We start from the raw sequence: 143,035 nt of genomic DNA, 5'->3' as shown, positions 1-143,035 counted from the left end.
TTACTTATAAAGCCCTAAACGGCTTAGCTCCAGTTTATTTAACGGATCTTCTATCGCACTATAATCCATCGCGCACTTTAAGATCACTAAATTCAAGGCTTTTGGTCATACCTAGGATATCCAGATCCACCAAAGGAGGGAGAGCATTTTCACATTTAGCTCCAAAACTCTGGAATAGCCTTCCTGATAGTGTTCGTTGCTCAGACTCGCTCTCCCAGTTTAAAACTAGCATCTCTTCAGCCAGGCATTCATATAATATTTTTAATCTTACAGTTCAAATTACAATCCGGCCTCTAGTTAATAAACGCCAGAGGAGAACTGGCCCCCGACTGAGCCTGGGTTCTCCTAAGGTTTTTTTTTTCTCCATTGGGTCACCTGATGGAGTTTTAGGACACCATTAGGTCACTTGATGGAGTTTTTCGGTTCCTTGCCACTGTTGCCTTTGGCTTGCTCAGTTGGGGATATTCTGGGGATATTTAATTTGATTTTATCAATCAATAAATTCCACTAGAAACAAACCTTGTTGTATTATTTTAATTTAATACTGTGAAGCTGCTTTGATACAATCTGTATTGTGAAAAGCGCTATACAAATATACTTGACTTGACTTGACACTAGAACAAATAGAAATGCAGGCCATTTGTTAATGGTGTTTATTTATTTTCAGAGACTGTGTGCAGACGCTCCATTCTAGAGATACCTGGTTGAAGGAAGCACGAACAGTTCGACTAGGAGAAGAGCCATACAAGGTCTGTTTTGATCATGATTTAACATGCTTTTTCATACGTATTTAACCTTTGTACAATAAATATGCCATGACTTGTTTTTAATATTAAGTGCTGTCTGTCAGATGGTGGTTGGTTTTTCCAATCGTTCTCGTAAGGCCAGGATGATGTCAGAGCAGAAAGGTGTCAAAGATCTGGCTCTTTTTGGAGTCTGGCAAACTGAAGAGTACCAACCTCCGATCGCCGTTGATGGCAAAGTGGGTTTGAGTTATTTTATTTTTTTTATTAAATTTAAGAACATAATTGCATGAGATATACTGATCTGTTCTTTACTGGAGTTCTAATCTGAATTTGTGTGTTTCAGGTACCACGTAATGAGTTCGGGAATGTGTACATGTTTAAGTCGTGCATGTTACCAGTAGGATGTGTTCACCTGCATTTGCCAAATCTGCACAGAGTGGCTCGAAAACTGAACATAGACTGTGCTACAGCAGTGACGGGTTTTGATTACCATTGTGGATTTGCACATGCAGTGTAAGTTTGTGTGTTTTTGTGTGTTTAACATGTCCTAACCAGGTGCAATACGATAAAAGCGATAAATGTTTTGTCCTATCCAGCCAGCCACAACTGAGTGACAGGACATGTGGACATTTTGTCACTCGCTTGGTTTCTGTTTATGCAGATTCATACTGCGTAGCCCCACCCACTGTGAAATGCGATTGGTCCAAACTCATGCATCACATTACAATTCGTCTACTTAAGCTATAGCCTAAAAATATGTACTCTTTTTGTGAAGAAACAGTACACACTTTTTGAATGTGTAGCAGAAGAGTAGGCAAGTTTTGGGATATACTACCACATCTTTATTGCATCTTTCACAGACCTTGCTGTTGCATAGTTACGTGCATCCTGTCATCGTAAAATGGCCCATCAATCGTTTTGTCACAGTTAAGGTCTTCATATATACATGTCACATTTCAGTTTATTTGATTTACACTACAGGTAGTGCAGGTATAATGTGACTATAGGCCAACCGGCAGTTAGCATCACACTGGTTCCCTCAACAAAAACCCAATAGGATTTTTCAGTAGACTTTTGGATTATCGCAAAAAACAAGATCTGTGATCAACATAAGTTTATGATACTGTCCATTTTGAAGCCTAAATGCAGTCGCCAGAAGTAAAAAGCTAAAGGCTATAAACGAACTGCACGACGGTCCCACAACTTCAATGTCGCCATCAATAAAAATGGCAATAAAAAAAAATTCCACGAAATTTTGAGTTAGAATAGTTTGTAAGAGCACAATTGCATGCGTTACGAGAGTTTACCTGTTCAGCATGATGGCATTTAATCTCCTCGACAGCCTCTGTAGTCCCATTTAGCCACTTGTTAGCAACCGCATTTTCAAGACGAATAACAGCTTAAGTGGGGTAATATTGATGTATTTTATGTCGTAGAATAAAACGTGAAAGTGTCTTGAGCTTGTGTTCACCACAGACCTTATTTCAGCCATTTAACCAAAAACCCATTCAAAAAACCTTCGGGATGATGGAACAGGAAGTGTTAAAATGCTAACTCATACCTGCACCACTTTATTCTTCCTACCATATTGGAGAGAAAAGAAGTAGCATGTTGATCTGCCAAACACATCTTTATAAAAGTTCACAATGTTGTTGCAGATGAAATAATTATTTTTCATCAGGTGAGATTGATTATTAATCACTCAAACCATATTATCTAAACCTTCAGACTCGCACATGTACTGTTTGCAGTGATTATGGGCAATATTAGAGTGTGCATGGATACCTTTGCGATACTCATTTTAACATACTACGATTTGGGACACAAAGTAGGCGAATTGGAACGCAGCACTGATTAGCTGTGACTGTGTATGTTTCACAGCAGTTTCACATTCAGTGTGGAAATGTTTCACACCTGGTTAGGACACACCTGTAAGAAATGGGCAGTTCTTGTTGCATTCATTTCATACATGGTAAAAGAATAAGAATATAATGTGTATACATTTCTGTCTGTATGGAACATGTAGTAAACATGTTTTCTGTACAATCTGTAATTTGACTGGATCAATGTGTTTCAGTAACGATGGCTATATTGTCTGTGAAGAACACGAAGAAATCCTGAAAGCAGCCTGGGAAAATGAGCAAGATATCCAGCAGAAGAAAGATCAAGAGGTGTGTTGATTTCTTGGTCTTTTTCTAGTGTTACAAAAAATGTACCCAACATCTAAAAAAAAAACATTTTAGCTAGGATTCGGAAATAGTTCTTTTGATTTTAATGTGAATGATTTTGTAAATATTATGTTGACATGACTGTTTGAATCTTTTAACAGAAACGTGAGAAGCGTGTAGTGGCTAACTGGACCCTGCTGGTCAAAGGCCTGTTGATAAAAGAGAGGCTGAAGCGTCGCTATGGGCAACAGGGGCTCGTATCGAGGACGGAGCTTATGCAAGGGAAAGAAGGCTTGGCTGAAGGACTGTCCTCCGATGAGGAGGAAGAGGGCAGGGATCAGAAAGCTCCACCCTCTCTGGCTAGTTCATGGCCGCAGAACAGGCTAGAGGAACAAGAGGAAAAGATTGTAAGGCGTGTAACTAAACGAGAGAAACGCGGAGAGCAGAAAAATCTCTTCCCTTTTGAAAAAGTGTGATTAAATCGGCCCTTTATTACTTTTCTTGTCTCCCTTTTAAATGTTTTTTGCATTTATAAGCATATTATATTATCTCTAACTTTGAGCCACTCTCCTCCATTACTCTCCACAATCTTTTATAATCACAGTAAGGTGCATATGCAGGGGATTTTGAAGATCAGTTCAGACTCTACATTTCTTTTTCTATCAGAATACATATTTTTATAGAACATGCTGTTCAAAAACTAAACCATGCAAATAAACAAATAGTGTGTTGCAGCTTTTTGTGTCTGTGAGTGAGTTCCGAACTGGTCTGGGCATTGACTAGACGAGTCTTTCACTCTTTGTAGGTGCCCACCTACTGATCTGGTTGTGCACAGAATAGGACTTTTGGCTGATAATTGGGAAAACAAATTTAATTTGGAAGTCTCTTTCCAAATGGTTACAGTTAATTATATAATTCATATTTTAGCAGCACATTATTTACCATTTTTAAATGAATCTTGCAGACTAATTTAGTGGATACTATTGAATATACATAACACATTAAACACGTCCTGAAATCACAGGACTTTTCTTTCCTGTGTTGCTGTATTTTCAGTTGAAACAGGAAGTTTGACTGAATTCAGATTGCAGAATTGATTTCTGCAATATCTTTATATGGCAGACATAGTATGAGTATAATGGTAGTATGTTATTTGAAATCAGTCAAAGTTCCTGTTTTAAAAGGAAACACAGCAACACAGGAAAGAAAATTCCTGCGATTTCATAACGCCTTTAATAATGAACCATGCCCAACTATCTCTAATGCCACACAAGAGTACCAAGTATATCCCATCATTTTCAAGAACTCCAATGTACGTTAAATTCATAAGATATTACATGTTATATGGTAGTAAATGTAAAGTGTTGCCTTTTTGTTCTCTGTGCTGAGATGAGTATGTGTATTTTGTGAATGTTTGCAACTGCTTTTAATCACTTAATTAGATTAAATTACGATTCTCGGTACTGGCAGGAAATGACTGAGGTGCCCTTGAGCAAGCCACCTAACCTCAAATCTCTCCCCGGGAGCCGCAGTGAATGGCTGCCCACTGCTCCGGTTGTGTGTGTCCACACTTGGCAGTGTGTGTGTGTGTCTTCACTACTCACTGCTCCTAATGTGTGTGCACTAACGTGGATGGGTTAAATGCAGAGGACAAATTCCGAGTATGGATTACCATACTTGGCCTTCACTTCATGTCACTTCACTTCAAAATTAAATGGTGCTGTCTGCTACATATAGGGACTACTAAACAGACATTTTAAACTTCATTTTAAAGTGGAAAATACTGAAAAGTTGTACAAAGATTGCAAGTGTGGGAACTAGGACAAGAGTACCAAGAATATCCCATCATTTTCAAGAACTCCAATGTACGTTAAATTCATAAATTATTTGGTAGTAAATGTAAAGTGTTGCCTTTTTGTTTTCTGTGCTGAGATGATCATGTGTATTTTGTGAATGTTTGCAACTGCTTTTAATCACTTAATTAGATTAAATTGCGATTCTCAGTACTGGCAGGAAATGATGTTGACTTTAAATGCATAAGTTAATGTTGTGAACTACATACGTACAATAGATAACACACGTTCTCTACATATTTCTATAGATTTTATTTATTGTATCTTTACTGTTAACAAAGCAGCTAGGGCTTAAAGCATGTGCTGTTTGCCTTTGCACTTTCAAGCACGTTGCAGATTATAAATCAGGTTTCTTGTTTTGATGACCTACATTTGCATTAGCGCACGCGTATGTGTGTGTTTGACTGCAAGTATGTATGTCAGTTTTGAGTATGTGAGCTCGTGGCCCCTCCCCAGTAACAGGAGCCTGCTCACTGTGGAAAACAGCCTCACTCGAACACGGAAGTGACGCCGCACTAGAATCCCCCCGTACTTCCGATCTTCAGCTCTGCTGAGACTCATCTAAGCGAACGGATCGGCTCTCTGTCCCAATATCTCTCTTCAGCCAGCGTCGAGTGGCGACCCGACACGGTCCGGCAGGTGAGTAAAGTCAGTATGTTGGGTACGACGGGGGGCTTTAAACGATCAGAGCAGCGGCTTTATCGAGCGAACAAAAATGGCCTTGTTTACATACGAATCCCCGAGCTGGAGTGCGCGCTAGCGGATGATTGTGAATAATGCCTTTAAAACGATATTACACGATCTATGCATTCGCTTAAACAAGTTTAATCTGACTATATGCACTTCAAACTGCGGGATGTGTGTATTGAAACTGTAAATATTAAGAAGGACAAAGCGGGAGAAAGGACTCTGCGCATCGATGGGTCTGCTGTATTTATGTGCAGTGCTGATCTAGAGTAGCAACAGCTGGTGCGGCCCGATTCATATGGGGTAAACAAAGCAGAAACCGTACTGTCCGTACCGTGAGTTTGCAGTATTTGCTCACCCCCACCCGACACCTACGCACTTAAACCATGATCCCTAACCCAGCTGAGTGTGATATTATGCGTGCCACCCAGCGCCGCACGCTATTTATAGTCCCGGGTGGAATGTGAGGGATAGACGGTGCCCGAGCGTGTGGGACCGGGCCAGGTCGTCCCATGACTGTGGGGTTCCAACCAATCCGGTACCGGACCGGACAGCTGCAGCCGCTCACCGACCCCGTGCTCACGTTGAGTCGAATGTGCAGTGATTGTTTATTCAGTTGGAATCGGTGACTGTCATCACATCAGCAGGCGCGCGCGCACACGCAGAGCTCTGATCTCTGTGATCATCTGACGCGCGGGCACGCGGCCTGCCCTGCTCCTGCTGTCCGGTTGGACTGTGTCAGTACACCGTGTAATCCGTTAAAACGAAGCACTAAGCCGCTCTGCATGTGAGTTTATGATTGTCTTACCCTCAAAGACATTCTTGGTGACCGTTAATTCGGAGACCAACATCTACAAGTACAACCTTCAGATAGTTTCCAGCTTTCCACGCCATGGTGTGTTGATTGTAAATAATGGAACAGCTCCTTGACCAGTGGTTCAAGCTTAGCGAGTGTCATTGAAATTGAGTACACTTGCAAGGCCACTTTTACCATTTAAATTCTCTCTTGGAAGTAACTACCAATCCAAGTTTGGACACAACTACCCACTAAAAAAAAACACCCATCCCATTCATTTAGAATGATAACTTAAACCTTTAAAGACAGACTTACTACAAGCTTTTTAATCGAAAGTAGGCTACATACATGCTTTTGATGAAGCTGTTAGTGTGCATTATTTCAACTTATTTAAAAAAAATAATTGTTAAACCTTGGTATTCCTGCTGAAAAACTACATTACCCATGATTCTGCCGAGAATTATCCAGCAATCAGAGATTCACAGCAAGCACCAAAAGAACAAAATATGTATGTCATTAAATCAGGATTTTTAAATGTATGAATATTAAGTTTTATTTGATTGACATTTGCAATGCTTCATGGGATTGCAGTTCTTTTCCTCATTAAAGCGTTACACAGTCTCACATTTGTCTTTTTGTCCAATTTATTGCCTCAGAAAAGTAAAAAAAAAAAATGTTATTCACCTTGTAACTGGTTGGTTTGGTTCATGGCTTATAACTCTAATGAAGACTTTAAATATCCCTATTGGAAAAATACTTCTTGTTCCAAGGCTGCTGAGTGGGCGGCTCAGTGGAATACTTGATTCTGATTAGTCGATTGCTGGATTGAATATCAATTATTCTTATAAATATTTAACAAGTAATTAAACAAGCTTTTAAAATAACTCTAATCAGTATTTCATGTCCATGTATTTACGCAGTTGTATAATAATTATATTATTATCTGTTATTATCGCACCGATAATGTACAGTCAGATGGTCATTATCGCAAAACAAATACCAAAAATACCAGGATTCGGAAATCATTTAAACTCAAATCAATATTTCATGTCACGTCCATTCATATTTTTATGTAGCTGTGTATTAAATGGGGAAAGGTACAGTCAACCAGTCATTTTCACAAAATAAATACCTTTAGGACAATGGCAGACTGTCTGAATAAATAAAAAAAGATAGGTTTGTATAGAGAATCATTGACCATTTAAGCATAAGTTTTTAGACACTATAAGATTGTGAAATTTTTTATATAAATGATAGTTACCAAATAATGTGTTTTTGTTCTCTCTTTCAGTATTTTTTCTCTGTCTGAGCTCATCCCTCTCTCCAGTTCCTCATGAGTGACGGGGAGTGTGATTTCTTTTGCTTTTTTCGGTGCTGCTAAAAGCCACAGGCCCCCCCCCCCCCCGGGATCGGTGGTGCAGTCTGGGGCAGAGAGGAGCAGCTCAGTAGCTGCTGATTAGTGGAGAGCAGCTGTCAGTCAGGGAAAGGTCAGGCCCAGAGGGCTATGTCTGTGGATATGAGTAGCCAAGCCTCAGACAGTAACGAGGAATTCGAAGATGATGAAGACATCGTAGAGGGCGACATCCCTGATTATTATGAAGACCTTGATGACGACGTGGCGGTAGAAGAACCATTTGACCCGGAAAAGTACCAGTTCAATTGCTTGACATACAGAGATAGTCAGAAGGTACTAACTGAGGAAGTCAACAATGTAGCCACTGCCCTGAAGGTGAGTGACAATGTTTAGTAGGATTAGTGTTGTGACTGACAATATTTAGCTGTTTATTTATATCTTCCCAAACTATAAATAAAGACTAATCCTTTCTCTCCCTTTAGGTGTCACCAGCTGTAGCCAAACTGGTCCTTGTACATTTTCACTGGCAAGTGACTCAAATACTCGAAAGGTAATTAAGTACAACAAAGCATGCACTCACAAATATGCACACTTGGGTAGTTGACATGAAAAGTTGATGATAGTGGTGTGATATTCTATACTTCATTTTAATGATTTTTTTATCTAAAAATGATTTTTTTTTTCTCAAAATGATTTAAACAAATGTTTTTCTAATCCTTGTATAATTACTAATGCTATTTTGTGACATCTGAGAGACTACACTACCGTTCAAAAGTTTGGGGGCAGTAAGAGGTTTTTTATTTTATTTTATTTTTTTAGAGGAGGAAGAAGAAATGTAACACTTGACTTTATTTTACAGTGTCCTTGTTACATATGTTACATGTACAGTACTTACTATAGTAATAACAGTAAATTATGGAAAATTAAATGCAACTAACCATAAACCTAATTGTACCCTAACCCTATAGCAAATACATGTTGTTAATTAATATTACTCCGTACTTAAATATATAATTACACTGTAACAATCACACCTTAAACTCTGCATGAAATCAAATTTGACAAATCTTCTTTTTATATGTAATATTGTAGTGTTTATTATAAATGATTTATCTGTGCACTTCATTATTTATTTTTAATTCATGTACCCTTATAATCTTTAATCAAATACATTACCCTTCCCTCCCCCCTCGAAATGACCTCTCTTCTCTTTCGGTCACGTGCCATGGCGAAAGGGTGCGGCCAGAGCCGATGAGGGTGCGGCTATCGGTGTTTGTCTCGTTTCGCGGGAGGCTCATATAAATATGCTCTGATTCCTGCCTGAAAATTTAGCTGCTCGTCCTCGTTCTCGTCGCTGGGCTCCTCAATTAAAAATCCTTCATGGGAGGGTAACGGTGGGGAAGTCCGGTGGAGAGAAATCCTCCACAACTGAATGTAAACCGGCATTCAAATCTGCCTCCATTTTGTTTGCAACGCCCAACCTCCAACGATCCAATCAATTCCCGAAGGACGAAATCAAGCCCCGCCCTACATTTTTTTTTTCACAACAACAAGGAAAAAATGACAATCTCAACTTCCGTTTCATGCCGACTTTAAAATAAAGTGTAGCCGAAGAAATTAATACTTTTAATCAGCAATGACGTATTGAAATTTAAAATTGACAGTAAAGGCAAATGATTTCTATCTTAAATAAATGCTGTTTTTTTTTGTACTTTCTATTTATCAAAGGATCCTGTAAAAATGTATCAGCATATTAAAATGATTTCTTAATAGTCATGTGACACTGAAGACTGGAGTAATGTTGCTGAAAATTCAGCTTTACCATCACCGGAATACATTGCCTTTTAAAATATTAAAAGAGAAAACAATTATTTCAAACTGTAATATTTTACTATATTACTGTTTTTACAGTATTTTTGATTAAATGCTGCCTTTGTGAGCATATGGGACTTAAAAGCATTAAAAAAAATCTTACCATCCGCAAACTTTTGAATGGTATTGTATATGTAATGTCACTGCATGACTAGGTGAACAGGAAAAATACTTTCAGGTCATTTAAAATAGTGAAAATGCAGCTTAATACTGCTAAAATACTCGCTACATTAAAAAAAAATGTATCCTAAAATCTTGACGTTGAAAATAAAGTCTGTCTCAATATTTTTCTTGTGTTTGAAGGTATAAGTCCAACTCTTCGCAGTTGCTCTGTGAAGCCCACACCCAGCCCACAAGCACCTGCAGATCTCTCACTGTGAGTTCCCATAATGTGTCTTTACTCATGACAACTGCCATTTAAAGCTCTGTTTTACATTGTTAACATTTGGTTTCTTACAAAACCCCTTTAAACTTGAGTTCTGAGACAAAAAATGTGCAACTTGAAACCTGTTCTTTGTCAAATTGCAGATTGAATTGAGTATGGTGTGTGTGTGCAGTGTACAGTCATAAAGTTTTTTTTTAAGTGATAATGACCAGCTGTCTGTACTTCATCCCGCTTCTTGCACGGCTTGCCAAATCAGAAATGGGCATGAAATATCGATTCAAGTTGAATTTATTTTATTATATGAGACTGAGATTTGAAATGCAAGAAACCAACACAACTATGGAAAAATGGTTGTCTGGGACAAAAGTTGATTATACTGTTTTCAATCATTACTGCATCTTAGAAGTACTTCCTTCTCTTGACATGTCTGTGTTTTCAGGCTGGGACGTCACTGCAGTGTGGGGTGTGTCTGCAGCTGGTCCGGAGAGACTCTCTCCTCTCTCTACCCTGTCAGCACTCCTTCTGCAAGGCATGCTGGGAGCAGCATTGCACTGTACTTGTCAAAGATGGTGTGGGCGTAGGTGAGTATGCACGTGCACATACACACTTTGAGCACAGTGTGCAGTATGTATTGCTGATTAGAGCGATCTGGTTATCTGATCTCCTCTATGGATTGTGTTTGTCTATAGAGATCTCCTGCATGGCGCAGGAATGCTCTCTTCGCATACCAGAGGATTTTGTTCTTCCTCTGCTGCCCAGCGAGGAACTGAAAGATAAATACAGACGCTACCTCTTCAGGGACTACGTGGAGGTGTGTGTCAGTCTAGGGATGCACTCAATGTGTCCGTACCATATCTGTTATCTGCCAAATTTAGAGATTATTTTCGCCTATTTTTATATCTAGATTACTTTGCTTACATCTCAGTCATCTTTAAGAACATTATATTATTATATTATAGAATTATTATACACTACCAGTCAATAGGGTTTAAAAAAAGAAAAGAAAAGGAAATTAATACTTTTATTCAGCAAGGATAAATTAAATTGATCAAAGACTGAAAATAAAACCTTTTTGTTCTATTTCATTTGAACTTTTCATCAAAGAATCACGGTTTCCATAAAAATATTAAGCAGCACAACTGTTTTCAACATTTATAATAATAATAAAATATTTCTTGAGCCCCAAATCCACATATTAGAATGATTTCTGAAGGATCATGTGACTGAAGACTGGTGTAATGATGCTGAAAATTCAGCTTTACCATAACAGGAGTAATGGTTTTTTTTTTTACATGTTTTTACTTCATTTTTGATCAAATAAATTCAGCCTTGGTGAGCATAAAAGACTTTGTTCAAAAAATCCCTAAGTACAGATCCCAAACGTTTGAACGGTAGTGTGTATTAAATTTGAATGTAAAACATTTAATTTAAACCGACTGATTTTAGTTTTGGGAGTTTATTTTTTTTATTTTATTTTTATATTGGCCATTCAGTGGTTATTAGTACTTAAAAATTCTGTCAGATAGTACTTATTTTGATGACATTTTGAGTTTTATCACATTCTAGAAAGTCACTGATTACTCTTAACCTGCTCATGTTTGTGTCTGCAGAGTCATTTCCAGCTGCAGTTGTGTCCTGGTGCCGACTGTCCGATAGTTATACAGGTGCAGGAACCTCGAGCTCGTAGAGTCCAATGCAGCCGCTGCCAAGAAGTCTTCTGGTATTACACACCATTACACTTGCACACACTCCTCAGTTGCTAGCATAATACATGTGATGTCAGAGTGCACGTGATTGCATGTGCGTTTGGATTGACTGTCTGTCTGGCTTCAGTTTTAAGTGCAGACAGATGTATCACGCCCCCACAGACTGTGCTATCATCCGCAAATGGCTGACGAAATGTGCAGATGACTCTGAGACGGCCAACTACATCAGTGCACACACTAAAGACGTAAGAAAGCACACACAGATACATTTAGGATGGTCAAATGAAGTATATACTGTAGATAGTTAGTTAAGTTTGATAGTTACGATATAATTAATATCATTTTATCCTAATGTTTGGATTTTGTCCACAGTGCCCTAAGTGCAATATCTGCATTGAGAAGAATGGAGGCTGCAACCACATGGTGAATAGTATATTAATTATTTTCCATTACCTGCACACTTTGTAGTGCACTTAATGAAACACCCAGCATGTCAGAGTACTACTTTATTAGTTTGTCAACTTTTTAAAAGAGGTCTCTTATGCTTACCAAGGCTGCATTTATTTGATAAAGTACAGTAAAAACAGTAATATTGTGAAATATTATTACAATTTAAATAGTGATGAAACTGTCACTAACCACAATAGAATTCCTGATTGTTAGTATTACTGTTAAATATTTGTTATTATCATTTAAAACCGTATTTGATTACCGTGATAAAAAAAAACAGTAAATACTGTCCAACGTTAAAGTCAGCATGAAATAGAATCGTGATAGTCTTTTCTTCCCTACTGTGATTTATATCCCAGTGAAACAGCTTCTCGAACAAGAAAAAAAAAGTGTAGGGCGGTACTTTATTTTTTGCCATCAGGAATTGGTTGGATCGTTGTGGTTTGCTATTGCTGTGATGTCATGTCATGTGAGTGACAGGTTGTCCCGTCCTCACACCAGTAAACTTTTTCAGAGAAGAGATGTTGTTACAAGAGGGAGGGGAAGTTATTTTGATTAAAGATTACGAGGGCAGATTCATTTAAAAAAAAAAATAAATAAATAATAATGTGCATGGATGAATTATTTTAAATAAATACTGCAATATTCCATGAAAAGTAAGAATTGTCCATTTGGATTTCCTGGTGCAGCGTAGGTTTTGTTTTGTGTGAAAACATAAACGGCGGAAGGCAGTGAGAGGTTTTACAGCCTTAATATGACGAGTACTGAAATTTATGACTGAATGTATCTCTGAAGGGAACCGACTTCCTTCAGAAAAGTTTTGATGGCATTTACTCTCTCATCTTACCTCCATTTACAGCGGTTACCAGGGAAACATCTCAATTTATGCTGTTCCAGTAGTGCCACCTACTGGCAGAGAGTGGATTTACATTATGATTCAGCCTGTCTGCCCTTTTTGTTTAGAGTAGACCAATGCGAAAATCTGACCTAATTTATATGCAGTTTTGTAAATTTAAACTTCTTGATGGAAAGCGTCTTGATCCAAAAATCTTACCAGTTCGGATGAGGTATTTGAATTATTCATGGAGCAGATAAAATGCCTATAATCATGTAATCAGTATAACCTATATAAAATAATTTCTCATTTGATCCCTTTTCGTAAAAATGGTTTAAATGCTGGAATGTGTAGTTTATCATTTTATAAAACTTTATTTACCATGTAGAGATAGTAGATAACATGGTTTTTGCAAGTCACCCAAGTTCCCAACCAATTTTTTATTATTATTTTTTTTTTCATTTTTAATCCGCCCATTGTTTTTATGAACATTTCTAGCACTTTTTAACAATATCATGAGATTGATAACCGTGATTTTGGTCACTATAATCATATGATGAAGTTTTCTCACCATTTAATCTCTTAATTTGAAATTACAGTTTTCTTTTTCAATATTTATTAAAATTAAAATGAATATTCCTGTGATGGCAAATCTAAATTTTCACCTCTCATTATTCCAGTCTTTAGTGTCACATGATCCTTTAGAAATCATTCTGATTTGATGCCCAAGAAACATTTCTAAGTATTATCAATGTTGAAAACAGTTGTGCTGCTCAATATTTTTGTAGAAACCGCAATCCATTTTTTGGGCTTCTTTGATGAATAGAAGGTTCAAGAAATATATTTTATATCATTTTTTTAGGAACAATGTAAAAGTTTTTGTCATCGCTTATTTAATTGAATGCATCCTTGCTGAACAAAAGTATTATTTCTTTAAAAAAATCGTACTGACACTTTTTGAACAGCAGTGTGTGTTTAGACTGAGAATGTTGATAAAATGGGCATGTTTTTACTTAACATCTTTTTCTCTCTCTTTCTCTTTCCAGCAATGCTCAAAGTGTAAACATGGTATGTTTTACCCAGTGATTTTTAGTTACTTGAAATCCCTTTTGAGTAGTAAAGTGGTCTTGATTTTAATTGCATTGTTTTGGCTGTGTAGATTTCTGCTGGATGTGTCTGGGTGATTGGAAGACTCATGGGAGTGAGTACTACGAGTGCAGTCGCTACAAAGAGAACCCAGACATAGTGAATCAGAGCCAGCAGGCCCAGGCCAGAGAGGCCCTCAAGAAATACCTGTTCTACTTTGAGAGGGTAAGACAAAAAATGATAAATCAAAAATAAATCTCTTTGGGGGAAGAAAAAAAAAAGTCCATTTCTGTGGTGCACATATAGTTGCTGCCTATATAGTGTTCTGTTTCAAAAAGAAAGCTGCCTGTTAGGGAAACAAGAGAGCTCACTAGATTTTGGAACTGAGCTGTTATATCATTGTATTTATATTAGTGCTGTCAAATCGATTAATCTCATCTAACAAAAGTTAGTTTTTGTTTATATAATATATATATGTGTGTGTGTGTGTGTGTGTGTGTGGGTCAATGACGTATAAGGATTTTCAACAGGCCAATTTTAAAATACGAAAATTAACAATATATATTGCAATTGTTCAATCATTACGAATGTTGTGTACATAAAAATTCAAATAAAAAAATTTAATTAAGTGATTTTAGTGTTTTTTCATCTAGATTAATTGTCCATAGGCTTAAAAAATGTCATGTGGGGCGACCGTGATTTATCTTAAAATTAATTAATTTCCTTAACATAAATGTATTTTTTTTTACATGTTCTCAGTAATTAAAGTGTTTAAAAACAGAGTATTTGAATTTCTTTTGAGTTTTTGTATATAATGATCTCATATTTTTGTTCTGCAATTTCAGTCGCCTTCTAAAATGCAGTTAACAGACTTATTTTTCCTGTAAATCGCATAAAACTGATAGAAATGTTTTAAAAATATAATTTACTAAAGCATACTGTATCAGTGATTCATATTTCAGCCACAGAAATAAGATATTTTATTTTAAATTTAATACAGTGATAGCTTTTATTGGTCGCACCACATGATAATTGGTCGCTCCAAATGACACGAAAACCTTATATAGTTAAAAATCTATTTAAAGAGATCAATGAACAATACATTTTATACAAAATGTTTTATTTAAACCAGATTTTATACAAATTTCACAGAATTTTCCTGAACATAAACATTTTATAAACTCACTTTTATAAAAAAAAAATCACTTCACAAGCACCATTTAATTTAACTTGACTTAGAATTTCTTTCTAACAAATAATAATGTTATAGATATAAATTATTTCATAAAAGTATTGTATACAGATAACATTTGGGGTCAATAGTTTTTTAAAAGTAATTAATACTTTATTAATCAAGGACACATTCAGTGTCACATTCAGGCGCAGGCTATAATGTTCCGAAAGATTCTATTTCAAATAATTGCTGTTCTTTTGAACTTTATATTCATCAAATAATCCTGACATATAAAATGTATCACAGTAATCCAAAATGTATCACAGTTTCCCAAAAAAATATGAACATTGATAATAATCAGAAATGTTTCTTGAGCAGCAAATCATTAGTGACCCTGGATCACAAAACCAGTCACAAGTCGCACGGGGTATTTGTGGCAATAGCCAACAATACATTGTATGGGTCAAAATTATTATTATTAATTCCAAAAAATCATTAGGATATTAAATAAAGATCATGTTTTATATTTTGTAAATGTCCTACCATAAATTTATAAACATTTATTTTTGTGAGTGAATATAGCAATATTGCAAACATAAATGGACAACTTTAAAGGCGATTTTCTCAATGTTTCGATTTTGTAGCACCCTCAGAATCTAGATTTTCAGTTGTATCGGCCAAATATTGTTCTATCTTAACAAATCATATATCAATGGAAAGCTTTTTAATTCAGCTTTCATATGATGTATAAATCTCAATTTCAAAAAATTTACCCATGTGACATTGACCCATTGAGTGGTTTTGTGGTCTAGGGTTACATATTAGAATTATTTCTGAAGGATCATGTGACACTGAAAACTGGAGTAATGATGCTGAAAATTCAGCTTTGATCATAGGAATAAATTACAGTTTACTATATATTCACATAGAAAACAGATATTTTAAACTGTAATAATATTTCACTCTTCTCCTATCAAGGTACTCTGCTCTTGCTGCAGGGTTAGAATTTTTTGGCTTGGCAGTGGCATCTGGTAAAATAGATTAAAATAGTTTAAAATAAATAAATAGGCAATAATAAATACACTACTAATAAATGCATTATTACTAAACTGAAATTACATGCTCTAATTTTTTTTTGTTGCATTTTTCTCATATTGTACAAAGAGTAAACACAAACTGTCTGAAATCTATAAAAAAGATCCCAAATTGCATAAAAATCTATTCCAAATGATACTAAAGTAAAGTACTTTTTTTATATAAACCGTCAATTGAATATAAAAGCATAAAACTGCCAATCTAGGACATATATCTATCATGGAAAACAGTCTGCAGTGGTCGCACCACATGATATTTGGTCGCACCACATGATATTTTCAAATTCAATCATAATTTACAGGCACAGAATTGGCCACCTTAACAAAACAAGCTAGTTTGCCAAAAAAGGTCACTATGAAATTTATAATAAAAATATATATTTGTAGAAATAACTTTAATATTATATTTTTTTTGAGGTCACACCACATGACATCCAAATGTGGCAACTACATACCAACCATTACAAAGGTTTATTTTTTTTCCAATTTGAGAGAATTACAAACCTGCTTGCTGCTTCCATGGGTCCTTGGTAAATTGGTTTATGATGTAACTTACTGTGTTTGAATAGTTTTCAACATATAAGTCCCAAAATGGTAGTTCCTTGATGGTCGCACCACATGATATTTCATAAAATGGACATCATCGGACAAAGTTTGTTTGTATATTATGATGGAAATATAAATACAAATGCTTTGAATTTTTTTAAAGGATTACAAAACATTTTGGAAATCATGCCAAATAGTGCAGAAAATAAATTTGAATAAATTCAGAGTAATTTCAAAGACGTTTTCAAAACAGAAGTTATGGCCGGACGGTCGCACCACATGATGTTTTGACACTTTAAATAACAAAAAAAATAACAAATAAATAAAGGTTTTTTAAAAGTTAAAGTGAGTACATACATGGCAGAGGTACTATAAATATACAGTATCCTTTTATGCATTTAAACCCATTTTTGCCTGAAAAAATGCAACCGGACAGAAAATTTAGGCGTCACGTCATTGACCCGTATATACACACATATACAGACACGCACACACATATATTATATAAACAAAACGTTTGTCACATGCAAGTAATCGCGATTAATTGATTTGACCGCACTAATTTGTTCCAGAAACTAATTTTTATCTTAACTGTATTGACAGTTAATTACTTGAAATGTTTATATGCAAGCATTAATCCTTGCATTGTCTGTGTGTGTTCAGTGGGAGAACCACAATAAGAGCATGCAGCTGGAGGCACAGACATACCAGCGGATCCAGGAGAAGATTCAGGAGCGAGTCATGAATAATCTGGGTACCTGGATCGACTGGCAGTACCTGCAGAATGCTGCCAAGCTACTGGCCAAGGTACAGGCTGAATCCGGCTGTATTCCACACCAGGGTTGCATGCTATTTTTCTGAGTAAAATTGTGATTTAAAGTGCCATTTAAAAAAAACAAACATAAAATAAAGTTTCAGGTTTGCTGTGCTTGTTTTTAAGGCTGCACAATTTGGCCTAGCATTTTGTGATTTTTATATATCTACAGTATATAACTATAAAACATATTTGGTTATTATTATTATTATTATTACTAAATAAGAATATTAAACAAAATAATAGACCTTATTATTGTTATATTTCACTATTTAATATAAATTGAGTTGTAAATTGGATTTATAACAAGTTTGGTTGGCACATGTTGCTTTCCCAAATGCATGTTATAAGTGAGCTAAACTTACTGTGAAGTGAAAACACAGATCATGAGCTGCTCACGTTAAAGAACACAGTGCCGCTCTTCACTCTAAAACACTCTGCGCATATATTAATTTAATTAAATCTTAACCTTTGCGATTTTGATAATCGCACTAAGCCATATTGTGATTTTTGGTTTTATTTTGATAAATCTTGCAGTCCTATTCTGCAGACACAAGTGTTCATGCACAAGCGTCCGTGTTTCCACACACTCACGCTGTCTTTGTTTTCTCTTAGTGTCGTTATACACTGCAGTACACCTATCCTTATGCCTACTACATGGAGTCTGGACCCCTCAAAAAACTGGTAAGCAACTGCGTTAAATGTGTGAATCTCTCACTGAAGATCAAAGATCTCTTTAAGATCTGTCCTTGGTAATGGGAAATCTCATTTTTATTTCCTGTAGTTTGAGTATCAGCAGGCTCAGCTGGAGGCGGAGATCGAGAACCTGTCATGGAAAGTGGAGAGAGCAGACAGTTATGAGAGAGGAGAGCCGAGTGCTAATGATAGAGGGGTGAGAGATGGAACAAAGACTGAAGGAAGTTGTGAACAGGAACTGAAAAATAAAAGCACAAATTCATCTCTTCTTTTTCTCTCTCTCTCTCTCTCTCTCTCTCTCTCTCTGCAGGATCTGGAGAATCAGATGCACATTGCTGAGCAGAAGAGACGGACGCTGCTGAAGGATTTCCACGACACCTGAACATCCGTCCATCGAGTCCATGTCAAGTTCGCTCTTCTCTCAACTGTCTTGCCCCCTTCTCTCCAAAGATACCCCTCCACTTTTTTTGTCAAATCTACACTGCATCTCAAAATATTTTGTCCATCTCTGTTTTTCTCATTTATAGCGTCTCTTTTCAAAGCTGTATTTTTACCCTTTTTGTTAATTTTTTCCTTCATCAGTTCCCCTGTTTTGTTTTGTTTTGTTTTTGCTTTGTAATCTTTACTTGGCTGCAGGGTTTGAGAATAGCACGATTGTATCCTAGCATTCACATTCACAAACATTGCATTCTCACATCCCCACGTCAGCTGACATTACACACACGACACATGCGCACCCACACACACTCAAAACACTCCACCGAAACGTTCTAACTCTTCTCTTCCTCCTCCATTGCTCCTGCCATAACTTCTGCCCTCTATTCTTCTCTCTCTTGCTTTCTTCTCGTGTTTTTTTTTTTTTCTTTTCTTTGAAAATGGCTGTTGATAGTTAGATCATTTAAAAAAAATCTGAAAATTTAAAAAAAGATGAAAAACAAATGATGCTGTAATTTTCAACGGTTGTACATTAATACAGAAATAGTTACTGAGAGAAAGTTTTTAAACCAGACAGTGACTCTTGTGTTTTCTTGTGTACACACACTTTTAAAAATGTATTTGCGCAACACTGCAGTTTTGGAAAGAACAAAAAAAGTCTACCAAGGGTACATTTATTTGATGGAAAAAAAAAAACAGTAAAAAGTGTAAGATTGTGATAGTATTACAATTTAAAATAACTTTTCTATTTTAATATATTTTAAAATAATTTATTTTAATATATTTTAAAATGTAATTAATTCCTGTCATGGCAAAGCTGAATTTTCAGTGTCATTACTCCAGTCTTCAGTGTCGCATGATCTTTCAGAAATCATTCCAATATGCTGATTTGGTAGAATCAGCTCACTGAAGATTTTTTTTATTATTAAATGATTTAATTTATTATTTTGTTATCAATAATATTAATTTAATAAATTATACCAAAATTGAAATGGTTGTGCTGCTAAATGTGTTGTGGAAACTGATTATATAATAAATCTTTTTCAGGATTTTTTTTATATAAAGTTAAACATTTATTTGAAATAGAAATCTTTTATAACATCAAATGTCTTTACTGGCATTTCTGATTAATTTAACGAATCCTTGCTAAATTAAAGTTTTTTTTTTAATTTATTTTTTATCATTGATCCCAGACTTTTCAACGGTAATAATAATTTGTTACATTTATACAGTGCTTTTCTGGGTACTCAAAGTGCTTTACATATGGGAAGTGGGGAATCTCCTCAACCACCACCAATGAGCATCATCCTCCTGGACCATGCGACCGTGCACCAGAACGCCCTCTACATGCCAGCTTACTGGTGGAGAGGAGACAGAGTGATGAAGCCTATCAGTATAGTAATAGTAGTATATTAAGTAAATGTAGTATGTGCATTTGAAATGGCATATGCATGTAACCACAGACTTTTTCAACCAGAGTTGCCTCTGACACCAGAATGTCAGAGCTGCCATATTTGAGTACATCTTTTTTTTTTTTTTATGCTATATTTTTTAGACAGGTTTGGTGGTGGCACATTGGCACAAACTGAATAATTGCACTGTTCTTACAAGATAATTATTACTATAGGCAAACCATGACCATGAAATAGTATACAACATTTGTTTTTATGGAAGTGTATAGAACAATAGTGTTTTATGAACCACTTCATGATTTAGCTAATCTCTGAGCACATTACTTCATTTTTTTTTTCATCAAAAGCCAAACATACACAACAAGGAAACGATGCAAAGTCAAAATTTCTGTTAGAGAAAAAAAAAATCATTACAATACAAAAATATTCATATTAAAATACAAGAAGAATAAAAGGACATGCTCAGAAATGTATACAAAATATGTTTAATTTTACTAACAACCAGTGAAGATTGAATGTTAAATGTTCTAATGAGTTAAATATAAGTAAATGTTGAAAAAATTATTTCACAGTAAAAATAACCTTTAAATGGTGTTTGCGTGCTAGGCTCGAGGGGGCATTAGGTGTCCTCGCGCGCTCCCGAGCTTGCATATTCAGGTCAGTTCACTAATGCCAAATAAAGTCAGCAGAAGAGCAGAGTGTGCGAGATAAAATTAAATCTTCTGTGCACACATGCGCGCGACATAACGAGAGCCCACCCTCCGGCCCTCGTATAAACAGGAAAATTAAACGCGTTTTAGTGAATAAACGCCGCCCTGCTACAGCCCGGAAGTGACGTTCAAAGACACCTTATTTATGTCTGCGGAAGACGAGGACGTCCTCCACACAGACACGTGTGATGCTCGTGGGCACTACGGGGCAGCTTCAGTCCCCAAAATAAGAGGACACTTGGGTCTTTTTTATTCAGACTGGTCACTTCATTAAAAAACTGTGCTTTTTGCGATATTTAATGTCATTAAGGGCTTTGAAGACCGTGTCGGATTGAAGCAAAGAGAAGAACAGAACTTACTGTCTTGAAAAACTCTTGTGAGAATTTGGACTTTGGCGCTTTTCATGCACTATGGCGGACTATTTAATCAGCGGACAGACGGGCTACGTGCCTGACGATGGTCTAACTGGACAGCAGCTCTTCAACTGCGGAGACGGACTTACCTACAAGTAAATACCCCTCGAGTTGTGCCTCATACCCACTTGTGCATTCTCCATATGCTTGCTATTAAACATTAAACAGGCTTGCCAGTCAGCTCTGCAGATGTGCTCTCTCAGAATACAGCTTCGCTTAAAACAGCTAAAATGAGCTGCTGTAGGTGTCGTTGTCGGTCCGTCTTTATCTGGTTTAGTATCCAGCATGTTATATTGTGACAGCACGCTGTCATTCATCTATTATGCAATTCCATTTCACGTAGGTCAGTACTGCATAAACATATAACCGTTGAAAGCACATGTCAGTGCGGTGCCACCTGACCTCTGCCATGTGGATTCACATGTCGGAACTCGGAAGTACTGATGAACTGTGGGTGATTCAGCACTGAGATCCTCTGCTGACATTCCATAATGCCAAGTTCAAACAAGCAGAGTCATGATTCTATTCTTAAACCACTGACAACCCAAGCAGCTTGTCCTTTACCAAAACCAATTGCTGTCTATGTTAGGTCTTCCCAAATGTGCTATAAATAGGTTGAACTTTGTGAAGTATGTTGTGGTTGTTTTCTCTACAAATTCTCTGGTGCCATGTAAAGCATTTAACGTCTCCGAGTTAAAGCTGTTTTTTGTCTTCAGAAACGCATTTCTGTTTACCATCTAACATAGGAATTTTACGCCAAGGAACTGTTTACGTTTACGACGGAAGATTGCAGCATTGACGTAACTCCGTTTTATCATTAAACGGGGCGTTACTTGACACATTAGTAAACAGCATGGTGTGTGTGACGGATAAAAAGACTCTTTGGAACATAATCAACGTGTGAATGTATCAGCGTATACGAGATAAGAGCGCTGAAAGAGTTGAATTATCATTATTAAACTCCAAACAGCGATTTCTGCCGAATTGCAAGAATAAACTAGCAAATATATAATGTTAATGTTTCTTGAATAATAAATGCACTGTTTCCAAATAGTTTTTCCAAACAACCCTGCAATTAGTTTGTCAAAAAGTTTTCTGATTGTCTATATATGCGGTGTTAATTCTCATGATACTTTTTTTCTATTAAATCTGTCAATTAATAGTGATACATTATGTGTTAAAAATCAAAAAGCTTCAAATGAATGAATCACGATCATTCACATTTTCACACCCTTACGCCCCTTTTCTCTGTTCTCTTTTTAGTGATTTCCTGATTCTGCCAGGGTACATTGACTTCACAGCTGACCAGGTGGTAAGTTAAACAATCTCCTCTCTATATAATATTTTTTTCTCTTCTGGATGGATGATGTGGTTTAAGTTTATTTGTCTCTCCTTGTAGGATCTGACATCAGCGCTGACCAAACAGATCACAATGAAAACCCCACTGGTCTCGTCGCCAATGGACACTGTCACAGAGTCTGACATGGCCATTGCTATGGCGGTAAGAGGATGATTGACAGAATTCATCACATAAAGTAGTCTTACTGCATAGACATTTTTGAATAAGCACTAATGTCTGTATGTGTGTACATACCGTTACAAAAGAACCTGAACAGTTAATTTGCAAGAATGCGGCCTCATGTTTTGATATCCATAAAATCAATTAAAGGCCCATGAGTTTTGTGCCTTGTAAATCTATGTCTGTTAGCTTTTAGACCAAATTTAGTCCTAAAAGATGATTAAAAATCACTTTACCAGCCATAAAGGGTAAAAAGTAAAAATAAGACCCTTTGGTACATCTCATCCCTCAATAGGGAATTCATCAAAAAAGTCTTCAAACTTAAATTTACAAAGATTGATCTTTTATGCATGTAGGATTATGTTCTAAGGCCTAATGTAATGTTGTGTTGTCACAGCTGACTGGTGGGATTGGCTTCATTCATCATAACTGCACTCCAGAGTTCCAGGCTAATGAAGTCCGCAAGGTCAAGGTGAGTCTTTACATCTCTATGTCTTTGTCTTTTTTTGTTTGTGTACCATTTTTCTCTTCTCTACTCATTCGTAATATATGTGTTTCTTCTGACCCCTACCCCACCAGTTGCCTTGTCCTTCTGAATAAGAAATCCACACCTCATTCTGTTTTATGTGATATGTATTGATGTGACACCCAAGTAGAAATGCCTAATAGAACATCCTTTTTTACTCCTCCACTCGACTTTTCTCCCTCCCTTTCCCTCCACTTGGAAATTTGCCCCCGCTTAGAGGTACGAACAGGGTTTCATCACAGATCCAGTGGTGATGAGTCCTAATGAGCGGGTAAGAGACGTCTTTCAGGCTAAGGCTCGGCACGGATTCTGCGGGATTCCAATCACCGACAATGGACAGATGGGCGGATGTCTGGTCGGCATCATTTCATCACGAGATATTGACTTCCTCAAAGAGGCGGAGCATGACCTGCCCCTCAGTGAGGTGGGTGGGACTTAACACAGAGGGCGAGGGCTAAGCAGTTTTACTGAACTCAACTCACCTTATCTTTCTGTCACTTAGGTGATGACTAAGAGGGAGGATCTGGTTGTAGCTCCAGCAGGAGTGACACTGAAAGAGGCCAATGAAATCCTCCAGAGGAGCAAGAAAGGTGGGGTAGACTTAAATCTTTTATGAGAGCGCCTTACCCTTTTTTTTCTTTCTTCACCCTCTTATTGCTGAGGACCGTTTTGGAGTAATCCTTGAACCAAATAAAACATTCGCATGAATGTTAACTATTCATTAACCTATATAGCAGTGTTTCATGCACCAGTTCTTGGCAGTGGACTCTTAAAACTAGATCTGATCAAGTGGTATTCTTAAGATGTCGTATAGGTCATACAAATTTGACTCATGCTTTTTTTGCTTAAAGGTAAAGACCCAACTCTATGCATGTTTTGTAAGATTCCCCTCTCTGTTAAACATATTTTATTGGACTGTCCTGGGTTTAATACAAGTAAAATGCTGCTCTTTTATGAAGTTATTTCACCTAAGTTATTTCACCCTTATTTAGTAAGATTATGCCTGAAAAGGTTTTGGATTTTTTATCATAATTATGTTAATTAAAAAAAATATATATATATATATATATATAATATGACTTCTTGTGTTTGTTTGCTTGGTTTTATTGTATTTAAATGATATTTGTATTTTTGTAATTACCTTTTTGCCATGAAAATAGCCTTAGATGCTGACATGTCATTAAATAAAACAATCTATCTATCTTAGCAGTGGCGTGCCACAAAATAACTGCAAGACAATCACTTTGCATTTTTTTTTTTCTGGCTGCATGCAACATATACTACCGTTCAAAAGGTTAGGATTGGTAAGATTTTCTTTTTAAAAAAATGTACAGTAAATTAACCTGCATTTAAATGTCTGCGTTTATTTAATAAAAAAAAATTTTTAAATGGGTAATATTTCAAGAGATAATATTGTGAAAAATTATTACAATTTACAACTGTTTAATAGTTTTATTTACTTTTTAAAATGTAATTTATTCCTGTGATGGCAAAGCTGAATTTTCAGCATCATTACATCAGTCTTCAGTGTCACATGATCCTTCAGGATTTATTTTAATATGGCGATTTGGTGCTCAAGAAAAAAAAATTATTACTATTTTTTTATTACTTATTGAAAATAGTTGTGCTGATTAAAATGTTTGTGTAAACTATGATTTTTTTCAGGATTCTTTGGTGGAAGAAAGTCCAAAAACAACATTTATTTAAAAGAAACATCTTTTGTAACATTATAAATGTCTTTACTGTCAATTTAATGAATTTTTTTAAATCAGAAAAAGAACGCATTTAGTAAAGTGTCAATAGGAAAACTGCATTTATAATATCTTTTAAAAATAATACAATTTTACCCGTGTAATTTTTGTTTATCTATCTATTATCTACTTTTAAAGGTTAATTAATTTGTTTATTTACCCATTTTTAAAATGATTTTAGCCATAAAAATACTCACCTGCAATTTTTCAAATGAAGTCGGAATGCTGCAAGATAATTTTCCGATGTGAAATTCTTACACTCAGTGTTTGTTTTCTATAGGCAAGCTTCCTATAGTAAATGAGGAGGGCTGTTTGGTGGCCATCATCGCTCGGACAGATCTGAAGAAGAACAGAGATTTCCCGCTGGCCTCAAAGGATTCCCGTAAACAGCTGCTTTGCGGCGCTGCTATCGGAACACACAATGATGACAAATACAGACTCGATCTGCTAGTGCAGGCTGGCGTAGATGTGGTCGTCCTGGTGAGGCCTGTTTTGGGCATAATCCTTCTCCGTGTATCAGTGGATAAAGAGAGTTTATTTTTGTCCTATTTGGTTAAAAACATTTTCCTTTCTCCTTGATTTAGGACTCTTCCCAAGGAAATTCCATCTTTCAGATTAATATGATTAAGTATATAAAAGAGAAATATCCCAGCCTACAAGTCATTGGTGGCAATGGTTAGTTTTAAACACACACTTTTTGAACATAACATCTACAAACACGCAGTTAACATACATACTGAGTTGTCTCTCTGTTGTAGTGGTGACTGCGGCTCAGGCGAAGAATTTGATTGACGCTGGAGCGGATGCTCTGAGAGTGGGAATGGGCAGCGGCTCCATCTGCATCACACAAGAAGGTCAGTCCACCAATCGCACACCTGGCTGCCTGCCCCTCAGCCGATCACAGGCTGTGCTTCCATATCCAGTTTCTCCAGAGGGAGCACCTAATGTCCAGTGCCTCCTCTGGTCCTCTTTTAACATAGTTAGAGTAGTCCAGTTCCCAAATATCCCTGCAGTTGGCTTGGTCTGTGAGGTAACTGTGCAGATTTATTGGCAGAAAATCTGCACTGCCCCATTTCCTCTCTTTTCCCAACTTTTTTTCCGGGGTTTTAGAATCTGTGGAGAAAAGTAAAACATTTTTTTACTGCATATCCTGTGTCTTTTTTTCTAAGAGAGAATATGTATGTCTATATAAGTGTCCATCTGTCTATTTACTGTTTGAATATTCTCTGTCGCTTTGAATGATGGAGGTAGTGAAGGCTCTTCTTTGCTTTTCTCAGTTTTTCCACTGTCTATGGCATAATTTAGCTTTTTTTGTTCTGACCGTTTGTCTATGTTACTTGCATCAGTCCCCATTTTTATCAGCTCTGTTGCAAAACTTAGCAAAGACTGTTCCAGAAGGTAGGGTGTATAATTATGGGTATACTACTGTTTAAAAGTCTGGGGTCAGAAAGTTTATTTTATTTTTTATTTTATTATTTTTTATAAATAAATAAATACTTTTATTCAGCAATGATGCATTATCAAAAGTGACTGTAAAGATAATAGTACAAAAGTTTTATAATAAAGGCTATATATATATATATATATATATATATATATATATATATACATGCATGCATACATGCATACATACACACACATTTTTTTTTATAATAAAGTTTTTAAATAAAGGCTGTTCTTTTGAACTTACTGTTTATCAAAGAATCCTTGAAAAAAGTACCATGGTTTCCACAAATAATATTAAGAAGCACAACTGTCCATACTCAATAGGAATAAAAAATTAAGAAATGTTTCTTGAGCAGCAAATCAGCATATTAGAATGATTTCTGATGGATCATGTGACACTGAAGACTGGAGTAAAGATGCTTTGCCATCACAGGAATAAATTACATTTTAAAATAGAAAATTATAATATAGAATTTCACAATATTTTATTTAAATCAAATAAATGTACTCTTGGTGAGCATAGGTGACTTAATTCAAAAATAAATAAAAAATCTTACCAACCCCAAACTTTTGAACAGTAGTGTATTTTGTGGATATTGCAGCTCCATAATGCATTGCGAACAAATCTAAGATGGCTGACAAAGCAAGTTATTAATTATAAATAAACTTATTTTATTCATTATTGCTTAATACTGTCAAACTGATTCAGGGAAATTCAAATGTATTATCTTACCTAACATTTGTGAGTGTAACATTTTTATAAAAAAAAAAATTTAATAGTTTTAATGTATTGTGCTCTTATCTTAGCAACATGGTAATATAAAACTCTTTTGAAATCAATTGCTAGTCGAGTCTCCTGTGAAGCGCTAGCTGTGTGGCATGCAGAGTTGCAGCCTTTGTAATGTATTCCAAATCAATCCCTTACGAAGTTCCATAACAATTAGTAAGAATGCTTCCTTAGAAGGAAGCTGCCTATAGGCAGTGAGGCAGCTCACTAGGTTTTAAAACAGAGCTACAGTGTGCTCTCTTTCTCTTTCTCAGTCTCTATCTCCCTTTCTATAATTATGTCTCTCTAGCTCCTCTCAGTATTCCTCCTGGTTTAAAGCTCCACAGCCCCAAAACCCCAACTACTGTTACGGGATACTCCAGTAAGTCCCTCCCCCTGATCCCCATACAGAGATCCCATTGGCTCACTATCTCACTCTGCCTGCCCTCTCCCACAGCCTGCTGCATTGATTGGTTAAATCCTCTGCATCATTAGAAGTAGTTGCTGGTTTTTGGGGTTTTGGATGCTTGTCATTGTCTGACTAAAGCCCAATTTATACTTCTGCGTCGAACTAACGCCGTAGCTACGTCGTAGGCTGTGTGTAGCACGCGTACCCTGAAGTGCATCTCAATTCTACGTGGACAGCGCTTTGTGTGTCTGCTAGAACCCCTCCCTTGGGTTTCACATGCTCCCTTGATGTGTAATTGCGCGTCAACGCACACAACGACGCAGAAGTATAAATGAACACCAACGCATAGCTTACAGCGTAGAGGTTCCGGCGTAGGTCCGATGCAGAAGTATAAATCAGCCTTAACCTGTCAGTAATGGTGTTTTGGCACTTCCTCTGATCTAAGTCTGTTACCCAGAATCCCTCACTAACATACTTGAACTAGCTTGTGCAATGGCCTGGAAAAGTAATTGGACATGCAAGTCAAACTTAAACATGTATGAGTGTCATCGTATAATAAAATATTGAACTATTGTAGTGGTTTATTAAAAAACTGTACCAAATGGGCTGTTAAAAATGACAATAATGACCATTTGGTCATTTTCTTCAAACATCAGTGTATCATCTTCATAGTTAATGTGATGGGAACTGACTTTATACATCTGCTAAAAAATCCCTTTTGGACCCGCTGATTAAAAGCAATTATCAATTTGGCACCAAAAGTAAAATTAGTTCTGAGAAAGGCCATAGCAGTGTTTGTTTCTATGTCACTTGCTTCAATGTTTTATCTGTATAATAAAATGCTGGAAGTATGGCTAAAGTGTCCAAATACCCTTTTTTAGAGCTTCTGAAAGAGCACTGGAACGTATAAAGTGCACTTGTTAACAAAGCTGAGTGTTTTGCAGTCATAAGTAAGTGATACTTATGACTGCAAAACACTCAGCTTTAGGTAAAGGTCTTTGTTTTATAGTAAACTATTTATAGTATAGTTTTCGCTAATTTCAGTCACACTTTTTTTCATTTTTTTTTTTTTTTTTCATTTTACAGTATGCAGTGTAGATGGTGTGACTATAGAAAGGGTGTTATGGGTAAATGGATGACTCATTTCTCAGTGCTCCTCTCTTCATGTCTTGTCTCCTCTCATACTGTGTTTAAAATGAAACCGCAAAATTGCCCAAAACTCCCTTGGCAACCGGGCATCAGTTATGTTGAATAGGATGGGAGGAGGAGAGCATGGGTCTCCATGCATCTCGCATGCAACTTTTCACTAATTGTTATGCTAATTAATTAATATAATGTTTAATGAGTAAAGTTGCATTAATCAAAATAATATTGTTTGCACTAGTGGTCTCAGACTTTTGGACTTCACTCTGTCAACAGTGATAATTATGTGGGTTTGACAGGTTTGTGTGCATATAACATGCTCACCGCTGCTGTTTTATTGGTTTTGTTGGATTCCTGCGTAAGATCACACATACAGATATGGTAGTGGAGCAAAAAATGTAGTTGATTGTAAGAGAAAAACTCAAATCATTTCCCTTTGGTTTGTCCTTTCCATTCAGGCTCTCGGACGTTCTTGTTTGTCAAGACTTGCTGAGGGTTTGCTAATGTGCACCCCTTTTTCTCCTCTCCTATCATCGCACAGTTGATAGAAAATCTCACATCTAAAATTCCACTTTTATAAATCCACATATTTCATATAACGATAACCTTGTCTTTGAACTCTGTGAATTTTTCTTTTTTTCATTCATTTTTGCTTTGGCCTAATTGTAAATTCACATGTAATACTGTCTTTGTAACGTTGATTGTCACTGACTGAAGTCACATGACTGCACGAGTAAATAATACACTGATTGTGACAGTCTGTCTGTTTGTCTGTGCGTGTGTGAGAGAGAGTCTGTGACAGAACAGCAGTTTTAATGCATATTATTGTCCTAATCTCCACACTTAGTATTTGTAGAATATGCAAGTGTAAAGTAAGTTGATTAGTAATGGTAATTTGTAAGTAAGGGTGAAGTATAACCAGGTCTCTATTTCTCGTTGTCCTCACAGTGCTGGCATGCGGGAGGCCACAGGCAACAGCCGTGTATAAGGTATCGGAATATGCTCGGCGGTTTGGCGTGCCCGTCATTGCTGATGGGGGGATTCAGACAGTCGGTCACATTGCTAAAGCACTTGCATTAGGAGCATCTACAGGTGAGATGTGGGTTACATATAGATTCACTTGCAATCGCTGCAGTAGATTATAAGACTGTTTATTCTTTAAAATGTGGCTTGTTGTTTAGTATAATTATTATAATAAAAAATAATGATGGTGGTATTTTTGTTTTATTTATATACTATTATAGTATTTATTAATATTTTGATTCTAGCTTTTATTATTTATTTTCAGTTCATTTTAATTTCACTTTTAGTTGTTTTAAGCGCTTGTCATTTTTGCGTTTTCTATTTAGATTTATTTTTTGTTTTAGTAATTTCAGTACTTTAACTAATTTCAGTTAGTTAAAGGGATGGTTCGGAGTAATTTCAACCTAGGGTCCTTTGAACCATGACCTCGAGCCAAACACCCCCCCCCCCCCCCCCCCCCCAGAAGCTTTTTTTCCCTTTGTCGAACATTATTAAAGTTAGAGCTTATTTAGAGATATCAGCCCAATGGCTTAGTGCAGGCGCTAATGGATCCAAGGTTGTATCTCGTAAATTACCCCACTAATAATGCCCAGAATGGTACCAAACTTCTACAGTAGTACAAATAGGTTCTGTACTCATAAAACGAGGCATTGGAATGTTTGTAAGTACATCAGGAGTTTATTTAAATAACACTTGCCTGATGGTTTCTGCTACCACTAACCTGGACGTCGAGGTCACTTCCGTGATTTGGGAAAAGCCCGTAAAAGCCCTGGCAGAAAGCGATGCATTTTTTATAATTTTTTCCGAAGTGTTGACAACTTAGTGTTAACTAATAATTGTTGCAAACTGGTACTACATACTAAATATTAGTGCATTCCTGGAAATGGGCGTCATTACACTACATCCTTATGCATCACTTTCTGCCAGGACTTTTACGGGCTTTTCTTAAGTATTAGCCTAATATCATAATTGAAACTAAATTCTCTTCTGCTTTTGATTTCTCTCTCAGTGATGATGGGGTCATTGCTCGCTGCCACCTCTGAAGCTCCTGGTGAATATTTCTTCTCGGATGGGATCCGTCTGAAGAAGTACAGAGGGATGGGCTCACTGGATGCCATGGACAAGAACCTGGGCTCACAGACCAGATACTTCAGGTAGCACATATAAATATATTGTCTCCCAAACACAATACTGTGTGTACCCACTAATTAGAGTTTACCCCATGTTTTTTTAAACTGCTTCGCCTCACGCTGACTACAGTTTCACAACTGCTTATACAGACTAATGCATGATGATCTTGAGGTTTTGATAAAACATAATATTTAACGCTTATAAAAGCCAAGTAAAACAACAATTATGTAGAAGACAGAAAACCCTATAGTATGTAAATATACCAAATTCACTCTCTCTTCTCTTTCTCTCTCTCTCTTTCAGTGAGAGTGATAAGATTAAAGTAGCTCAGGGAGTTTCAGGGGCAGTTCAGGATAAAGGCTCCATCCATAAGTTTGTTCCATATCTCCTCGTTGGCATACAGCATTCCTGCCAAGACATCGGTGCTAAGAGCCTCACACAGCTGAGGTACATGCAAACGCACTAATTACTCACATACCTGCAATTATATGCACTTATAGGCGCAGTGTATAATTTCTGTGCCGCTAGTGATGCCAAACAAAATTGTAAAAAGTGTGATTGTTTCCAACCAATCATTTCTTATTTTTGCAATTCTTTTTGATGGCACTAGTGGCACAGATATTATACACGCCACTTTTAACACAATAATGCAGTGCTAAAACAGACACTCGCATGTTTGAGTTCAATTACAGATTATTTTTCATTGTCTCTTTTTGCTCCTTTTCTCTCTTTCTTTCTACATCTATCTCAGGGCAATGATGTATTCTGGTGAACTGAGGTTTGAAAAGAGGACAATGTCAGCTCAAATGGAGGGTGGAGTGCACAGCCTACACAGGTAGTTGAACATTCATTCTCTTAGTCTGAAGATATTGTACACTACCGTTCAAAGGTTTTATTCAAAAGTGATAGAAAATACATCTATAAATGTTACGAATGATTTCTGATATAAATGCTGCTCTTTTGAATTTTCTATTCATCAAAGAATTCTGAAAGAAGGTGTATCAATGTATACACAAATATTAAGCAGAAAAACTGTGTTCAACACGAATAAAAATAATAACTGTTTCTTCTGAACCAAATCAGCATATTAGAATGATTTCTGAAGGATCATGTGGACACTGAAGACTGGAGAAATTATGCTGAAAATGTAGCTTTGCTGTCACAGGAATAAATGACAATATATTTAAATAGAAAGTTATTTTAAATTGCAGTAACATTTCACAATATTGTCTTTACATGCATTTTTGGTGAGAATAAGAGACTTCTTTCAAAAAAACATTAAAAAAAAATCTTTCCGAACCCAAACTTTTGAATGATATACCGGTAGTGTACGTTTTTATTTTTTTAATAAAAAAAAATGAATTGACATTTTTGTTTTGTTCTTTCAGCTATGAGAAGCGCCTGTTTTAAAGACACTACAGATGGCAGTACATGCACAGCCAAATGCACGTAAACCCCCATTAATGGACTTCCACACGTGCTTTTGCACATTCAGGCACCCGGACACACCGAGAACCTCAGCTTCCTCTTTCTCGTCTTCCCAGCCGCCTTTTCTCTTAGTGAGGAGAGAACCCGTGTGTAAATGTCTGAGCATAAGCCAGTGTGCGTGAACGTGTGGTTGTGGGAAGAACATGCCGTCTGCTGTATCTATCAGATGCCTTACATGTCAAAAATTGTTTTTGATTGTAATCATTTGACAAGTTTTGTTCAAAAATATACAATTTTGCCACATTTTTACCATATTTGTCTTGACTCTTGTTTTGTTTCATAAAATACAAACATACCTGCATATGCATCATTATAAGCAAAAAACTGTCAACGTTTTCAGTCCTTAGAAGAAAAGTGTGCAGTTAAATCTGTGAAACAGGAAGTGTTTTATTTTAATGGGATTTATGTTAAGTTTGTTATTAAAAAGAGAACTGACACTTCAAGTTAGGTGTGTGCATGTGAATAACTTCATAAAAATCTGCCTGTGACATGTGAATTATAACATAGTTTTGACTTGCATGTTTTTTTCATTTTTTTTTTTCATAATAAATTGATTTTCAAATCCTGAATCTGTGGGTGTGTGGGTAAGTGGCTGCTAGACATTGACATTGGTACACTATTCCTCATTTTGCAAGCGCGTCTCAAGGGAACCAGCCTTCACCTCCAAAACTACCGGACTTTCCAAACAGGCGTTCACACATGCTCACTAATGGACCCGCACCTGGACAGGTTGGGTTGAGAGCCCCAGGTGGCTCCTCATAAATGAAATATGATATTGGCCCGTTAGTAAGCTCATCCCAGCTGGGCCCAGATCTCTTAACGCTTTTATACACAGCAAAAAATGACTGACAGTTGTATATTAATGTGTGCAGCAGTATTGTCTTTCTTGTTTTCTGAGAAAACTAAAACATTTTTAAAATATTAGAAAAAATCACGTCTAATTCTCATATAGATTTATATTTAGAAGTCTATATATATGTGTGTCTATATATATATATATATATATATATATATATAAAATACATAAATACATTACACCTACAATGAAGTTAGTTAATCAGCCATAATATATTCGTATAAAGTTTAAAGATTAACAGAGAAATATATATAAATCAAAAGAGAGAGATGACAGGAATTATAAGAAGAGAAAAGAGAAGGGAAAGACATAGATGTTTGGAGGGGGGAGGTTGTGGGTAGCCTAGTGAAGAAGTGAAAGTGAAAATGTTCCTCAGATTTCTGAGGAGGAAGTCAGGAGGCATAAATACGCAAACGCTCTTTGACAAACTCGCACAAGCCAGGGAGCAGAGAGAGAGAGAGGGAGTGCGCACAAGAAAGAGCTGGAATGACAGAAACAGGTAACATAGAATTAGGCCTATTCATCTCATCTCTTTCATACCTGTCTATTTTTATCTTATGTTCAATGTTTCTTCCTCGCTTGTTATTCATCATAGTGACAAGTTGTTTTCTTTCATTTCCCTTCACCTTTCCTCCACTTGTTTCTTTCATTTGCTAACTTATCTTCTCTTTTGCTAAGTTGATCCCACTGAAATGGAAAAATAAGAATGTAAATGTGCATTGATACAAACTGTCTCTTATTCATTTGTCTCTTTTTTTCCCTCACTCATTTCACTGTGTTTGGGAAATATAAGGAAATCTTCACGTAAAAGAAGGAAAGACAGTAAGAGAAGAGATCACTTCAACTAGAATTCACTCAAATATTTATTAGGTGCCGTCAAGGTTGTTATTTCTAAAATGAAGCTTCATATTTCAAGCTAGTTCCTCTTTATGTTTGACTTCATGTGACTTAATTTAGTTCATTTTATATCCTCTCTTTTCATCTTGTCTTCATTTAACTTGCATAACTCCCCTTCTCCTTCTCTCTCCCTCCCTCTCTCTGCCCACTCTTTCTCTGATATGGAACAGGTTTTTCAAGATACAAGTCTACAGATGAAACGAGATAAATAAACAAGTTTAATTCTCTTGCGGAAACATCAGACTTGTTTGTGGTAAAAGCTGTTTCAGTGTTATTTCATTTTCACTTACATTAAGGAACACATGAATGTAATTAGGTTGAAATTTCCATATGGAATAATGTTGAATGACGAAGTATTGCTGGATGTGCTTATTCCTGGTTTGTCATTGAAAATGGCCACAGCAGTCTGGATGGTAACGGAACCCATAATGCAGCTGTTTGGTTGATTGACAGCTGGCTATGGATTCTGTGGCCCTCCTTTCTTGCAGGAGCTTAAAGTTGAAAAGTGAGTTTTGGCTTCATTCAGATATGATATTGTAGTTCTGTATTACTCTTGAAATGTCTTTGAATATAACTATGCCTATATTCAATATTAAGTTAATATTTGCTTAAATGTAGTTTATTTAGAAATGTGTGTCTGTGCAAACCGTGTGTATATGACAAAGTACTGATGTTGCTCTGGAATGACACGTTTTCTCCCGGATCGCCATCAATGTTTCGCCACCGGGAACTTCGTGTCAGCCAAGATTGACATCAATTCCTTCAGAATTTTCTATCAAAAATCTTCAGAATTTACCACTCTTCAGTGTTCAGTAGCCTAAATCACAGAATATTTTTCAGACATTTCAATTTTGTCTTTGTAATTCTTCAATAAATTAAGAACCTTTGTTAAAACATCACTTGATGACTTTTTCACTTTTAGGCCTGAATAATTCTTTAGGTTTGTATTTTCAAAAGCTGACTGATCTGGTTTGTAGATTGTATCCTCTGGCCAGAGGATACAAAGTAAAATATTTGAGTCAGTGTTGCTGTTTTAGTTGATCTGGGACCAAATCCAGATCTTACTGTAAAACAACAAGTGATATGTAATTTGGCCCAAGTTCAGCTCTTATACAGGTAATTGTTACCTGCCTCAAACAAAGCGGAAGTACTCGAATAAAATCCAAACAACCAGCATTAAAATATGCCTTGGTATGAAGTGTGACCAGATCTCATTATTTTTCTAAAGATAAACCCTTTACAAATATTGTTTTATCACTGTTACATTAAGGAAATATTTGAGTATTCCATCAGAAGTCAATTGTTAAAAATGTGTTGATGCTAAAACTGTTTATACTGGAAACAATATTCCGGATGCAGTCTATTGAAACATTAAATAGAGTAAAAGCTTTGCTTATATTGTTAGAGAAAAAGTCTTAAAGGAATATTTCACCGCCCTAAAACTAGAATATTCTCTTATCATTTACTCACTGTCATTTACTCAGTTCAGGAAAAGAGAATGTCCAATGTCCAAGCTGCTGTTTTCCATAAAAGGAGTAAATGATGACCATGTATCAGCATAAAGCAAGATTTGTAGTGAATACATTAACGACATAAATGCTTTTTTCTTCACCGAAAACTATCAACTATAAATTAAGTCATATGGTTTTGAAAAAAAGGGGAAAAAAGAATGATAATTTGTATTTTTGGTTGAAGTAGGCCATAGCCTACATTAATATGTTTTAAAAAAAAATCAGTGATAAGAAGGAAAGTAACCCCTGGAATATCTAAAGGTGTAGTTTATATTATTGAAAATAAAACTACAGCTTATGAACAAAACGCATTTGATCAGAAGAGCAGTTTTACTTTCTTTTCTGTCACTGACAGACCTGATTTTGCCACACCCAAAATGGCGCCTTTCAAAAGGTCGCAACCAGGAACTAGTGTTGCATGAAAATGTGTCCCCCTCTTACCAGTGACATTTCTTAATGTTCCGGTCCCCATACATACATCTGTTTTTATTGGTGATCAATGTGAGCAGAGCACCGCAGTGCTGCTACAGTCAGTCTCAGTAACAATCCTCGAGTTCAGGCACTGATAACAATGTCAACATATTGAGCTTAATCATGGAGGAAGCAGTGCCTTTTAGCATCGTGTCCACCGTCAAAGCGCTGAGCGGTGCGTTGCGGGGAGATGCTGAAAATGAAGCCGAAATCATCATCCGCGAGCGAGAGAAGCTCTGGTTCAAGGAGAGCAGCGCCAAAAACCTGAGAAATCGCGACTTCTTGTCACCCAACACGGTTCTGACGACGTTGTACGCGGGTGGAGAGGTCAGTCTGAAATATGTGCTTATATGTGCGTTATTTATTTTCTACGTTATGAGCTCTTCTGGCCTGCATCGGTGACAGATGCGCTTCTCCGCATGGGGATTTTACGCATGGCTTGAGGCACCGTGGTGGATGTAACGTTATCAAGCTTTTGCTTGGACGTGCAGTTATGCATCAGAGAGGGTCACTGACACAGAATTGTCCGAATGTAAGGCCGAGCTCTGCACAGACACGCAGGGCGCCAGCTAGACTGTTGACATTGGTCGCATCGACAAAACATTTGAACCCTGCGGCAGAAATGATTAACTCTCCTCTGCCCGTGACATCTGGGTCAGGGTATGCCAATAATAAAAAATAACACGCATTTGGAGAACCGCAAAGTTATAATGACGTCCTGATTATTTAGGTCATTAGGTCTCAAGAAACCTTGTTTGGTTTATGTAGTGTGAATAATTCAATGAGTTTAAGCCGGTCAAAATGTAAGAAATTTCTGGACGTAAATGTTTTTGACTGAAGATTACAAGATTATTTAAAAAAAAAAAAAAAGATGTGTGCAGATAAATAATTTATAATAAACCATACTGTAAAAAAATTTCATGGTCATGTTATAATCTTTGCATTCATGTTGTGCATTTTACGAATCACCTAACCATTTTCAACAAAAGTTTTGATTTATTGTCCAGGTTCCCTGTGATGTTCTCAGCGGTATTCGCTCTCTTCGTGGCAGCGGTGTATTGCCGATAGGAGCCACTGAGGTGACGGCAGAAGGGCTGCGTGTGTGTGTGGATCGCTGCACAGCATTCAGACGTGTTTTATGTGGAATAATGCCATATCTGAGACCTGCTGCTCAGAGACAGGGCTGTGTCCTCATCAACTGCCCTGCCCTCCACACCAAACAAGCCGTGCCATCTCCCGATACGCTTGCTCTGGGGCAGCTACGAACCGTTCTCATCGCCGACCACCTCGGGGCACAGCTCAGAAGACAAGGGTATGTGCTTTGACTTTCATTATCTTGGGGTACATTTTGTGACCAAAAGGGGGAGAGTAATCAACTCTTTCTTTATTCCATTTAGGTACACTGTGTCCTTTTGTCCAGCCTTGCCACAGGAGAGTGACATTGTCAACTTCCTGAAAACACTAGGCGTTGATTGGCCGACAGTCCCTGTCAGCTGGACCAATGAGGACAGGGAGGAGAAGATGAAAAAAGCTTTAGAGAACTCGACCTACAGAGACAGAGAAATGGAGCGGGGAAAGAGGAGAAGCAGGGGAGAGGAAATAGAGGGAGAGAAGAGAGGGATAAAAGAGGAAGTTAGGATAAACCTTAAACAAGTGGTACAGGACGAGAATCTTCAGGGTTATGATCCCAGTCTTGGGACTTGCACAGGTGAGCTGTAGTACCTGAGCATGTTAATAAGGATATAACGGGTTGCATTTCTCACGATTTGGCTTAGATACAAGATCTGTGTCTGTTTTGTCAGTAAATGTCATTATTAGGGTTGCATAAGGATATTTGATGTTGAGATTTTAATTGTATTGTTCTTCACTGTTATTTTAGCATGGAAATTGCATAAGAATAGTTAAATTTGATTTGTCACATACTAGCGTTGTGAAAATGAAAAAATGTGAAATATTTCTTTTTAACATTTTACAATTTTAAAGTTATATTTTCAAACTAGTTGCACCAGAGGCATCAAGATGAGATGAACTGAGTCATTCCTAATGTTTAAGTGAATGATCTGTTGGATAGCCTCAGTTTTCCTCAGTCAGTGATTTCTCTCTTTTCAGTGCAGAGAGAAGCTTTGTGTCATCTGGCCCAGCTGGACAGCGCTACTGCAGATTTCCCTGTGAGTTAAAAGAACCCTCTGTCTGGCTCATCTCCGTCTGCTTTAAATTATAGTGAGTTACCATGTTTTAGATGGACACTTGTAATGGATTTCTGTACTTCAGGTCTCTACGGCAACAGCCCTGCATGTCACTTCCTGCCAGGATGAGTTTCGTCAGCAGCAAACAGCCATGCTGTGGAGAGCAACGGGTGTAACGGCAGTGCAGGTTTCACACCCTCTGCCCACACAGACACATTTGCCCATCAGCTGTATCAGCATGCTTTACATGCTAAACAATTGTTTTCTGTATATTCTGTCCTGTTGACTCGTTTAATTCCCCCCCGCCCAGTAGGTTTTAGTACAGAGCCCCGCACATGACATCCGGGAAAAAAATATATATAGTGGCCACTAGGGCTGCAGCTAACGGTTATTTTGATAATCGATTAATCTGTCCATTATTTTTTCGTTAAATCGAATAAAATATCTAGAAATTATTATACATTAAAAGTTCATTTTAATCCCTTATTTTAACCAATGCTATTGCACATCGTGCCTATGTAGGCTATGCTGTACATTATACGAAAAAATGGTTAAAATACAAACATTGCAGTGTAAACCAAAAAACAGCTGATTGCTTACTATTTTTAAAGCAGAAATTAAAATGACTAAATAAAAAATTATAATAAACCAAAACACTAAATTATTGTACTTGTGTTACTTGTAGAATTTATATTACATGCACTTAATTTCTAACAAAAAATATGTTGCCAAAATGTGTATTTTAGTCAGAAGTTTTAGTTATTGCGCTCGTATTCTACACGCTCCGTCTGTTTGACGATTTACTAAAACGAAGGAATGAATTAGTTACTAAATGAATTAATACTTAATTCATGGGAATGAATTCTTAGTTTGTGGCCATGGTGTATATATTTCACATATGTCATGTGTAGGGCTCTGTATTTGTTACACCACAGCTAAAATCCATGATTTGCAACTACCTAATTGGTAGCAGTTGGAATTCTGGTGAGGATCATGCTAATAAAAGAGCATTTGATTGGATAAAAGTCATGCTCCCCTTCCTGGAAGAGTAAGACTATTCATTTTAAGTGAATTCTTTGTCCGTTTTTAGGTGTACACTAGCATATTGATGATATCAAAGCTAAAAGAATAATAAAACCCATAAAAGTCAATGTAATGCATCCAAATTGATGACTGCACAATTTCTTGCTTAAACGATTCACAGTTGGATGTGACTACATTTTAGACCATCTCTGTTGGAAAATTATTTAATGAATGATTGCTCTCTCCCTCTCTATTAGAGATTAGTGATTTGTGGTCCAGTTAAAACTCCCGGTGTTCAGATGAATGCAGCTCAGTATCTTCAGTAAGGAAAAACTTTAGAACAACAACTCTCTATTAACTGTTACAACAGCTCTTTGTAATTCTATATTAAAAAGACTACTGTCTAAGTCTGATAATTACAGTGTTTGTTTGTGTACTGCTGTAGGTTAAGAAAAGCTCAGATGAAAGAGGCCTCAGAAATGAAGTATGGAGACCAAGTTGAAGGTGTGTTTATCTGTGCTTATCTTTTTATCTTAAAAAGCTACTAAACTGCATGTATTAGCTAAATAGCCCAGAAACGTTTGTGATGCATGTTGACCCATTTTAGGTCAGACATGGGATGACATCATTAGAGTCATGACCTCGGCCACCGTGAGGTTTGAACTGCTATCCACAGTACACACAAGTCCGGTGAGTATGTTTGCATGTGCATGCGTGGAATGCATTGTCCTGCATCAGAGATGATTGACATCTCTTTTTCAGGTGACCTTAGATGTGCAGCGGGACAGTGGTGTGTCCACAAAGGGCCCTAGGGGTGGAGTCTTTGTCATGTATAACTGCGCTCGTCTTCATACACTCTTCAGCAGCTACGAGAAAGGGGTGGAGCAAGGTAACACACACACACTGTAGTGTTTTGACTTGTGATTTATGATCAAAGTAATAATGTCAAGATAGTAAACTTGGAGAGGTTGTTTTTTAAAGCGTATGCAGTATGACTACACCCAAATCTTAACAATCTGCTGTTGTATACATGTTTAAAGTCCAAACTTTATTAGGCAAATGCTGTTTTTTTTACTGCTAGTTACTGTTCTAAAACTAAGGTAAGAGAAAAGCAGCGAAAGATGATACATGTGGTCTATAACTATAGACAAAATGTAGATGAAATGTTCAGAATATAACAACAATAGGCAATAATATAGTCTGGCAACAGAGGTGCAGGATTCTAGGTAACATTTTAGTTTAGGGTCCAATTCTCCCTATTAACTAGTTTCTAATTAGCATGCTTATTACTAGGATATTGGCTGTTTATTAGTACTTATAAAGCACATATTAATGCCTTATTTTACATGACCATATTCTACATCCCTTAATCTTACCCAATACCTAAATTTAACAACTACCTTACTAACTATTAATGTGTTTCTTGTAGCAAAAGTTGTAGTTAATAGTTTGTTAATAGTGAGAATTGGACCCTAATCTAAAGTGTGACCGAATTCTGATTGGTTGTGATGTTTGGGGCAGTGCACAATTTTGTGATTTGGCTGAAGTAGAGAAATCCATTCCCCTCTTTCTCCATTGGGCCTTTTGATTAATTGCACGTTAAGTAGTAATGTAACGAAAAATGTTGTGTCTATTTGTGAATAATATTCATGTCTATTTTGAAATATGTAGGTCTTTATCCAGAAATCCCTGGAGGCACTGAGCTGGACTTTTCTGCCCTGAAAGAGGAGGTAAAGCAATATGTAACTAACATTCTGTACAAGCACACTCAAACATGGTCATATTTTTTGCATCCTTTTTAAGTATTCAAGTTGCTATGTATAAAGACATATACCAAATGTATTCAAACAAGCTCAGTTTTTGTGTTTCTATGATCTGGTGGCATAGAAAATTGTTGATATGATGGTAATGTTGCCATTTCGTTATTAGGGGGAGTGGCTTCTTCTCTTCAATTACCTCATTCCATTCTCTGAGCTGCTGGACCAATCAGGACAGGTCCTGGAGCATGAAGGGGGCGGGGCTAGAGTTAATTTAAGAACAGAACAGGTACTTATAAATGTTTCATTGCTCGGATCATTTTGTAATGTTAATTTATTTAATTTATTAGTATAATTTAGTCTAATCTCAACCAGTCATATGTCGTATTCTATCTGCTGTCCTGGCTTCATTAATACAGCCTTCCATAATTGTTTTGTTTGTCCATCAGGTGTGCAGATTCTTGGTGTCTCTCAGTAAAGATTTTAGTTCTTACTACAACAGAGTTCACGTCCTTGGGGTAAGACATTATTGGGTCTGTTTGGTTGTTTGTGAATTAGTTTAATTTCAATCAGTATCTATTTATATAAGGATCATTTAGATGCCGTTACACTCTTTTTATGGCCCATTTAAGTCCTGTTCACACCAAGGACAATATTTAACGATAAAGATACATTTGTAAAAAAACGTTCTAAATGTAAAAGAATAGCAGAGTCCTATTGTTCCCATAATGATAACGACAGAACATAGTTTCTATATAGTTGAAATCACTTTCAGAATGATTTTTTTTTCCAGGTAATGAACAATAAAGAGAACAGCCAATCAGAATCCATTCTGCTTTAAAGCGCTCAAGCATTTAAAGCGGCAGATGACAAAACTGCACCGCGTGCTTATAATAAACAGAATGATATCGTGCATTGATGTAGACGCTAATATAGTTATCTTTATAGCTTTCGTTCTTGGTGTGAATGGGCCTTTACGTCTGTATTTTGTATATTTGTGTGTGTTCAGAGCCATTAACTTTCTGCTCGTCCTCTTTCTCTTTCTCCCTCTCTCTTTAGGAGCCCCTGCCTCATCTTTTTAATCAGATGTTTTGTCGTTTATTGTTGCTGAGAGCATTAAGAGAACTTTACCACAGCGCCCTGGACTCCCTTAACTTGCCCCCAATCCCCCAACTATAGCATCTCCACTGCACACATCATACTCGAATAGTCACAAACTGTCCCTTAACAGCCAGAACCCTTCCATTTTACTTGGTTATTACACTTTCTCCTTCCTCATACCCATATTTGCCTGACCACCTTGTCTAAATAGTCCAATATTCCTCCTGCCCTCCAAAAAGACAGGATAGACCCCAAAATCTGTTACTCTTCATCCTTTCATCCAAAAAATTATTTTACCCATTTTTGGGCAAAAATTGCCCCTACAAATGTCAACAAGCAAGATGCTTTCATTCACAGTGAATTTGAATTCTCCTGTACCATATTCATAGATTCTGCCCTCCTGCATGACAATGTATTCTATGTAATAGTATTTAATGAGTGTAAGAGCCCAGCTCTATTTGTTCAACTCTGAACACATATTGACAGTGTAGCACAGTTGTTCTCACAGTCTGAAAGACGCACACACAGTAAGGTATCTGTCACCTCTGTTTCTGATTAGGAATCATGTCGACAGGGTTGGCTCTTTCACGCAATCATTTGGTATTCTTGAAATGTCATGATCTGGGATGCTACTTCCTTGATTATAAATATAGTCTTATCTGTACCAAATATAAAGTCTTAATTCTAGAGTTTCCCCCCCAGTGTCCATCACTGTTTGTGCCACTGTAAGTGTACAGGTGTACTACTGAGAATCCTTGTGTGCCATACAGAGTGTTTCACAGATCTGTGCCATGTGTCACAGTATTCAAAACCCTGAGAGTACTAAACACGTTTTTCTCACACTTCAGAGTTTTTGCTAGTGGTGATCTCACTCGATGTATTTTAAAAAGACAAACCCACAGAGACTTAATAATTAAAAGAGTGTCTGCCTTAACCTTTGAACTGATTGTTTTTCAAGTGTGCAAATGTGTGACTATACCTGTACATAAGTCCTTTACCTGTGCAAAACTATTTTAATGGTGTGACTTTACAATAAGGTTTAAATTAGGCAACTAACAATGAACAATATTTTTTTACATAATTTATTAATCTATATTGTTTATTTATTCATGTTTGTTCATAATGCATCAACTAATGTTAATATATATAATTCAAATTTGTTTGTTTTTTAGGTGTATGTAGAAATTAAAATAGATTAGTAAATGCTGTTAAAGGTATTGTTCAATGTTATTTCACACAATTGCATGAAATATTATTAATGTATAGAACCTTATTGTAACGTGTTTCCATTTCAGTCATGTTCATACCAATGGCAGAAATATTTTAATATTTTCCCCATTACATTTATTTTAAATAATTTATAATTTATAAAGTCTTTAATTAAACACTGCACAGCACAGCAAAAACACTGCACAGTTATTTACTTCAAATACTTTAATTAAACCAATAACTGTTTAAAATAAATTAATACTTTTATTCAGTAGGGATGCATTCAATTGATCAAAAGTGACAGTGAAGACTTTTATAATCTCACAAAAGATTCCTATTACCTGTTTTCAACTTTTCACAGAATTCTGAAAAGAAAAAAATTGTTTTCACTGTTTTCATCATTGATGATAATAATAGAAAAATATTACTTGATCACCAAATTAGCCTTTTAGTGTGATTTTTGTTTCAGCTTTGCCATCACAGTAATAAAATAATGTTTTGATTTTAATATATTTTAATGTAATTTAAGTTGTAATAATCTTTCACAACATTTTTGTTTCTGCTGTATTTTTGATCAAATAAGACATTTAAAAAACATTAAAAAAATAATCTTTCTGACCCAAACCTTTGAATGGTAGTGTATGAAAAACAATGGGCAATTGTGCCTCCATATTAAATATCTGGGGCTTTGTTTTGCACCACAAGTTAATATCTGGTTGATTTCTGATACTGACTAATACTGAATCCAAACTCATCAGTGTGTTGTATGATTTGAATATTAATGAAATATGAAGTGGAGTCAGAATTATGACCATGACCGGCATGACTAAACACCCCATAATATCTTTGAGTGGGGTGACAGCATCTCATCTTTGTAATGGAGTATGTGTTAAATATGCAGCTCGAGTTTGTAATAGAGTGCTCAACTGCAGGACTGAACATTAATAACAGCCACACTGCTAGAAAATGTCTCTAGTCTTCAGTGCAGTGAGTAAATGACATACTGTCAGCCATGCTGGCCATCTGAAGTAACCACCTAACCACAGATACATATATCGTCAGTGACAAGAAGGTGTAATGCCACAGTTCAACCACTAGAGAGCGATCTCGATTCTAGCTAAATCTTGTTCGCTGTCTCGCTCTTATGTGGTTTAGGGCTTGTTAAGCTGTCAGTCATCACTGCTGGGCATCTCTTCCTTGAAGACAAAAGAGGGAGGGGAGATGAAAAAGGCCTGAGAGAGAAGAAAAGGAGACTAGTGCGTGAAAGGAGTTCAAAGAATGAAGGAGAGTACGCTGTGTAATCGCTACAAGCAAAACCGCTGTCTTTTTAAAGAGGTGTGTGTGTGTGTGAGCGAGATGAATGAATGAGGTCAGAAGTGCCCATGGGAATTGAATGATTTTTGTAGTTGTCAAGGATAGGAAGAGAGAGAGAGGGGGAGAAAAGGTGGGTGGAGGAGGGGTGGAGATGATTGAGGAGAGTGATATTGATGTATGTTGTTCTTGTTGACTGGTGCGGAGCCCTAGACAGGAAATAACAGTGTGAAGTGGGTGTGGTTTGGGGAGTGCTGGGAAATGACACATGGAGATAAATTGTTACTATATCTGTAAGTGTCGCTCTAATAGCAGAGATAATGTCCTTTGTAAAAATGGCCTCCTATTTGCAGTTTTAGGTAGACCGGGTTTTGTTTTTGATTTGGAGCACATGCGGGGTCCAAAATGAACACTCAACAAGCACCATATAGAAGTAAAAATTGGCTTTTGTGAGCATCTAAAAATGGAGGATCTCGCCAGTTGGCCAGTAATTTTATTAGGAGCTGCTAATCCATTTTAATCCGCGTTCACTTTCAGTCTGAGCACAACTAACAGGCTTCCAGGAAATCTGAATTCACTTCAAACATTCTGTTCACACTCGAACAGGATTAGGTCTGATTCATATCAGGGTCGAGTCGACTCATGCCCTTCAGCTGTTGACTGAAGCTTGTTCAAAACATGGCTTACATTGAATTCTACTAATTATACTTGAACCTTGCTGATGTAAATTCAAATCGAAGACTCACACGTCTTCAAATGACTTTTACCTCAAATGTAAAATGTAACTGAGAGATAATGACCAATGCATGAAGTGACACAATGACCTGCACTAAATAATTCCACTGTAACAGTCCAATATATACTACCAGTCAACTGATTGGAGTCAATAATAAAATTAATTTCCACACAAAAAAGCAAAACTGTTTTCAACATTGATTAATATTAAGAAAGTTTTTTGAGCATCAAATCAGCATATTAGAGTGATTTCTGAAAGATCATGTGACATTGTAATGATGCTGAATATATGGCTGAATGAGGTGTTATGGCAGATTACATTTTCACAAAATATTGGCAGGTATTGTATTATTTTTTTGTATTTTATTCTCAGTCCTTGGCACACAATTCAATCTAAAGGTGATGAATTACACCATTCATCACAAAGTTTTCACAAATTCACAAATTTTTTTTTTTCTCGTTTAATCCCCTCAAATATCAGCCGAGACTGCAATGCCAGAACGGTGTGCCTTACCGCAGCATCTAATTAAAACAAAACTGGAGTGTGTCAAGCTTCTAGTGGTTCCAAGTGAAGTCGTGTGTGTGTGTGTGTCTCGACAACATGCTGGAAAAAAAATCTTTCTCAAAGCCTTTGGGTTCCCTCTATCAAACGCTGAAGCTTAGAGATTGCGGCAGCGTATTTGATGTAGATCTCTCAGCTGAAACTTTTGATAGTTTGACAAATTTAGACTAGCTGAAATCATTCTTGATGTGTAGAGCATCTTTGAGAATGCACAAATCTGTCATTTAAAACTGTGTCAGAACAACCTCATGTGATCTTTCCTTAACCACCCCCCCAAAAAAAATCATTTTTTTGTTTTTGAAAGAGTAGAAGGTTGTTTATTGAAAAATGGTCTGCTTTATGAATCTGTGTCATACTTTGAATGTATTACTTTGGCATAGTATTTCAAACAAAGTTGCTTAAAATTAGTTTTAGATTGAGAGCAAGTTCTGCAGAGGAAATGCTAGCAGAGTCGGTCGTGTATTTCGCACTCATCCAGGCATGTGTGTGTTAACAGATAAGGACCTTGTGCAGCTTCTTCTCTCTCCTTCTGTTTCTCCTCTCTAACATTTTCTGCTCCTCTGCTGATAAAAAGTTCCCTACTAACCATTTCCTTAGTTAAACATGTCAAGTTCACAGAGGATAATCTCCCTGGTCTTCTGGAGATAAGACTTAAAATGTGAGTGGTGTCCCCACAAGACTCAAAAAATGTAAAAGAGATTGCTTGCTATGTGAAAAGATATTGAGCAACAGGTGTTCTTCTGACTATGGTGATATGCTTGTTGATGGTCATTTGTTTGTTTTTGGGCTTGGGAATTCATGGTTCACTGTCACAGAGGATTTATTTTTATTTTTAAATGCATTCAATTTTATAAAACTTTTTTTTGAAAGAAGTCTTTAATTCTCAACAAGGCATTTATTTGATCAAAAATACAGTAATTCCATAATATTGTGAAACTATTTTATTTTAACTTAGCTCCATTGTAATATCATATCAATAATGCTATATACATTTATTCTCTCTCTCTCTCTCTCTCTCTCTCTCTCTCTCTCTCTCTCTCTCTCTCTCTCTCTCTCTCTCTCTCTCTCTCTCTCTCTCTCTCTCTCTCTCTCTCTCTCTCTCTCTCTCTCTCTCTCTCTCTCTCTCTCTCTCTCTCTCTTTCGCTCTCTCTCTCTCTCTGTGTGTGTGTGTGTGTCTTATCTAGTTCTGAGTCTGTCAGGCTTCAGATCCAGCAGCTGGGTGAGAAACTAGCTGGATTGAATTTAAGCAGGTCTAAATCCTGAGTAAGACAGCTAGATACCCCTCTCATCTGTTGCTAATCCACTTTAATCCCAGTTCACTTTCACTCTGAGCACAACTAGAGCGGTTTCCAGTCGATCTGAATTCAGTCCAAACATTCTATTCACACTCAAACAGGATTAGTTCAGATTCATATCAGGGAAGACTCAGTCGCTGAAAGATACCCATGGCTGAAGTGTGTTTAAAACATAGCTGCTCTATAATGGTAATTATATCCCATGCTGGAGCAAATTAATGTGCTCCTCCTCTTTAGATGTAATAGGATCCAGTAAGATTTGTTCTCATTAATATAATATGGTATAATCTTTAGGGTCCTATTAAAGGCGCATAGCCAATTCTTTTTCATTAAATTTACTCCCCTTTTTGGCACGAATGAGGCTCTTTTTCAGTGTTCGGATTTTTATATATATGTATACTCTTATTGATGTTTTTATATGTTACTGGTGTTATTGATATGAATATTTAAAAATTGAATTATATATTTATGTATGAATATTATGTTTTGCCATTTTTCCTATAGATTTAGGCTTCTCTTTTATGTTTTATCGCTTTAAATCATCTGGATTGTCCCATTTTTGTTTTATGTGTTAGTTTAGCATGGGTAGTGTAGTTTCATATATATTGGTATGTATCTACACCGAATCTGCTGTGTTGGCGCTGTGACAGTTGTGTCTTTGAATGTTGGGGGAAGGTGGTAAGCAAGAAAATATTTATAGCTGCATTATAATAACTCTTTCTTTTCTGGCTTTTTTTAAATGTCACCCCTCTCTCTCTCTCTCTCTCTCTCTCTCTCTCTTTCGATTTTCCTCTTACTTTCACACTGTAACTTGCTTGCTCATTCCCCTGCCTTTTCTCTCTCCCTCTCTCATTCCATCTCTTTTTTTTTTCTCATTCCCTCTGTTTTTTTATTTGCTGATTTGGGTCACTGGCTGACTAAGAGACAACTCACAGCTGGCCTATAAACAACCTTCCCCTTTCAGCAGCATTAGCTCACACACACACACACACACACACACACACACACACACACACACACACACACACACACATACAAAATCTCCTCTCACTCCAGCACTCAGCGGCACAAATCTCTCACACATTCTCACTTGGCATTATTTGTTTACTGGGTCTTTTAAAATGAGACCACTCTCTTATCTTTTGTATTTTCATATCAAGACATTTTCTGTGATGATTTGAGAAGTGCAGTGCAGTATAAAGATTTATGTAGAAAAATGAAGATGGTATTAGAAAGAACCTGAAAGAATCACAACCTCTCTGCCACAGACACTTTAATCAATTTAAATTTGATTGATTTGCTGTATTTGAAAGCTCAGTCGGCTATAATTCAGTAAATATCAATAATCAGTTTAAAATAAAATAATTCAGATAATAATAAGTCAGAAGTGCTTTAGATTATTTGATAAATATAAATACTTATTTTTCAGTTGATTTTACATTCCATTATGACCATTCCTTTTTCCATTTTCAAAAATAGGAATATAGGCCTGTTTTATTTTGTCATTATGCGGTAATTCAATCATGATGTTATCATTAGGCCTATTAACTTTATCATCCAGCTGTGTTTGTGTGTTCATTTTCCAGCCCTCTGCACTTATATTTCTTTGCCATGAATCACCATTTTGTCGGAATAGACCACGAACAGCAGATTGCTGTGTTTGTTTATGAAATGGGAGCGATGCGTCAGTAATGCGATGATAACACTTTTTGAAGGGTGCGCGCGCGGGCACGGATGGACTAATTCCAACTTTTCGAGTGAGAGAGCGAACGGTCTGCTCTAAGAGTCATTCGAAGTTAAATTACCAGAGCTCCATGTCGAAATCCAATAACCAGGCGGCAGATAACGAACATACAGTGTTCGTATTAATCCCATAATCCTCTAAAATTGCTAATGACATCACTATATGCTCCCGTGCAACAGTGGCACGAGCCGTGGACGGGTCCCGTGGTGAGGTGGTTTACTTTGCTGTTATGGATTCTGCCTGGGTGTGGTGGAGCCATATTGAATATTCAGGTTCAGCTCACGTGCGCATCATTTTAATTAATTCGCGCTCACCAGGCACAGACTTGGTGTGGTAACAGTCTCGCCATGCTCAGCACAGCACACTCCGCCCAATTGACACCATATGCCTTCACCCGTATCTCAAGTGCTCTGTGTGTCTTGAAGAGGCGGTTGCATTTTGAGAGACAGATTAGTGTGTGTAGGTGTCAGAAAAAACAATGCTTGAGATTTGTATACAAAGAGACTGCATTATTTAAACCTCACTTTCTACATACACCCACGCTTATATAGATGTATATAGGCTAGTGAATAAAAAATGGCCATCACAGTATGTGTGCGATTATCTGCCAGTCACATTCTCTCTTGTGAATATGTATTATAGCCGCCTGCCCGTTCAGGCCCAGCCGTGACAGATGCTCACTGGGCCGAGGAAACCTGCTGCTCTGGCCACAGGGGAGGGGTTAGTGGGGTGAGCAGAGAGGACAGGGTTGTGTGTTGGAGGGGGTCTGCCGGATGCAAACAATTACAGATCAACAGTGCTGGTGAGACACGAACACAAACCCCCTCTTCTTGATGGAACGTACCCCCTACTCTTGCCGTTCCCATGGTAACTCATAGAATAGCTGCGGCCTTGCAGCTGACAGCTTACCTGAATGTGTGTGAGTGTACGTGAGTTAAAGGACCCCAGGTGTGCTCTGTGAAGTGTGCGCCCGTGTAATCCGCAGGCTGGATTTTTGGGGATTACAAATCAGCCCATTAGAGCTAGAACTCTTCTCATCTCAAAACCCGCACACACAAAGGCTGTATAGAAGAGACTGTCTTTTTTTAGTCTCATGCAGATAGGCGTCTTATTAATCATTTTGTGCAACGCTGTTTAGTGCAAAGTTGATGCAGGCATGAATATAACAAGATTGTGCTTGATATTAAAGCGCTGTAATATTGGTTCTTGTGGTTTTGGACCCACAGAAATACGTGAGACTGTCTTTCTTTTTTTTACTCACAACTTCAAAATCTACAGATATCAACGCCTGTGAGACTTGAGCTATGGATCTCAGCAGTCAGCAGGACACCAACTGAGCAGGACATGAGCGCTGTCTGTGAAAAGATCAGGTGCTGTACACTCATTTTTAAATGGTTCAGGGATTATTATTTTTTCAGTCTTTACTTTGTTGCATTCACATTTGATCCAACATATTCATGAGATCACCAATTTGTAACTGGCTTAGATAAAAAAAATATATATATATATGTTTACCTTGGGGTCATTTTATGAATATTGATCACATTTGATCCAACATATTACTGGTTTAGGAATTATTGTTTTTAAATGTTTTTCCTGGAGTAATTTCAATTATCTTTGTTGCACTCACATTTGATCCATTTGCATTTATGCATTTGGCAGATGCTTAAAAGTGACTTGCTTTCCATTCTTTACTAGTGACTTTCATGCATTCTATGCGAATCAAACCCATGGCCTTGTTACTGTTTGAGCCACAGGAATGCTCATATAAATCCTTATAAAATTATCATTCACCAGTGTGGGCACTGAGAAATGCTGAAATTCAGATCATATGCATTTTCATGACATGCAAGGATTTGAATTATGGGCTCTGCTTTATTTTGGGAATGATGAGTAACTCTAAATATGATTGCACTTCCCAGAGGGTGTTTTGGCGAGCGCTGAATTGCAGGCGTGTTACCCACCAGTCTATCACTCAGGTTTCACAGAGGAAGCTCTCAGTTATGGGAATCCCTCTCCTCATCACTTAATGTGATTTAGGTCTGCCGTGACTGTGTGATATAATACCATCAAGCGTCTAGACATAGGCCTACACACAGGCATGCCCGCAGAAAGAGACATGAATCTCATCCTCCACAGTCAACGAGGAAAATTCGCAAATCATTTTTTTTCCTGCTTAGACATAAATGCACAAAGAAAGCACAAGTCCTTTGCCACAGTCATCTCTGCTCAGCTCAGACTACAGCAGCACGAGAAAACAGTGGGGCGCAAGGGCAGCTTATGGAGAGAGAGAGAGAGAGAGGGCGTGCGCGCGCACAGTATAATTGAGCCGTATGAATTTTTCAACATTCGTGGATTTGTTCCAACCGTGTCAGTGGCAGGCAGACTGCGAGACACAGATTGGTTTTTGTAACGCGCAAGTCTATTTCTGACTAAGCGTGGATTTCACATCCGCCATACAGGGCTGTGTGACACGCGCCTCTGAAATTCACCCACATGCAGTGTGATTTAAAACAGGAAAACAAAAATCATAGTTAAAAAAATGTCTCCATGTCAAACAATACATTTAAAACGAGCCCGTGTCTGAATAGGAGGTAGAGCTGGCAGAAAAGGAAAAGAAAATGTGATATAAATGCAATACATTGAATGGAAAAAATACGCCTTGGGAAATCGAAAACTGAATAAGGCATGACGTCACAGGTGGACAACAATTGATTGTTACAGCTACTACCTTTTTTATGCAGTTTATGGCTATAACACAACCCCCCATACGTTGATATTGACTACAGTTTTTTTCGCATGCTAAAAATAAAGAATAGGCTATGTTTGACATTTTGCTGATTAAACTTTTTTTTTATGTATAGGCTAGTTCATCATATAGGCTAGCCTATATTTAGAAATATGTATGATGATTAAATTGGTATATGGTAAAACTGTATTGTGCTAAAGTTTTTTAGTTCTTTTTTTTTGCATTACATTGTGTTTTATATATTTTTGTCTTAGTCATTGATCAGAGGAAAAGTCACTCGTTATCCACTGAGACATCATCGTGTGGCTTTCTGTTACAGGTGTTAATATGGAAGATGTCGCCTATTTTTTGGATATAAAAGGTTGGTATTAACAGTAGCCTATATCGTTTAAATAATCTATAGATTTATTGAGTTTTTATGGATATACATTCTTCCGTTTTCACGCGTCTAATTAATTATATCGTTTTTCATTTTGATATTGTAACGCCTGTTGTAGGCTATACCTCTCCAGCGGTGGACATGGCGTCATCTGAGAGGAAACAGCCTTGCCCACACTGGAACGAACCATTCCCGTATGAGAGAGAGAGAGAGAGAGAGAGAGAGAGAGAGAGAGAGAGAGAGAGAGAGAGGGGACAAGAGAAAGAAAGAAGCGAGAGGGGGAGGAGTGAGGGTAGCACCGGGTTCGCTGTGAGCCATGTTGGATGTGAATGAGAGATGCTGCGCTCGTGTCGCTGCTAGCCGGAGCTCTACCAAACACCGAGTGTAGATGCGAGCTTCCCGGGATCACCGAGCGACCGGGGAGCACGGCGGAAGGAGTCGGGCGGTGGTGAATGAGGTGGCCACTTAGCCGGCGTTTGGAGAGAGAAAGAAAGATACTTCGGTTCAGAGAGAGGGGAGAAAGGGGGGAGAGAGAGAAAGGATTTCACCAGACTAATGGCTGCACTGCTACTGGACTTGGGCTCGCTTTCGCCGCTGTTGTTTCTCCTTTTCCTCAGCTCTTTGTTCACTGTTATCCCGGGGAGTGCAGCAGGGCCGTGCTGCCGCTCTCTGTGCACCCACCCAGCCCCCGGAGACGCTCAAATCGCCAGCCTGCCCGACGGAACGGTAGCGGGGGCTTTGGCTGGGGGCGATTGGAAGATCCACCCTGCACGGACGGTACAGTCGCATAGACGGGAATTGCATTGCTTACGGTCAAGTGCAGTGGGAACCTCCTCATGTCCGTTGAGTACGGATTACCGGAATTCTAGTACATGGGTATCAGAACCGGCGGCGCACACCGGACGCTGTCATCCCCAGCCTTTTTGGAGTAACGGTGGCAGCGGAGAGAAGGGCGTTGTTTCTCGTGTTCTCGCCTCTCCGGTTCAGTATGGCAAAAAAAGGACTATACAAAGGACTAGAACGCGCTCGCGGCCACAGACGCGCCTCGACACGGGGAGGGTTGTTGTACAAAGCTTGTTGGATAACTCTAGACCAGCAGATAGCAAATCCAGGCCTAAGCACTGCCCATGCCACCCAAAACGGGAGTTTGCCGCTGCCAAGACATCAACTCGGTCGTTATTAAAAGCCCATTCTCATTCTAATGTGGCTTCGGACGCCAATAAATTGCACAAAGCGACAGCGGACCGTCCCCTTTCAGGCACCCTGAATGTTATCGATCTCACCAGAGAAGGCTGGAACGGGTCAGGCTTTGAAAATATCCGCGGGTGCTCGGAACCGTGCGCGCGGCAGCTCTCTCTAGGGCTTGGAAGCGAAGCAAGCAGCTGTCTCGAGTCACACCGGATCACAGGTTGTTCTGAAAGGCATCCAGCCTGGCACAGCAGTAACTGGCACCTGTTCAACATTTCTCTGGGGCGCTACGCTGTTTGTGAAAGGCAAGCAAGAGAAAATACAAACACCACATATTCAAATAACAGCTCAAAAGTACAATTTGTGCATGCAAAGTCTGATCGGAATAGTCCATTGAAGTATTCTTGTACACTCAAACGGACTGATGCTCGGGATTTAATAACACAGGCTGACTGGGTCAGAACTGGGACTTGCTTTGATGACAGAAAGACTCATTATAATAGATCAACTGGGATCAGCGCTGCTCCGTCTTATATCGGTGATGTACACAACTCTGACTCATCTGCTACTGGCACTCCCAGGGGTCATAATGCATCACATATCTACCTCTTAATCGAGCTAAACTTTCCTAAACGTTCTCGTGACTCACACATTCACATGCGAGGCAATCACACAGAGCGCGCGAGAGAATATTCAGCACCCGCTCAGTGGACAGCACCAGTCTCCGTGCATGATCTCGCTTACTCGAGTGACTTTACTGAAAGTTTGTTGCTGAGGAATTGGAACAGTAACAATAACAACAACTGCGCCAAAAATCGTAATAATAACCACAACAACAGCAGCAGTCCTGGCGATCAAAATGCAACTGAAACTCAAAATGTTCCTGGCAATGAAGAGCGCGACTTTGTAAAAGGGGAAAGCGCACGCTCTCCTTCTCCTTGCTCCGGTGCGCGTGCAGAGTGTGGTGACTACAGCGCCGACGACAGCTTAAGCGCCGATGGGGGAGCCACGCGGCCGCAATTAAAGTCCGGTAAACGGGTGTCATTACAAGCTGAGGGTGTCAGCCAGCAAGAAGAGCAGCTGGAAGCCGCGGCTGAGTGCGGTAGGAGGGAGGCACAGATAGAGGGCGGGGTGAAAGGGGAGGGAAGGGGGGAGGGTGACAGACAGCATGTAGAGGGAGAAAGGGAGGAAAGCATAGAGTGGGTGATTGCAGAAGACACAAAGGAAGAGACAGTGTTAGAAGAGACAAATTTCCTGAGAAAAAAAGAAAAAGGTCAAGGCAATGGCACCTCTCAGTCCGAAAGAGAGAGTGATGAAAACAAAGAGGAAATGTATACTGAACAAAATGAGCTTGCATATAGTGTAGATGGGGTGAGAAACACACGAAAAAAGCAGTACAGTGAGAAACTAAAAGCTGTAGAGAGCGATGAAGTGCAGAGAGGAGAGGAGCAGGAGTACAAGGAAGAGCAGACAGGTATCCCTCCTGTTGGGCGCTCCCGTAGAGCTGCTAATCGACATCCCCATTTCCCCCAATATAACTACCAGGTTCAGGTTGCTGAGAACCAGCCTCCTGGTACCTCAGTCATAGCTATGACAGCTGAGGACCCTGATGCTGGTGAGGCAGGCAGACTCAGTTACAGCATGGCCCCTTTAATGAACAGCAGGTCCATGGATTACTTCCAAATCGACCCAATTACTGGCCTTCTCGCCACCACACACATTCTGGATCGTGAACACATGGACTTGCACTACTTCAGAGTTACAGTCACAGACCACGGCTCACCGCGCCTTTCTGGAACAACTATGGTGACCATCACCGTGGCTGACCGTAATGATCACTCTCCTGTGTTTGAGCAAACAGAGTACCGCGAAACAATTCGAGAGAATGTGGAAGAGGGATATCCTATTCTACAGCTGCGAGCAACAGATCTTGACTCACCGACAAATGCCAATATACGCTACAGATTTATTGGAGAAAGTGCACCTGTTGCACGCTCTGCTTTTGAGATTGATCCACGATCAGGCTTGATCACAACACGAGGTATTGTTGACAGAGAAGCAAATGAGCGTTATACATTGCTGGTGGAAGCAAGTGACCAGGGGAGAGAGCCGGGCCCACGGTCAGCCACTGTTAGCGTCCATATCACTGTGTTGGATGAGAATGACAATGTTCCACAGTTCAGTCAAAAGCGGTACGTGGTTGCAGTTAGAGAGGATGTTCGACCACATTCCGAAATCCTCAGAGTCAGTGCTTCGGACCAGGATAAAGATGGGAATGCTGCTGTGCACTACAACATAATCAGTGGGAACAGCCGAGGACAGTTTGCTATTGACAGTGTTACTGGAGAAATCCAGGTGGTCGCTCCGCTTGATTTTGAGACAGAACGTGAGTACACACTGCGACTACGGGCTCAGGACAACGGGCGCCCCCCTCTCTCCAACAACACTGGAATTGTGAGTGTGCAGGTTACCGATGTCAACGATAATCCACCCATCTTTGTATCCACACCTTTCCAGGCTTCAGTGCTGGAGAGCGCTCCTATCGGTCACTCCATTCTCCACATACAAGCTATTGATACAGATAACGGTGACAATGCACGCCTGGAATACCGTTTGACGGGGACTGGCACAGATACACCATTTGTGATCAACGCTGCCACTGGTTGGGTGACAGTGAGCTCAGAGCTTGACCGTGAATCGGTAGAGCACTACTTCTTCGGTGTTGAGGCTCGAGATTATGGCGCCCCACCTCTTTCCGCCACAGCTAGTGTTACGATCACAGTAATGGATGTTAATGATAACCGACCAGAATTTCTACAAAAAGAGTATTACGTTAGACTAAATGAAGACGCAACTGTTGGAACAAGTGTGGTCAGCGTAACCGCAGTTGACCGTGATGTGAATAGCGCCGTCACATATCAAATCACCGGGGGAAACACACGTAATCGCTTTGCCATTAGCACAGCCAGTGGCGGAGGACTTGTCTCCCTAGCTCTGCCTTTGGACTACAAACAGGAACGTCGCTACGTGCTAACAGTCACTGCTTCTGACAGAACTCTCCACGACACCTGTCAGGTGCACGTCAACATTACAGATGCCAATACACACCGGCCCGTGTTCCAGAGCGCTCATTATTCAGTAAGTGTGAATGAGGACCGGCCTCCTGGCAGCACCGTGGTGGTCATAAGTGCCACAGATGATGATGTTGGAGAAAACGCACGTATCACTTACTACCTGGAGGACAATATTCCACAGTTTCGTATCGACCCTGCATCCGGAGCGATCACACTTCAAGCCGAACTAGACTACGAAGACCAGATGACTTACACTCTTGCCATCACTGCTCGTGACAACGGAATCCCACAGAAATCTGACACTACATATGTAGAGGTCAACGTTAATGATGTAAATGACAACGCACCTCAGTTCCAGAGCCCCAGGTATCAGGGTGGAGTCAGTGAGGATGCTCCACCTTTCACTAGTGTCCTACAGATCTCTGCTACTGACCGTGATGCTCATGCCAATGGCCGTGTCCAGTATACATTCCAAAATGGAGAGGATGGTGATGGCGATTTCACTATTGAACCAACCTCTGGGATAGTCCGAACCGTCAGGAGGCTTGACCGTGAAAGTGTTCCCTTCTACGAGCTGACTGCATTTGCCGTGGATCGCGGTGTTCCACCTCAGCGTACACCTGTACACATTCAAGTCAGTGTTATGGATGTCAACGACAATGCTCCTGTGTTCCCTGCTGACGATTTTGAGGTTCTAGTCAAGGAGAATAGCGCCGTTGGGTCCGTCGTAGCTCAAATAACAGCGACTGATCCAGATGAGGGCCAAAACGCTCAGATTATGTATCAGATTGTGGAAGGCAATATTCCAGAAATTTTCCAGATGGACATTTTTTCAGGAGAACTCACCTCTCTAATTGACCTTGACTATGAAACACGGAACGAGTATGTAATCGTTGTCCAGGCCACGTCAGCGCCGCTAGTTAGTCGTGCCACTGTGCGCATTCGACTGGTTGACCAAAATGATAATGGGCCTCAAATGCAAGACTTTCAAATCATCTTTAACAACTTTGTATCCAATCGATCCAACACCTTCCCAAGTGGGGTTATTGGACGAGTTCCTGCCCATGACCCAGATGTTTCAGATCGTCTCTACTACACTATAGATCGTGGAAATGAGCTGCACCTGCTGCTGTTGAACCACACAAGTGGGGAGATCCGCCTCAGCCGGAAACTGGACAACAACCGACCATTGGTGGCCCCGATGCTCATCACCGTCACTGGTAAGACCAAAGAAAGAGGGAAAGATGTGAGGGAGAGGGGGAGGGAGAAAGAAAAGGAAGAAATGGGGAAATGAAGCAAGGGCTATTAAGGTCATGAGGATGAAATCAAATCAGGTCAAATTGGTTTTGCTAACTCTTTTCTTCAGAGCTCTATTATGAAATATTGCTGAAGGCAATGTGTCAGTGTGCAGAGTCTATGTAAGTGGCAAAATGGAAAGAATAGAAGATATCTTTGGAGAGAGCTGAGCCTTGACTTGCATTTTTCCCTCTAAAGGCATTTAGCGCTCAATGTAAATTACTTTATGCTGGCACGATCTCTTACTGATATTAGCAGGTAACAATACCCTTCAGAAGTCTCAGTGGTAACATGAGAGAGTGTAAGTGCTGAGAGGAACATTGCTTGGCCACAACGGCTGATGTTGTTGATGGCATTGCTGGGAAGTGTACATAATTATGGCTTTTGAAAGGTTATAAATGGTGATTTGTTATTTACAGACATTGTGGCTAAATGGTAAATTTATCAAGATGTGTGGATTTTTGTGGCTGTTTTATGTTTATTTATCACTTAGAAAAAATGTCCTACTTGACTTAAAAAATATTGCTGCTTTTTTTATTTACCTTACCTTTCAGTTTGTGTGCGTGTGTGTGTAAGGCATATAGGTTAGGGAGTTTGTAAGACTGCAGTGTTGGACAGCTCAGTTACCCTCTGGTAAAATTCTAACTCTCTCCTCTGAGGAAAGCACACTTCCATTTCCATCCCCCTCTTGCTCTTCATTCCTCATTCATTTTTTTGCTTCCTTGCTTTCTATCCCTTTCTTTCCCTTTTTTCTCACAGAATTTTTTTTTTTCTGTTGGGTTAAATAGTATAAATATGTGTTTCTAAATGAGCGGAGCAGCTTATGGATTGTTTGACTTTATCAGAGTTTTGATGTCCCAAGGGAAACAGAAGGTTAATTTGAAATATAGTATTTCCTATGAAATAATTCCTTTGTATTCCAATTCACCCAGAGAAACAGCAGTTACAGTTTCCTAATGAGCACAGCTCATTGTCTGTAAGATGAGATGACATGGTTTGAAGCTCAATGTCGCCTTTATCTTGTTATTCTCTAAGCAAGGCTTGTATGGATGTGATTAGTTGTAGTGTTTATTTTGCTATGCCTTTAATGATGTGATGTACAAAATGCACATTTGAGGTGTAGCCAAAATCATATTGGTCTCAGAGATAATGCATGTATTTCAAAATAAATGTGTGTGTGTGTGTGTGTGTGAATACTGGTAAATGTAGTTTAATAGAGGATTACATACAGCCCTCTTATCTTGCATGCTCTCTCTCTCTCTCTCTCTCTCTCTCTCTCTCTCTCTCTCTGTTCTACTTTACTTTGAGTGTAATAGGACGTCCTTAGGGGAAGCCTGGCTTTGGAAACAAACGGAGCACAGTAATCAGCTGTCAAACTAGTGCCCAAGATTTTGTGTGTGTGTTTGTTTAATCAGATGGTTGAATATTCGTTCATGCAGCCATCTACATTGTTTATGCCTACATCTGGGTTTGTTTGAGCATATTAAGTTTGTGTGTTTATACACATGTGTTTTTGAGTGTGTAAGTGTTCGTAGTTGAGTGCCTTTTGGCTGATGGGGTAGAAATATATTTCCATGTGACTAATTCCAACTATGAAGGGCAAATACATCTAAGCATTTCACTTTATTTTTGTGCGCAAACCACACATACAGTGACCCATGACACCTGGGGCCTGTTTTGGTCATGCTAGGTTTGTAATTTCAATGTTCAGAAGTTTGTCAAATGTGAGAGGTGCTGTTGTGAGAATTTGTCAGCATGTCAAGTCAAGTCAAGTCACCTTTATTTATATAGTGCTTTTTACAATACAGATTGTATCAAAGCAGCTTCACAGTGATAACATGAAAATAATACAATAAAGTTTGTTTCTAGAAGAAAATTGCGTCATCGTCCACCTTAAGTAAGGCAGATCAATAATATTGTTGAATATTAAATGTCCCCAACTAAGCAAGCCAAAAGCCAAGGCAACAGTGGCAAGGAACCAAAACTCCACCAGGTGACAGAATGGAGAAAAAAACCTTGGGTGAAACCAGGCTCAGTCGGGGCCAGTTCTCCTCTGGCCAACAAGCGAACAGTATATGATTATGATTCAGGAACGATGTTTTATACAATGTTTAATAGGGAGCCAGTGCAGTGTTGACAGAACGGAGCTAATACGGTCATACTTTCTGGTTCTAGTGAGAACCAACTGGACTTTGTTTATTAAGCGTGCAGGGCAACCACCCAGTAGAGCTACAATAATCTAGCCTTGAGGTCATGAACGCATGAACTAACTGTTCTGCATTTTTCATTGAAAGCATATGTCGTAATTTAGATATATTTTTAAGATGGAAGAATGCGGTTTTACAGATGCTAGAAACGTGGCTTTCAAATGAAAGATTGGTATCAAAGAGCACACCCAGGTTCCTAACCGACGACGAAGCAGTGCAGAGGTTTTGTCAGGGCGTGTAGAAATATAGAGCTGAGTATCATCAGCATAACAGTGAAAACTAATTCCATGCTTCCTAATGATATCTCCCAAGGGTAGCATGTACAGGGTGAACAGCAACGGTCCTAGTACTGAGCCTTGTGGTACTCCATACTGAACTTTTGATCGATACGACATCTCTTCATTTACTGCTACAAACTGATAACGGTCAGATAAGTATGATTTGAACCATGCTAGTGCAATTCCACCAGTGCCAACATAATTTTCAAGTCTATTCAAAAGAATGTTGTGGTCGATGGTATCAAATGCAGCACTAAGATCCAGTAACACTAATAGAGAGATACAACCATGATCGGATGATAAGAGCAAATCATTTTAACTCTAATGAGAGCTGTCTCCGTACTATGATATGGTCTAAATCCTGACTGGAAATCCTCACAGATATCATTTCTTTCTAAAAAGGAACATAGTTTTTTTCTATTAACTTTGACAGAAAAGGTAGATTCCAGATCGGCCTGTAATTAACTAATTCTGTAGGATCAAGTTGCATTTTTTTAATAAGAGGTTTAATAATAGCCAGCTTAAAAGTTTTCGGTACATATCCTAGTGACAAAGATGAATTAATAAAAAAATGGATAACTCCAGTAGAGTTTAGAATGTCTGTAAATGCTAATCCCAATGCTTCTTTTTCATTATCTACATGGATATTAAAATCCCCAACAATTAGGACTTTATCTGCAACCAGTACTAACTCTGATAGAAAATCAGCAAATTCTTTGATAAAATCTGTATGGTGCCCTGGTGGCCTGTATACAGTAGCCAGCACAAATGTCAAACTGGATTTATCACTTACGCTAGATAATGTTACAGAAAGCACTATCACTTCAAAAGAATTGTATTTGAAACTAGACTTCTGAGTAATACTGAAGATATTGCTATAAATTACAGCAATACCTCCCCCTTTTCCTTTTAAACGAGCCTCGTGGTTATAGCAGTAATCTTGTGGAGTGGACTCATTTAAAGTAATGTAATTGTCTGATTTTACCCAAGTTTTTATTTGTTGAACATCAATCAAATCCCTTACCCTTAAATGGGTTTGGGAGTTTTTTGTATTTCCTAGCTCGGGGAACAGACACAGTCTCTATGTGATGATATCTAGGTGAAAGAGTTTCTATGTGATGGGATTTATCTGATAGGATTTACCTGATACATGTGCATGTATCAGGTTTGTTGTGTTAGGTAGTGAAACCTGAAAAAACCTATACTGTAGGGACCTACAAAACCTATGTGTTTATTTCATGTTTTTGTGAACTGGTAAAAGGTATTTGCATGTTTTCCTACGACCCCAGCGAGAATTGCATCAAACACACTCTCACAGGCAGTTATTTCTAACAATCCCCTTGTGCAAAACAAGCCTAAAATAAAGTTCACTTTAGAATGGGTAAGGGAGCTAGATTATAAAAGATTAAAAGGGTCCGAGAGAGAAGTAGAGAGAAATACAATGAAGAAAGGAGAAATGATGGGTTTAGGGAATGTGTATAGGAGGAAGAAGAAAACAGACTGAGGAAGAGAAGATAACAAAACACTGAAGTGTGGAATAGAGACTTGGGAAATGGAGGGAGGTGAATGACTGACGAGTGATTGAACAGAAGGAATAGAAAGAGGAAAGACTCGCTGAGTTCAGGTCTATGCTTTGAACAGCTGAAGGAAAATTATTTCAGATGAAAGAAATGGAAAATTGCCCTCTTTGAAACCAACCACACTGCTCTTAACATGCTTTATATTGAATGGCTGTATATGCAATGCTTCTGTTTGTATTTGTGCCTGCACTTAAAAATCATCTTCATAACCAGTATTTTGATCTGGTTTACCAGTAAAATATAAAAATTATGTTTTAAGCATACATTTCACAATATTTTGAAAGTTTTGATAGATAAAACAAACAAACACAAACAATTTGTCAACAGGGTTAAAAACTTAATTTAAGATATGTTCTCTAAAAAGAATAACCATTTTATTGATAGCATAAGATCACATACACTACCATTCAAAAGTTTGTGGACAGTAAGATTAAAAAAACAAAAACAATTTGAAAGAAGCCCCTTGGGTTCACCAAGGCTATATTAATTTGATCAAATACAGTAATATTGTGAAGTATTATTACAATTTAAAGTTAAAGTTTTCTATTTTAATATATTTTAAAATGTGATGATTTTTCAGCATCATTATGATCCTTCAGAAATCATTCTATTATGCTGATTTGGTGCTCAAGAAACATTTCTTATTATTATCCATGTTTCTTATTATTATCTGTTTTGCTCGCCTCTAGCCCGCCTATATCAGATACACCGATGTGATTGGTGCAGCTCGGCTACAAGGGCATAGTTAATGAGCATCATTACTCAATGCTAGAGTGACTCGCTGAGCTAAATCAAATTGCGCTCTCGCGAGAACTCTGGATTTCCAGGGTAGTTGAAAACAGTTGTGCTGCTTAATATTTTTGTGGAAACGGTGATATATTTTTTTCAGTATTCTTTTCAGTAAAGAGCAATCTTTACTTTTGTAAAATTATAAATGTCTTTAATGTCAGTTTTGATCAGTTTAATTAATCCTTGCTGATTCAAAAAAATATTTCATTGTAAATAGTGTACAATATAGAGAGTTATAATCAGGGGCTGAATAGAGTATCCTTTAAAAGTTCTTTCAGGCAATCAACTCTCTTAACGGTAAAGTGGACTTATATAAAAATTTACTCTGGGACCTGTTAAATTTAGCTATGTAAGTGTAGATCAGTTTATTGAGTTGGTATTTACAACAATACAATATGTACAACATGTCCCTGGATCAACATCTTTGTTGATCCTGGAACAACATTCCAATCAACCAATCCGATTTGAGGGACAAGTTTACAGTTTTATGTCAAGTTTAGGCTTACAACAATTAAGGGTTAAGGGACTACTACCTCAGTGTTATTCAAATATAATTTCCCTCTGATTCTGAGAAGTTATGGGTAGGGATTGGGTTGGCACTACATTTTCGGGCAGGAATGTTGTTCCAGGATCAACAAAATAATTCTGTTCATAATTATATATCTTGCCTGGCAAAATCACGGTGACTTCCACTGACTGCTAATGTCAGATCCCATAGACAGATATTAAACAAAGAGCAAGTAAACACACACACATGCTGGTGATTTGACTTATCCTCTGTGGGAGCTCGAATGTGTTGATTTAATCAGCATGAATAATAATATTTTCCTGTTGTAAGCTTCATTAATCATTTAAATAAATGTTTTGTTTAGTTTTATTTAGATGATGAGTCACCAGTGTGTTACCCCTGCACATGTTGTGGCCATTTAGAGTAATTACGATTATTTACTTGTCAATTTGCCATAATTGCTATTATTTGTTTGACCTCAATGCTTACTGGAATATGACAGAAAAATGATAGACAAGATAAGAAATTGGTGCTTTGCTTCCGTTGTGTTTTGCGCCATGTGCTTTTCTAGTGCATTAGTTTAATGGCTGCATGGTGTGTTAAAGTGAGAGATGGGGACTGTTTTCGGGAGGTCAGTAGGGAGTCACTGCCTTATAATCCCATAATCAAACCAGCTGCCTCCTCGCACCCTTCCCCCTACCTCTCCTGTACCTCGTTCTCTCCCCCCACACCTTCTTTTTGTCTGTCTTTTCCTCATCTCAGTCTCCCACAAACACACATTCCCGGATCTCTTGTCTGCTTGATATTGCCTTTATCTTTCTGACGTCTATGTAAACACTCCTGCTCCCCTGCCTCCATCCTTCCTCTTCTAACCCATTTCGCTCTCTCTCTCTCTCTCTCTCTCTCTCTCTCTCTCTCTCTCTCTCTCTCTCTCTCTCTCTCTCTCTCTCTCTCTCTCTCTCTCGCACAGGGTGGCATTTCATCAAAGGAGGATATAATCTCCTTAGACACTGAGACATCCAGTGACATTAAAAACTTCAAGCCACGGCTGTCGTCCTCACGCGTTGTAGACACTCACACATTGCGCTTGACAAACACGACTTTATTTCTCCAGCTATTACAGCAGTTCAGTCAAACACTTCATCACTGTGAAAAAACTGTACAAATATTTTGAGCTAAACTGTAATATACAAACAGTACATGCAAACACTGTTTGGTGTGGTGAGCCAAGCAGGATTAAAGGATCTTTAAAGTGCCTCAGTGCTTTTTCAAATACTACCTTATATGCAGTGTGTAGTATAGCGATTTGTGAATGTAGTTTTAAAGTTTTAAAGATCAAGTTTTAAAGTTTTAAAGATCAAAGTGCACGACAAATAAAGTTATTGTCTCCTAAAAGAAGGACTCGCTTCTGCCGTAATGAGTCGTCAGCAATTCCAGCCTTATTTCCTGTTACAAACCTACGTAACAACGTAACAAATTTGCATAATGCCAGCCTGTGATCTTCACTGACTACCATTGACTACTTTAACCCACGCTCATTGTAGTTGTACCAAAGTGTAAATTTTTGTACCCTAAATTTAACAGGATTTTTTTTTTTTTTACAGCGTAAAAGCACTGAAATTGCACACTTTACCTTTAAGAATGCCAATTTGTTATACATTTGGGTTATGGATTACCATGGCAGGTGTGGTTGAGTAGAAAGCATGTTTTGTTTCTGTCTGTGTGTTTGAGAGAGAGAAGTGGGGGATGGAAAAAATGAGAAATGCTTATCAGCATGAAAGGTATGACTTTTAAGTGGATGACATTATGATCTAACGTCTCTCTTTCACCCCTCCCCCCTTCATTTTATCTTCTGTGCTTTTATTCTTTCCCATCCCTGACTCCTTACCAGCCTCCAACAGCCTCACCCCAAGCTCTCTCTCTCTCTCCTTCCCGCTCAATCTCAATCATTTCCTCTTCTCTTCTCTTCCTCTTTTTATTTCATTCAATTTAAATTGACTTTAGAGTGACTTGCTGCCAAGACCATAGTCATGCACTTAATTGCAAAGACATTTTTAATGTATTCAGGGGAAAAAATCATTTAGAAAATGGAAAAGCAACTGTGAAAATTTCATCATTGTTGTACAAACAGCAAGGACATTCTGAATAACACGATTCAGAATTGTTTGGGCTGGCAGGGTGTTAGTGGTACTGGAGTATCAAAGTCCTTCAAACACTAGCATGCTTCACTGGTCACTATAATGATAATAGTGCAATGGTGTGTATTTTCAAACTCACAGCCCAATAAGTGCTGCATGGTCCAAAATTAAAGCCAGTGGCTGTAATATTTAAACCCAAACAAATATGGCTGTATAAAGCTGAATGTCAGGAGACTTGTCAAGAAATTGTCTGGGTAATATTTTACCCTCCAAAATAAATATTTTACCCTCTCAAAAGGAAAAAAAAAGCCCAAATTTAGGACCATTTATGTTTGATTGCATTGGGGCATTATTTTCATGATAATTAATCAAATTTCCTTCAACCGTCATCACTTTAATACAGATCAATGTCAACAATGACATATTATTTAAATATATAATTTATACATCATTTTTTTTACAGTAAGAAGAAATTATAATATTTAGCCTGCAAAATTTAGCCTGCAAAACCAATCAGCTGTCTATTGGTCAATGCTGCAAATTTGTGTGGAAAAATAATGCAACATCTGCATGGGGAAATGTTTGCTCTTATGCAAAATTTTCAATCATGTTGATTACAATTGAAATGACTGGATTTCACCCGCAAAATGTTGCTAGTGGTAAAGGTAGTGTTTGCTCACAAAATGAAAATAATACACGCTGAATGAAACACAGTAACAGTAATAAATAAACCTGGTTTTAAAAATCAACTACAATTTCTACATACAAAACATAATGTCTGAAATGCAATCTGGACATGTTTACATTGGGTTCACCCACACATTTTCTGATCAGTCACAGAAAACCTTGAAAACCTTTCCAGTTTGCTCTCTTTTCAATTCTAAACAGTCTGTGACTGTGTATATCCAAAGTTGTATGCACTGTATGTGCATTTGTGTGTATGAGCATAAAGTACGTGTGCATTTGATGGACACATGATTCACTGCGCAGCATGTTGCTAATTTCACAGTCAGTGAGCTGTAGATGAAATCACAGGCTGTACTGTCACCGACCCGACTTCATGTTGAGATGGACCTCTGAAGTAGTACAACTCTCACAGCTGCATTAAAATGTTTCACATTACAATAAAGTAAAACATAGACTGTGACTATCAGAGAAACTGAAGTGGTGTTTTGATGGAGCTGTCAGACATGTTCTTATCACTTATCTTACAAACTAAAGTGATTTGACATTCTGCTTTTACACATACTGTGATACAGGGCAAGGCTTGTCATTTTTATGCTTATTATCTCTCCTTAACTCACTTCATCTTCCCTTTGTCTCATTCTCTGTGTGTTTCTCAGATGGCATTCACAGCGTCAGCGCTCAGTGTGTGTTGCGGGTTCTCATCATTACAGAAGAGATGCTCAGCAGCAGCATCACTGTGCGACTCCAGAACATGTCCCAGGAGCACTTCCTGTCCCCGCTGCTCACTCACTTCCTGGAGGGGGTGTCAGCAGTGCTTTCAGTCTCTCCTGATGATGTGTTTGTGTTTAACGTGCAGCCGGATGCAGATGCAGGAAAGGTGCTCAACGTTAGTTTCTCCGCCGCATTGCCGGGAGGGCAGTTTTTCCCATCAGAGGCTCTGGAGGAGCAGCTGTACCTCAACAGACCTAGACTTAACACCCTTGCACATATGGAGGTAAAACACACACACACACACACACACACACACACACACACACACACACACACACACACACACACACACACACACACACACACACACACACACAGGCCTCATAGAGTATTTAGACATTTAAACAACATTTAATTGTATGAATTTCATTGTATTAGATAAGGTAATACAAATCTTTATAATTATCTTTAATTTGGTTGTCTTTTGTTAAGGCTGCACTTATATAATAAAAGAGACTGTAAAAATAAGTACAGTGAAATTGTGAAATATTATTACAATTTAAAATAATTGTTTTCTGTTTTAATTTATTTTGAAATGTAATTTATTCATGTGATGGCTAAGCTGAAATTTCAGCATCGTTACACCAGTCTTCAGTGTCACATGATCCTTCAGAAATCTTTCTAATATGATCTTTTGCTGCTCAAGAAACATTTCTTATTATTATCAATGTTGAAAACACCTGTGCTGCTTAATATGTTTGTGGAAACCGTAAAACTTTTTTTTTTTTTTTTTGATGAATAGAAAATTCAATAGAACAGCATTTGGTTGAATTTTTTATTTTTTAATTCTTTACTGTCTCTTTAGATAAATTTAATGTGTCCTTGTTGAATAAAAAAAAATCTTCCTGACCCAAAACTTTTGAACAGTAGTTTAAAAATTTATAAAATAAAAAAACTTTTCAAATTGACAAAAAGGTAAATCTAAAGTTATTTATTCAATTCATAGTTAAATGAAACAATAAATTAATTAAACTTTACTTAAAACATTGCAATTACAAATTTATTTTCTTCATCTTTTTGCCAAATACTTTTCTTTATCCATTTGCCAGTTGAGTTTTGATTTTAAAAAAACATGAGAGCAACCAATAAATGTTTGACTGAATTTTAAGGCATGCTGAATATATTGATAATTTATAATCTCCTATAATTTTAGGGGGAACTACACACACAAGTTCACACAAACACTTAAAAGCACCTTTTGTTGTGTATTACGGCAGGTTCTCCCATTTGATGATAACGTGTGCTTGCGTGAGCCATGTCAGAACTACATGAAGTGCATCAGCGTCCTCCGCTTCAACAGCTCCGCTCCCTTTATCGCCTCCCCTTCCACGCTGTTCCGGCCCATCCATCCCATCACAGGCCTGCGCTGCCGCTGCCCAGCCGGATTTACCGGAGATTACTGCGAGATTGAAATAAACCTGTGTTACTCAAACCCCTGCATGAATGGAGGAGTGTGTGCTCGCAGGGAGGGAGGCTACACCTGCATCTGCCGAGAGGATTACACAGGTGAGAGTGGGATTGTGTATTTCAGTAAGAGATGTGTTATTGTATCTTTCTAGATGATGGGGAGTCTTGCAAAGACTTGCAATAGATTATTCTGGCCAAGAATCGCCCACTTATGGCTGGTTCACACTGCCAAAACATACAGCAACATTTCAAATGTGCACTAAAGTTGGCTGTTGGATGTACAGTAGAATGATGAGAATCATGTTCATACTGCCCAACCGACAGGATCCAACAAACCCAACAACATTTGGCATTTGATGTTTCTTGGTTAGACAGGAAAAGGACAAAATATATCTTTCAAAGATTTGATGCTAAGAGTAGGACTGGGTATAGATTCAGATCTTCTAATTACATTCCAATTAGGTTCTGATTAACAAATTAGTTAACAAATTCAATTTGATTTAATTCATTTTCAGATATATCAGTTATAATGTCCATTTTGTATATAGTATGTATGAAAGAAATTCTCAGCTAATGCTTTAAATTATTTAAGGAACCTTCTTACTTGGTAAAAATAAGAATTTACGGTAATTAATAATCTTAAAACAGGGTCCAAACTATGGAGTTCGATTACTATTTATTTATATTAAATATAAAAATAGTAAAAACAGCTCTGTGGATACCAACTGAAGTAAACTTTAAATTGCATTTCTAATGTAAAACCGTTTTTTGCAACTAATCAATAACGTCCATTTATTTTTTCAAATAAAAAATGGTTTATTAATTTATTATTTTAACTACATTTTAAAACATTAAATTAAACAAACTGTTTTAAATATATACAATTTTATTTTTAAGTGTCACTCCTAGTCCTTTTCCACCTTATTTTTCCATGCAGAAGTAAGCTGTTTTCTGCGAATGTGTGAGACTTTCGATTCATTAGCCGCTATAGGGAAATAACGAGAAGAATATCAAAGTGCAGTAAATGGAAAAACTGTTTGCGCAACAAACCAGTGTGTTTATAATTAAATAAGAAATACCAGTTCGCACTGGAAGCCAGGAACCTTAAATTTACAAATGGCCGCGCCCGCTCTTACGTAAAAAAATAAGGTGGTAACTTTTGGGTTTGTTTTGCTGATGGCAATCAATCTTGGGATTTTCAATATTGATTATTGAGTAATCAGTAGTAATCAGTTTTTTGAGATCGTTCAAATGAATAGCACGATTAATGATAAAATCAATATTTTAACCCAGCCCTGGCCATGTGCGCCTCCAACGTTTCCAAATCCAGTTACTAGTTTTTCCAAAGAGGCACTCAAATTGTGCAGCAGCCTGCCAATCAAACATTGCCAGTTTTCTGTTCAATATGCATCAGATGGCCAGTGAAGGGGCTGTGAGCGGTCCGTGGGCGCAGCATCTGATGCTGAGACTAGACGGTGGTGCCTGGTGGAACAGCACAACCGCTAACCAGTTTGTTTTTCAGTGTGTGTGTGTAGCCATTGGAGTTGAACAGACCTAAACTCTCAGCAGTGAAGTCATTCTAAAGTGAAATGAGCAACTCTTAGTAATACAAACGCTGCAGTATGAGAGAAAGTGAAAGAGAGAAAAAGAAATCCAACGGAAGGATGAAAGCAGGGGCAGATGCAGGATCCCCCCGAGGGCTGTACCATGTGTGTGGGGGTTGGGTAGGGTGGTTTAGCCCAAGAGAAGAAGAATAGCTTTGATGAATTAAACATCATTTGAACGAAGCGGAGAGAATACATTACCAAATAGTCTGGATAGGTACAGGGGAGTGGAGCGAAAAAGAGAGAGGCAGAAAGAGGGTGCTCTTAATAGTAAGTCAGGAAGTGAACAGCTGGAGAAAAGAGAGAGAGCGAGCACCAGTCACAAATATAAAAGGACAAAAGTATCTAGAGACTGAAGATAGAGAGACTAAAGATGGAGAGATATTTGCAGAGAGGGTTTTAGAGCCTTTCCCTGCTGGTTTTTAAGTGATTTAGAGTCAGCTGAGAATCAATGGAGATTTGTTTAAGTGTGCGCCGGTGTGTGTGAGAGCATGTGTGTGTACTTAAAAGCTCACCTTTTGTCCATGTCTAGATAAGCGCACTTGAATTCTCTTTGCTTTATGTAGGTGAATATCTCTGTGTGCTATTGCTTGTATTTGTTGTGGATATGTGAAGACAATTCTATTTTTTGTTTTTTTGTTTTTGGACTTTAAGATGAACTTGTATACCTCATTGTGAACTGTGAGAATGTGTTTGTATTTTTGAGTTTGAACATGTTTGTGTGCGTGCATGCGCGTGCGTGTGTGTGTGTGTGTGTGTGTGTGTGTGTGTGTGTGTGTGTGTGTATGTGTGTGTTTTCTGTCAGTTCTGGTTGAGAAGTTTAAAGAAATTGCTGTTGGTCTGTGTGTCAGTAAGTGCTCTGTGAGCAGGAGCAGTCAGTGTGAAATGTTTTCTCAGAATTGCGCGTGTTCGTGTCAAACAGTCCATATGGTTTAACTAGGGCCAGGGGCATAGAAACACTTTGAAAATGGAATTGGCAAACGTGTTAAATACTAATTAAACATTCTAAAAGCAATTTAATTCAATTCTTATGATATATCTTGCAATATTTGAACACTCTTTCTTATACATTCAGCACCTTTACTTACGAGAAACGATATAATTAAGCAGAAGATAAACACATTTATTTGCAAAAACATTCTAAGATCTTTATGATAAAACTAGTAAGACAAAGATAAGACAAACTTTAAGTTTCATAAGCAGTCTCTCATACAGACTGGTAAATAGATAGATTACTATGTTAGGGTGATTTTTGAATGTTCAACATATTTATTGTATTGAAATTTGCCATGATTTTATGCTCACTGTCTGTCTGTAATAATCACATATAGATAAATTGCAATAGAAAGTTGGCCTAGCAAATTATTAAAAATCATTTAAATATCACATAAATTGTATTTATATAGGCCATAACAACAATTTATATTACTTCATGTAACATTAAATAATGAATACTGGGTTTTCTCTTTTATGAAATATATTTATGATATATTTTAGTTGGTGTTCAGGTTTCATGTGTTCAGTGGTTTTCCCTGCTTATATATTTTTATTCTGGGCATAGCGACTTATTTTAAGTTGGCTTTTGAATATTCAGTGCTGCTGTCAAGAGGAATGTGTGCTTAAATCCTTTTCCCTTTGCAGGTGATATGCTTGTAAGCTATGATGAATATGCAAATGCCTCTTGTTGAATATGCAGAGAACTCTCAGTCTATGTAGCCAGTAGGATAAAGGCTGGACTGAGCTTCTTTTTAAATCTGCAAGTCCATGTGTCTTGTGGGTTTTGGTGTCTGTTTATATATGTGTGTGTGTGTGTGTGGCTGGTTTGTATTCATATTGAGCAGTTACTTTAGTGTAAACATTGATGGTTTGTTTGCATGTGATGTGTGTCTGTCCATATGTGTGTCCTGAGGCATTTTTCTGTATGTGTGTATATTTCTGTAGTGGGTCAAAGTTTGAAGTGCTTTTAAAGGTAGTATTTTCATACTCCCACTAAAGGGAGGCTGAGATGTCTACATGTGTGTGTCTGTGCCAGAGGTTTGTACATGCATGCCCATTAATGCGCTTTATTTAACCAGTGCCAGAGGCTCATCACCAACACAATGCTGGAACATCACTATGCCAGAATTTGGCTCACATTTGGCTCAGCAACATAAAGCCTTAGGGTATGATCTGCTGATGTTTCAGAACCCAAACAACAAGCTGTTTTATGAAGGAGTGTGTGTGTGTTTGTCTGTTATTGGTCCATTGGGGTTTCCCTGTCTACAGGTTTTTACAGAGTTTATACACATTTCTAGAATGTGTGTGTGTGTCTGTAAGCTAGATCCCTGCTGATACAGCGATGGTACAAATGTTTAATCATATCAAATGATTTAAAACAGTTACTTTTAATGTTCAGCTTTTCAAATTTTACATAAAGCTGTGAGAAATGATTCATGGATCAAGTAAAAATAGAACTCTGAAAAAAATGGTAATGTGGTTTAGTTCCATTCGCTCCCTGTTCCCAGCATGCACTAGGGCATGAATAATTATTAGGGTTTCATTTGGGAGTGTTTACCAGGTTTATTTATATTTTGTTGCTGGTTTTGTTGTCACATTTGGTATTGTAAAATCAGATCTGAATGTGAGGGGTTTTAAGCGCACTAAATGATCGAAGAAGTCTGGCAAGTCTGTTGTTTTACTGGAAGATCAAGCTATTTTTAAGATTTATTTTTGGTGTCTTTGCCTTGTTCTTAAAAATTACAAGCTCAAAAAATGTAGCAATAAAAAAAAGATTTGCGTAAATGAGTCATTCACAACAAGATATAATAACAAATGTATGTTGCACAATAACATACATTTAGAAAATAGATTCCATAGATTTCATGCCGACTTGAACAACTTAGCTTTAACTAAATAAATAATATAAAATTTCATCACAATAGGTGTGTGTTAAAAAATTGACAGATTTTGAGTCCTGACAACTTGACATTTTCAAATTTAGTCAAAGTATTTAGTAAAGAAAATTGGGATGCCTCATATTAAAATTCTGGCCAATAGCAATAAGCCATTTTTTTATTTTTTATGCTACGGCCAATAGCTGATACATGTAAATGGCCGAAACTAAAATTATGAAGTATTTTGTCTACATAATTCAAAATAAAATGCTAACAACTAAAGTCAATCATTTTAAATACAACAACTGAATATACATTACAATATATAAAACGGATATTTCTTTTGAGATTTACTAAAGATTACATTTGTTATGGTTTTTAAAAATTATCTTCAAAATATCAGCACCTAATTTTAAAGATCAGCATCTAAAGATAAACCAAATTGAATTGAAGAAGTATCAATGTGTGCATGTGTATATTTGATGTGTTTTCTCTGTCCGTCTCAGGCGAGCGTTGTGAGTTTGACCGGCGTGGTGGACGATGTGTGGCAGGCGTTTGTCGTAACGGTGGTACGTGTCGTGAGCTCTCCGGAGGGGGATTCAGGTGTGAGTGTCCTGCAGGAGGTTATGAGAAGCCCTACTGCTCTGTCACCACCAGATCCTTCCCGCCAAAATCATTCATGATGTTCAGGGGGCTCCGTCAACGATTCCACCTCTCCATCTCTCTCTCGTGAGTACATACATGGACACACCTGTTGTGTAATTTAAAGGCATGAAGTCAAATCTTTAGTCATGTGTCAAGTCCAAAACTATGACAGAAATAACCAGTTTTGTATTAGGATTAGGATTATATTAGGATTTTTTTCTGAGATAGGAGAGATTAATTAAAAACAGTACAAATGTAAATATTTGTATGTTTATAGATATAAATATGAATGTATATATCATAAATCTTATTTTCCCTTCTGTAATCTATTTCTTACATTCTCTCCTCTCTCTTTCATGCTCTGTTCATGAGAAAAGCTCCTTAGCACTCTTCTTTCATCCTGTTTTTTTCTACTTCCCCTTGTGAGTTTTATTTTCTGGTCATGTGTTTGATGTGATTGGTCAGGGTTTGGTTGCTGTGGCACAGAGGTAATATAATGGATGTTTGTTGTAATCTCCAGGGTGACTAAAACAGAGCTATTTTATTTATTAAAATGGTCAAATATCAACACACCCAGAAAGGGCACAACCTTCTCTCATCTCCCTAGACACGCCAGAATATTAAATCCTTCTCTCTCTCTCTCTCGGTTAAAGCCTGGCCTCTCTGCACTGAAAGATAACCATTGTGCTACAGTGTGCAATTTACCAACTGGCCATATCCTATAAAAACTCTTTTAAATCTAAAAGTCTTTGCTCAGGAGAGCGTAAACAGGGTCCATCTCTCTCACAGCTTAGGCCTTTTGTCAGCGTTTTGTTTGGACCAAACTAGTGCATTTGTTAAAAAAAAAAAAAAAAAAAAAAAATCCTTTCCAGAGAGGACATCCAGAGGCATGTCAGCTATAAATGTATATACCAAAAAGAGATATTATTATTTTGGCTTTCATTTGGCAATTTAGTCGAAATGAAATCGCAAATGTAAAATTAGAAATTTGAAAATTCAAATAATTATTTATCATTTTATTTCTTTACCATGCAGTCAGAGAGTTTTGCCTTAACAATAATGAATCTTATTTATTTATTTATTTGTGGTTAATAATTTTTTTTTATTAATAATTAATCATTTTATTTTGTTTTTATTTATTACGTAATCTTTGTAATTTTTATTCGTTTTTAAAATTAGGTCTATTTAGTTTTTATTAATTTTTATTCCAGTTTTAGTGTTAGTTATTTTTGTACATCAGGTTACACTAAATGAAAATGAGAAATGTTGCTTTGGCACCTAGTTAAAATTTTGCTCTAAAATAATGCTCTAAATGTGCAAAATATTTGACTTTGCAAGGTCTAATGGATATTGTTTGCTGATCTCCCTGCCATGAAACCGTCCCATGCTGACTGGAAATTGAGTTAGATTCATTTAGAGATCAATTTCTGCTGAGTGTACTTTAAGACAATTTGTGGGCATTACATTATTAAACTCTAAATGGACCTGTACTGATTCATTCCAGATCTTTGATGAGCTTTAATTGTGTTTTGTAGGTTTGCCACATTGGAAAGTAATGGTTTGGTCTTCTACAATGGCCGGTTTAATGAGAAGCACGACTTCCTTGCTTTGGAGATACTGGACGGACAAATGGTTCTTAAATACTCCACAGGTAAAGAAGAGTGCGTGTGTGTGCTCAGTTTTACAATAAATCCTGGACCCATCTATGGTCGAAATTTGGGATTACATAGAAATATGAAAGGGTTGTGGTGTACATTTTGTGAGTCTGTCACTTTAATATCTACTTTTGATCTCCTTTTCCACAGGTGAGTCGTCTACTCTGGTGAGCCCGTACCTGCCTGGTGGAGTGAGTGATGGCAACTGGCACACTGTTCACATCCATTACTACAACAAGGTGAGAAAATGCTCTGAAGAAGCAGAATTTGAATTTTTGGGTGGACTATTCCTTATTCTTCTGTTACTATGGACTTTTCTACTATGGAACTTTTGTTAGTTTCCTTATATTCAGAATGTAGTTGCGTGCTTTGTGTTTGTGTACTTATGGGGAAACATTTGTGTATGTATCCTAGCCAAAGCGAAGTGTTAGCGGTGAGGTTCAGGGTCCATCCGATGAGAAGGTCGCTGTCTTGAGTGTAGATGACTGTGATACGGCCGTTTCTCTGAGGTTTGGCACTCAGCTCGGCAACTATAGCTGTGCTGCACAGGGGAGACAGACCAGCAGCAAGAAGTGAGCGTGCGCACACTCACACATACACATTTACAGTATATGTTCACTTTGCACATGTTGGTTTTGCTCAGGAAAACTCATAGCATCTCTCTCATTCTCTCATTCTGTATTGTTTCTCTCATAGGTCTTTGGATCTGACTGGCCCGTTGTTTTTGGGTGGAGTTCCTAACCTGCCTGAGAATTTCCCGTTTGGTACAAGAGAATTTATTGGCTGCATGAAAGACCTGCACATTGATAACAGACCAGTGGACATGGCAGGATTCATCGCTAATAATGGCACTTTACCTGGTGTGTGCGCATTATGTGATGAAAGTGACGCTCTGTATCTCTGTAATGACATCAACATACACTACCGTTCAAAAGTTTGGGATTCCACAAAATTATTAAGCAGCACAGCTGTTAGTTTCATTGATAATAATAAGAATGTTTCTTGAGCACCAAATCAGCGTATTAGAATGATTTCTGAAGAATCATGTGACACTGAAGACTGGCGTAATGACTGCTGAAAATTCATCACAGAAATAAATTACATTTTAAAATATATTAAAATAGAGGATAGTTATTTTAAATTGTAATAATATTTCACAATATTACTATTTTTACTGTATTTTTGAACAAATAATGCATCCCTAATGAGCATAAGAGACTTCTTTCAAAAACATTAAAAATATCACCAGCCCCAAACCTTTGTATGGTAGTGCCTTCCTTTTGTGAGCGTTTGTGGTAATTTTTGGCCTGTTATTGTCTGCTGTCATGGTGATTGTGCTGTAACTGTCTTTTTCTGTGATTGGCTGCAGCATTTGTGATGTAATGCTCTGTCTTTATTAGGTTGCAGTGCCAAATTGCCTTTCTGTAAATCAAACCCGTGCCAGAATGGCGGCACATGTCGGGTGAGCTGGGAGACGTATTCCTGTGACTGCCCTGTTGGATTTGGAGGGAAGGACTGCAGCTTAGGTGAGACCTACATAAATGATTTCTCTGTTGATCTTTAAGTGAATCTTAAATCAGGATGGCATTATCAAACAGGAACTATTACTAAATGTTAATGTCATGATGGCATTGCTTATGATGGTAATGTTGGAATGATTCTTCCACAGTGATGTCCCACCCCCATCGTTTCCTTGGAAGCAGTGCACTGTGGTGGGACCTGAAGAATGAAGTCACCATCACCACACCCTGGTACATGGGGCTGGTGTTCCGCACCAGATCAAAAGAGGGAGTTCTCCTGCAGGCTCAAGCTGGACAGTACACCAACTTGATTTTTCAGGTATACTCACTTATAAAAATGCATGCAGAACAATTAGAAAAGCTTTAACCCTTTCAAAGTTATGGTATGGTCTGCATCTCATTACTAATACGAATTACCTTAAAGAGATGATTTTTTTTTCCTGCACTGATTTTTATTTATTTTTTCCACCAAACATATTTTAATTTTTATGATAAATATATATATATATATATATATATATATATATATATTTTTTTTTTAATTAAGTTTACAGTTAAATGTTTGTCCACCAAACATTTTAATTTTGATATTAAATTCATTCTTTAAGTTTACATTTACATATTTAAATTTGACTTTCTTTTTCATTTAAAATTTTAATCAAATTTAATATCAAAATGATCTGTAACAACCCAGCTGTCGTAACTGGTATTTTAACAGGATTCACATTAAATAATCTAATTGTTGGAAGGAGGAAGTCCACTTTATTTTAATTCAATTGTAGTAGTAGTTTCTTAATGTGTTTAGCTGCTATTTTTTCATAAGCATTTCATTTTAATTTAAATAAAACAATGGAAGAAATATTCATTACAGGCAAACACTAAGTAAAATCAAAGGGTTGAATCCTCCATGAATTATGAACCAAGCTTTTCCTGTGGTATTCTGATGCTCTCTGGCAATAAGGGAAAACCTGGCCTTGTTTGCCTTCAAATATTCCAAGAAATGTCTTAATTCATTAAGAGCCTGATGAAAGAAAAACAATATCTGTTTCAGGGTAGGAAACAAACATTTTCACTAGAAGCACAGTGTTAATTGCGTAAAATTAGCTTGGCTTCCCATAGCACTTTGAAGTAGACAATTCTGCGTCAAACTACAAAGGCTCCAGATACTTAGCTGATCAAATATAACTCGCATATCCTATGCAAACAATAAAGGAATTTGAGAAATCGAGTATGTGTCTGATTCCAGGTGGTTTCTGGTCAATTGGTGTTTTCTGTGGCACGGGGTTCGACTCGGCCAGTCAGGTTGAGACTGGATCAGGTTCAGGTGTGTGATGGACGCTGGCATGACCTACAGCTCGAGCTCCGTGATGTCAGGAGCGGCAGAGAGACTCGATATATTGCTACAGTACGACTGGACTTTGGACTGTATCAGGTACACACAAACACATACACATACACCCACACATAAGTGGTCCGCTAACCCCTATTATGTCGCTGATCCCATGTTTAATCCCGTGTTGTAATCCATAATCTGGAATTCTGGAATATCAGATCAGACACAGGTCACTGGTCTAGTGATTAAACACTGAAATACATGCGATGTCACTAAAATGGACTAATTTAATCTCACTTTATTTCCATCTCTTTCTCTGGCTCTCTTCAAATCTCTCTCTCTGCCACAGGGAACAGTCATTGTTGGGAATGAGATTAATGGTGTAAAGGTGAAGCACCTGCATGTGGGTGGAGTTTTAGGGTCAGGAGAGGTGCAAAATGGGATACGTGGCTGTATTCAGGTTAGTCATTTTTGCAGTCTGTTTTTATAACCTGATATAACCTCAACTGTGCTCATCGCACTTCTGTAACCTTCTTTAATGTATGAATTATTGGTAGTTATCAATTCCTAATGGGATCATTCGTTTTTAACAAGCTGACAATTAGTTGAATAATTAATAAGAACTTAGAGAGAAAAGTCAGAAAATAATTTTACCAAGTAAATTCCCATTTATAGTTATTATTATAATTATTGTCATTTTATTGTAAACTAAGGATGTTAATTTTATTAATGGATTATTTATTTAGTTAATGTCAAAAGTCAACTGTCGAACACTACTTGTGATGCACAGCAACGTTGTATCTATTTGATAAAAAATACAGTAACATCTCTAATATTGAGAAATATTATTAAATAGTATTATATAATAATTTAAATAACTTTTCTATTTTATGTAATTTTCTACTTAAGTTTTCAATTCAATCTAATTAATTCCTGTGATGGCAAAGCTGAATTTTCATTAGCCATTACTCTAGTCTTATTTTTACTCTAGTCTTATTTCTTATTATTATTATTATCTTTTTTTTTTTTTGATGAATAGAAAGTTCAAAAGAACAGCATTTATTTGAAATGGAAATCTTTTGTTAAAATTATAAAGGTCTTTACTTTTGCCTTCGATCAATTCAATGCATCCTTGCTGTATAAGAGTATTGTTTTCTTGTAAAAAACGTTTGAACGGTAATGTATCTGATCTGAAGGGTTTGATGTTTCTAAATGTATTAAACATTTTTTGAGATGTCATTATTTTGGGTGTATATTTATGTCTGTGTGCTGAATGTTCTGGCATGTGTCCTCAGGGGGTGCGTCTGGGGGTGCGTCCTGATTCCCCTGCATTACCCCGCCCTTCCAAAACCATCAAAGTGGAGACTGGCTGTAATGTTGGAAACCCATGTAACACATCCCCTTGTCCTGCCCACAGCCAATGCACAGATGAATGGGATCGACACACCTGTATTTGTGAACCAGGTAAGATATGAGTTAGGATTGTTGGATGCAAAACGTACAGAATGAAAATGTTTCAAGATAGACCACTAGTGAAGATCTATGTTCCATTTTTAAAATGTAATGCAATTCTTCATTACAATTTATATAACCAGGATAAGAATTGTACTTTTTGTTTTTAAATCATTCAGTATCCTAAAACTTTCTTTTTTTCCAGGTTTAAGTTTTAGAATCACATATTTTCAATGTGGTGTTAGGTGCCTGCATATATAATATGTATTAATAATACATTGAGCATATCAGTGGTTTCTATGCTAACAGTCTGATAGTTCACCCATACACAGAGTAAAAAAGATATACATTTTCAAGATCTGCCTGTGTTTGTATGAGCTCCCATCATGTCTAAATGAAGATACAGACTCGTTCACTTCATTATTATGCTGTTAGAGTTGCATCAGCCCAGTGATATTAATAATGCTGTGCAGAAAAAGAAATCAAAGACTCCCCTCATAAACTCTGAATTAATTTCTCAGACCCCCTCCTGGTAGAGCAAACCCACACACACGCATAAAAGTGCCTAAATTTAATAGCAGAAATATCTCTCTCATTCTTGCTCTGTTGTTTGTTAGATTCCCATACGTAATTTAACATTCTTAATATGTCTATGCACTGCATTGTGCTAGTGCTAAAATAGTCACTTTTTCTGAGGGCTTTATTGTAATCCCATAGTGACTTCCATATCATTCAAAGCAATGGAAAGCTTCACCAGAAGAGCATATGGTTGTATTACTGCATTCCATTTCTGATGAGCTTTTCTTCATTCGTCTTAATAGGGTTTGCACACACTTCTATACAGTAGTTCAAACATGTCTCTGCTGAGGGAGAGAGAGAGAGAGAGAGAGAGAGAGAGAGAGAGAGAGAGAGAGAGAGAGAGAGAGAGAGAGAGAGAAAGGAAGTTATTGTGTATTTTGATCAGTTGTTGTGCAGATAAAGGCTTTTCTATTTAACTCTGGTGAAGATAAGATCAAGGCTGTGCTGTTTTATGTGTTGTTTTGAGTCGAGAGTGAAATACTTTCTGTCCATTCTGCTCCTATCTGTTTTATGCCTTCAAATAAATATGTATGTGAAGGTTTTTTTTCCTCAAGTTTATTTAGCTGTAGATTTCATTGGGGCATATGTAGAATTTTTATCAACATAACATTACTACATTTACTAACATTATCCCTATGGATTTTTTTGCTGCTCAGCCTTTAAGCGATGTGACACGGGTTTGCTGCATCCAATATATTTGGCACTGCTTCATCCTGCATTACATTGTTGTATGTTCACAAAACATTTCACTCTGAAGCTTGTCGCTCATAGTGTCATGGATGAATTGATGCGATCAGTCATAAAGTTGTGCAACAAAATGTACTTTACTTTCAATGAATGATCTTTTGAGCACTAAAAGTGTTTTCAGGCATCTCCCTCCATCTGCCATTAATCTGTCAAACAGATGTCACTAACAAACAGTGCTGTCCCAAACTCACGTCATTGGTTGAGCCAACTGATAGCAGTCACAGTGATCATACTTTTCAGTGAAATAAACATATGAATGTCTTACTTACACTGTCTCTGCATTTTAAGCTGAGACAGTACTTTAACATAGAAAAAATGACACACCTATTCTTTAAATATCAATGATACTTGAGGTTTGTGTTGCAACAGTTTTTTTTTTCTTCAACTTTTCCAACTTTTCTTTTCAAATACAGGATTCTATGGTAAAAGTTGTATGGATGCATGTCAGCTGAACCCATGTGAGAATCAAGCAAAGTGTCACAGGAAGCCCAGCTCCTCTCACGGATATATCTGTGACTGTGAGGACAGTCACTACGGACAGTACTGCCAACACAGGTACACATCCATACACACCAAAACCATGCGTAATTACATGAGCACAAATACACACTAACACACACGTCACTACTTGAATTCACTTCATGCACTGAGAAAATAACTATTTTCTTAAACATTGTTTTTGTCCTGTTGCCCAGTAACTATTTCTAAACATACAAGGCAAAATTAGTTAAGAATCTTTTTCCTTAAATTATTATTTTATTTTTTCACCTTGTTTTAAGCAGAAATGTAACCAAATTTAGCCCGATTTATACTTAAAAAATGCCAATGGGTTAATGGACATACATTTACATCAAGATATATTTTCTGAAAACAAATCTTTTTATCTTAACAGTTTTGCTTTTTCAAGAAAATGTAAGGCTGATTTTGATGGGAAACAAGAGAAAAATACTGAAAAGGATTTCTGCCATGTTCCTCCTCTGTCCTTTAGCCCAGTTACTCTTATTCTGATCTGTAATAAGTTGACAAGCAAATGTACCAGTAAAATAATCAGTGAGAGATGGACAAAGACTATAGATGCATTCAGATTTACGGCCGAATTTGTGTGCATGTGTGAGAGTTTTTTTTTTTTTTTTGTCACACTAATCCAGTGTTCAAGCTTATCCAAAAGGCTGCATGTGTATGGTGGGTAGGTTAGTGTTCATGTTAATGATGCATTTGTTCTGCTTAGCCGCATGTATGCGTGTGTGCTTAAGGTTTGATGCCTTTGAACGGATGAACGGATGACTTAAGTTTGCCGACAGACTGTGACTCATGTGACCCTAAATCAACCCCTACCTCAAACACACACACGCTCAGCCAAATCCTTCACAACAGCGTCAATCTCATCTGCTCTCTTTTATCTGTCGGCTCCATCTCTCTCTATCTCTGTGTCACGCTGGCTCGCTCTCTGTGTCTGATCTGCCCTAGATACATAGGTATTTGATCAAATCTAACTGCGTCTGTTTGTAGGATCGAGCAGCAATGTCCTCGTGGTTGGTGGGGCAGCCCGACATGTGGACCCTGCCACTGTGAAGCAAGTAAAGGCTTTGACACAGACTGCAATAAGACCACTGGACACTGCCACTGCAAGGTATACACAAATAAATAGTTAACCTAAAAAATAATAATACAATAAATATGATCACAGATTGACATAATAAGATGGGCATGTATTTGGGGTTGGTAAGACTTTTTAATGCATTTGTTTGATCAAAAATACAGTGAAACCATTTAAAATAACTGTTTTCTGTTTTAAGATTGCTTAGTTATGGACACTTAATATTCTGTAATATTATTGATTTGCCTGTACAGAGACTATTGGAATGATAACAAACCTGAAGACAACACTGTTTTCTACAGAGCTGTTTTATAACTAAATTGAACTCATTTCATATTTGATGATCTTTACACAGTTACTTAATCATTACTTTCCTGTTTATCCCTATAAAGCTGCTTTGAAACAATCTCTATTGTATAAAGCGCTATTTAAATAAGGTGACTTCATATATTTTAAAATGTAATGTGATGGCAAATCTGGCCATTATTACTCCAGTCTTCAGTGTCGCATGATCTTTCACAAATCATTCTAATATGCTGATGTGGTGCTCAAGAAGCATTTCTTATTATTATCAATGTGGAAAACAGTTGTGCTGCTTCATACTTTTGTGGAAACAGTGATACCTTTTTTTCACAAAACGTTTCTTTGTAACATTATAAATGTCTTTACTGTTTCTTTTGATCCATTTTCCTTATTGATAAAATTATTAATTATAGATAATAATAGAAATCTTACTAACCCTAGAATTGGAACAGTGTCATTCTTAAATTCACACACACCAGTCATGGAATCATCTCTCTAAGACTTTTAATCCAGATTTTTAGCCCTAATAATGTAAGAAAAGATGTATACTTTCTTAGATTCCTAAACCTTCTTAGGGATCCACAAGACTACTCTATACACACTCCATAAGAACACGCCATACTTTCTCAGGATCAGCTGTCACTGACGTGAAAGCTGTTCCAACAACCAGCAGCTTCATAAACATGCTGAGTGTTATTCTCCTCAGAGAGCACTTTCATGTCCCTGTTCTTCTCAGAGTTTCAGGGGAGTGAAAGCAGACTTTCTCAGGATCAGCCTGTGGTGAATTTTAAGTGTGTATTTTTGCAGTGAGAGCTTTTAAACACACACAGTTTACATTTAATAGACAGGTTCCTTTTTTTGGTGCAATTTGCATTACCAAATAAACGTAAATTCATAGAGTATTCACAAACACTCCTTTTGCCATTATGTACAGATAATACCTTCCAGTTCTGTTCTTTAAATAGGACTATAGTCAAAAACAAACATGTATTTTAAATATGAACAGTACTTTTGAGTTGGTACTATTTTTAGGAGTAAATGCCTACTACATACAGTATTGCTGGTTAGGGAAGTGTTAATTGGTTTGTGTGTGTGTTTAAGTGTAATTAAGGGATTAGAGATGTGCGTTTCTTCACTCTGGGGTGCTATATTAAAGCATTACTCACCCTTACGCTGTACTGCATCACGTTTTTCATTATCCGTGTATTACACTCCAATCCCAAAGGAAAATATGAACACGCACAATCTTATAAGGCTTTTGAAATATATAGTTAAACCTTTTTTTATTATGTTTAAAACATGCATGTCGATATTTTTTATTATGTTATAATTACTATGGTTTGTGATTTCAATTTTAATTTTTATCAGTTCATATTGTGTAAATGCATGTGTTCATATGGATGTTTTTGTGTGTATCAGGAGTTTCATTACCGACGGCGGGGCAGTGACGTCTGCCTGCCATGTGACTGCTACCCAGTGGGCTCCTTTTCTAGGTCGTGTGATCCTGAGAGCGGCCAGTGCCAGTGCCGACCCGGCGTGATTGGCCAACAGTGCAACATGTGTGACAATCCGTTTGCTGAGGTCACACAGACAGGCTGTGAAGGTACATACCCATCCATCCAAGCAACCAGTAATGCCTCCTTGTAACAAATATTTGTTAATCATTTCCTCACCCGCTTTTCTCAGTGATCTATGATGGTTGTCCTAAGACCATAACATCAGCAATCTGGTGGCCCAGAACAAAGTTCAACCTGCCTGCTGCTGTCCCTTGTCCAAAAGGATCAGTTGGTGAGCTTGTAGAATCATATCTGTGTCATATGTCTTTTTTGAAGTCCATCTAATCCATCAGTCCATCTCTTTTTTTGAAGGAACTGCAATTCGGCACTGTGATGGAGAGAGAGGATGGCTGGACCCTGATCTGTACAACTGCACCTCTCCTCCTTTTGTGGAGCTAAACACAGCCGTGAGAAGCTATGATTTCACATTTATTATCCATTTACTATAATAAGGGCTGTTTCACACCGTTTTTTTCTTCTTCCAGAAAGTAAAGGTTTTTTTTAAAGTTATAATATTGAAAAATATGTAGGAATGTGTGAATATTAAAATTCTATATAATTGCCAATTATTATTTTCATGTTGGGGCTCATAACTAATAAATGGTTGATATTAAAGTTGTACACTATTTTTTCATTTTAAAATGAATTTAGGCAGCATAAAATTATAATGTGCTGTATGAAAAATACACTCATTTTGATTTGATTTTCTAACAATCTTAATAAATTCTTCGTTTTTTTTAAGATTTATTTGAATTGAGTGTGACTTTTGATTACGGCAAAGCTAATTTAAATATAAAAATGAGCATGCACTATTATTAATGTCCAATATCGACCGATAGATAAAAAAAATCTTACTGATATGGTTCCGACATTTTATGCATCCCTAATATATATTTTAATGGAGCCTGCAAGTTATAAAAATGTTTATTAGGATTTTGTCTTTAAGAATAATTACAAACACATGTAATACATATATTTATATAACTTCTACAAATCATTAATCTACATGAAACTGAATCAAAACTCAAAAGTGTTGCTGAAACGTTTTAATCGTCATAAATGAATTGAATACCCATAGCTCATGCATGTGTGATCACAGTGATGCATACAGTATTGGAGCTGCTTGTCTACATTATTTAACCATTTTTTCAATGTGTGTGTGTGTGTGTGTAGCTGGAGGCCTTAGAGAGAAATGAGACAGAACTCAGCACCATCATTGAGAAGAAACTGGCCCATCAGCTTCGTGATGTCACAGAGGCAACAACCCGTCTCTATGGCAATGACCTTCAGATAGCCGAGCGGCTGTTGTCTCGCCTCTTGACCTTTGAGAGCCTCCAGTCAGGCTTTGGGTTGACAGCCACTCAGGATGCACATTTCAATGAGGTGCGCATTACCTTAGGGAACCGATTTTGAGATTCAAATTTTGAGTAGTTTGACTAGTTGATTAACGTCTCGTTCTGTTCTGTCTCTCACACGGTGTCTCTATCTGCAGAATGTGTTACGAGGCTGTAGTGTTTTGTTGGGTCCGGCCAGCGCTGCGTTGTGGAGAGGTCAAAGTTCAGGTCAGAGCGGAGCGGCGGGATTGGCCGATCTGTTGGAGCAGTACTCCCGCATACTAGCCCAGAACATGAAACAGACCTACCTCAATCCTGTCGCACTCGTCGCCTCAAACATCGGTCAGACTCAATGCACAACAAACACATACACTTACATTCAATAGTTTGGGGTTCATTTTTCTTTTGAAAGAAATTAACACTTTTATTCAGCAAGGACACATTAAATTAATCAAAAGTGACAGTAAAGACATTTATAATGTTATAAAAGATTTCTATTTCAAATAAATGCTGTTTTTTAACAATAAGTGTAATTTGGATAATAATAGTAAGTATTACTTGAGCACCAAATCAGCATGTTAGTATTATTTCAGTTTAAAATTCTCATTTGAACTCTCTGAAAATTGGTTTCTGATCAAATGTTTTTTTTTTCTTGAAATACACAAAATGTGTTTCACTGCATTTACAATATTTAAAGCATTTCTGTAGATTTTTTTATTGGTGAAGGAACCTTTCAATTTTGAAAGTTTCAAGACCAACAAAGGAGATATATATATAACATTGGGAAAATCGAAAAGATTTTAGTAACGGTAGAGCGGACTACATGTATAAAAACATATATTAAATATCAATCCCCATTTTTAATATATACTGTTAAAATTATATTGTTAATACATTTCATTGAATCATTAAATGATTTGTTGATCATTTTACGGAGATGGACATAATACTTTAAATGGCGTGTGGAAAGCACTTCAAATCTGGAGGACAGAGAGGCTTAGTCAGCTGATGGTGAGAAAAAGTAAATATTGTAAATATTCTGTCATGTGCAGTGTGAGCTAAAGCTGAGAAAGATCAATGTGAGACTAACACCTGCAATGTGCACCTACGGTATGATCTGCAGAAACTGCAACTGCAGCACTACAGAGAGCAGATCTATTAAAAGGATCCTGTAGTTCACACAGTGTGTGTTTGTGTGTTGCAGTCATGACTCTGGATCGTGTTGACAACCACACACATGTGCGGCGGCGGTTTCCACGGTATCACAGTACTCTGTTCCGAGGTCAAGCGCTTTGGGATGCTCACACACATGTTGTGCTGCCCCCTACTGCACTAGTGCCACAACGCAACATCTGTAAGTCACATTCACACTCTCTAGTCTTTAAGTTCACTTAAAAGGCTTAAAACTATTGAGCAATACTTTGTGTTTAGTTTCAGCTCCATCTCCTGCTGGCCCTGTAAACCTGTTGGCCAATCAGACGCTAGAAGCGACGGCAGCACGACGTTCTTTGTCACTACAAGAGGCGCCTGTCTCCATTGTCATCCTCCTCATCTATCGAAGCCTGGGGGCCGCACTTCCTCCTAAATACCACACGGACCGTCGCGGCGTCAGGTTAGAAAGGGTCTAAATTAAAGATCACTTCAGAGTCAGATAATGTGTATATATGTGAGTGTGATCATCTTTCTAACCTTGTATGTGCATCTCTGCAGGTTACCCAGACACCCTGTGTTGAACTCGCCTGTAGTGAGTGTGTCTGTGTATAATAACCAGACCTTCGTGGACGGTTTTCTGGACACTCCAGTCTTGCTGGAGTTTCGTCTTCTGGAGACCAGCAACCGCAGCAAACCGCTGTGTGTGCAGTGGAATCACAGCAGCTCGTGAGTCTGTGTTTGCTGTCCTTATTTACTAAATTTTATGTCTCAAGAACAAATAAAACCACTATTTGGGACAAAATCGGCTGACCAAATCATTAAATTGCATTATACATGCATTAAACTACCGGTCAAAAGTTTGGATTAATTATGATTTTTTTTTACTTAGAGGGTTAGTTCACCCCAAAATTTTTAATTATCTCATAATTTACTCACCCTCAAGCCATCCTAGGTGTATATGACTTTCTTCTTTCAACCAAACACAATCAGAGTTTTATTAAAAAATACCCTAGCTCTTCCAAGCTTTATAAGGGGAGTGAATAGTAACGATTTTGAAGCCCAAAAAAGCCCATTCATCATAAAAGTAATCCATACGGCTCCAGGGGGTTATTAAAGGCCTTCTGAAGCGAAGCGATTAGTTTATGTAAGAAAAATATAATAGAATAGAAAAAAACGTACGCATGACATTTCGCTTAAAAAATTCTCGTTTTAGACTTCTAATTAGTGACCGGTGTTTTGTTTTGCCCTATCCTCTGCGCTTCCGCGTCTTCAATACGTCATGCGTCAGGTCAGAGGTCACTCTTTGGCTGGATCTCGACTCGCGTACGGCCATTACCGGAAGCCAGTGATTCTAGTTTATAAAGTTATAATTATGGATATTTTTCTTACAAAAATGCACTGCTTAGCTTCAGAAGGCCTTTTTTATCCCTTTAAAATCTCAGTTACTATTCACTCCCATTATAAAGCTTGGAGGAGCCAGGATATTTTTTTAATATAACTGAGTAAATTATGAGGTAATTTTAATTATGGGGTGAACTAACCCTTTAAAATGCTAATCTGGTGATCAAATTGGTGATCAATTATTAATAAAAAAATATATAGATATTTAATTTGAAAAAACTTTTGTGGAAACCCTGATACATTTCTTTCAGGATTCTTTGATGAATAGAAAGAATCAAAAGAACAGCATTTAATTAAATCTTTGTACATTATAAATGTATTTACTGTCACTATTGCTCAATTTAATAGATCCTTGCTGAATAAAAGTATTAATTTCTATCTTATCCCTATCTTTTTCTGTCTTATCCCAAACTTTTGAATGGTAATGCATCAAGGTTTCCACAAAAATATTCAGCAGCAAAACCCGTTTTAAACATTGACAATAATAAGAAATGTTTCTTGAGCAGCAAATCAGCATATTAGAATGAAGGATCATGTGTATATTGCGTTTGTGTATATTGTTATTGTAAGGAATAAATGGTAAATACTCTGAACGTGTGTGTTCAGTGTATTAGCAGGAGGCTGCTGGACTGTGAGAGACTGTAGTGTGGTCTATAGGAACATGTCACATGTTCGCTGTCAGTGCCACAGACTGGGAACCTTTGGAGTCCTTATGGACAGCTCACAGAGAGAGGTACAGTACACACACACAGACACACACACAGAAATATCAAGGCCACATAACTACTAAACAGCTCTTCTTCACAAAAAGATTCACATTTTCCATGTTTTTCAAGAATACAATACTACATAGCAACAGGATGTTCCATAGTGACAATCTCCTTCAGCACAATCATCACTGCTAATATATATTTTCTTTCTCTCTCTCTCTCTCTCTTTGTTAAGCAGCAGTTAGAGGGTGACCTGGAGACCCTCGCCATAGTAACGTACTCCTCGCTCTCAGTTTCCATGGCGGCGTTGTTGCTAACAGTGGTGGTTTTATCGTGCCTGAGGGGACTGAAATCAAACACACGAAGCATTCATTCCAACATGGCTGCCGCTACTCTACTTTCCCACCTCACATACCTGCTGGGCATCAACCAGACGGAACAACAGGTCAGAGAAGAGAGATGTCTGTGTGTGTCTGAATCTAAATGTGGGTTGGTGAGACAGACAAAGAAACTTTGGGTGGGCTAGAACACAAAAACAATATAACCGTCAAAAAACACAGTCTCTGTAGTCTCCTTTGTGCTGAATACATTTTGAATACATTTTGTTATTTGTAGATTGAAACAATCAATCAATTATATATAAATAAACTGGTCAAAAGAGACAGTAAAGACTTTTATAATGTTACAAAAAATACAAAAAAAATTATATAGTAAATCAATTCTGTTCTTTTGAAATTTCATTATCAACAAACATTGATAATAATAATACATTTTATATATATATATATATATAAAATGTATATATATATAGATATATGTATGTATGTATATATGTATGTATGTATGTATATATATATTTATAATGGATATCAGCATAATAATGTTCATTCAAACTATTTTAATCAAAAATCACACATTTGATATAAATATTATACTGTGTATATATATGTATGCATGTATGTATGTATGTACAGTATGTATGTGTGTATATATATATATATATATATATATTTATAATGAATATCAGCATAATAATGTTCATTCAAACTTTTTTAATCAAAAATCACAAATTTGATATAAATATTATATATATATATATACACAGTATAATGTTTCATGTTTTTTTTCATAATTTTTCTTTGTTTTAAAATACCAAGGTCCTAAGACTTGAAGTATTTTGGAGCCCACTTACACTTTACATTTTACAGCTTTTATAAAGCCAAGTGTAACAGCAGGTATTAAAATCATGAATAGTTCAGTATCAAGATGGCTGTCAGGATAAAGCACTAGGCAGCTTGAAAATGATTTGTCATTCAGAATCCGACATTACAGCCATTCGCGCAATATGGTTCAAAAACCACTTACACCACACAGTGAGTTGGGAAACTGACGTTTTTAAACACTTTTTCTGACACAGACACTCTTTCCGTGTCTCTCGTCCTCAGACAGACACTCACACATTCTATCTCTTTCTAAAGCTGTTTAACACCATTTTTTTAACAGTCATTATTCTCTAGAGTGCAAACCACTCTCACTAAAAGCCTGTTACTGCTGAGTTCATTAATTTCAACTGCTGGGCTGGGATGTGGTTGTGTATCTGTGATAGAGTATGTGTTCATTCATTATTCATCTTCTCTCTCAGACTATGACTTTGCATGCGTGTATTGATTTTAGACCTCATATTCTCTCTTTTTTTGGACATGTAGAGCAGAGAGTATTCAGTAAATGATGGGAGTGGGATCAGGAACTGTTTTGAGCTGGATGTGAACTCACAACACCTGACTGAGCACCTCGTGAGAACACATGTGCCAACCACTAGGCCAAGGGTTTTCAAACCAGTCCTGGAGGACTGCACATTCTGTATGTCTCCATTATCTGACATACCCTTATCAGGTGTTATATGAGGGAGACATCCAAAATGTGGACATGTTTGAAAACCCCTGCTGCACTACAGTCAGTTGCACTGTAGTCAACTCTGTGCTGTACTCTGACTATGAATTGAATTACCATCAGTATGTACAACTCCATGTTTTCAGAATAGCCCACTTTTATCAGACCAAGGACCCCTTCATTCATGAGAGTGCAGAAATAGAGTTGCAGTGGCGAGATCATTGTATTTTTGCGCTCGGCAGACAACTTTGATTTGCTACAATACTCAGCGCTGCAACATTTTATGCAATGGGAGTAAATCTAAATATAATGCTGTAATCAACTTTAATTGACAGCTGTAATTGTAAATACATCATGACGTTTTTCAAAAGAGTTCCTCATGTAATGCTTCATATGCAAAGATATTACCCAATCACAGTATGTTTACATTGAAGTCTTAAAGGAGATATGCCCATTTAAAAGTCAGCATGAAACAGAGGTTGCGATAGTCTTTTCTTCCCTATTCTGACGTATATCTGATTGAAATGGCTTCTTGAACAAGAAAAAATGTTGGGTGGGACCAGTGATCTATATAAATTACATTTATAGAGATCAGTGGGCGGGACTTGGTTTTGTCCTTGAGGAATAGATTATATGGTTGGATCATTGTGGTTTGCTATTGGTTAATTTCATGGTGAGTGACAGGTTGTCCCGCCCTCGCATCAGTAAACACTTCATCAGAGAAGAGAAGAGATGTTGCTGCAAGAGGGAGGGGAAGTCAGTTTGATTAAAGAGCATGAGGGCACATTAATAAATCAAATAAAAAAGATTCGTATTCATAATAAACAGCAAACAATATTCCATTAAAAAAAGATTTGTCAATTTTGATTTCATGGTGACTTTAAATCAGAGGGCTAAAATCAGTGTAGAAAATGTAATGCATATTGTAATTTTTGAAGCCCTTTATCAAGTATATATTCATCCAATATGCTGTTTTATTATATTCTCTTTTTACTAACTAGCTTATTGTCTCTGCTTGGTGTAGTTCCTGTGCACAGTGGTTGCAATTCTGCTCCATTACTTCTTCATGTCAACGTTTGCGTGGCTGTTTGTGGAAGCTCTGCATATTTACCGCATGCAGACAGAAGTGAGAAACATCAACTATGGAGCCATGAGATTCTACTATGCTATTGGCTGGGGAGTCCCTGCTATCATTACAGGTATGAACAGACACATACACACACAAATGTATGCTTTTATATAGCTATGTTCTGTGACATGTATGTGTGCTGCAGGGCTGGCAGTCGGGTTGGATCCAGAGGGGTACGGCAACCCAGATTTCTGCTGGATCTCCATGTACGATAAGCTCATGTGGAGCTTTGCGGGACCAGTTAGCGTTGTCATACTGGTATTGTGCTCTTCTGTGTGTTTATGTGTGTTGTTTGTGCCATATAAAGGTTCTCATCTTTTTATTTCTCTCTGTGTGTGTTTCTTAATTGGCAACTCTCTGTTTTACAGATGAATGGTGGGATGTTTTTAATGGTCCTGCGTATGACATGCAACCCCACTCAGAAGGAGATAAAAAAGCTGCCTGTGATGTAAGTACAACAAGCATGTATTCAGGAAAATTCTAAATGGAAAGTGGGACAGAGGACATTATAAAATGTATTTTCATGAATATGAATTAGCTGACTTAAAGGGTTAGTTCACCCAAAAATGAAAATTATCCCATAATTTCTCACCTTCAAGCCATCCTAGATGTATATGACTTTCTTTTTTCAGCCAAAACACAACTGAGAAAATAAAGCCCAAAAAAGCGGGCTTCCCTTCAGAAGGCCTTTATTAACCCCCTGTATGGATTACTTTTATGATGGATGGATGCGCTTTTTTGGGGCTTCAAAATCGCAGGAACTATTCACTCCCATTATAAATCTTGGAAGAGCCAGGATATTTTTAATAAAACTCAGATTGTATTTGGCTGAAAGAAGAAAGTCATATACATCTATACAATCAAATCTCTAAAAATAATTATTTTATATTGTGTTATTATAATATTTTATTGAAAAAATAACTATTACTATTGCTGTTGTTGTTTATTTTCCTGAAATTGTAATAAGTTATAATTGTTAAAATGGTAGTTTCTTCCTGGCATGTGTTTCTACCTGCAATTAATTAGTGTCAAACTTGTTTTCAGCAGAATTAATGCTTTTCATTGCTTTATTCTATATTAATTCCTTTTATTCTCTCCCTCTCTCTCTCTCTCTCTCTCTCTCTCTCTCTCAGTTCTACTATCCGCAGTGCCTTCCTCCTGTTATTGTTGAGTTCTTGTGTTTGGTTGTTTGGTCTCATGGCTGTTAATAACAGTGTCCTGGCGTTCCACTACCTGTTCATTGTCCTCTGTTGCGTACAGGTAAGTGTGTGTACTGGCTCTTACACATCTTTTTCTTTTGTGTGTGTGCTTGAGTTTGTCATTGTCATTTTTAGCCGTAAACTTGGATAATTGCGTCCTATGTAATGTATCATAATGTTCTTCTCCTACTCGCTTGTCTTAGGGTTTGGCTGTACTGTTGGTTTTTACTCTCCTGAACTCAGAGGTGCAGGAGGCCTGGAAACTGGCCTGTCTGGGCAAGAAAAGCCCCAGTGAAGAACCTCAAAGACCTCCACAGATAACTGTTAGTGAACATAAACACATATATTAACATATGACCCCTACTCCATGCACAGTTACACACACACACCTATATTTTAACCCATGGAGTGAAAATAAGCATGTGGATTTGTAACCTGCTCTATGTGTGCAGGGCCAAAACCCGTTCAACAGCGCCTCCCTGCTGGAACAGAGCGGATTACACCGGATCACTCTCGGAACTTCAACTATCTCATCAGTCAGCAGTGCAAGGTCTGTCAACACTTCAATTTTAGATTCAATATTCTTAATATAATTTAATTTCACCAATTTTAAAACAAAGAAGGATTATGATATAAAAGGAATAACATGGTAACAGTTTACAATAAGGTTCAGTTTGTTAACATTAGTTAATGCATTAGGTCTCATTAACTATGTTAACAAGTTGTCAAATGTAATATGGTATATGTGAATTCATAAATTAATTGTTAATTCATGTAAATTTAATTATTGAATTTGAATGTAAACTAATTCATTATTTTATTCAGCACTTTCAAAAGTGACAGTAAAGACTTACATTGTTACAGAAAAAAAATCTATTTTAACCTTCATCAAAGAATGTATAGCGGTTTCCACAAAAATATAAAGCAGAATAACATTTAGCATTGAAAATAATACAAAATGTTTCTCGAGCAGCAAATCAGCATATTAGAATGATTTCTGAAGGATCATGTGACACTGAAGATTGGAGTAATTATGCTGAAAATTCAGATTTGCCATCAAATTAATAAATTACATTTTAAAATATATTAAGATAGAAAACAGTTATTTAAATTGTTATAATATTTCACAATATTACTGTTTTAATGTATTTTTGATTACATAAGAGACGTAGTTCAAAAACATTTTTAAAAAATCTTACTGACCTCAGACTTTTAAATGGTAGTGTAATTTGTAATAATAAAAAAAAAGCAAATTAAAAGAATTTTCACTACTGGTTTCAGGCTTTTGGACCTCACTAAATAAGACAATTTTATAATTCTAAATTATAAATAACTGTAGATTATATATCACTATTTTATTATTTTACAGTGTACATTATTGTACATTGTATTCTGAACTGTGAAAACATGTACAAAAATGTGTATGTATCTGTATGTAACAAACTGAAAGCTCAAAAGCTGATGTATTATTTATGTTTTTGACAGGGAGAATCTCTTGGCACGGCAGACTCTAGAACACAATCTTGCTCACACAGGGGCCACTGACCTGGACGTTGCAATGTTCCACCGCAACGGAGGTACACTAACACACAATAACCTGCATGCATGTACGTATTCACACGCACAACACTTACACACTCCTTAACTGCTCGCTATTCATGCTTTATTCGCTAGTGGCCATGTCTTGTGACGAATCTCTGTCAGAATTAGTGACATTATCTCTTCTTCTTTCATTGCTCTTACTCTGTCTGTCCGTCAGGTGAAGACTCAGACTCAGATTCTGATCTCTCACTGGAGGAGGAGAGGAGTTTGTCCATCCCGTCATCGGAGAGCGAGGACAACGTGCGCCTGCGTGGACGCATCCAGCGACGCTTCAAACGGACTGGTCATAGTGAACGTTTACTCACAGAGCCCTCCCACAACGGTGGAAAAGGTACTGATATCATTGTTGCAGATGCCTATATTATTATCGATAGTGAAGCCAAAGGAGTGCAGAACATTAGTTTCATTAGTTTCATGATGCCCAACTGTTAGTGTATGGAACTGTTTATGTGTCAGATCTGGATGGCAATGACCTGCTCTCCTATTGGCCAGCGCTGGAAGGCTGTGAGGCGCACTCTCTGCAGAAATGGGGCTCAGAGCGCCGCCTAGGGGGCGACTACAGCAAGGACGCAGCTAATAACAACCAGCCAGATGCAGCGCTGACCAGCGGAGATGAGAATGGGCTCACACACAGACATCGCAAGGGTGAGGCAAACATTCATCTGAGATGTTATCTGAGATATTTAATTTTGCATGCTCATTTTACCTATTTTTATATTCAGATTACCATCTGCCCTCATCTAATGTACACTTAAGTTAATCTTTAAAAACTTAAAAAATCTTTAAAAGCTATGGGCCAATGTCAGTTATTATAGTTAACTAAAACTGAAACCATGCAAAAAATAGAATATATATAAAAAAAACATAAAATGAGTAAGGTTGCCCTGGACAATTAGATAAAAAAGTTAATGTAGTTTCACTTGATATACAGAAATTAAATTAATTAAAAAGTATATAGACGTTACAAAAAATAATAAAAAGGGCAAAAACGCACTAAAATAACTAATAACTAATTAATTACTAAATTATTAAAACTTTAACCAAAATATAGCGTATTAAAATGGAAACCAATTCAAAATGTTAATTGCAAATATAATTGTATCTCAATGATACTAAAAATCACTTTGATATTAGACATTTATTTACAAAAATTAGACCTTTTTTTTTTTTTATCAGCTTATTTCCCCTATTTACCTTTAGATTACCTTTCTGTCATCTAACACTTACTTAAAATTAATCTTAAAATGTAATAACACTTTTAAATGTACACTTTAGCAAATCTCAGAATGAATATCCATTTTCCATACTGTACATTATAATGTTGTGATGTCTAAATTCACTTAGAATTTAAAATGACAGATTTTAGCTTTTAGTGTTTGCAGTATTTTTATTTTATTGAAAAAATAATAATAATGGTATTTTAATTTTCAATATTTTAGAAATAAAACAATAATAAAATAGTTATAGGCTTATAGTTATATTGATAGAAAGCTTAGAAAGCCGTACTAAAGCCCTCTGCATCCATCTCTCAGGAATCTTGAAGAATCGTCTGGGCTGCCCTCCTGCTCTGCAGGGCCTGTCTGCCGTGGGTCGCGCTCCCAGCGAGATGTCTTGGTACAGGACCTCCACGTTGGGTCACAGAGGCGTCCCAGCTGCCTCCTACGGTCGTATGTACTCTGGCACCGGCTCACTGTCCCAACCCGCTTCCCGATACTCTTCACGCGAACACCTGGATTCACTTGCGCGACGACAACGTTCCCGTGAAAACCTCGACCTGTTGCCACGACGACGCGAACTTGGTGCTGAACACCTGGGTGGGTCCAGAGAGAGGCTGGGCTCTGTTCACAGTATCCATGCCTCCAGGGAGGATCTGGTGGGCAGGGGGGGTATGGTGGGTTTAATGGGGGCAGAGGGTTCATTGAGTGGATCGAGAACACAGCTCAACACTCTAACGAGGCAACAGGCCTCTCGGGAGCACCTCGGAGGGGCTCTCATGAGCAGTCGGTCACGGGAGCAGTTGGAGTCTAACGGTGGAGCGCAGCCCTGCAGGGAGTGGCTGAGAACCCTGCCGCCCCGTCAGCTCTCACACCCCGAACCGCACCCACCCTCCTCACCCCCTCCGCCGATCACAGAGGAACCCCAAGAATCCCTGCCCTCGCGCCGTGGTCGCCTAGACTCCGCCCCACCATGTAGGTACCCGTCATCTGCAGCTGCACCCGGAGCCCCATCCAGTCGCCCACCCTCTAGTGAACACCTGGATATCCTCTCCTCCATACTCGCCTCCTTCAGCTCCTCTGTCTTAACCCCGCCCCCTAACCCTGCCTCAGCTGGCCCTTCCCCTTCCCCGCCTCCTCTCTCTGCAACCTCTCAGAGCGTCTCTGAAGTGTCACCTGACTCTGAGTAAGTCCAGCCCATTTTTTTGTCTCACTGTGCGTCCGTTTATATTCCACATTGTTTTATGGTCATCCTTGGTTCTGTTCTCATAAAACTGATTAGTTCTCTCCTGGTAATGATATGAAGATGCAACTTTGTTTGCTGTAAACTGAAAATTCTATCATCATCTACCCATTCTCACACTTCACAACACTCATATGACTCATATATATATTATTTAATTATTTATATACACATACACAGTATCTCACCTAGAGGCACTAAGTGAGCTAGGACTGCCTCTGGTGCCCCCCTCGAAAAAGTATGTACATGACGTTGACATCTTTTACTTTTGTCTCTTTGTAGAGTTAACAGAAGTGACGGACAATCTTGATGATTCCTTCACAGCCCCATAATGCACCTATGCAGATGGGCTCAAGAGAATCACAGGACATAGCCAACCGGAGCAATCAGGACTCCCACTTCACCCTGGAAAGAGTTCAGGGCATGAGAGTGAAGTTGTTCATCAAGGGCTTGAGATATCACCCTCCTGAGAACAGATAGGAAATCAAACCAGAGGTGATGATTTCCATGATTTTCGTTTGTCCAAACTGCAAACCTCAGATTTCAGACCAACAGCTGAGAGGACTGGTCAGAGAGAAAGAGAGAGAGAGAGAGAGAAAGAAAAAAACTGTACAGAACATTTTTATACTTTTGTATCTTTTTCATCAAAGAACAAAGAAGAAAATCTCTAGTGATGTTTTTGAAGATTGTGTGGATATGTGTTTAAGTGGGTAGGATCGAAAAAACATTATCAAACCCATTCCGAGCCAAAACATTGTCCCAAACATTCCCACTCCAATCTTTATATTCCAACATGTGTTTATGCAACAAGCCACGCCCTCTGATAGACTGGGAGAGAGTCTACGAAGAAAAGGATTGGTCCATGTAAATGTGGAAGTTATTGGCCCAAACATGGGATTGGTGGGAAACTCCAGAGACAGTGATTGTAATCGTAAAGAATTACGAATCAGAAGATATAATTGGACCGTAATGATTGTCAATCAAGAGATTGTTTTCAGAAGGGTGACTTGATTGGAAGATTTTAGGTTGCTCTAAACACATTTCTTTAACAAACTCCAACAAACTCATGCTTGTATGAGATGCCTGACCAATTTCTGAAGTATTTTTGGCCAAACTGCTCTGAAATAATATTGAAGCATTTGTTGAAGTTTGTTGCAGCTGTGTGAAGAGACCTTTATTTAGTTGTGTTATTAGCCTGCAAGCATATTCAAGACTTATTTAAAACCTCTTTCATATCCAGACTTATCATAATTCAAATACTGCTTGGGGAAAAGTTACTCGAAGATCCCAAATCAGCTGTTTAGGAGAAACTATTTAATCCATCTACTGTATGGTTTCTAACTAAGATACCTAAATATCGGTCTCTGACTGTTAAGTATTGAATATACTTCAGAAAAAGGAACATTGTGATATGAGTTAAATACAGTAATTAAGGTAATATCAGGCTCCTGTTTAAAAGGGAAATCATGCTTCATCATATGACTTTCTTTCTTTAGTCATAGTATTACCATGAGTTTTGCCAAAAAGAGTGCCCTATGTCACCCCTTTTATACCTCTTACCTGTCATAAAGTGCTCTAGTACTTTTTCTAATCATGATTTTATATTTTATTTATGACTGCATAACTTTATCTTGTACAGACATTAAATTAATTTATTTTATTTATTAATATTTATTGAAATTAATTTCTCTACCATAATCATTGCCGGAGTGTTTCTAAAGAAGTGCGTGTGGGAGTTTTGTTTTTTATAAGAGCGAGATTTCATCTGTTTCAAATGTTTTATGTGTGAAATTTTTGTATATGTTCTGTCTGATATGTCCCCCTCCTCTTCTGTTCACAATGCATTCTGGGAAAAGAAATGTCCTCTGTCCATCAGAGAGAGGGAGAGAGAGCGGTGAAAGACAATGATTGGGTGGAAGAGAGAAAAGGGGAATGTATAATGGCTCAACATGTTTATTATAGGACATGTTGTATCGCTTTTACTCATTGGGGGGTTATCAGAAAAAAATCTGCTACCAATGGGAGTTGAAAACGAGACCCGTTGGGCGTCAATAAAAGAGTTATCGCTACCATGCTTCTGTATGTTGTCGTTTTTTGAATATTCAAGACAAACACTGTCTTCTTTAGTTAAAAAAAGTTTAACTTGTTCATCACATTATACATAGAATTTCAATCGAATCAAATGAAATTACATCTACATGTAAATTTCAAATTCACTTAAAAAAAAATTCTCACTAGTTTAATTCAGTCTAACATGTTGTTTCACTGCTACTATTGTAACATTCTTTAAAGGGACAGTTCATCCAAAAATGAAAGCGTCATAATTTACTCACCCTCATGTTGTTCCAAACCTGCATGACTTTATTCCATGCAGCGTAGAGCATATGGGTTAGGAACATCATGAAAGGGGGTGAACTATACCTTTAATTATGCTTTTTTCATAACTTGAAAGGGACAGAGAGATCTGTCAAACACTGTATACTAAGACAAACGAACAACACTAAAGTCAACCAGTCCATGAGTAGGAAGTCCATTTACGAGAAGCACTTGTTTACCTGAAAAAAACCTGCATAGTATAAATGAGCTACAGTAAACTGAATCAAATGGTTGGTCCTGAAACACTGTCCTAAAACGGTTAGACCCAAGGAAGGATTCTGGTCTGGCAATAGCCTCTTTCTCGAAATTGCACTCTTATAAATTGACTTTTTTCCTCATAATTGCAGAATAATTTCCTGCTGTTTAGACATTATGAATCACAATTGCATCAAAAGGGGGCCTTGCAGGACCTTAATCCATCCTTGGTTCGATCATGATACAATCATCAAATTAAAATGCTATACAGTAACATTAGAAATCTCATTTCAATGAATTTCCTCTTCCCATCAAGCAGGACTAAATATCACTGCTCAATTCCGGTCTGACTATGTGAGGGTTTGGGGCCGTTCACACGGGATGTATTTTTAGACGGACGTGTTTGGACGGACCGTTGCTCTCGTGTCTCGAATATTTAGCTGTCTCGTGCATGATATGGCGTTCTAAAAACAAGGCACTCAAGTTACAAGTTTAACTTTTAAATAACGCGTCTCTAGACCTTGCGTTTTTCTTGTCATAGTACTCTGCGTCTTGCATTTTTAAACACAATGCAACTCATGCGTTCCATTCAACTCAGGTCTGAACTTCCACAACACTTTCGTTTGTATTATATCACTCAAACATGACACTCAGTGAGACACACTGAGTGTCAGGCCTTTAAAGTGCTTTTAAATGGATAATTAACACAAAAAGGAAAATTCTGTCGTCATATTCACCCTTATTTTGCTCCAAATCTGTACAGAACACAAAAGAAAGTTCTGCGGAACACAAAATATATTTTGAGAGAAATAGAATAGGCTACAGCACCAGTGTTAATGAGAGAGGATAAAAGGAGATGAGATTTCTATCTGCTACTGGAACGAAGCCTGCTTAAGTGAATTCCCCCTCCATATGATACACATGGTACATTCCTAAACACCAAGTTTAAAAAATATATTGTTTTGTAAATAAACAACATTGATAGAAAAAAAAGAAAAGAAAAAAAAAGACTTTCCAAATGAAAGTAAAAATAACTAAGATGTCATAAACATCTGTGTTCATGTCTGTGGATGTTCGTTTTCCTCGCTGTCGCTACTGGAGGGCAGATCATCCGCGCCTATCTTCCGTAGTTTGGCTTGATAATATCTCTTCTTGGCCCGTGCCGCCTTCTCCTTCTGTCTCACTGCTTTCCTCTTCTCCTCCCACACACACTGCTGCAGCAGCAACAGACTCATCGTCTGCTGATGCTCCAGCTCAAACAGTTCCTGTCGACGTGCCTCCCATTTTGAGTCTGAGGTATAAGAGTCCATCGGCGGTAATGAATTCTCAACTGATCCTCTGGCAGGAACACGTGGCACCGCAGGCTCTCTGTGTATCATATCAAAGTTTGCACCCCTAGTCCCTGATCCCAGCCCTGAGGTGCTTCCTGCAAGGGTTGGGTAGATGAGGGAGGGACGACTGGACCTGGAAGAGACTGAATGCGAGCAGAGAGGAGAGGACACAGTGCCAGGAGGAATCCCAGAGTTGAAAAGTGGGTGAGTAGGTGAAGCCAAACCAAGTTCAATGGCTAAGTTCTCCTTGCTGTCTACTTCCTGTATAAAAAAATAACAAAAGAAAAGGAAGTTGAACCGCATCACAATTGCTGTACATTTATGCAATACGAGTCAAAAAGGCATGCAGTACATGCAGTAAACAGGAAATGTGCAGTGACTGCAACACTGGTGAAAATAATAGTGTATGGAATACAGAATATTATATAACTACCCTTATATATTTTTTTCCTTTGAACAATTATACATTTATTCTACATTTATATAATATTTAAATAATTATACATTTATATAATATATAATGATATTGACCAAGGCAGCATTTATTTGATCAAAAATACAGTAAATAAATAATAATATATTTTGTGAAATATTATTACCATTTAAAATAACTCTTTTCTATTTTAATATTTTAAAATGTAATTTATTTCTGTGATGGCAAATCTGAATTTTCAGCATCGTTACTCCAGTCTTCTGTGTCACATGATCCTTCAGAAATTATTCTAATATGCTGATTTGGTGCTCAAGAAACATTTATTATTATTAAGTAATGTTGAAAACCGTGATACGTTTATTTCTGGGGGGTTTTAAAGTTCAAAAGAACATAATTTATGTGACATTTTTGTAACATTATGAATGCATTTACTGTCACATATCAATTTAATCCATGCTGAATAAAAGTATTAATTCCTCAAAAAAAATTATTTCCCCAAACGGTAATATATATATATACATTTATATTCATTTTCGCCTGTGTTGCAAAATGCATGTAAAATGTCGAACTGGTAACACTTTACATTTTAACATGTACATTTTTCATGCCTTGTACATCATAAGATAGTCAATCATATTTTTTTTGTCATAAAATCTGCAATATAAAAGAAAACATTTAGCTTAAGAGGCATTTTAGCAATCATTTCAAGGCCGATTTCAGTCTTACATCATTTTGACTGTGGTCAGCATCTTCATGCTCACTCCCATTAGAGCCTGAAAGCCCCATCACTGCAAGAGAGAGAATGACTCAATTAATCACCTTCCATGTATAATTACAGAGTTGACAGCTGGGCAGAGGGGTAGTATTTCATCCTGTAGTAGAGATGACATGACTATTAATTACCTGCTCCAGGTGAGCCGCCCCTAACTGAGGCATAGCTGCCATCTCCATCTACCTCCTCCAGACAGGAGATCAGGTTTGGTACCAGGGCAATAACTTCTCTCTGCACCTGACAGAAACACACACACAACCACACTGAACATCTGCTACTAGAAGTTCCAAAGCATAGAACTGAATTACAGAAGCGCAAGAAATACTTCAATTTACCTGAGTGAGGGCAGACACAGGAAGCCCAGCTGCCTGCTGTTCCTGTCTCTTCTGCAGCGCTACACGACATTCCACCTTCAGTCGTTTCCACAGCGTCTTCAGAGACCCGATGCTGCTGGGGGGTCGACTAGGGAACGCCGAATTGAAGGCCTGAGCCAGCTCTGCCCATACAGCGTTCCGGTGCACAGTAGTGTTGGTGTCTTTCCGAAAGTCCTGGACTGTGTCCACCACTGCATGGATTCTCCGAAGCAGGAAAAGCTTTTGCTCCAGAGTGAAGTTTGGCATGCGGTACGTCATGGTGGTCAGCATGAGTGTATTTGTGTGTTACTGGGTACAAAGGCTTATGTTGAGGTACTATGTGTTACTTCATTTATAGAAAATCTATAAAATCACTATTTGTTTTTATATTCCACAGAACAGTCTAGTTTAAAAACTGTAAGTGTTTCATGTAGGCCTATAGTTTTACATGGCAACATTTGCAGTATCACAGTGTCAGTTTTTGAGTTTTACACTCCAGCATTACAGGAAGGTGAGGTCGGTTTGGTCCCGTTATGTGCAGTGTGCTTCCAGAGTTTCAGGTGCAGTGATATGTTAAACTCTGGATGCCACAGGTAAATATGAGTGTGTGAGGTCGCTTGATCATCGGTGCTCAACGGAAATGCATCTGGGGTCCACCTGATGCGCAAGGGGTCACCAGGCACACATGTGAAGTCTGTAATTCAGCAGACAGAAAGCAAAATGAAGGGACTAGTTTTTTAAAAACTAGACCAGATTTTAATATTTGCTCCACCTCTTGCAAGAATTAATGAAACATTTGATCTTTGGGGGGGAAAAACCCATGTGCTCAATATTAATTTCTGAGAATCGGTTCTTTTGAACTGTTCGTTTCAAAGAACCGGTTCATTAAAAAAAACGTTCAGCAGTTCTTCTACGTCGTATATTTTCTTTCTTTTTTCGATTACGTTTTGTTAATATTCATACAAGTAATTTATAAACTAAATGTAATGTGTATTTACAATGTACGGTAATATTCGTTTACATCTCTTGGTTGAAAATAAAGTTTTTGCACCCATGTACTTTTTTCATTTGAAAAATTAAATTTATTAAAACCAACTCGGTTTCGAATGATATTAGGCTACGTACAGTACACATCCATCCAGTTTTATTTATAGAAATTCTGCTATTTAGTTATTTAAGTAATATAGCTCAAATCCTATGCTATCATTCTCGGCTCATTACGATTCAGTCCGGTTTTGTGAACCAGTTCATAAGACTGAACCGACTCATTGCATCGATCAGACTCAAAAGAATAATTCGTATAGGAATCGCATCGCTATTATTACACGCAAGAGAACGAACAAAGCAAAAACAAGCTTTTAAATCCATGACTTGTCTAGTACTACAGGTGCGGTTGGAGCAGGCTGCATTTTATTTGAATTATTATAATTACGAATCCACTGTCTGGTTAGCCACAGCGCTAAACCCGAGCATCGCACTACAGAAGTAAACCCGAGCTGCGATGCAAGACTACAGCTAGAGCTCACTGTTCTTAATGAAGCTCTCGTGCATTACACAACCGCTAATGACAAACTGGTATTATATTATTTATATTGACCCTACTTACATGCAATCATCAGTCTGACGATTTTATCCCGAATATATTACACTTTGTCCCCACCCCCTGGGTTTAAGCGGTCCGTAAGAAATTTAAACAACAGACTGGAGACACATGCGCAAAAAGACGCTCCGGGCGTAAAAAAAAAAAAGGCAGTTCACCCATTTGTGCATTTCATATGATTTGTATACCATTCTCATGAGATCTGTTCAACACATATGGTTTGTGCATCAGGCAAAATATACAAATCTACGCGTTTTAACAGTAGAAAGCGCAGGACTCGTTTCATCCAATTGACCGCCAGTGTGGTGCAGACTGTGCAGTATTGAACAGCGCGATTGGACGCTGCGCGATGTCAACGAGGAAGCGAGGAACACATGTATGCATGCAGATTGCAGAACGAAACATGTTGGAACCTAGATGGGACTGTGCATGGCTACTGGATCTAGTATGAACGGAAAATACACACGTTTTCCATTTCACCTCCTCTCAAAATAAAGGCACGATCTCTACAGTAGGTGAAACGGAGCTCGATAGAGGTGTTGTTATACGATGATAAAAACATGGAGATTATCCCTGCTGGAAAATACAATGGTACCGTGTCCTGTTAAAAGGTGACTGAAGTCATACATTCAATAAAAAGGTAGCAAACAGGTACAAAACCTACTTTAGTAGTTATCTTTTGGAACGTGTACGTTAGCTGGTTATTTAACAAATTAAACTTCCCATTTAAACCGGTTAATGACAAGATTGGACCATTTTGATGAATCTCTGTCCAGTTAGAACCAACTGTCATGTTCCAAAACACAGCAACTAACAGGGTAAGATTAGTACTGTTCACTTACTCAATTAATGGTGTTTGTTTACTTGACATCATCTTAATAATCCTACACTTGTCAGTTGAACCCCTCTGACCTAAAATGTTTACCTGAAGTATGTTCACGGTTCTCTGATGTCAGTTATTAGACAAATGACATGAAGGTAAGCATAAAAAAATGGAAACAAAAAATTAATAATTTTATAATTAATAAAAAATACATTTTAGTCAGGGTTTTATTATAATTTAGAAAAATAATATAAATCTCACCCACTCACTACTTAAAATCACAAAATAAAATGGAATAATTGATGATGATTTCATTTTCTATTCTTTTTTTTTCACTAGCTTTTTATGACCTCACAAAACCCTGACCCAGATGAACACTTGATCAGAGTGAGAATGTAGCCCTGGACTGATATAACTACACTGATTTGATAGTATTTTAAAGGCCATTGCGAGCATTATGTATTTATTCTCATTTTATTTATTTGTCAGAGACTTCTGCCATGTGAAAAACTTAAGGAAGTCATACAGTAATGAAAAATGCTGTAATATTTTTGTCGTGCTCCAGAATTCTTCAGCCTGTGGTGTGGACCGAGTGAGATGGCATCTCCTGTGGGGTCTGCTGTGATGGAGATCGCTGTGCTTGTTGCTCCAGTGACTGCGCTGGAATTCCTGGGGGAGGATTTCTTGTTGACAGGTGACTGACATTCATTCTTTTAATGAACGGGTAGCAAATCATTAGCCTGACTACGTCAGACTTCTTGCTTCCGCTCAATTTCATTTCGCTTCTGTAGTCAGTCTGATACAGCGTAAGCTTTCCGTTTGCCTCCGGCCTGAAAACAGCCGGGCCAATCAACGAACAGAGGGCGGGCTGAGAGCCATGACGTAGACGCTGATTGTACCGTGGATGCGTTGATTTTTACTTCACATAATCTGCAAAAGTCGTTCACAGCCATGTTCACTCCGGTATTTCGCTCGATGGTTTTGTTTTCGCATCATACATGTGTTTACAGTGGAAGTTCGATGCGGCTGAGCATGCGCATAACACACGCCATAACCAAACGTTATGTGATTGGCTTACGGGTAACCAATGATTTTAAACTTCAGACAAGCGACCCCCCGCGAGAGAGAAAACACTTCTCTATTATGCCATTCCAGACTCTGTCTACGAAGCAAAGCGAAGTAGCAGAGTTTGGTATTACCAGGCTAGCAAATCATCAAACTAAAAATCCAAATGCATAAAATTATGCAGGATATGACTCATGGGTAATTTTGAGGTGGTTTCTCTCTGCAATCATAAGTTTCTCCAAATGTTCTTGTTTGATCTAGTTTACATTATCCATTGGTTAACATTAAAAACTATAATATCCTAAGTAGTTAGAGACTAGAAGGTCTTTAAAACCTTGTTGTATTTTTATCCCACTGTAACCTATAAATCATTCTCAAACATACCCATAATCTGCTGCAAACAAATATTGCCCTTACCTTTAGATTAAAGATGTAGGATGTCGATTCAGGGTCCTCGGCGGTGCCTCTTACCAGTTCAATCTTGAATTCGAATGCACTGGGCGTTTAACAAAATAAAAAAAAATTCATTACAAAAATCATTAAATATTGATAGGGAAAAATTACTCTTAGACTTGTTTAAAAAGTTTTACGAATCATCACAACATGATTTTGTTTTATTTAAAAAGGTTCAGAATAATACAAAGACAAAAATTCCAAAGGCAAAAAATAACATGAACACGTAAAAGTCTTCACCCGAAATTAGGCCCTGAAAAAACACTCCAAGGCTTTTTATACTAACTCTGTTCTGAGCCGCCTTTTAACTATGCTGTCATTCTAATACAGCTAATTCCCTTCTAAGGTCAAACTTTGGACTTATACTAGTCCTTTATTAACATAAGCTTGCAGAAGCACATATTCAAAATATCTATTTTCGTTTCACACCTATTTTATGCAGCACATACACATGAGCTTTATTTGGCAAGTTTGACTATCGCAACGATGTTCACAGTTCCCTTTAAAAATACATGTGGTCTTAACAATCTAAACATGTTGAGTCCACATACACCCACAAACATAACACCTCTAACAATGACCCTTAAGTTCCCAGGCCAAGCTCAAACTAGGCTTTAAGTAATTTGAGCTTGTCCTTCAAATTCAACACATCCTCATTTGAGCAGTTTGTTTCATTTTCAACCATAAAACTGTTTGCAATGTGTGTTATTTTCCTATTTAATCAGTCAACTTGTCTGATATTTTTTATTAAGTGCTGTGCACGATGAATCAGTCCATTGTTAGGGAGTTGAGCCTTAGTAGAAGATCTTTGCCAGCGCCTGTCTCTCCTTCTTCTCTGTCTTGCGAGCACTCTTTGTGTTGTCCCTCTGGGAGGTGTTCAACTATAAGATCGTCCATAAAAATCTCAACCTTGTCTGTTACGTTAACATTTCTTATTTCTGGGTCATTTCCATCCGTTACATTCAATGCATGCAGATAGTCATTAATATATACCATTTCCTCAAGAAGATTTTTCAAGGAATTTATCAGAAGAAGATTTTTCAAGGAATTTATCAGAAGAAGATTTATCAGAATTCATAATCATTTGTTCTCCAATATTTATTACAACCTGCATGAAATAGAGATCAGAAGAGTTTGATATGTAGGCCACATATATGACAATATGAAACACCTTGCATACTGTTACCCCTAACCATAGTTTGAGCAATGGGTTCTGGAACTGTTTTTGTCATGTGATTTGGTATTTCATGTTCAATTTACTAGGGCTGCACAAATCATTTTATGGCTGCTGCGATTAACTGTGAAAAGTATTGATAACTTCCCACATAATTCTGTTTCTATGTTCTTGCAGTGATTAAACAGAATCCAAGACATGTCTATTGAGGCATGTAATGGCTATAGAATAGCCTGTATATAATAACATGTAATGCATTCTAATATTCAAATATTGCTTTTCTATCATTTATGCACAAAAAAAATCATGCTACTAAGGGGACCAATGTGACCATTTATTCTCAAATTATGTGCATATTCTGCAAATGATTAATGAATATTTAATTAATATACTCATCTTTTGCACTACCGTGGTAACTTGCCATTAAACCTCATTCTCAACCTTGTTTTTTGCACATTTCTGACTTGTTGATAATTTCTCTGTACAATGCACCTTCCATATTTCTTCTACTTGTCATTTGCACTGAACTGGTCTCTGTACCTTCTTTACCTCATAACCTCAATTTTTTTTATTGAAACAATATTTTATTGTAAATTCTATTATTGACATTTAATAATAACAACTACAGTATCAAAAGAGATTGACAATTGTGTTTGTATGGTTTTTTTTTTTCTCTTTAAAATGATATAGACCTAATATGCTCATGTCTCTTTATATAATTGTGTTATTTTCTAGTTCATAGCCATTTTTTTTTTAAATATATAAATTCTCATTCTGCAGTGTTACCTGCAATAACAATTACAGGACTTAATGCAAAAAGTTCAGCCTATCCTCCTGAACGCGGAAGTCTCGCCCAACTCATGGCAGAATTATCCTTTACGTTTCGTATTTATTAGTGTGTTTACCAACATTTAACATTTAACCTATGAAAATGGTTTTTAAAAAAGCACATGGCAACATAGTACTATCACTTTAAACTGTCGCAATGCTTTTAACTTAAGTGCTGCAAGCCATGCTTGTTTTCTCTTGTCAATTTTTGGCAGAAAATGCAAGGCGTATGGCGCCGTATACGGACATTCTTTTCTGAACTGCTGGTGCTCAAAACACGTACTTTCCAGGAATTTCTTTAGTTTATTGCTTTTGTTGTGGCAGTCAACAACAGCGCAGTTTAACCCTGCGCTCATTTTAATTTTTAGTAATGTTTAATTCAGTCGCTCTTTTTACCCCATTTTAACAATGGGTTCCTATGAAGACCGGAACAGGACAGCATCCAAACGGAATATAGAATCCATAATGGCGGCACTCAGCGTTTGCTCAGGAAAAAGGTGTATTTCAGTTTTTTAGAAGCTCTGATAGTAACTGTGTGCTGCTACCTCCTGTGCACTACGTTTTTTGCCCTAAACAACAGTCTGTATTTTGACAAAATGGACAGATTCCTACTTCAGCGAAATATGAACAGGTGGTTTCCAAAAGTGACCACTGCACCCTTAAGAGTCAAATGGGCTAAGCCAGAGGCTCCATCTTTTGACAAAGAGAGTCTTGGCTTTCTTCCTTTGCTGAATTTCATTCCTTTATTAAAAGAAAAAAGTGCTTGAGAAATGCAGAAATGTCTCTCAATATTCATAATGTGAATTTATCTCGATAAACAAGTTATTAATTTGATTCTTTCCTGCAATTGTGTCATTTTTGTTTTTTAGGTGAGGGACCAATCCTCTCTGTTTACAGTCTTCAAGCATCTACTAAAAAATGTGCATCTTTAAATGTTCTCCATAACTACCGTATCCATGGGATACGACCTGTTAGAAAACATCAGTCTGGAGGGAGTCAGTTCAACAGTGTAATGGACAATGACGAGGAGGAGATAATTGTTTTTGGAGGAAAAGGAGTTCGGCTTGTCAGCTTCAATTCTGCAGGACAATGCCTGAAATTGGTTGGTCCACTCTTGGAGCTTCAAGACTGGGTGCTGGACATTCATTGGCTAAAAGCACAACCCCACACATTGTTAGGCATAGCCTTGGCCCACAATGCCCTGCTGCTCCTAGAAGCAGAATCTGGTAACATTCTCTCCTTCTATTCTTGCGTAGAGTCCTGTCTTCTCTACTCGGCACTTATGATTGGTCCAAATTGGGACTCTTTAGTGCTGGTGGGTGGGACTGTTTTCAACCAGCTTGTGCTATGGAGGCCCACAGGGACCAAACCCAGTGGCCAATCCCAGGTGGAGAGACGTCTACTGGGCCACAGTGGAGTCATTTTCAGTCTTTGCTACCATCTGAAATCTGGGTGGCTGGCGTCTGCCTCGGATGACCGCAGCGTTCGTTTGTGGAGCGTGGGCACATTGGGTGGAGATGCAGGTTGTGGAGAGGAAACACCAACATGTCTTCGGGTTCTTTACGGGCATCAGGCACGGGTCTTCTGTGTCAAGCTTACACCCAGCCGTGTATTCAGTGCAGGAGAAGATGGAGCGTGCCTACTCTGGGAATGGGGAGGTGAGGGGAAGGTGGGATGTACGTTTAAAGGACATAGGTCTGGTGGAGTGAAAGCTCTGGCTGTCAGCGGGGGAAGTATAGGCTGTAGGGAGGGATGGATGGCTACTGGAGGGGCAGATGGTGGGGTGAGAGTGTGGAGAGTGACAGAGGAGAAGAAAGACAGTAAGGAAACTCAGGCAGAGACTCAGCTGGATCTGGAATTTAAAGGGCAAGGTTGTCCCAAAGTGGTCCGGTTAGTGGGTGAGGACGAATCAAATACAGTTCTGGTCTGCACTGATCAAGGAGAGGTGTGCCTTAGTCAGGGTGACACCTGGGATGTCATCTGGCAAGGAGGAGCAGAATTCCAGTCATATTGTGTGATGGAGATCACAAGCATCCAAGTCCAGAATTCAAATTGCACCGTGTGGGTGTGTGCAGTGGGTAATCTGAACGGAGGTGTCCAAGTGTTCCTTATAGGGCAGCCAGGCGTGGGAGTCTTGCTAAAAGCTGGACAGGGTAAAGTTCACTCTGTACTTTGGGTCAAGGGACTGTCTGGAGGGTCCTGGAGTTGGTGTCTTCTGGCTTCAGGCTCTGAGGGATTGGTGTACCGGTGGACAATAAAGGTGATGGAGGATGAATCAGGCCTGCATATGAAAGAGGAAACTCTTCTTCCATTCCTGCTGCCACCCTGTGCCAAACGCTGGCTGACTGCTGCAGTTACCTTGCCACAAAAAAAAGGGTCATACCTGTGTGGTGACCGGAGAGGGTCACTACTGCTCTATGCCGAAAGAGAAAAGAATGACACAAGAAATGGAGGAGAAAGAAGAATGGACTCACAAGATCAAGAAACCGAAAACCGGCAAACGCAAATTGGCGGTCCTATATCTCCCATCAGTACCCTTTACGGAGTCCATGGGAAGCAAGGTGTGACTTCCGTGTGTGAGTATCAAGACTTATGTTACAGTACAGGTCGAGATGGATCTGTAAGAATACTAACTGTTGAAGAAAACGTCCTGAAGGTGCGTAGAGTTCAGCGGGCCTGCAGAGGCATGGAGTGGCTGGAGAAGGTTCTGTTTCTGGGCTCGGATGCACCAGAGGTACAAGGAAAGATGCTGAATGAGAGAATTGAGAAGAGGAAGATCGATCAAGAGAGTGAAAGCGTAGCTGAGGCTCGGTTTGTAATGGTTGGCTTCCACTCTGTCCACTTCATTATATGGGACCCTCACCGACAAGAGAAGCTATTATCAGTTGCCTGTGGAGGCGGCCATCGATCCTGGGCCTACAAATGCCCGGTACACACCCACACGGATCCTCATGCACATGCAATCGGACATGGTACCCTTGTGTTCATCAAACACGGAGCTGTCATGGCATCACGTTCATTAGCGTCCACAGAAACCGATGTGAATGGACACACCCTGAAAGAGGGGCTACATGGGCGAGGCATCAGCTGTGTGTGTCATCTTGGTAGTCTCACAAAGACTAGAGAGTTGTCAGACCTTTGGGAGATTTTTGTTACCGGAGGGGAGGATACCACAGTGGGTGTACTTGCCATCAATCCACAGAGTGGAACTGTTAAAGTGCTTGCGGTTCTAACAGACCATATCTCAAATGTTCGTGCTCTGGCTGCCATCAGAAGAGAAGAAACGAATGAAAGAGGGAGAGGTGACCGGACAGATACCTCCTTGTCTTCTTTGGTGTTCTCAGCGGGTGGCCGGGCTCAGCTGCAGTGTTACCGGCTCTTGATTAGTTTGGATGAGCAGCAGGGTCAGCCGATCTGTCAGGTCACTCAGATAGCTGGCCATCGATTGGATGAGCAGTGGGAACGGAAGCGGAATCGACACAAGACCATCAAAATGGACCCAGAGACGAGGTACGTATGTGTTTGTCAAAATACTCTCTACTTTCCAAGTGTGGAACTAGAGTTAGGTTTGGGAAGTTATTTGTGTTGTCTTAAAGGGATATTTCACTCTAAAATGAAAATTTACTCACCTTCATGTTTTTTCAAACATGTATGAATTTTGGGGGGGTCTAGTGTTGTTTGATGGTTGGTAGTAGTTGTTTTGAAAATGTATGACCACCAGAGAGCGGACAATGCAATGTACTCCCTCCCATTTACTGTGCAAATGCTTTCTCGTGTTTGCAGGTACATGTCTATGTCTGTGGTGCGTAATGGGAATGAATATGTTCTGGCTCTGGGCTGTAGTGATGGTGCAGTAAGGTAACTTGGTTTGAGATTAAAAACATATTAATTAAAATTAGTTTCATGTTTTAACATTCTGTGATTGCATTGAGACCGTGTGTGTTTTCTCTTTTAGGCTGTTCAGTGTGACTGAGAGCAATAGGAGTGTTGACATGCTTTGGGAGTGTTTTTACCATCAGAGGTGTGTGCTCAGTGTCGCCACCTACAAGCTGGAGGACTCCCAGGGGAGAAAGTAAGGAAATGCTGTACATTTATCAAAAACATTGTTATTCCATGTTTACATTATTTCTTACACTTATTTGCATTTGTCCATCACTTTCGGTCTCAGGCTTTTGTTGCTGTTCAGTGCCACTACAGATGGTTGTATATCTGTGTGGGATTTAACAGCAGTTTTGAACAGTAAGGCTGGTGTCAGCTGGCAGGGTGAGTCATACATACACCAGAACATAAACACTTTTTTGTTTTTTGATTATTTTTAATGTCTGTATAACTGTGTTCTTTGTTTTTGTTTTTTGCTGTGGTTAAGAAGAACTTAAAATTATGTTATTTGTTTGCATTTGTTATATATGTTAAAGGTATAGTTTACTCTAAAATTAAAAACCTTCTTTATTTACTCATAATAATAAAACATTATTATTAGACTTTCCATGCAACTGTTTTACATACAACAACATCTCATAGTGACCACAGCTATTAGGCTCCAAAAATTACAGTGAATTTGCTCTGATTCAAAGATGGAATATGTGTATTCTTATAAATAAATAAATAAATAATTTTTATCAATTACAAACCCATTACAAAATGTTATGCATAAAAAAACTGTGAAGCTGTCCCACAAGTCTGGTAATAGAACTTTAAAATATGTTTTTGTCAATAATGATTTACCCTTTCTTTGCTTCAGGCCCATCAGCCCCTTTCTTTTCTATACCTGTCCATCAAAGTGGAGTCAATACACTTGTCTTATCACCGCAGAGAGAGATGGGGCAAATGGAGGAAAACATGATCTCATTGGCCAGTGGTGGAGATGATGGACAGCTGTCTCTACTGAATATCAAGATTGATCAGAAAGAGCAGGAGAATGGAGGCATGTCTCTACAGCTACTTTCTCATAGGTCAGTGCCCCTGGCACACACTTCCCCTCTCACTGGGCTATGTTTACTAAGCCCCACCCTATTGGTGTCCACCTCACCAGACCAACGCTTGTGTTTGTGGAGTGTGAACAGCGATGGCCTCCGCCCACTGAAGGTGCTGTTCTCACACACCGCAGATGCTGCTGGATTATGGGCGTGGTTTGGGGTGGGACAAGAGGGAGGAGCCTGGGTGGTTGTTTGTGGCCAGGGCTTACAATTGTTTCAGTTAACGGAAAGCGAGATGGATGAACCAAATGAAACTGTTAATAGGAGTGCAAAAGAAGAGGAAAGAAAGAAAGTGATATTTTCACATTGTGTTTCAAGGACATAACACTGACTATCAGCACTCTTTTTTTTATGATTTATAAATGAAGATGCCAAAGAATTGTAATTGTAAAGTTTGTGATTTTCAAATAAAGATCTTTTTAATGTCATATTTTTTTACTGTGCCTGGGAAAGTATCTTGTGAAGACAATTTTATTTTCAATATGGCCTAACAATGAATGTCTATACAGCTGTACAGAACCAGTCAAATTTTGGACACGCGGTTGACTGAAATTGTTTCTCATCATCCTACAGACATTTTGATATAACGGCCAGTGTTGTTGTTAACTAACGCAAAACTATTAAAAAACATTTTCGGTAATTGAAATAAAGCTGAAATAAAATACAGTAGTCAACATTTGAAGTGGATCAAAAAGTTGATCAAAGTTGTCCAAGACAAGAGCGGGTATTGTTCAAAATTCATGTGTAACTTTGATGAAAGGTTTTGATCCACTTCAAATGTTGACTACAGTATAAATATTTAATGAAAAACTTGATTCAACTGATCGTTGAAGTACTATAATTAATAAAACTACAAAAATATGAATTAGTCTTTTTAAATAATAAAAATGACAAAAGTACATAAGATTACTAAAACTAAATTAAAAAGTGAAAATATCAAGCCAATTTAAAAACATTAATAAATACTATAATAGTATATACTTACTAAAATAAGAGAGGCTTGTGCCTGAAATGCTTGTAATCATAATGAATTATATATCAAAAATAAATGACAAATAAAATTATAATTAATGAAATGGATGAACTGGGCCAAGCATACATGTGAACACCTTCAATACTGTTTAAAAAGAACCTAAAGATGATTGATAGATCGTTTTGATTTGGTTTGTACACCTTTTGTGTTTTGGTTTTGGTGACTATTATTCTAAAATGCAAAATATAGAATTGAATATGGAAGGAATGAGTAGGTGTGTCCAAACTTTTAAATTGTACCAAATATGTTGCGACTGTGTACGTGTGCATGTGTGTGAGTGGCTTATGGCTTGAAGATCTAATCATGCGTGTGTAATGGATCAATGCTTTCCTGGGCTACAGGCCAGCAGGTGTGTGTGTGTGGGTAAGTGAGTGAGAGAGAGAGATAGAGAGAGGGTACACAGTGTGTTGGGGGGCTTTGGCTGTGCAACTAAGTATAAATATTTCACCCCCTTCTCCAGTTCCCTTTTGTTCATCATCGTAGCGGCTCGATGGCCAGTCCCTTTAATCCACAGCTGAACGAATGAAAGCAAGAGAGGAAAGGAAACATGCGAGGGAGTCAAAGATATAAAGCCACAAGGTTTGCAGAATTTGAAAGAACGGAATGAGAATATTTTCTGATTACATGATGTAAAAAAGGACTGACAAAATGTGAGGAGAAGAAGATAAAAGTTGAAAGGATAATGTGAGTATAATAATGACTAATGCGAGTAAAAGTCTGCAATGGCAATCAATGTTACTTTAGTAGTTTTTATTGATATTTTGAATTAGTCTTTATTTTTTATTTATTTTATTTTTATTTTAATCTTAGGTAAGGTTTTGGTCATTTTGTTGTGTGTTTTTGTAATTTATGTATGTTTTTATTATTTTTTATTTTAGTTTGAGTTATTTTAGTACATCAACAATGAGAAAGTAGCTGAAATAAAATGTTTTTATGCATGCTATTTTATTTCAGTTAATGTTTATTTTATTGTGAAGCTGATGTGTCTCTTTGTTTGAAGTGAGTCACAGTGTGTGTCTTGATCTTCTTGAAAAAGGATGTCACGGTTCAGAGAAGCCCTTAAAGAGGAGGAATCTGGAAAGAAGAACTCTAAGATACCTCAAAAACGAAAGAAAAAGGAGGCTGAGAATGACACGGTATGAAAATGGATTGAATATACAAGTGAATATACAGTATCAGCCCATTAACTCAAATAACATCATTAAACAGTCATGATCGTGTGTGATATCACTATACAGGACAATATATCGAAGGATAGGCTTCCTCTGATTGGTTCATCAGGCAACAGAACTGCAGGTATAGTCAATACATCACCTATAGTTAAATTACTTTTATAGTCTATATGGAATCAGTGCATTAATACAGTATATGGCAAGATGTTTAACTGATTTGACTGGAAATCAAATGTTTTTTAATAACAATGCACGAGAAGCAATGCTAATCAGTCCTCATACGTGACATATAAACTGTGTGTTTACATTGATCTTTGTTTCTCCTGTCTACACAATGTTACCTGAGCTCATCAATAGACAATGCAAGTACAAACTCAAGGATATTCAGGAGGTGCTACGTTAATTAGCTGCTATTGTCCCAACATGTGCCTTTGTAATGGACTTGTTAGGTGAATTAGAACTGAACATGTGTGTAAGATAAAGTTAAATAAAGGGGAATTTAGAAATATATGAGATCCTGTCTCCTACATCAAAGCAGGTAATGAAGTTTATAAAGAGTAGCAGTTGTGAGAAATAAAAAAAAAACAATTACAAGTTGTAATAATCGCTAATACGATTTAAATATATTGTTGTGAGACATAAAGTCACAATTATGAAAAATAGATGCAATTATATAAGTATAATAGTTGCAATTATGGAAAAAATCACAATAATGAAATATAAAATGACATTTGCAAGAAAGTCGCAATTATGAGAAATAGTCGCAATTTAGAAATATGTAGTCGCTACTACAAAAAATATTTGTTATTCTAATGTGGAAACATGCTTCAATACAATTCTGATTCTATTTCTTCATCTATTCTGCTTTCAGCAAGGCCTTCTCTATCCACCCCCCAACATCCTCCTCAGGCCGACATGAGAAAACGTGGCCATCCTCCCATCTCATCTGTGGCCCCTGACAGCATGGCACCCTGGGAAGGCTCCTCCCACTCCGAGTCCTCCTTTACCAGTTTCCCCCCTCCACTTTCACCCCTTCCTCTTGCCCACTCGAAGCCAATCACAGCACCAGATCCTCCGCTACCCCCTCCACCCCCTTCTCAAATCAAAAACATTGAACCTGAGAATGGACAGAGTGCCAGAGTAAAACGCAAGCCCCTTCCACCAAGACACCCCTCTAGACCTCCCCGTTTACCCCCTCTGAGGCAAGTAACAAATCTGAGCTTTTCTCGAAGTTTCACTTTTTCGTTTTTTGAGCTGCCGGTTCACCAGTCCGCACGGAGCAGAGCGGAGCGGCTCAGAGATCTCACTGTGCTCCTGAGGCAGTTTCAGTACTGAGGAAAAACATGCTACTCTAAGTTTACATCTGGGGCAGAAAAACTATGTATGCAAATTCACATCATGCTCAATATTACCAGGCTATGGCATGACTTCACATCAGCATTATATGCTTAATCAGATTTTTAGATTAAGAGTGATGTTGGATACATTTTTGGCTTTTTATCCTGTTTGTGGTGCACATTTCTGCTGTTGTACTGAAGGTTAAAGATCATCATTTTTATGATGCACTGTATATATGGTCACCAAGGTGCATTTTGTTTTATCAAAAATACAGTAAAACATGAATCTTGTGAAATATTACTTAATACAGGTTCAAATATGTTCTCTATTTTAACATGTTTTCAAATGTAATTTTTTCCTGTGATGGCAAAGCTGAATTTTCAGCATCATTACTCCAGTCTTCAGTGTCACATCATGATCCTTCAGAAATCACTCTAATATGATGATTTGGTGCTCAAGAAACATCTCTTAAAAGTTATTTTAAATGTTCTTCAGCTTAATATTTTTTTAAGAAACTTTTTTTTTTTTTTTTTTTGCAGGATTCTTTGATGAATATAAAGTTCAGAAGAACAGCATTTATTTAAAATATAAATCATTTATAACACTTTTGATTAATTTATTGCATTTATTGCTGAATAAAATACAAGTAATCATATATAGGCCTATATATTTTTTAAGAAATCATTTCTTTAAAAATGTGTATATATATATATATATATATATAGATACATACAGTGACCAATGGAGTAATGGAAATTCCCCAGCTTGTGTTTGTTGTTTTTGATACTTTTTTTAGGTTGTTAAATGTATATTTAGAGGATGTGTGGGTGTGAGTTTGTACAACCTTTTGCCTTCTAATGTTAAGCACTGTCTAAATTTATATTTACCAATGAGATCTGTCTGGGGTCTGTTGGGGGAAATTACCATGATGATTATTATGTAGGGTGGAGACAGCATCTGTGATTAATTATATATGAGGTAACATTATAAATCAGACCTTTAAACAACAGAAAACAATGAAAATATTTAAAGAGAGACACTGAGCTGAGACACGTCCCACAGGTGACCTGAGGTATTGTTGAGCTATTCGGGTCATGTGCACAGGGGTAATAAAGCGCTTTCCTCAGGACACACAGAACATAATTCAGGGAATTCTCTTGACAAGGTAAGACAACTAATTGATAAGCTTATTTACACTTTTACTGCACACTCAACTGTCCTCACGTGTGCTCCTATCAAAGAGTGCTGATAGTCGCAGATGAGCTTTGATGCGTTATCACTTTTGGGTGCTGATATCTTTGCACACTATTAAAGGGATAGTTCACCCAAAAATGAAAATTCTGTCATCATTTACTCACAATCAAGTTGTTCCAAACCTGTATGAGTTTCTTTTTTTAACACAAAAGAAGATATTTTAAAGAATGTTTGTAACCAGACGGTTGACTTCTATAGTATTTTTTTTCCTACTATGGATTTCAATGGCTACCGTCAACTGTTTGATTGCCAACATTCTTTAAAATATCTTCTTTTGTGTTCAGCAGAAGAAAGAAACTCATACAGGTTTGGAGCAACTTGATAGTGAGTAAATGATGACAGAATTTACATTTTTGGGTGAACCATCCCTTTAAGACTGCACCCATTAGTCAGGACCAGATAGTTTACATACTTTAGTGTTTTCCCACCAAATTTTTGTAACTGGTATACTTTTTAAACTGTAATACTGTGTGTTAGAAAAATAATTTCCTTTACATATAAATATGGCTTCAGAAAATGGTACAACATTTATTCTGGTATAACATCTGCTTGTGTTGAGTTCTGTCCATTTACTGATATATCAATAAAACATTGCATATAGACTTGATGTATGTCTTCTGTAGCTTCAGTCTGTCTGTATGTATATATATATATATAGAGAGAGAGAGAGAGAGAGAGAGTACAAATGTCAATTTTCTAATGACTGAAGAAGCATTATTTGTTGAAGAGTGGCATGTCTTTTTATTGGATAATATAGCCCTGCCTCCTACAAGGAAGTTGCATAATCATTATCTGGAAATCATTATTAAAGTGCTACAGTAAAAATTGTAACAAGTCTGTTGAGAACAAGTTGTCGCTCACGTGATGTTTAATATGATCTCTGTTCTCAGGAGTGGTAGATTAAAATCTTTTAACCTTTGGTCAGACCGAAGCTGATCCAAACATGAATGTCTGTGAACATTTGAGAAAATAAATAACACTTTGGAAGTCTGGAAGTGCAGAATCTTTCTCTCTCTCTCCAATTATAGACTTCCAATTTAATTGGTTTAGATGTGTTTGCTTGTGAGAATGATAATAGACAGTTTGCTCTGAGTTCAAGGCCACGTCACAACAGCTTAGCACATGAGAAGCATAATCATACACTCCGTTTTAGGATTGTGCCTGTTTTAGTTACTTTTTCTTGTTCTCACAGATGGACAATCAAAGACTTTCACAGAGTGAGAATTTCAATCCTAATCCTGTTTATGGTCTGAATGAAGCACAACTAGATATCCAGGGACAGCGCAGGTGGAAGGCGCATCAGACAATTTGGGGAAAGCTGAAGGAGGAGAGCCGGTGAGTGTGGGTGAGAAGAGCATAGGAGCTTATTTAAGAAGCATGCACACTTAAGATAATTGTGATCACAAAATAGGCACAGTAACCATTAATTTCTCTGTTGTTTTGCATCAGGTGTTCAGGTCCAAGGCTGAAGAGCTGCTTCCTGTCTATTGCACCTCTCTTGTCATGGCTACCACAATACTCGCTCAGGAAAAATGCTGTTGGAGATGTGATATCAGGAATCAGTGTGGGAATCATGCACCTGCCTCAAGGTTTAAGACTTTCACACTCAATCCTGTGATATTTGAGCTGCTATATATGCTATACGTATATGTATGTATGGCTTACAAGAAACTTTATTTGCTAAGTATAAAGATTTTATCACGGTCAATGTAGATTGAAATCATGGTGTATTTTTAGGGTTCTCTGAGAGTGTAGACACTTGAAGTGCCTGTGATGTGCGGGGTCGATTATGATTTTCAGATCTGCATCATCGGCTGGCAGCCAATAATTTTCCTCACAATGCACCGTGGTTCAAATCAGACAGATAAAGTGGATGTAGTGACTAATTATATTGTACAGAACTGCACTCTCTTCTACACACAAATTGTTCATTTTCAGCCTTTTTCAATTCCCGTAGGGATGGCTAATGCATTGCTGGCCGCAGTTCCTCCAGTGTTTGGTCTGTATTCGTCTTTCTACCCTGTTCTCATCTACTTTATATTTGGAACATCCAGACACATCTCTGTGGGTAAGTACACATACGTGAACTATCTTTGCAGGTACGTACACAATGCCGCTTTGCAAGAAAAAAGATTTTAAAGGACTAGTTCACCCAAAAAATAAAATGTTGTAATAAGCCCACTTGTTGATATTTTTTCCAATATATGGATTTGTACATATAATAACACAAAATAAAAATATATAAAATAACACAGTAAAAAAACATTAAAATAAAATATAAAATTCAGTATAAAACAACTAATAACAATAAAATATACAACTACATAAAGTAGTTTGAACTTCAATTCAATTCACATTTATTTTTATAGCGCTTTTTACAATACACATTGTTTCAAAGCAGCTTTACAGACAATGCATGAGTCCACATTACAATTTAGAGTGATCTGTTATCAGAGGTAACTGTCTAAGTTATGTATTTCAGAAATGTACATATACAAAATCTCAGTTAGCTAAAAATGTATTAATTTAAACAATGTAATAATTTAAGGTAGAAACAATGAGCTCATTAAAGTAATGAATACTTGTTTCCTAACAAATGATTGTGACATTTAAAGTGTAATATATAATAACATCATAAAAAAAACTAAACTAAAACATATTAAACATTATTTAGTGGTAGTCCATCAAGTGGCTTGATTCTTATTTGATTGACCATTCAGGTCTATCTGATGATCTGTCTGATCCACAGGTACTTTTTCTATCCTTTCCATCATGGTCGGTACAGTAACAGGTGATGTGGGGTTGCCAGGCAGCGGAGCAGAGAGCGATGAGATTGAGGCTGAACGCATGAGAGTTGCCTCTGCAGCTCAGTTGACCATTCTGTGTGGATTAATGCAGGTAAAACACACACATGCTGTATTAAATGTAGGATAGGCAATTGCGCAGAGGCTAGCAATAGCAAGCTAGCTTTGAAAACATAAGATCCCACCCTCCCTTCAGAGCGCCTCCAAAGCCACGCCTCCTTCAAAACACATGAACGCACACAGCAGAGTCTGCAAAGCGTCACGAGAGACGGCGTTAAACTACCTCATGTCTCAAAGCCAGAACTTAAACAACTTACAGAGCTCTTACTTGTACCATCTGACTGCTGCAGATTCATTTCGGCATTGATAGAAACGCTTAAATCCGAGTCTGAGGACTTGAACAGCTCCGGGTAGAACGTCATGGGTTGGCATCTCATAATTAAAGCAATTATTGATTGCTGTTAGGATGTGGAGGAGAGTTTTAACCAGTATAACAAAAAGTGTTTATTAAACAAATTGCCTACCCTGCCTTTAATTCTGTATTAGAGTGTGTGTGTCTTTGTATAAAACTCTCTCCATATAGATTGCGCTATATGTGTTGCGTTGTGGAGGAGTGTGTCGGTGGTTGTCTCAGCCGTTGGTCAGTGGATACACTTTGGCAGCTGCCATCCATGTGACTGTTCACCAGCTGCCTTTACTGATGGGCATCTCCATAGTCAGACACAGAGGCGTCCTCGCTGTGTTCTGGGTGAGAATGAGCTCGGTGTGTTTTACCTCTGTGGTCTCTGTATATCTCAAATGCTGAATGTACATATGTGTGTTCGACAGATGTTTTCAAACATTGTGTCTGAAATCAGGAGTGTATTACCAGCGACACTGGTCATTTCCTTTGTCTCCCTGGTTATACTTGTTGGTGGAAAGGTGCTGAATTCATGCTGGATCACTCGATTTCCCATTCCATGGGAGCTGGTACTGGTGGGCACACACACACACACACACACACTTGAAACAGGGTTTTTATAGTTTTTAATTTATTTAGTTTCTATTTAATGTAGTATTTGTCAATATAATTTTGTTTTAAATTTGCCCTATAGTTTAGTTATTTCTAGCTTTCACTTTCATCAATTACGTTTTTTTCCGTTGTAAGTTTAAATTTATTTATTTATTTATTTATCATATCATATCATTTTATTTTTTATTTGTTTTATTATTTTTACTTTTAAATTTCCCATTACCAGTCTAGTGTTATTTCTGCCTAATGTAATTTTTATGTTTAATACTGGAAGGTTTCAAGTTTTATAATATTCCATGGATCATGAACTAAAATTAATTTGTGGCTGTTATTTTTCCCAGTTGTGTTAGTTTTTATTTTTATGTGAATAAAAATGTGGTTACACTTTACAATAAGGTCCCTTTACTTTGTTACTATATCCCATTACTATTACTTTATGCATTAACTAACAAAGAACAATACATTTGTTATAGCTTCGTTAACATTAGTTAAATACACCTGTTCACTGTTAGTTCATGTTAGCTCAGTTCCAGTAAATGATATAAACAGATCCATTTGAATAATGTATTAGTAAATGTTAAAATAACATCAATCAGTGTTTTGCATTGTTTATATTTCATTCATGTATTGGAGTAGTACCGCAAAAGTTTTAATTTGAATGAATTAAACAGCATGGTTTCCTTTTTTTTTTCTTTTTTTTTCTTCTGTGCAACAGTAATTCTTTCTTCATGTTCCTAGATTATCTCTGCCACTCTGTCATCATTGCAGTTTGATTTGTCCGGTCAGTATGGAATACAAATCGTTGGACCCATACCAACCGGGTCAGCAGAGTGTTGGATTTTCTTTACAGAACCAATTAGCTGGACGTATTTCGGTGTTGAAACTTATTCTCTCTCTCATTTGTCCCCTTTTCTCTCTCCTTTTCTAAGTCTCTCACCTCCCTCCCTTCCATCATTTTCCTTCTCTCAGGAGCTGTTATTGACAGCTCTTGCACTAGCAGTGGTGGGTTATGGTTTCCAAGCTTCATTGGGCATGATGTTTGCTCATAAACATGGGTACCCCTTTCACAGCAACCAGGTAACAAGCAAATGTTGTAACTTTAACAATTTGTTCCCTGGAACCTCACAATAAGGCTAGTATAGATGCCCTCTTTGCAGCTTCTCCTCTGTCTGATCGCAAATGGTCTCTCCCTCCTGTAGGAGCTGTTGGCTATGGGTCTGTGTAACTCTATTGGAGGGGTGTTCCAGTGCTTTCCAGTAAGTGGATCCATATCTCGCAGCACAGTGCAGAAGAGTACAGGCGGACAAACTCAGGTGCAAACACCTGCTGTCTCATGTTACAGTCAAATGTATATGCACAAATGTACACTCCCTGCGAATCACATGACATGGGAAGATTATATTGAGTATTTTCTCAGACTTTTTCAGTGTTTTTCAGGCACTGGCCACATGAAGTACAGACATTTAATTACATAATTTTTTTTGCATTCATTATTTACAAATTGAAACTGAATTGTGCTGTAAGAAATGCAGCATGTGACTCTGTTATTAAGGCATTGAACATTAACATCTCTCTTTCTTATCAGCAAAAGCTCACTGATAAAATCCAAACCACATACTTAAAAGAAAATGCCCATGATGCCAATGCCAATGCTCCGTGATGAACATGACCTCTCTCTTTTTCTCAGGTGTCTTCTCTAGTGTCTGCACTGATAATTCTATTGATCTTGCTGAAGTTCGGCCCCCTTTTTCAGCAGCTTCCAAAGGTCCCAATATCACATTCAATTGGGAAGTTTATATTAAACGGATATAGTGTAATAAGGCGATTTTATAAAGTGTATTTGTGTGTGTTTCAGACAGTTTTGGCTGTAATTATTTTAGTTAATCTGCAAGGGGTTTTTGCACAAGTTAAAGATTTGCCTAAACTGTGGAATACCGACCGCTTGGACCTGGTAAGGGCACCCAATCCATTCATCCTAACATAACTGACCCAAGTACAACATGCACCTGGATCAAAATCATGTTTTATGTAGGCCTCTCATCCAGGGTGTTTCCTGTGTGTGTTTCCCACTGAGACTGCAGGTCGTGTGGGTAGTGACACTGTTCAGTGCCCTGGTGTTTAACCTGGACCTGGGGCTTGGGATTGCAATTGTGTTTTCTCTCCTTACCATTGTCTTCAGGACACAGCAGTGAGTCATCTGCATTGTCTGATATTTATCTACAGTGTCTCTCTCTATTTTTCTTTTTCTCATCTTTCTCATACTGACTTATTCTTCCTCTTTCCAAATTTTTCAGTGCCAGGTCTGCCGTTCTTGGGCATATTGCTGATACAGACTGTTACAGGGATCTGGAGAAATATGCAAAGGTAGTCTCTTATGCTCACCAAAGCTGCATTTACATGATCAAAAATACAGTAAGACTTAATTAATGACTACTGAAATTAAAGCTTTGCCATCACAGGAATACATTATAAAATATCGTAAAATAAAAAGTAGTTATTTAAAGTTTCAATTATATGTTTTTTACTTTATTTTTGACTAAATAAATGCACCCTTGGTAAGCATAAGAAACTTTTTGCAACCAATAATAAATGTTAATGATTCCAGAATTCCCTGAATTTTGTGGTTTCAGGCACTCCAGGTCCCCGGAGTTACTGTATTTTCCTGCTGTAATCCACTTTACTACGCCAATGCAGACCAGACCTTCACATCACTAAAACAGGTACCTAGGGGTGGGCAATTTGGCAAAAATATCATCTCACAATTTTTTTCAGGAAAATCACAATTCACAATTTTATCACGATTTATCACGATGCCGGTGCTACATTGGCACCGGCACGTACACGGACACACCGGCACGGACACACCGACACTGGCACACCGACACTGGCACACCGACACGGGCAAACCGGCACAGACACCAGCACGTACACCGGCACGGGCACACCGACACGGACATTGGCACCGGCACGTACACCGACATGGGCACCGGCATGGACACCAGTACGGACAAAGTCACGGACACACCGGCAGGGACATTGGCACAGGCACGGATACGGACAAACTGGCACCGGCACGTACACCAGCACGGCGGCACTGAAAATGGCACCGGCACGACCAGGGACACCGGCATGGTCTGGCACGGGCACGTACACGGACACTGGCACCGGCAAACCGACTGGGACATTGGCACCGGCACGTACATGGGCACACCAGGACGTACATGGACACACCGGCACGGACACTGACACGGACACCGACACCTACACGAACACGGACAGCAAAACGGACACCGACATGACACAACACGTGAATTTGACTTGGTTACATGAGACTCACCAACAGCGGTTACACAAACAAAACTAGACAAGATAGAATGGAAACATGAGAGCTATTTATACACCAAGACTAATGACTAACAAGAAACACCTGTGAACAACCAAGGCAGTCAACCAATAAGACAAACAGGAAACATGACTTTGAGAATTTCAAAATACTAGACATGAAACATGAACATGAAACAAAACCCAAAACTAAATGTGACAATATTAATATATTTATATAATGTAAAAATTTAATTTATTCCTGTGATGGCAAAGCGGCACGGACACGGACAAGGACAAATGTTTAACCGGCAAGGCTTTAAAGCACATGCAAATAATGAACATTTGTGAATTGCAGTATCCGCGTGAGTGTAACTCAACCTCTGCGTTAACGTGATGTGAATGTACGTCGCATTGTACAGTATGTTGGGACGGAGGCACCAGAACTGCAACTGATAGAATACACTGTAGCACGATACTACGATATTTCTTCAAAAGTAGATCGTGGAGACATTTTAATCATCCACGATCAAAAATCGTGCTATCACACACCCCTAGTTCAACCTCCATTACAGCTCCCTGCTTTCCATTCATTCAAATATGTCTATATTTTATTATTTATGTATGTGCAGGCTGTTAGTAAAGGCATTAAGGAGAATCCTGAAGTAAGTCCTCCAGACCAGCAGGGGGCTCAGAGTGTGCAGCACTGCGTTATTCTGGAGCTCAGTGGAGTCACCTTCATGGACTCAGTGGCCATGGGCACATTCAAATCAGTTAGTGGCACAGAACACACACACACACACACACACACACACACACACACACACACACACACGTAGAAGAGTTGATATTTTACCAGAGATGAACAGAAATAGATTACCTGTTACTGACTCTCATGAACTCCTAACTAATGAATGGCAGTTTAAATTCTGCATGTCATTGTGTCTGTGTTTGATTACGAACGTGCGTGTCTTACCGCTCTCTCTGGGTCACAGGTGCTTCAGGACTTTGAGAACACACAGACCTCGTTTTTCTGTGCTGCATGTCCAGGTAGCACGTCTGACACACACAGCCACTCTCTCACATGATCAAACATGACGTTTTTATATTAGCATATACACTGTGACTTTAAAGGAATAGTTCATCCAAGAACTGATCTATTTAACATGTTTAATGCACTCATATATTCTGTATTTCTTGTTTGTTTCTAGATGGTTTACTATCTCAGATAAAGAACCATGGTTTAGTTCCAGATTTTCTGTCTCTTTCCTCATTTTTCCCCTCAGTGCATCATGCAATCCTACACTACCAGGGGCTACAGGTGTGTGTGTGTTTAAATGCTGTTATATCTGTGTCTTCTGGTTATTTTGCTATTTTTTCCTCTTTGTGTTTGTGTAGGGCTGTTGTAGTTTGCTGTAATTCAATAGCATTTTCTGTTCTAATTAAATTACACATCTATATTTTACAGAACACAGGCACAGATGTTACAGAGCTGTGACCTTTAATGACCTCCCTTCATGAACAGCGGACACATGAACCTGCAAACCTGAAAGAACCCTTCAACACTGGGGTTTAGATGAGACACTTCTAGACAAGAAAGGAGAAGAACTTCCTATTTTGATTTAATGGTTTGAAGCAACTTTTTGCATTCATCTGGATTTAAGGTGATATGTGGCAACAGCTGTTTGTTTATCGGCTATTGAACGTGAAATTATCTCTGACACCATAAACAGATTTTATATGGTTTATTTGTTTTAGTCATTTTTCTACTTTTAGGTTAGAAACTTTATGTACTGCATGTCTGTGCATCTGTAATCTCCCAGATTCTTATCAACACACAGTATGTTTTTTATGTTAGAGACCAATTTGGTTTGTTGACAGTAAAATAAATCAAATATGTTCAAAAGGACAACATATAGAAACATGAATAGTATGGAAAATAAAGATCTAAATAATTATTACCACTCCAGTCAATAACCAGTCTGACAAGAGCCAAACTCCACCAGCTTATTACAATTCAATTAATATACATAGAGTTCACACAAGTGTGTTGTGGTAATGTTCTTCTTGCACCCCCAGTGAATTGAACCATAAATGCCATTAGAAGAGACTTTGTTCTCAGGCCAGGTGCTGGGGAGAGGCCACATTAATATTTAATGCAGCTCATCTCGCTCACACGTTTACTGGGGACATATATGTCCCCAGTAAACGTGTGAGCGAGATGAGCTGCATTATATTATATAAAGCTAATCATAATCCCTACAGACTAACCCTAACGCTACCACCAACAGAAAACCTTTAGCATTTTTAGGATTTCTGTTTAAATAAAATAAAATTGTATTACAATTGAGGAAGTCCCAAAATTTCCACAAAGTAATGTCTGGTCAGTATTAGTTCACTTTTGTCCCCAAACTATAGGTAATGTACATACACGCATCAAGTTGAAAGCATAAATACCTATTACATGATAACATATTTTCAATTTCATATACAAGTCTGTATATTCTTAAATAAAGACAAGAAATGTCTCTACTTCCCCAGATCAAAACACTTTAGGGATCTTGAGGCGGGACGGGCAAAATGTGTTTCAAAGATCTACCGTTAACAATTCACTTGTACAAAACCAATTGGTTTGGCAGTTTGAACATGGTGTTTTCTATCTAATCAGACTGAGATAAGGTGGCGTATGTCTCTAGTGTGAAAGTGTCCAACATTGACTCCAAAGAAATTGCTCCCCCCCCTGTGTTTTTGGGACTTTGCACCCCATATGAACACATTAGAATTCTGTCAGTAAGTGTGTGAATGGATCAGACTGGTATCAGAAAGGGCAGGATACACATTAACACAACCTGTGACAGAAGAGAAGAGCCAGGGACGTTAATCTATCCATTGCTGTCCAGAACTTCACTGCACAACCAGACCTGAAGATCTCTCACTGGAATCACTGGAGAACATTAAGGATTACATTTTCATTGTGAAGACATGCTTTTGGGATCTAATACACTGGCGGTGATCTGAACAGTTAGCGTGAGAAGAGAAGAGAAATTTAGTAAAGGTTCACATTCACGTCTGGAATAGAGAATTGAGTATTCAATAGAGTTTCAAAATGGAAAAAGAGATGAAAGACACAGAGTTCAGGAAGAGGGTACCATATCACATTCACAGAGATGTACTGGATGAGCTCAGTGTCGACCAAGTCGCTGAGAAATCAGATGTCAAAATTTCAGCAAAAGAAAAACTCAAAGATGCTGTCAGGTGCGTATGTCTGTCTTAGTGCTGAGCTGAGCGAAAATGCTTCTTTTTTTGCATTCTTTCCATTACAGTTTGTATTTACAGCTTTAAGAATTATCATGTTGTTCAGTATGATTTGAGAATGATTCAAAGAGCTTATTGTGCTTTAATGGAAGCAACAACATCTTGAGAAGTCTCAAACTTTTAAACCCCACTCTTCTTCATTTTTATAACTTTCTCTATCATTTTCTTTGTTTGTCAGGTGTACAGGCCCAAGGTTTAAGAGCTGTTTCCTATCCTTTGTTCCTCTCCTGGCATGGCTGCCGCGATACCCATTTCGAGAAAATGCTATTGGAGATCTGATATCTGGAATTAGTGTGGGAATCATGCACCTGCCACAAGGTCCAACACAAGCACGTGCAAAGCACACCTGTTACTTGAGATACTGTAGACCTAAACAAAAACACAAACAATCATATGTCACGTGTAATGTATTTTGTGTGTGTAGGTATGGCATATGCTTTGCTGGCTGCTGTCCCTCCTGTTTTTGGTCTCTATTCCTCCTTTTACCCCATTCTCATTTACTTCGTATTTGGAACATCCAAACACATCTCTGTGGGTAAGAACACACACTTTCTTTGATTTCATTTGTTCTTGAAGGGATAGTTCACCCAAAAAGGAAAATTCGGTCATCATTTGCTCACCCTCATGTTATTCTAATCCTGCATGACTGACTTTCTTCAGTGGAACACAAAATAAGATATTCTGAAGAATGTTGGTAACTGTTTTGGTTCCGATTGACTTCCATTGTATGCACAAAAATACAAGGGAATTCAGTGGGAACTGAAACTATTTGGTTACCAATATTTGTCAAGCTATCTTCTTTTGTGTTCCACAGACAAAAGAAAATCAAACATGTTTGGAACGACATGAGGGCGAGCAAATGATGACAGAATTCTTAGTTTTGGGGGAACTATTCGTAAATCATATATAGCACTTATGTTACAAGCATGATGTCGTTAGGATGCGGGACACTTAAAGGGATAGTTCAAATAAAAATGTTGTCATCATTTATTCACCCTCAAGTTGTTTCAAACCAGTTTGAACTTATTTCTTCTGCTGAACGCAAAAGAAGATATTTTGAAGAATATTGGTAACCAGACATTTTTTCAAAATATCTTCTTGTGTGTTCAGCTGAAGAAAGAAATTAATTCCTGTTTGAAACAGCTTGAGGGTGAGTAAATGATGATAGAATTTTCATTTTTGAGTGAACTCTTCCTGTAAGAACTGGTTGATATTACTGATTTCAAACCTGCGCTTTAGGTGCCATATGTGATTTGAGAGCTGCCAGTGCACATTATTGGCAAATAGTGACATACATTTCATTCTGTTTTCACATAAAGCTATTGCACGACTTGAAATATAGCTCAATAGATATTGTTGTATGGACTACTGTTATGGTGCTTCTTTGAGCGATTGACAGCCTTTTGTCACAGTTCACCTTGTTGATTCAGAATGAGTGAGAAAATAATGAAAGATTTAAAAAATGTCAGTGAACTATCCCTTTAAATCCATCTAGACATTTGATCCCCACAAACATAGCAAATATTACCCACACTTTCTAATGCTTCTCTGTCTACAGGTACGTATGCCGTTATGAGCGTTATGATTGGCAGCGTGACGGAGCGTTTGGCTCCAGACTCAGACTTCATGATACCAGGCAATGACACCAACATCACCATCTTAGACACTGTCGGCCGTGATGCGGAGAGGGTCAAAATCGCTGCCACTGTGACTTTCTTATCTGGCATTTTCCAGGTAGGTTCTCTTGGAATTGGAATTTGAGTATGTTGCTTTGAAGGTGTGTATGTGATTAAGTATTTGTGTGGTGTCTGTGTTTGTAGTTGCTCCTCGGTGTGGTTCGGTTCGGTTTTGTGGTGACGTATCTGTCAGAGCCATTGGTGAGAGCTTACACAACAGCAGCCGCCATCCATGTTATCGTCTCCCAGCTGAAATATTCCTTCGGCATCAACCCACTTCGGTACAGCGGACCTTTGTCTCTTATATATGTGAGTATGAACACATGCTTACAACAATATGTATAACAATAAATGCCATGTGATTAATGGTTCTGGGGCATCAATTCTGATTGACTGATGGCACAGTCCCAAACACTTCATTGAGGACTATGCTGAACTGGGACATAAAAGGCCGTAGACAAGGACCAATAGTCACACTTGTGTGTAATTTGTGTTTAGTGCCCCCTAGTGGTGGGGGTTATCACTTATGCTCTGAAAGCTATGGATGAATTAATACTTATTTCACTATTTTTCTTTCTCTCTCCAGACAGTCATAGAGATTTGTGCATTGCTTGGAAAGACTAACATTGGTACTCTGGTAGTTAGCATAGTAACCATTCTTGGCCTGATCGGTGCGAAGCAACTTAGTGCCTTGGCAGCGCGCAAAATTCCTGTTCCTATTCCTGTAGAGCTGATCACTGTGAGTTACTTCATACAGTTAAACACACACATGTACACACATTTACTTTACTTTTACAGTGAACTGAGGACAGACTTACACTTTTTTTGATAAAAGATAATTGCTAATACCTTACAATAATACAATAATATTTAATGCATTAATTAACAATGATCTATACATTTATTACAGTATTTATTAGTCTTTGTGAACATTAGTTGATAAAATACAACTGTTCATTGTTAGTTCATGTTTGATCTATTAAAAAATATTAGCAGATGAAACTGGTCCATTATACTTAATAATGTATTAGTAAATATTGAACCTTATTGTAAAGTGTTACCAGATAACTACAGTACCTGTCAAAAGTTGTTCTTTATTTATTTTTTTATTTTTTTAAGTCTCTTATGCTCACTAAGCCTGCATTTATTTAATCGCAACTACAATAAAAACAGTAACATTGTGAAATATTATTACACGGTTAAATAATTGTTTTTTATTTTAATCAATTTAGAAATGTCGTTTATTACTGTGATAGCAAAGCTGAATTTTCAGCAGTCATTACTCCAGTCTTTAGTGTCACATGATCCTTCAGAAATCATTCTAATATGCTGATTTGCTGCTTTACAATTTAAAATATATTCAAATACAAACCAGTTATTTTAATTTGTAATAATATTTCGCAGTTTTACTGTTTTTACTGTATTTTTGTATTTTATATATATATATTATTTTTGATTAAATAAATCCAGACTTCTTTCAAAAACATAAAAAAGTTAATGTTTCCGAACTTTTGACATGTACTGTATATATACTATTGACTAACCCTGACTTACTCTATCCTAAACCTATACCAAAATGAAAATGTGTATGTATGTATATATAAATATATATATACATACATACACATTTTCATTTTATTATATATAATTTATTATAGCCTTTCATTAAAAAAAATTATTCTATCAAAAATAGATACACATCAGTTTTTCTGGCTCTTTCAGTTTAGAGGTAATGTACCATATTTCTTTGAGGGTTTATTAAAGCTTTAATCTTGTTTGTGTATATAGATTATAATCGCCACTGTGGTGTCATGGCAGATGGATTTGAAGACAAAATACAATGTTGAAGTGGTTGGACAAATTCCATCAGGGTAAGTCCAACACGCTAGGCTATATGCATCACAAATACGACTGTACAACACTACAGATGAATATTGACAGCTACAAAATCATGTTCAGCACCATAGTACATCTTTCTGTTCATATACTCATCTGTACCTCTTCTTCACACTGTAGTCTGCAGGCTCCTGTGGCGCCTGCTGTTTCAATGATGGGTTCAATGGTCGGTGATGCTTTTGCACTGGCTGTTGTTGGTTATGGCATTGCTATCTCACTGGGTAGAATTTTTGCCCTTAAATATGCTTACAAAGTCGACAGTAACCAGGTAAGAGATTCTAAATGGCTATAACATTTTTTTATACAGTGCAATGCATAAGTTAATACACCCATGCTAAAGTTGACTAAAAAGAGGAATAAAAAATCATATTTTGGAAATTGAACTTAATGCCTTAATTTAAAAAAATTGGAAAAATCCAACCTTTAAGGACACCAATTTTCTTTGTGAATGAATAATGTATCGTAAATAAATAAATGTTCTTCCTTAAAATAAAGGGTGCATAAGTTAGTACACCCCTATGTTAAATTCCCATAGAGGCAGGCAGATTTTTATTTTTAAAGGCCAGTTACTTCATGGATCCAGGATACTATGCATCCTGATAAAGTTCCCTTGGCCTTTGGAATTAAAATAGCCCCACATCATCACATAGCATTCACCATACCTAGAGATTGGCATGGTTTTATTTCAGTTAGCCTAAAAGCTAGTTTGATTTGCATTGCTCTCAATGCAAATCAAACTAGCTTTTAAGGAAGAACATTTATTTATTTACGATACATTATTCATTCACAAAGAAAATTGGTGTCCTTAAAGGTTGGATTTTTCCTAATTTTTTAAATTAAGGCATTAAGTTCAATTTCCAAAATATGATTTTTTATTCCTCTTTTTAGTCAACTTTAGCATGGGTGTATTAACTTATGCATTGCACTGTATATATTTCATATATGAAGAGTTCAGATGCAAAAGCCTCTAAGTGCCATCTGACATTTTCTTCTAGAATGATCATTTTTATCAAGCTCGTATTTTTAAGTTCAGTAATTTCACTTAAATGACAATTAATAGGTAATTTTCATTGCCATTTAAGTCAAATTACTGAATTAAAAAATACGAGCTTGATAAAAATGATCATTCTATTAGAAAATTTCAGATGGCACTTAGAGGCTTTTGCATCTGAACTCTTCATATATATATATATATATATATATATATATATATATATATATATATATATATATATATTTTTTTTTACAAAGCAAATATTAAATTGTTTAAAAAGAATATTTCAAATTAATGCTGTACATTTGAACTTTATATTCATCAAATAATCCTGAAAAAAACACATCATGTTGAAAATAATAATAATTAGGCAGCACAATTATGCAACATTTCTTATAATAAAAAATATGTTTCAAATTAGAATGAATCCCGAAGGATCGTGTGACACTGAGGACTGATGTAATGGTTAATATCTTTGTTTTTTTATGTCAAATTTAGTGTCAACATAAGCAAACAGCATAGTAAAACTGCAAGACCGGAAAATATGGTTTTAAGTGATATATTTAAGATTTTTGGATGTCATCTCAGTACTAACACAAATAAACAAACAGGGAATTTAGCAAAGAGAGAGGTCAGTAACTGATTGATTCTCAAAATGCAAAATGTTTACTCTTTTAGAGAAAAGCTGTACCTTGAAAAACAGGAAAAGGGGTCACATACAAAAATGGCAGTTACTCTTTATTTTAAGGTGTTATTGTTACAGTGAAATCATACATTTAAATACTGAGTAATTTTAATTAACAACATGTACTTACTTAGGTTAAGATTAGGATTTGGTTTAGGGTTAGTTGCCTGCAATTATGCATAATTTACTGTTATTACTATAATAGTAATGTGTAACAAGGACACACAAAGTGTTACCAAACTGGCATTGCACAATATTTTACATATCTTACATTCAAATCCAGTTGCCAGTTAAACCAATTTTTATCTGAAAAACTGGCAGTTTGTGTCTTTTGTTATTCGCTAAGTAGCCGAAAGTCATTGATTCAACCCACAATTGTTTTGCACACAATTCCAAAAGTTTCGTTTGAACATCTTTACTACTTGTAATTTGTTCTCCCCTTGGATCAGGAGCTCATAGCATTGGGTCTGTCTAACTCCATCGGAGGCTTGTTCAATTGCTTTGCTATCAGCTGCTCAATGTCTCGCACCATGGTGCAGGTCAGCACAGGGGGGAAGTCACAGGTGAGAACATTACCAAAATGCAAACTGACATTTCCTTTTACACCTATCTCTGCCTAACTTATTTTTGAATAGATGGATGGACCCTTGAAAAGAAGTGCACTTAATTGAATGTGTTGATAATACAAAAGAACAAGTAAAGTATACCTGAATATAAATTTAACTGTAGTATCGTTTATTATTACATTTAAAGTTAATATTTTTTAAATACACTAAATTTCAGCTTCATCATTAAAAATGTGTAATTGCAAATTTTTGCAAAAAAAAAAGTGTGTCAAAAAACAACTAATTACAAATAACATGCAATTAAGTGTCCGAAAACATTCAATAGTATATTCTTTTATTATGTTATCTGTGTAATTGCTATACTTTTTAAAGCTAGACTGTAAAAAATTATTTTCATGATTTGTTGAAAAGAAATCTTAGATAACTGATCAGATTCAGATAACATAATATTTTGATGTTCTATTTATTAAACCAATCTCCATTGTGTTAAAGGAGAACTCCGGTCAATGTGCGCTGGCTGAATTAACATCACTTTTATTCATATCTTTCACATCTAGTGCAGTCAGATTAACCGTGTTCACTCTGAAGGAATCACTCACAATGGCTGTGCACTTGTAATGACACATCAAGGATGTTAAGAGGCTAAAAGCAGGTTTAAATCTTGCCCCATTTAAGTCATCAGGGTGCAAATTTTAAAAAGAGGATAACACGGTGTAGGCAACACCGATTTTGTCGTTGTTCTCTGTACTGACAGCACTCCAAATTTACAAGAAAATGAGCTCAATGTTAAAATTGACCGGAGTTCTCCTTTAACTCAAAATTTTAATTTCAATGAACTCAACTCTTATTTTTTTAAGTTAAACCAACAATTATTGTTTACAGTCTAAAGTGTACTACTTTTTCACAAGGGGATGGTTCATTCATTCGATTTTTGAATTAGATTTTGTAGAGTAAAAGTTCAAATTGAATCCTCTCTCTGTCAAACTTTCAGGTGGCTGGAGCAATTTCTGCTATGGTTATTCTGGTGATCTTGTTAAAGATTGGAGAACTCTTTGAAGAGCTGCCAAAGGTTAGTACCCTGATTCAGCTCTTGTGTGGGTCTGTCATAAATAGTAATAGTATAAGATATCTGGGCTGAAGTCATGAATATGCTAATGTGTCCAATTACATAGGAATATATCAAGACAAATTGTTCATGCGTGTGCTGGTTTCTTTAGGCAGTGCTTGCTGCTATAATCTACGTAAACCTGCAAGGCATGATGAAGCAGTTTGGAGACATCTGCTCTCTCTGGAGGACCAATAAAGTGGATATGGTGAGAGAGAACAAGAAGGAGAAAACAAAGCTTATGCAACACAATAAAAATAGACCTATATATAAACAAAATAGGACTGAGAGCAAGAGGGAGTGAATAGTGACAGAAAGAATGGAGTAAAAAAGAAAGATCTGAATTGACGGTTATATTATTCTGTCTGTTGTTTGTTTGTTTAGGTGGTGTGGGTGATGACTTTGATCTTGACAGTGTTGTTCAATCCTGATTTGGGACTGGCTGCATCTATCGCCTTCTCCATCCTCACTGTCGTCTTCAGAACTCAGCTGTGAGTGACAATAGACAAAGCCTAAATAATTCACAAATGCACCATATGCCCATAATCCTAAACCCTGAATGACTAAACAGTACATACATGTGCACCATTTGCATAATTAAGTGGGAATGTAAAACTGGTTATACATGCAGTCTCCTGTTTCCATTTACACTGTTGAAGATCCCAAGAGAAGATTTTTCGAACGTCATATTTTGTTTCCTTTTGAGTTCCCTTAGCTTGGCCATATGAAATTAAAGTCCTGTTCTTGGCAGCAGGTGCATATAAACTCTCCATCTGTCCCTCCTTGATATGTTTGCTTTCATTTCCTTAAATACTCTTCTCCCTCCAACAGACCGAAATACTCTCTCCTTGGCCAGGTTCCTGGCACTGACATCTACAGACCAGTAGAGGACTACAATCAGGTGAACATGACCATGACACCACCAACCACTACATCATTACAATACATGCAACTTTGTTCACTTCAACTGATTCTTTAGTTTTGATGTTGTTATATTTGGAACAGCAGAGGTGTTGCACAATTGTCAAATGGTTAAGCTGTATTAAGGGCATAGTTCATCCTAAATTTTCTGCCTGGCCTGGCACTTATGGTTAAAAAAAAACCTGATTTACACCACACTTCCTGAAACACCTGTTATTCTACATATCTTAGATGATCTGATTAATCAACGACACATAACTTCACAAGAGCATGACTAACCTGGAATTGTTTGACTTGTTTCTTAACAGTTCTCAGGGAGTGTTTGAATGTGTGGGTGTTGTAGTTTCATTTATCAGTTGTGTAACATGTAGGTGCTTTAAGAGAGACCTAGTGTATGTATAATAAATAGTATCTGTAGAGTATCTAAAATAGGTTACATGTGTATGTTGCAGGTGATCAGGAGTATAAAGTGGTCAGTTTGTTGTAGTGCTATTAAAACTTTATTTTGAAATTCCAAATCTATGTCAAATGTAATTGGCCACAAGTTACACAGTCTTTGACCTTTAGCAAAACATATATATATATTTTTTTAATTTGATTGACATTTCATTGTTTGAAAAAAGAGGAAATTAACTCAAGAGATAAACATTCAGTCAATAAACAACTAGGCTATTTAATAGCAACATCTGCTTCTGTTAAATGATTTTTTTTCTGTTCTGGTGTCTCCTAGAGCTTTAGTCAGAACACATTACATTTAATTTGGTTTAGTTGTATTTGCATACGTAAATAACTTTGATCATTTGAGAAAATTATGATATATTGCTTGACAAAGTTTGTGCATCCAAATCATTTAGAATTTTTTTCTTTAGAAATGATTGATTTCATTATTTATTTCACTGTCTGTTTTACACCCTTACAGGTGAAGGAGATTCCTGGTATAATGATTTTCCGTTCATCTGCAACATTGTACTTTGCCAACGCTGAAATGTACATCGATGCACTCTATGAGAAGGTAGACATGTGCAAATCATACTCACACATATACTCTGATACATATTTATTCACACACATTTACATAAAGAGCACTTACAAGACTGTAAAAAATGATATGATCAATAATTTATGACAACCTATGTTTTTACATTGCTTTAACTTATCAAAGTAAGTTTCAACTTTTTTGTTATACAAGATTCAACTCAGTTTAATGCAATTTAAATTGAAATAACTAAAACATCCAAGTTGATTGAACTTAAAAATGTAAGGCAGACACTTTTTATGTATAGTGGGTAATCATCCCAAACATACAATCCAACATAAACATGCACTGTGAGATTATACCAAACAAGCTACTGTACATATAACAAATGCACAGGTCAGGATTTTCATGCAGTAAAAATAAATGTGCGTTTTTGTCCAGACTGGGGTAGACGTGGCTAAACTGCTCTCACACAAGAAAAAATTGGAAGCAAAGAGACTCCGAAAAGAAAAGAAAGCCGCAAAGAAGGCCAAGAAAGAGGCCAAGAAAAGAGCTAAAGAAGCTGCCGTTGAAGCTACTAAGGTCTGTATTGAAGAGACTGTGTGTTTGCATGTGGGTGTGTGAGATAATATGTGTGTTTGAGTGTTCTGACCAAGCCAGTCGTCTGCTTTTAACCAGGGGGAAGATCTGCAGTTGTCGGACACAGATGAAAGCGGGGAGGAGCCGGAGTTGTCACACACAGGGGCAAATGGGGATGTTCATGAGATGTCATTCAAAGATCCAAAGGATGTAGTAACCGTGGAGGTGGGGCCTGACTCCGACGCTGACACCACGCTCCCACAGGCAATCATTCTTGACCTGAGCCCAGTCAACTTCCTGGATACAGTTGGCGTGAAAACTCTACGCAATGTGAGACGCAATCTGTACTCATTAATGACTTCATGAATATGTAACGTGTTTTAACCCCATTGAAACCCTTTGTTTAATGGCAGATCTATAAAGATTATGGAGAGGCTGGTGTACAGGTGTACTTATGTGGCTGCCAGAGTGAGTGAACGATACATACCAATACATTTTGTCTGAATACACTCTTAAAAATAAGGATGTCAAAGTTTTTTTTTTTTTTTTGTGTGATTTTATAAAAGAACCATTTTGGGTTCCCCTAATAACCTTTTAGTGCAACCATTTTTTCTTATTGTGAAGAACATTTTAATGATCTAGAGAACCTTTTTCCACTGCAAAGAACCTTTTGTTCAATGGAAAGGTTTCATGGATGTTAAAGGTTCTTCATGGTACTATGCCAATAAAGGACCTTTATTTTTAAGAGTGTACTCCTCCATGTCATGTGTTCCCTTTGTTGTCTTCATGACGCCTGGAATCACACCTGAACACTGAGCATGCGGTCGAGATAGACATGTCTGTCCTCACTAATTGTAATCTCTCTCCCTTTTTCAGGAGGTGTTGTAGAGAGTATGGAGAAGGGTGATTTCTTCAATGAGAAACTAACTAAATCGATTCTCTTCTCATCAGTACATGACGCCGTTCTTTATTGCAAGCAAGGAAACAGCGAGGAGGTACAGTACATCCTTATCTCACACACACATACACAAATGTCAGAGGTTTCCTAATCGTAATCAGACATGTGCTGAGTGTTGGTAGCCCAGACAGTATTTCGAAATAAACATGCATGAATAAATAATTCCTTGCCTTTCTTCTTTTACAGGTTTTGCAGGGAACACATTTGTAAAACCAAAAACCAAACACCAAACGTGATACGGAACACTCCAGAACCCAATTGTTATTTACACAAATAGTATTTGTTATTGGATTGTTATTTATTGTGTATTTCACCTTGGGGAAGACAAAAGTAAAGGAAATGTTTTGATGAATAATTTGTTTAAAAAAATAAATAAATCACTTTTTAATGTGAAATATCTAAGAATATGAGAATCTGCCATAGAGTTGCATTGTGCAAGTAAAATGTAAATCAACTTTTGTAATGGTAAAAAAAGAAAAAACACAGCAATTCTTGACAGGCTATTCCGGGCCATGGCACTGTAGAGTTCCAGGTACATTTATGAGACTGAAATATTACATGTGAATGTAAACCAAGTTTCTCACAAAATAATCAGACTACGGGAAAGCTTTACTATACATTAAAAGTAATTTAATATTTTAGCAATATAGTTCAAATGCTTGGGGTCAGTTAAGACATTTCAACATTTCAATTTTAAATAAATGCTGTTCTTTTGAACTTTCTATTCATCAAAGAATGTAGCACAGTTTCCACAAAACAAAATGTTCCTTGAGCATCGAATCAGCATATTGATTTCTGAAGGAGACTGGAGAAATGATGCTGAAAATTCAGCTTGGCCGTCACAGGAAATAAACAGTTATTTTAATATTTCACAATATTACTGCATTTTTGATAAAATAAATGCAACTTTGGTGAACTTAAGAAAATTCTTGCAAATACATTAAAATATTTTACCGACCCCAAACGGTATTGTAATTACCATATAAAATTCAGTTTATGTATTTTATTGTGTATAAGCTATGTATGCTATGTGTTAACTTTGTATGCATGTGTATTTAGAATCAGCATAACTTAAATAAACAGTCATTTTCTTATTCTTCTTGCGAAATTGTTAGTCAATTATATCTGCTATGTTATACTATCAGTAATTTTGGTTCTGACTAAAGAATTCAACGAAAATTTCTAAACAATCAAGTTTGGAGTCCTCTATTTTATGTTCATTAAGAATTGATAATTACAATCTCAGTTATATTTAAAAAATAAATTATGTAGTTCTATCAGATATCTTTACTTTTTTAATATCAAGTTTTAGTATGAGAACTAAATAGAATTCATTTTGTTTATACAACATTTATAACATTTTTCGTTTGATGGGTGCTGTTTTCATGAAGACACATTCAGAGAGTTCAGAAATGGTGTGTTTATGTAAATATATAGGTCTTCCCTTCACAAGTTTCAGAGAAACTGGTCTGAACAGTGTAAGCCCAAAAGGGACAGATCATGTGGAACCTGCCCAACCAGCAGCCCATTGTTTCAACAACAGATAACACCTTTATTGTGGGCAAAGCACAAGCGGTGTGAAATGGATTTGGACAAAAAGGTGAAGAAAGAATATGTGTTGTATTGATATGACATCAAGTCTTGTATAATAATAAAAAAAAAAACAGAACAGTCTCATATTTTAATCTTAGCTCTTAGATTTATTGAAAGACAGCTGACACAAAGATGAATGAGTAATCAATCTCATTTAGCTGTAACGAAAGAAAAAGAAGCGTGCGTGATAGAGAGAGAGAGAGAGAGAGAGAGTTTCTGTGTGTGTTTGTGTGTGTGTGAGTTGGCGGGTTCTCACACAGCTCCCCTTTCCTTCATTCTCCACCCATCAGGCGGCCGCTCAGCATCTGTGGTGTGCGGATCCGCGTTAGAGTTGAGCCCAGTGCGAGAAACAGCAGCGGACTGAGCGCCGCTGTCAACCATCGGCTCCGGTATACCGGACCACTGACTGGAAAAGCTGACTTGATTTCCGTCTCCAGCATTCCGTCTGTAGCAGGTTCAGGTAAGTGCCTGGTTGGATTTGTTGTTTAATATCTAGTAAATGTTTCTACATTAAATACTGGGGGAAGTCACCTTTACCAAGTATAGCCTAGGCTACTATTAAATACAGACTTGATCAGAGCCGCGCACCGAGTCACGCGAATTCACATTCCTTAAAGCAACTGTGTGTTTAGGGATTGAAAACAGATTTGTTTTATATCATCCAATTGTTCTCCAAACTTGAATGTATGATCAATTAGCCTATATTTGTTATGTAGCCTATACAGTAGGCTATAACCAAAAACAGAAAGAAATTACACTTAAAAGGTGTACTGTGTGTTGATGATAATCTATAGCCTATCACGGATATTTAGGCTACATCAGCTGTGGAACATTTGCACACACACAAAAAAAGCAATTTAAATGGCAAATGGATGTTGTGCAAATATAAAGGCATTAATAATTCATATTAATTAATTATTATCATAAGAAGCCTATGACAGAAAATCGGTTTGGTGACATTTTTACGATATTTACACTAAGTCAGCTGAGAAACTCGTTACAGTTTGAACTTAGTAGGCTATCGAGACATAAAAATAGATGAGCTGTGAAAATAAATGTGAATAAAAAGGCCATTAAGATGGCAAACGTAAATATAACGACATTAATAAATAGATAATATTAATGATAGAATATTCACAACGTTATGTTTTTATTGTGTCACTGCACAATTTTAGTCATCATTATTGTGTCAAATGAATAGGTTCTGCATGGTTAGCTAGCCTATAAACACTTATCAAATTTCGCTATCTTCTCGTTAGCAAAAACAGCAGCTTATATTGGTCGAGAACTATTTATGATAACGCACGAAAGCACGGTTGTCCTGTCATAAGTGTTTCTCCGGGCTGAGAGATTGTCATATTTGTCTGGAGGTCTATATAAATCAGTCAGTGCTGGCCTCGATTCTCCATCGACCCAAATACATAGACTGGCTCGAATTAATTGGCAGGTCGATTCATTGGCAGCTTCTCATTCTGTCCCTCTTGACACTTTCAGTCACAACAGTTCCGCCGCAGTGCGCGTGCTATTTTTGCTTCTGTGTAGCCTACACACTACAGAAAACTGCTCAACGCGATGACAAAATAGCCTACTTTGTTTGAAGCGGTTCATTTCAAAGCGCGCGCGCGTGCATGTACCAACATTGCGAAGGGGTCAGGACAGTCCGTGTTATCTCTCTGGTCCTGACGTCAGCGAATGCAATTGAAAACACTCTGCCGGTCGCTGTACGGTGCGGTGCACCAGATGAATGAAATTCCCGGAATGCATATGTTAACCACCTGCCTGTTAGTCGCCGCTGTTTCATACTGGTACAGCAGTGAGCTTCTGACAGCGCTCCGTCTGTTTATTTCAGACTCAGCCCTCAGCGGGGACATGCCGGAACCCGAAGGGACTCGTCGGTCACCACAAGGTGTCCCTTACACCGAACTGCCGCACATCGTCAATGCCGACGGACTGCACTTGTTCTGCCGTTACTGGGAGCCCGACAGTCCGCCGAGGTAAGTGCGAAACATGACAACACAGACACAAGAGATTAGGTCAGGCCTCCTGGGACAAAGCGAATACCCCTCCGTTACGGTCTCCGGTAGAGCGGGACGAGAGGCTGATAAGCGTTCACGGAGGTTTCCTAACGGAGCTTATTTTTAACTTGCAATTCCTTCACGCATCTAAACAGTTAATTTAAAACGTAACACCCATTCTACAAATAGGCTATAACAGCGCAGGTTCATTTTGTAGTAAACGTTAACAGTTCGTTGATCTGCGGTTTCCCTCAGAACTTCTCTTTTATCACAAGATAAAAGAACTGTTGGCCCACTCACGTGATGTCTAAGTTGGTGAGCAAGGAAATAGACGAGGGAAGTATCTTGTAAATCCTCTCTCTCTCTCTCTTCCTCTCTCTATAGGCTATATATACTAAATAAAAATAGCTCACCCATAAACTCACTAAAGAATTCAGAATGCCTTTTTATTCAAATTAATAATGATTTATGACAAAAATAAATGCTGTTGCAAATGCATCCTTAAGTTGTCATAATGAAGAAGTCGGCAGGCTAATGTTTCTGATTTAAGTTTCATGAAAAA

The 143,035-nt window shown here is 37.6% G+C and overlaps 11 protein-coding genes across 22 annotated transcripts in view; 10 read left to right on the top strand and 1 right to left on the bottom strand.

Annotated features, from left to right (window-relative positions):
• xpc (xeroderma pigmentosum, complementation group C) overlaps positions 1–3,648 on the top strand; it is a 14,584-nt gene extending 10,936 nt beyond the window's left edge. The window contains exons 10-14 of the mRNA XM_084389108.1: positions 668–749; positions 851–982; positions 1,090–1,259; positions 2,824–2,917; positions 3,076–3,648. Of these exons, the coding sequence (XP_084245234.1) occupies positions 668–749; positions 851–982; positions 1,090–1,259; positions 2,824–2,917; positions 3,076–3,390 (793 nt within the window). The 3' untranslated portion in view covers positions 3,391–3,648. The remainder of the gene's footprint in view (positions 1–667; positions 750–850; positions 983–1,089; positions 1,260–2,823; positions 2,918–3,075) is intronic.
• Positions 3,649–5,242: 1,594 nt separating this feature from the next.
• On the top strand, positions 5,243–19,269 carry arih2 (ariadne homolog 2). The gene is made up of 15 exons (XM_084389005.1): positions 5,243–5,406; positions 7,542–7,979; positions 8,087–8,154; positions 9,780–9,852; positions 10,301–10,442; positions 10,551–10,672; positions 11,472–11,581; positions 11,695–11,812; positions 11,940–11,990; positions 13,899–13,920; positions 14,012–14,163; positions 17,416–17,559; positions 18,182–18,250; positions 18,351–18,458; positions 18,573–19,269. The coding sequence occupies exons 2-15, from the start codon at positions 7,755–7,757 to the stop codon at positions 18,642–18,644; spliced, it is 1,476 nt and encodes a 491-aa protein (XP_084245131.1). The 5' UTR covers positions 5,243–5,406; positions 7,542–7,754; the 3' UTR covers positions 18,645–19,269.
• A 1,618-nt stretch (positions 19,270–20,887) lies between these two features.
• impdh2 (IMP (inosine 5'-monophosphate) dehydrogenase 2) lies at positions 20,888–32,860 on the top strand. Of its 2 annotated transcripts, XM_084388499.1 has the most exons (14): positions 20,932–21,327; positions 22,496–22,544; positions 22,632–22,733; positions 23,149–23,223; positions 23,495–23,701; positions 23,780–23,867; positions 25,309–25,508; positions 25,613–25,703; positions 25,787–25,882; positions 29,741–29,884; positions 30,825–30,969; positions 31,250–31,393; positions 31,698–31,781; positions 32,335–32,860. In XM_084388499.1, exons 1-14 carry the CDS (start codon positions 21,230–21,232, stop codon positions 32,354–32,356), a joined length of 1,545 nt encoding a protein of 514 aa, XP_084244625.1. In that variant the 5' UTR covers positions 20,932–21,229; the 3' UTR covers positions 32,357–32,860. The 2 variants fall into 2 exon arrangements, with proteins under 2 accessions (XP_084244626.1, XP_084244625.1); XM_084388500.1 differs by lacking the exon at positions 31,250–31,393 and having other exon boundaries at positions 20,888–21,327.
• Positions 32,861–36,152: 3,292 nt separating this feature from the next.
• On the top strand, positions 36,153–43,178 carry dalrd3 (DALR anticodon binding domain containing 3). The gene is made up of 13 exons (XM_084390174.1): positions 36,153–36,496; positions 37,177–37,481; positions 37,567–37,877; positions 38,279–38,337; positions 38,441–38,542; positions 39,636–39,700; positions 39,824–39,882; positions 39,986–40,068; positions 40,141–40,267; positions 41,050–41,108; positions 41,308–41,424; positions 41,585–41,653; positions 42,195–43,178. The coding sequence occupies exons 1-13, from the start codon at positions 36,293–36,295 to the stop codon at positions 42,312–42,314; spliced, it is 1,680 nt and encodes a 559-aa protein (XP_084246300.1). The 5' UTR covers positions 36,153–36,292; the 3' UTR covers positions 42,315–43,178.
• A 9,467-nt stretch (positions 43,179–52,645) lies between these two features.
• Positions 52,646–98,696, top strand: celsr3 (cadherin, EGF LAG seven-pass G-type receptor 3). The gene is made up of 36 exons (XM_084390398.1): positions 52,646–57,702; positions 66,622–66,959; positions 67,954–68,242; positions 73,127–73,349; positions 74,801–74,916; positions 75,071–75,159; positions 75,335–75,492; positions 75,617–75,780; positions 76,321–76,446; positions 76,590–76,759; positions 77,687–77,872; positions 78,123–78,233; positions 79,069–79,237; positions 80,965–81,106; positions 82,061–82,181; positions 83,871–84,054; positions 84,138–84,239; positions 84,320–84,414; positions 85,181–85,390; positions 85,500–85,683; positions 86,546–86,695; positions 86,773–86,953; positions 87,052–87,219; positions 88,501–88,627; positions 88,843–89,049; positions 91,519–91,693; positions 91,769–91,881; positions 91,992–92,071; positions 92,757–92,883; positions 93,026–93,145; positions 93,275–93,372; positions 94,308–94,429; positions 94,582–94,755; positions 94,881–95,069; positions 95,957–96,824; positions 97,164–98,696. The coding sequence occupies exons 1-36, from the start codon at positions 52,776–52,778 to the stop codon at positions 97,189–97,191; spliced, it is 11,031 nt and encodes a 3,676-aa protein (XP_084246524.1). The 5' UTR covers positions 52,646–52,775; the 3' UTR covers positions 97,192–98,696.
• A 122-nt stretch (positions 98,697–98,818) lies between these two features.
• On the bottom strand, positions 98,819–104,064 carry fsbp (fibrinogen silencer binding protein). Its single transcript, XM_084390425.1, has 5 exons — positions 103,948–104,064; positions 102,324–103,035; positions 102,120–102,225; positions 101,943–102,004; positions 98,819–101,044 (listed from the first exon to the last, which is right to left on the bottom strand). The coding sequence occupies exons 2-5, from the start codon at positions 102,630–102,632 to the stop codon at positions 100,511–100,513; spliced, it is 1,011 nt and encodes a 336-aa protein (XP_084246551.1). The 5' UTR covers positions 102,633–103,035; positions 103,948–104,064; the 3' UTR covers positions 98,819–100,510.
• wdr6 (WD repeat domain 6) lies at positions 102,473–113,688 on the top strand. 6 transcript variants are annotated; one of them, XM_084390402.1, is made up of 7 exons: positions 102,473–102,611; positions 105,330–105,458; positions 109,154–111,794; positions 112,068–112,142; positions 112,240–112,356; positions 112,453–112,547; positions 113,026–113,688. In XM_084390402.1, the coding sequence occupies exons 2-7, from the start codon at positions 105,362–105,364 to the stop codon at positions 113,583–113,585; spliced, it is 3,585 nt and encodes a 1,194-aa protein (XP_084246528.1). In that variant the 5' UTR covers positions 102,473–102,611; positions 105,330–105,361; the 3' UTR covers positions 113,586–113,688. The 6 variants fall into 6 exon arrangements, with proteins under 6 accessions (XP_084246528.1, XP_084246529.1, XP_084246525.1 ...); XM_084390403.1 differs by lacking the exon at positions 102,473–102,611 and adding an exon at positions 104,239–104,452; XM_084390399.1 differs by lacking the exon at positions 102,473–102,611 and adding an exon at positions 104,306–104,552.
• Positions 113,689–114,426: 738 nt separating this feature from the next.
• LOC311279132 (uncharacterized protein) lies at positions 114,427–117,241 on the top strand. 2 transcript variants are annotated; one of them, XM_084390428.1, is made up of 5 exons: positions 114,427–114,656; positions 114,754–114,977; positions 115,330–115,429; positions 115,532–115,589; positions 116,337–117,241. In XM_084390428.1, coding segments are annotated over exons 2-5 (624 nt in total). In that variant the 5' UTR covers positions 114,427–114,656; positions 114,754–114,975; the 3' UTR covers positions 116,801–117,241. The 2 variants fall into 2 exon arrangements, with proteins under 2 accessions (XP_084246554.1, XP_084246553.1); XM_084390427.1 differs by having other exon boundaries at positions 114,427–114,977.
• A 355-nt stretch (positions 117,242–117,596) lies between these two features.
• On the top strand, positions 117,597–126,940 carry slc26a6.1 (solute carrier family 26 member 6, tandem duplicate 1). 4 transcript variants are annotated; one of them, XM_084390421.1, is made up of 19 exons: positions 117,597–117,968; positions 119,250–119,392; positions 119,507–119,646; positions 120,015–120,125; positions 120,807–120,955; positions 121,445–121,609; positions 121,690–121,836; positions 122,612–122,694; positions 122,803–122,950; positions 123,073–123,129; positions 123,561–123,638; positions 123,729–123,824; positions 123,955–124,061; positions 124,168–124,237; positions 124,504–124,593; positions 125,827–125,967; positions 126,190–126,244; positions 126,406–126,515; positions 126,663–126,940. In XM_084390421.1, exons 2-19 carry the CDS (start codon positions 119,250–119,252, stop codon positions 126,690–126,692), a joined length of 1,920 nt encoding a protein of 639 aa, XP_084246547.1. In that variant the 5' UTR covers positions 117,597–117,968; the 3' UTR covers positions 126,693–126,940. The 4 variants fall into 4 exon arrangements, with proteins under 4 accessions (XP_084246547.1, XP_084246546.1, XP_084246545.1 ...); XM_084390420.1 differs by having other exon boundaries at positions 123,073–123,186; XM_084390419.1 differs by having other exon boundaries at positions 123,561–123,824.
• Positions 126,941–127,581: 641 nt separating this feature from the next.
• On the top strand, positions 127,582–139,220 carry slc26a6.2 (solute carrier family 26 member 6, tandem duplicate 2). Its single transcript, XM_084390417.1, has 19 exons — positions 127,582–128,449; positions 128,688–128,827; positions 128,934–129,044; positions 130,068–130,243; positions 130,330–130,494; positions 130,772–130,924; positions 131,974–132,056; positions 132,202–132,349; positions 134,210–134,323; positions 135,318–135,395; positions 135,544–135,639; positions 135,816–135,922; positions 136,263–136,332; positions 137,272–137,364; positions 137,770–137,910; positions 138,007–138,237; positions 138,321–138,375; positions 138,784–138,902; positions 139,052–139,220. Exons 1-19 carry the CDS (start codon positions 128,301–128,303, stop codon positions 139,073–139,075), a joined length of 2,253 nt encoding a protein of 750 aa, XP_084246543.1. The 5' UTR covers positions 127,582–128,300; the 3' UTR covers positions 139,076–139,220.
• A 1,478-nt stretch (positions 139,221–140,698) lies between these two features.
• The window catches only part of mgll (monoglyceride lipase), a 15,123-nt gene continuing 12,786 nt past the window's right edge, over positions 140,699–143,035 (top strand). The window contains exons 1-2 of one of the 2 annotated variants that reach the window (XM_084390424.1): positions 140,699–140,918; positions 142,308–142,452. In XM_084390424.1, the coding sequence (XP_084246550.1) occupies positions 142,328–142,452 (125 nt within the window). In that variant the 5' untranslated portion in view covers positions 140,699–140,918; positions 142,308–142,327. Of the gene's footprint in view, positions 140,919–141,739; positions 142,453–143,035 lie in introns of those variants that run through there. The other variant, XM_084390423.1, reaches the window with a different exon arrangement.

The sequence above is a fragment of the Rutilus rutilus genome (genome assembly GCF_951802725.1).
Source record: "Rutilus rutilus genome assembly, chromosome: 19".
Classification (NCBI taxonomy): Eukaryota; Metazoa; Chordata; class Actinopteri; order Cypriniformes; family Leuciscidae; genus Rutilus; species Rutilus rutilus.
Note: the sequence above shows the minus strand (reverse complement) of the source record. Positions and strands in the feature narration are given on the sequence as shown.

Coding starts and splice junctions, on each gene's coding strand:
- LOC311279132 (XM_084390428.1), top strand. Junction 115,430..115,531: donor AGGAGGCTGAGAATGACACG/GTATGAAAATGG, acceptor ATCACTATACAG/GACAATATATCGAAGGATAG. Junction 115,590..116,336: donor ATCAGGCAACAGAACTGCAG/GTATAGTCAATA, acceptor TTCTGCTTTCAG/CAAGGCCTTCTCTATCCACC.
- fsbp (XM_084390425.1), bottom strand. CDS start 102,632: ATGCTGACCACCATGACGTACCGCATGCCAAACTTCACTCTGGAGCAA. Junction 102,226..102,323: donor CTGTGTCTGCCCTCACTCAG/GTAAATTGAAGT, acceptor TGTTTCTGTCAG/GTGCAGAGAGAAGTTATTGC. Junction 101,045..101,942: donor CTGACCACAGTCAAAATGAT/GTAAGACTGAAA, acceptor TTTTTTATACAG/GAAGTAGACAGCAAGGAGAA.
- wdr6 (XM_084390402.1), top strand. CDS start 105,362: ATGGCATCTCCTGTGGGGTCTGCTGTGATGGAGATCGCTGTGCTTGTT. Junction 111,795..112,067: donor AAAATGGACCCAGAGACGAG/GTACGTATGTGT, acceptor TCGTGTTTGCAG/GTACATGTCTATGTCTGTGG. Junction 112,357..112,452: donor GAGGACTCCCAGGGGAGAAA/GTAAGGAAATGC, acceptor TTTCGGTCTCAG/GCTTTTGTTGCTGTTCAGTG.
- dalrd3 (XM_084390174.1), top strand. CDS start 36,293: ATGGAGGAAGCAGTGCCTTTTAGCATCGTGTCCACCGTCAAAGCGCTG. Junction 38,338..38,440: donor GCGCTACTGCAGATTTCCCT/GTGAGTTAAAAG, acceptor TCTGTACTTCAG/GTCTCTACGGCAACAGCCCT. Junction 38,543..39,635: donor CGGGTGTAACGGCAGTGCAG/GTTTCACACCCT, acceptor CCTCTCTATTAG/AGATTAGTGATTTGTGGTCC.
- slc26a6.1 (XM_084390418.1), top strand. CDS start 119,250: ATGGACAATCAAAGACTTTCACAGAGTGAGAATTTCAATCCTAATCCT. Junction 121,837..122,611: donor TTCCATGGGAGCTGGTACTG/GTGGGCACACAC, acceptor TCATGTTCCTAG/ATTATCTCTGCCACTCTGTC. Junction 125,968..126,189: donor CCATGGGCACATTCAAATCA/GTTAGTGGCACA, acceptor TCTGGGTCACAG/GTGCTTCAGGACTTTGAGAA.
- arih2 (XM_084389005.1), top strand. CDS start 7,755: ATGTCTGTGGATATGAGTAGCCAAGCCTCAGACAGTAACGAGGAATTC. Junction 7,980..8,086: donor ATGTAGCCACTGCCCTGAAG/GTGAGTGACAAT, acceptor CTCTCCCTTTAG/GTGTCACCAGCTGTAGCCAA. Junction 14,164..17,415: donor ACCTGTTCTACTTTGAGAGG/GTAAGACAAAAA, acceptor GTGTGTGTTCAG/TGGGAGAACCACAATAAGAG.
- slc26a6.2 (XM_084390417.1), top strand. CDS start 128,301: ATGGAAAAAGAGATGAAAGACACAGAGTTCAGGAAGAGGGTACCATAT. Junction 129,045..130,067: donor ATCCAAACACATCTCTGTGG/GTAAGAACACAC, acceptor CTCTGTCTACAG/GTACGTATGCCGTTATGAGC. Junction 132,057..132,201: donor GTTGGACAAATTCCATCAGG/GTAAGTCCAACA, acceptor TTCACACTGTAG/TCTGCAGGCTCCTGTGGCGC.
- celsr3 (XM_084390398.1), top strand. CDS start 52,776: ATGGCTGCACTGCTACTGGACTTGGGCTCGCTTTCGCCGCTGTTGTTT. Junction 85,391..85,499: donor AGGATGCACATTTCAATGAG/GTGCGCATTACC, acceptor CTCTATCTGCAG/AATGTGTTACGAGGCTGTAG. Junction 94,430..94,581: donor ACACAATAACCTGCATGCAT/GTACGTATTCAC, acceptor TCTGTCCGTCAG/GTGAAGACTCAGACTCAGAT.
- impdh2 (XM_084388499.1), top strand. CDS start 21,230: ATGGCGGACTATTTAATCAGCGGACAGACGGGCTACGTGCCTGACGAT. Junction 21,328..22,495: donor GGAGACGGACTTACCTACAA/GTAAATACCCCT, acceptor TTCTCTTTTTAG/TGATTTCCTGATTCTGCCAG. Junction 23,702..23,779: donor ATGACCTGCCCCTCAGTGAG/GTGGGTGGGACT, acceptor TCTGTCACTTAG/GTGATGACTAAGAGGGAGGA.